The 144,179-nt window shown below is 42.7% G+C and overlaps 1 protein-coding gene and 1 long non-coding RNA gene across 5 annotated transcripts; one reads left to right on the forward strand and one right to left on the reverse strand.

Annotated features, from left to right (window-relative positions):
* Positions 1-7,474: 7,474 nt before the first annotated feature.
* Positions 7,475-83,090, reverse strand: ST3GAL1 (ST3 beta-galactoside alpha-2,3-sialyltransferase 1). Of its 4 annotated transcripts, none has more exons than XM_064154325.1 (8): positions 82,968-83,090; positions 66,923-66,986; positions 31,164-31,993; positions 22,377-22,573; positions 19,196-19,375; positions 14,101-14,146; positions 12,120-12,239; positions 7,475-11,030 (listed from the first exon to the last, which is right to left on the reverse strand). In XM_064154325.1, the coding sequence occupies exons 3-8, from the start codon at positions 31,473-31,475 to the stop codon at positions 10,857-10,859; spliced, it is 1,029 nt and encodes a 342-aa protein (XP_064010395.1). In that variant the 5' UTR covers positions 31,476-31,993; positions 66,923-66,986; positions 82,968-83,090; the 3' UTR covers positions 7,475-10,856. The 4 variants fall into 4 exon arrangements, with proteins under 4 accessions (XP_064010395.1, XP_064010396.1, XP_064010394.1 ...); XM_064154326.1 differs by having other exon boundaries at positions 66,923-66,989; XM_064154324.1 differs by lacking the exon at positions 66,923-66,986.
* Positions 83,091-83,099: 9 nt separating this feature from the next.
* On the forward strand, positions 83,100-86,008 carry LOC135181286 (uncharacterized). Its single transcript, XR_010304801.1, has 2 exons — positions 83,100-84,117; positions 84,415-86,008. It is a non-coding gene; the product is annotated as an uncharacterized LOC135181286 (long non-coding RNA).
* The last annotated feature ends 58,171 nt before the right edge of the window (positions 86,009-144,179 follow it).

Here is a 144,179-nt window from a genome sequence, read left to right on the forward strand (position 1 = left end):
ATCTGTTGGCTGTTCCCTGCCACCATTTTAGCTCATGGCTCCTCATTCATTCCCAGAGAATGTCCAGGCTCATGCTGGGGCACAGCATAAGCCAAGCACTTCTCCCAAATGGCAATACAGACAAAGACACAGTACTTTTAAGACACAAAGGTTCAGCTGTTCAGGCATGTTCCATCTGAGCCCTCAGTCGCAAGAATGGCACATGACCTGTTCTGTTGTATCTTTTCATGTGTTTACACAGGTAAGCATCTCCCAAAATGTGTCTACTGTTAACTGCTAATGTCAGCCCACCCTTTTGTGCTCTCCAGCTCTTCCTTTGTGCAGTCTCACAGTATCAGTATCACAGTATCACAGTATCACCAAGGTTGGAAGAGACCTCACAGATCATCAAGTCCAACCCTTTACCACAGTGCCCAAGGCTAGACCATGGCACCAAGTGCCACATCCAACCTTGCCTTGAACTGCCCCAGGGACGATGACTCCACCACCTCCCCAGGCAGCCCATTCCAGTGCCCAATGACTCTCTCAGTGAAGAACTTTCTCCTCACCTCGAGCCGAAATTTCCCCTGGCGCAGCCTGAGGCTGTGTCCTCTTGTTCTGGAGCTGGCCACCTGAGAGAAGAGAGCAACCTCCTCCTGGCCACAACCACCCTTCAGGTAGTTGTAGACAGCAATAAGGTCACCCCTGAGCCTCCTCTTCTCCAGGCTAAACAACCCCAGCTCCCTAAGCCTCTCCTCGTAGGGCTTGTGCTCGAGGCCTCTCACCAGCCTCGTCGCCCTTCTCTGGACACACTCAAGCATCTCAATGTCCTTCCTAAACTGGGGGGCCCAGAACTGAACGCAGTACTCAAGGTGTGGTCTGACCAGTGCAGAGTACAGGGGCAGAATGACCTCCCTGCTCCTGCTGACCACACCACTCCTGATGCAGGCCAGGATGCCACTGGCTCTCTTGGCCACCTGGGCACACTGCTGGCTCATGTTCAGGCGGGTATCAATCAGTACCCCCAGATCCCTCTCTGTCTGGCTGCTCTCCAGCCACTCCGACCCCAGCCTGTATCTCTGCATGGGGTTGTTGTGGCCAAAGTGCAGCACCCTGCACTTTGAGCTATTGAACCCCATCCCATTGGCCTCTGCCCATCTGTACAGGCGGTCAAGGTCCCGCTGCAGAGCCCTTCTGCCCCTTGGTCTCTGGGAACACAACAGAAGCATTCATCTTTGTGTCAATGAATCTCACTCTGATGGTGCTGCTCTCACATTATTTCACGTAGTTTTACTTAAAATATGTATATTTTCACTGATAATTCTCCTATAGGTCATGGGGACAGCAGTAGGGGCTGACAGAAGGTGCGGGGTTAAGTGCTAAGTGGCACAGACACAGTCAGTCAGCTGGAGAAAACTCGTGCTCAGCACTGTGGGTGAGGCCACCTCCAGAAGATGAAGTATCAGCAGGAGCCAGAGGAATGAATAGTTTATTCATGAATAGACATCTAGAACTGGGGAGTTGAACCTTACTGTGCTTTCTGCTGTCATGAAGGAAGCATTGGACAACAGAATTGTTGCTTCAAATGCAGGTCAGCATGGCTACTGGAACGTACCCTAGCTGCAACTAAATGCAGGTGACCCAGGCCAGGATAATTCTCAATGAGAAACATACAGTAAAGGAATAAGTCCCATTACAAGCCTCAGTTCATCTCTTCCTTACCTGCTCTGGGATTTTGCTACTCACGAGTAACCCATGAGGATGGGTTAGTATGCTGCTGAAAATAACTGGAAGCTGAGCAAAGCAACAGTGACTAGAGCAACTGCAAGCTGGGCTGGCCAGTTTTGTCCTGGGCTTTAATCCTGCAGTACCCATGATCAGTCATGGGGATCTGGACAATGAGACCAGAGACACTTGGCTTGGGGGCAGATCAAGCAGATCTCAGAGATGGTGGAAGAATAACAAATAAGAACTCTTCAGCTCAAAATGATGAGTGGGTTATGGAAGTAATCATGAGAAATGATGAAGTGAGACAATTGTTCACTGCACTGCTGTCACGATATTGCACTGATAACATAATATTGAAAACCCAGGGGCCAAATGAGAGAGGAAATTAAAAGGCAATAACTGTTCAAATAGAAGAATTTTAAACTGGAGGTTGTATTGCCATGTGGGCTGAGTGTGCAGGTTAGTTTCCTTTGTTGGACTCTTGGGCCTGGTACGAGCATCTGCTCCTGCAAGGTGGGTGGGAGGCAGCTCTGTATCTATGTAGGGTGATAACGGTTGATGCCCATATGCCCCAGGCAGAGCCATTTCCAGGAGTGCCTGGGACGTGCGAACTTTCCCTTGTAGTGGAGAAGCAATGAGGCTTGGAGTGGTCACCCTGCAGAGGCATCCTGAAGGACCAAAGCAGGAGCTAGGACTCCAGAATCCCTGTTCAGCACTCTGCCAAGTGGTCCCCACTTCTCTTCATGAGGCACTTCCCTCTGACTGGCTCTGGGGCACAGCTGAGGCATGAGCACTTGTGGCAGTCAGCAGCTAGAAAGGACTTCTATTTCCACTGAACCCAGTTAATTAATTTGCAGCATCGATTGCTTTTCACAATATATATGGCCCCCATTTAACATCCAAGTACTACAGCTGAGAATAAATAAATACAAAACTGTGCAAACGTATTTGATTGCGTTTGGTAGCAAGTCCTGTTAGAAACAACTGAGTTACCTTTACAGACCACAAAGGACATTTTGCCCTGCTAAAACTAAAGCCTTTACATCTCCCAACTAGATATATTGGTGTGCTACCCCGCAGCCAGGAGCCCTGGATATCGGTCCCTGGTCAGGGAACTGAGTTTCAGAGAAAGAATAAAACGTTTAATACTTGTCTTTTTACCTATTTGTAATTACGACCGTGTCTAAAGGGTCAGAACAGAGGAGGACGCACAGGTCGTTGGGAGCCTCATCCCATCTCAAAGCAGCAAGGAAAGCTGCACGGAACAACAGCGCTGGAGCAGACCCCTCAGCATGTGAAGCCTTGCAGAACTTCTATCTCATGCTCCCCCGCCCCTTTTATGGCCAGTGGGGCGCTGAATTTAGTTTTCATCCTGAGGTCAAAAGAGAGGGATTTAGCGAACAAATCCCTGCCGCTACAGCTGTGAGGAGAGTCGTGTCGGGGGGGAACCAGCCCGGAGCCTGCGCCGTGACACTGGCGGCTGCGAGGGAGCTGTGCGCCAGCACCAGCGCGGACAGGGAGACAGCTCCCTCTAGTGGGCAAATCGTTACGAGGCTGGAAAACGAGTCCCTGAGCTGAGCGCTCCGCCTGAAAGCAGCTGTTGCTTCCCATCTGTATTCAGAGTTCATTCTTCTTCAGCCGTACACCTCCAGTCCCTTGCTGCCTCATATTCATCAGCCTAGAGAGGCGAACTGTATTTCCAAGGCTGTGCCACCTACGGCCGTGCAGCCTGGCCTGATTTCTTTCTCATGAACCAGAAGTGAGCCCTCTCCCTGTGGCTTGAGCGGGCTTGGCGTTTGCATGTTTGCCTGTGCCAGTGTGGCAGGGTCAATTACAAGAGTGCAAAGAGGACAGCTGGGTCAGTGATGATGGTGGCAAGGTGCCCCATTAGCACACTAATTAGAGGGCTCCTTCCCTCTCTCCTCTTCATTGTCACCCAGTGGAAAACTCTGTCTCCATTAAGAAGGAGAACTGGTGAAGCAGAGACGCTAATCAGATATTAGTTGTACTCATTAATGAAAAAGCTAATGAGGTGCTGAGATCTCCAGCACTGACTGAAATGAGTTAATCACATCTCACTACTCAGAGACCCATTAATCTGCATGCATGCTGATGTTTCCCCATTCCTTAGTTTATCGTAAGAAATAAAAACATGGTTCCAGCTTCATTTGCTTGCATCCTCTCTGTCTCTCTGCTATGCTGTAAAGTCATGGAGTTGTGGACCATCCACTTGTAATTGGTGACAAACAGCAAAGTTCTCCTGATGCCCAGGAAGTCACCACATAGAGGACTGTTGCCGATGGAATGGCATACACCTTCAGGGAATGAAGTTCTGTGCCTACCCAGGGGAGGGAAGCAACAACACATACCGATTGCTCATTGCCTCTGGCTGATGGTTTAACATTACTATTCCAGCTGCTCTAGTAATGAGAATTGAACTGCCACCAGTGCCCCTGGCTGTATGCCTCCTGAAACAGCTCAGTCTTTCAGTTTGGGTCATATTGTTCCTGCTAGTAGCAAGTAGTAACTTCATCTGATTCCAGTGGATTATCTGTAGGATCAGTGAGTAATTGAGAACAACTAGTATCTGAGGTAGTTTGTCAGGTGTTATTAGCAGCTCATACACTATTGTGCTTTGAATTGGTGGCTAAAACACTGTAGACAACAGACCAGAGTTTTGGCTGTTGCTGAAGACTGTACAGCATCAAGGCCTCCTTCTCATCTCATTCTGCTTGCCTCTGCAACCTGTTTGGGTTAGCATTGGCTTGGGAGCGGACAGAGCTGGGATGGTCAACTGAATTACCCAGAGGTAACATCCCATATAATATCAGCCTTGATTGGCAATAAACTGGGATGGAGGGAGAAGGAAATAGGGGTTTTCTTCCATTAGCAGTTGGTCACACACTGGGTGGGCATTGGTCTGCTGTTGGGAGGTGGTGATTGATTGCCTTTATACGGTTTAGCTTTTCTTCTTTCACTGATTAATGTGTATCTTGACCTACAAGTTTTGTTCCTGTTCTTCCCCACCATTCCACTAAGGCAGAAGTGAAGTGATCAAGTGTCTGTGTGGGTGCTTGGCTGGGGTCAAACCACTCCAGCATGTGTAGTCCAGAAGAATCACCAACATAATTCACTCCTTCGTTCATAACAGTTTGTGTCAAAAGGTTTTCTAGGAGCACTATTGACTTTATTTCTGTTTCCTTATCTATCTACCCAAATCAAAACCTCAAACAACAGAACCTGTCATCTTGCAGCCAACAGGCAACTCTGACATCCTCATTGATGAACCACCAGTCACCAGCTGCACCCATGACTCTGTCTGTGACTCCACCACTGCAAGCTGAAGCTTGGTGCCTCATCAGCATTGTGGGGCATTTCTTCACATATCTCCATCCCGTGATATCTGAACATGAGGATGTGTTATGCAAAATAGTCCAACTCTCAAAGGAGAAACAGGAAAGGAAATCTTATTTTTCCATTGTTTCCCACTTTATGAAATGCACTTAGGCATGTGCAGAGGCCAAACATGTGAAGAGACTGTGAAGTGGACATGGTTCAAAGCTGTTCAAGGATGACTAGGTGGTTCATTAAGGTCTAGACTGTGAGTTTGGGTTGAAGTTGGGAGAGCAGTGTGCAGTTCCTTTGGATGGTGAAAGCTCTTTGGGGTCAGTCCCAAAAAGAGCAAGGAGAATACAAAAATCCACATGGGGAAAAATGGCTGCAAGGGGCTTCTTTATGTAACAGTTGATCTGGAGGCTTGGTTGGGGCATCCTTGGAGGAACATCATGGTGCTGCAGGGTGCTGCACTGGTGGCATGGGTCAGGGTGCTTTTCTTATGGATTTAGTGTCTGGGTGGACATGGAGGCTGGTTGTAGTTGCTGTGTGACTGGAGTCTCTGATTGTGTGGAAACAGTAACAATGGTGGGAAATACCCTGTCTTAGTGTAAATGTCACACATACTGACAAATTTTTATATGGCTGTATTTATATTCTGCCAAAAATTTACTTAGAAACTAAGGAGTAAAGCAACAGGCTACGTTTCCTATAGAAGAAAACAGAGACTTACCTTTGCACAGAAGTAGCTAACCCTGGAGAACTTTCCACTGTGTGAACCACATTTTATTTCACATCGCCTGAAGATAATAAAATGTAATGAGATCTGCTCCCTGCAAGTCTGTAGGAAAAAACAAGTGAAAACAGAGATTTTAAAGGTGGCAAAGGACTCCCTTGCCTTTTGATTTGTTGGGTTTAATTGCAATCCTGAATGCAAGCCATCCAAGGAACCCAGGCCATGAACAGAAGCCATATTGCTCCCCCGTGGGCACTTTCTTCCTTCATTTTATAGTATAAGCAAGGTCCTTTGTCCAATTCCTATAGCTGGTCCATCTGTCTGGCTGTTGCTGTTGTCACTGCTCCATGTCTTACTGGTCCCAGGGTGTCTTTAGATTGTGGTTTTATGCAAATTAATTTCCTGACAAAATAATTTCAGACCTGGAAGCTGCATTTCAGTGCTCTTGCAAGTGGCCATGAAGCAAAATGAAAAATTATTTTAAAGAGCAAGCTGTTTCTCAGTGCTATTTTACTTTCCTGAGGATGACAGAGGAGCCAGATGCTTTCTATCTCCTCCACAAAGCGTCAAGTATGAAGGTACAGGGCTACTGTGAAGCACAGTCTAGTTCCACAGCCATTCCAGGTTAGCACTCCTACTTTCTGTATTCAGAACACTCTGTGACCAGCCTGGTTATAGATGTTCTGGGCAGAAACCAGGATTTGGGACCCGAAGTGACTGGGGTAGCTCCTCAGGCCTCTCACCATTCCCACTCATTTCCAACACACATGGTGCTAGCTGGTAGTTAGTATCTCGCTGATGCAGCTTCTTTAGAGCCTGGTCTGAAAACAATAGTATGAAGTGACTCCTGAGTTTGGTCCACTGAAATCCTGTTGGAGCACAGCTCTTCTGTGACCATCAGACCATTGCCTGTAACTGAAGAGAAGCTTCCTGTGAGGCCTTCTTACAGTCCTACCACTAAGCAACCATGCTGGCTGCATTTCAATGGGCAACTCGCAACACTGCTAGTCTGTGCACCCCACCCACTCCCTTAAACAATGACTGGAGATGACACAAGAAACATGAGCAGTTTATGAGGTCCACAAGAAATAGTCGAGGCTGGCCATGTAAATCTATGGTCACACAGAGCAGCGTGGCATGCCAAAGTGACACCTGCTAACACCAGCACACAGTGAGGACTGGGCTTGTAACATCAAAGATGTCAGTCTCCCAGACTGGGTTCTAATGGACAGCCTAGGCCATCCATGACTAAAGTGCTTCTGTCATCATAACAGCTAAATAAGCTCCTTAAAAGGGGACCTGGGGTGGATCCTCAGCATCTCTCCTATGAAAGAACACAGGTCTGTCAGTCCCAGAGAACTGGTGAGCTGTATCTTTTCTCAAGTCAGACCTGAGTCTGCCTTAATTTCCTCTACATATCACCTACATTCAGTATTTATCCACCAGGATACCAGAGGCATACAAAGCTTAATTTTTTTTTCTCCAAGGAAGCCTAAAGCTGCCAGAAGCTAAGCAGTGTGATGCCCAGGACCACAAGCTTCCCAGCAGAATGAAGTATGCATTTCTCTGCTGATGTCACCTGAGGGACACGTGGGAGGAAGAGTGGAATAAAGGCTTCATTTAACTGCTCTATGGCAGAGGATGCTCTATGAGCTAATGGAAATACTGTGGGAAGAAGTGTGCACAGAGAGAAATACCTTTGACCTGATTACAATAAAAAATTTATTTTGATTCATATCATAATGAAAAATTAAAATAAATACAATGACAAAGAATGATTGAGTGAGACTCCCCACCATCAGAGAAAAAAATATTATTATAATTAATTGTCAAATCAATAGTCAAAGAAATATAGGAATTAAATCTGGTCATGGGAGAAAAAGTGCTCAAGAGATTTGGCTTTGGTAAAAGAAACAACACACACTCAAGGAGTGTTTCAGAGACTTTGCAGTGGTAGCAAATACAGTTCAAGAGTTTGAAGCCTTGACATGTTGCTAAATATTTTCATTTGTTGTTTTTTAAACAAAATAAGCCCAGAAAGTTACCAGCAGGAACAGAGTCTTCAATATTGGCAACGGGAATTAGTTTTTTCATCAGCATCATCTGTTGGTATCTCTTCATTCTGAAGGCATTTGAAAAAGCAGCAAAATTGTGAAGAAACTGAGCTAAAAGATCTAGCACAACAGTCACTTGCCAAAATGACTCCGGAAATAAAGTTTCTCTGGCATAGAAATGTGATGGCACAGGCTATACCTCATTTGGTAGCTAGAAAGATCTACTCTCTGCTCTCCTCATGCTCTGAAAAATGGACATCAGTGGTAAATAGCTACTGCTTGCTGTCAGCAAGAAAATTAAATGGGAATTGGAGCTTGTTCTATGATGAACACACTAAATCTATCCACAATAGTACGAGCCACAATGTTTCATATGTGCTATCAGAGGCAGAATATTGAGGGGAAGATTGGAAATGTAACCTGGAGAGCATAAGGAAATTTTTAGAACAACACAGGCTAGAAGATAGCTGATTTTCTTTTTACCACTTTCTTTGATCTCAAACTAACATCTGTGATGAAAAAAAACCTAAAAAAAACCCAAAAAACAATGGGCTTTGGATACCAAACCACCATGAGTTTTCTTCCAAGTCTTTCCAAAAATGTCTGAAACAGCAACAAAATGTTTCTGAATTACTGCCAACTGTCCATGAGGAAAAAAATAAAAGTATCTGAAGCTCATGATGAAAAAAGTATCTCTGGAATCCAGCCACAGACTGATGATACTCTTTTTCCTCTTCACAGTTGCTTGCTTGTATTACTGTGATATCTCATCAGAATCGTAGTGATTAATAATTTAAACAGTGGGAATGCTTCAAACTAGTACAGTTCAGGTAGAAATGTTTCATTCTTTTACAAAGGATGTACATATAGAAGACAGTGAGCCCACTGGATCTGCTGTGCTTGTGACATGCAGGTGAGTAGTTCTGCTGGCCAGCATGCTGGGAAAGAGCTTCTTGACATGAAGGTCATAAACAGGTCTCCTGAGGCATGAGGTTTTGAAAATTCTGCCCTTTTCATCTTGTTAAATTGAAGGGTCATGTGTGTGCAGTGAAGGGAAATCAGTTCCCCACTCAGACATTTGACATCCTCGTCTCTTTGTACATGGTTGAGTCCAGTAACAGCACATGTGGCTAGAGCAGTTCATGCTGGCAAGTGGTACTGTGGCCCAAACCAGGGGTCTTTCAGGTGACTAGATCATTGTGCTGTGGACTGCTGCCTTGGAGAGCAGCTCACTGTTAACTACTGGCATGGAAAGACAAGGAGATAAAGCTGTGACTGAAGCACATCATTGATCAAAGGACTTTCACTGAGTTCAAATACTTGTCTGCTTGGATGTGCTGTTGTAAATGCTGTATGAGAAACCAATCATCTAGACAGTGATTTCTGAAGGGCCATAAACCCCAAGCACTGTAATGCATCAAAACCAAAATAGGCCCTTTTCCCCAGGCATGATCTAAAATCCCTTGAAGTTTGAGACAGGAACTCCATTGCCTTCACAAGAGCTGAAAATGGGTAAATAATCCATGAATCCTGTTTTCATGATATTGGGAAGAAAAAAAAAACATTCTTCTCCATTTTTCACTACCTGATTTTTTTTCTTTATCTGTCCTTGAGGATGAAATGTGTCGATGTCAGCAAAGACCTGGAGATATAGAATTGCCATTGCTACTTCCCTCCTCACATTGCCTATCAATACTGACATTGGCACACTCATTCCTCCAGAGATGAACATAATTTTGAAGTCTGCCTTACAGTGGACGAAAAGCTTGCGTAGGCTGTACCCTTGTAGGTGCTGATACAGGGCAAAAGATTAGTGATTTAATACTGGCTGATATCCCAACCCATGATACTTCTTCCATTTCAAATAGAAACCTTGTAATGAGATACCACTTTCTAGATTTGTAAAAATATAAGAAGAAAAGTTTCCTCAGAACTTCTGGAGATTTTCCCATTAAAATAAAAGGTAAACTCTACTTTTAAAAAGTAATCTTCTTTGCTCAAATACAATATAGGAGCTGCTATTATTGGTTTTGACTACAAAAGTATACCACACAGAAGCTAAACTTTGGTTAATTTTTTTTCCCCCCTTTTATAAAAAAGTTTAATTTAGTATTTTTCATCTTTAAAAAAAAATCACCTCTGTTGAACAATTAGAAAAGGCACATATAAATGACTGAAAGAAAAAAATGTCCACTTTTCAATCTTCAACTAATTAAATAAAAATGAGCATTCCAGAGTACTTTAAATTAAAACCAAAACAAAAAAGATTGCATATAACCAAACAAGACAAACAATGAACTGGCTAGAAGGGCTTTTCTCCTTTTTTGCTGGAGTTTTTTCAGTGTTGTTTTCTCTCTCATTATGGCTGTATAGGAAACAATATTGAATAATCTATGACCAGAGATGATTTGATCCATGTTTTCTAAAGAGTGGCGATGTAGGGTGAGGCACTGGATGAAATGTTTACTGCTCCAGGCAACTTCATCAAGTTTTTTCTTAATACAGCATGAAACCAGAAGTAATAGAGGAAACAGAAGAGAGTTCAAAAAGAAGATCAACAGCAGAAGTGAATTCATTTCTTTGAGGTAATCCTTACTATGATGTTCACAGCTGCCCTAGTGGGTCTCATGTCCCAGAAGTAATTTTCACTCTTCTTCAAGGATCTCCTGCCTTACTCAAGGAGAATGGACACATAAACAGTGGTTCCTGTGCCCAGGTTTCCCCTAATTGCAACAGGCAGATTTTTCATGGGTAATTCAAGAATCAAGCTGTAGAGCCTAAGCAGAGATTCATTAATTCCAACAACTGAGTGTTAGTTCCCAGCTATCTGTAGACAGGAAATCACATGCAGCATGGAAGCTGGTCCTTGGCCGAGCTCTCTGTGGTGAGCATTGCAGCAGTGAAACGCTTCGATTCCACCACAGATTAATGCACTGAAACCTGGCTGGTGCCCAAATCGTCTTCACTGAACTTTGTTCTGTTGCATGATGGAAACTGTAGCCTTCTACTTCTCCCTGTGGCCAGGGTCATCTGCCCTTGAAAAAATTTATTTTTTCAATGGAGGCAAGAGTCAAAGTTATATTGAACTCAAAGTCCCCATCATGGACACCTGTCTTCCGGAAAGCTCCAGCTGAAGCATTGTTTTCCCAATAATGGTGCCAGTGTCCTTTGCTGTCTGCTCCAAAACCATACACGTTCACCTAAGAAGCAAGAGAGAACTCATGTTATGGCCTGGAAAGCAATTTGCCTTCATCTGAAATGTTGAAGAAACATTCTTGATTCTCGCTTTATCTGTAGGCAGCCTGGGCACCTCAGTGGTATGACAAGCTATTCTGCTGCATGAGTTGATGCAACCAGAGAAGCCCAAGGCTTAATCAGGAGACATTACATTCTAATATATGCTGAGACCACCTCTGAGACCATTTTTCTAGGACAGAAAAGGGATTTTTTTATCTAGAAATTCTGTTTAGCAATTATGAAAAACACACTCCTGTTTCCTAAGCATGATCTTTGACCTCAGTGGCTTGGAATGGAACATTTCTTCTTTAGCTGATTAAAACCATAAAGGGTGGAAAAAAATTGTGCTTGCTCCTGGTTTTCCAAATGGTGGCTGATGTCAGCTCTTACTTATATACTTAATTATAAGACATTTGTAGCTGCTCCAGAGGCAGATGGCCCTTGTGTGCACATATATCTATGACTTTACCAAAGGTTCACTCAGATGACTATGTTAGTTTCCTCCAGTGGTTAAAGTCCACATATCAGATTATTTAAACCAAGAGTGGCAATACAGCTGGGCTTGAATGGGTCATAGGTTACACAAAACAAAGTGCCCTAACCCACCCACACCTGGACCCACTCAGATATGAGCTGGGTTTAAGGGTTTTTTTGTAATCTTATAGCTTTGCTCATTGCCTGCTTACCAAAAAAACAAACTCCACCAAGCCGCCCATCCTATCTGCCTTAACTAAGGTACAGTTTCTGCCAGCATCATTACTATTTCCATCATCTCTCCAAACAACACAGGCCTGGGTGACAAAAGCAGATCTGTGTCCAGGCCAGGGATGCAGCAGTGAGATTTGTCCCCCATGATAACAACTCCATGCTTTCAGAATTTTGTAGAGCTGACCTGGCCTTACACTATCTAGCTAAGTCTCCAGTCACCTAGGAGCAGAGAAGATGAAGAGGGGGAAATAAAGGATGAGCGAGTTGTCAGGGCCTGTTCCTGGCATTTCAGTGTGAAACATCCTGATTTTTTATCTATATATCCAAACACAGTCAGGGTTTACCTCATCGCATACGTGCAGTGCAAACACCAAAGAGAGAAGGCCTGTGGAGGGGTATCTCCCATGATTCTGGAGCCAGTTTTCATAGACATATTTCATAAAAGCTGGATTATAAATCAGTATCTAGGCAAAATAGGAGAGAAAGACTCATTAGCAAAACATGCTTGGAAGAAAACAATGGTAGCATGTCAACCCTACCCAGCTGGGCGAGGGGAGCAGGGGAGAAAGGAATAAGAGGTGACAGGGAAAAATAAAATCCTAAAGTGCATTCAAGAATATTTCTTATGTGCAATTATAAATGAATATTCCTTCCTTGGTGTCAATACCCCACTTGCTTATACTAGTGTAAATCTTTGGTGATTCCTACTTATATCAATAGATATGAAATGGCACAAGTGAGAAGAGAATTAGGCATCCAGCTCTCCCTGCAGCATCTCACTGTAACGCAGGTGAGCTCTGGGGAGTGGAGGCTTGAGCAAGGCTGCAAGCATAAGATGCCATGCCAGATTTCATAGAATAAAAAAATCTTCTAGGTTGGAAAAGACCCTTAAGATCATTGAGTCCAACTGTAATTTGGGTGGGACTGTAGGAGCAACTGCATCTTCTGGACCATATGCCAACCCTACCATGGTATCTCTATAGGTACAGAGGTAATGAAGGCAGGAGTCAGGGTAAACAATCAGGAAGCCTATCAGGTTGCATCAGCCACATTTCTCCCATCTTCCAAACATGCAATTTATTTATTTATCTTTTTAAATACATTAATTGCTTTTGTTTATCTCCTAGGGAAATGGTGAGTCCATCTAATGGAGACAGAACACTTAGGATTAGACCTGAGTGTACAGTAAAGCCAACAACTGGTGTGAACCTCTCATTTCAACTCCTTCCTTGAAGCAAGCATAGAGAGTTTTTTCCTCCATGCTGTGTTTGTAATTAGAGTGACAGCATTTCAGTACTATCTGGTTAGCTGCAGGGGTTTTCCTTTTAGAAAGTCAGAGGTTAATTGCTGATATTGTATCTGGGTGTAATCACTTCTCATAGGCTGCTTTGCATGGCATGGTGTGGAAAGGAATACAAGCTTCTCATCTCTCTGCTCCTCAGCAAGCTGCTCAGGAAGCGTTATCACCAGCTGTATCCCGGGCTGCTCCTGCTCAACTGTGATGCCAGTTTAACACCCTGCCACAGTGCATCTCACAAGGGTTTTGCAGAAGTTGTTTTCTTCCTCACAACAGGTAGGAACAAGCTGATTATTTAATATAGCCTAAAGGTTTATGGTTTGACGTGCAGAGATATAAACTGATACTGGGTAAAGGTCTTATCTGAAGCCTTTGGCAAAACCTGGCCTCCTGAATGATGGATATGTTCTTTAATGTGTAATTTTAATGCTCTGGGGCTAACATCATACTTTACCAGCCCCTGATGCTAGGAGCCTGAGCCACTCTGAAAATCAGCCTCTCCAAAGGCTGAAAGAATTGGACTTTTATTTTACTGGAATATCTATGGAAGAGGAAATATTTTTCCTCTCCCTACATTGTCTGCCTTGGTTATGTTTTCAGACCATGCACCTACAACAACAGAAGCCTCTGCATGGTGACTTTAAGGTTCAACATGGGAATGACCGTCATGCTCCATTGGAAATCCTGCCTCCAGCAGCAGAGCAACTCCAGTTGGGGTTAAGCTCCATGAGCCAAGAGCAAACCTCTTGTCTCCCTCAGCAATGCCAGAGGAAGCAATGCAACCTTCAGAACGGCAGCAATGCAATGGCATGGTCACAAGATTAGTTTCTTTCCAGACTCAGTTGTTTAGTGGTTAATCTATGGCCTGAATGGCATGCAGGAGCTAAACCATTATCTTAGCTGAGCCTTGTGGTATGTGTGTTTTGGTTGCAGTTTTTATGAATATAAAGAGGTTCCTTGAATTCTTGCTGTCTCTCGAAAAGCAAAACACCTGCAAGAGGATTAGTAGAACTAATTTATGAACTTACCTTTTCTTTTTTGACTTTGATTTTTCGTGGAACTGGAACATATGTGCTGTTAAAACACAAAACCAAAACCAAAAGAAAAACCAAACACCAAGATTAATAAAAGCCCAACATAGTAATATTTTCATGTATTTACAAAGACAGCAAGCAAGGATATTCATAATGTACATAATAAATTGAAATTATTTGGAAGTAACAAATTCAAGAAGTTGGAAAATGAAGCTGTAATTAAGCAATACAGGATGAAAAGAACTGAACTCTGACAGAATCAAGTTTAGAGGAAGCCATCATATTTTTAAGTTTCCAAGTGACTTATCAACAGTTGGACACCACAGATGCATTTGACAATATACTGTAGAGTCAGTATGACATGAAGCCCATGACTTTCAAATTTTGGATCATGATTACTGCAGTCTCTGCTGATGGGAAGTGATTTCCGTTTAATTTCATGGCAGAAAAAGCTTTTTCCAGCAGGGGGAGACTTTTCCCCTCTAATAGTTGTAGGTACATCTCGATTTTCAGAGTAGTAGGTGATAGCAGAGTTCATCATTTCTGTGGTTACAGGCAACTCCGGCATTCCCAGTGTACAGCCTTTCACCAGCAAGCTATTCCCCTCCTCCCCAGGGGGATGATGAAGATTTCCAGCATAAAACTTCCAAGTCATACCTCATGACTGGGTCAAAATTACAAGTTATGTCTTGAAAACAAAAAAAACCTTCTCTTGCCTGTATTTCAGGCACAGTTCATGATGGCATTGCACAGCTCATCATGAGTGCTGTAAAAAAAAGCCTCCTTGAGTTTGTTTCAAGACAGAAAATGCTGGTGAATTGGCCTCATAATTAGAATATATCCCAGAATACACTTTCTAGATGAGTTGTAGTAAAAATCACCAAAGTCTTCCATTAGTTCAGTATAAATATTTTCACTTAACTTTTGGTTGAACTTTGAACCATGGATCATCAGCATTTTGAAACATTAGTCTAAGTCTTCTCAAACCAGTCTAAGTCTTCCTAAACCAATGGTTAGCTCACAATATCCTCATCTCATAGAAGCAACTACGTTGGAAGAGACCTCCAAGATCATCCAGTCCAACCTAGCACCCAGTCCTAGCCAAACAACTAGACCATGGCACTAAGTACCTCATCCAGTCTTTTCTTGAGCACCTCCAGGGATAGTGACTGCACCCTAGGCAGCCCATTCCAATGCCAATCACTCTCTCTGGGAAGAACTTCCTCCTAACATTCAGCTTATACTTTCCCCAGCACAACTTGAGACTGTGTCCCCTTGTTCTATTGCTGGTTGCCTTTGGAGACGAGACCAACCCCACCTGGCTACAACCTCCCTTCAGATAGTTGTAGACAGCAATGAGGTCACCCCTGAGCCTCCTCTTCTCCAGGCTAAACACCCCCAGCTCCCTCAGCCTCTCCTCACAGGGTTTGTGTTCCAGGCCCCTCACCAGCTTCCTTGCCCTACTCTGGACACATTCCAGCACCTCAACATCTCTCTTGAATTGAGGAGCCCAAAACTGAACACAGCACTCAAGGTGTGGCCTGACCAGTGCTGAGTACAGGGGAAGAATAACCTCCCTTGTCCTACTGGCCACACTGTTCCTGATCCAGGCCAGGATGCCATTGGCTCTCCTGACCACCTGGGCACACTGCTGGCTCATGTTCAGCCTGCTATCTACCCCTTTCTTCCTGGCTGCTCTCCAGCCACTCTGTCCCCAGCCTGTAGCGCCACTTGGGGTTTTGCGGCCAAAGTGTAGAACCCTGCACATGGCCTGGTTCAATCTCATCCTATTGGACTCTGCTCACCCATCCAGTCCATCAAGGTCCCTCTGCAGGGCTCTCCTACCATCCAACAGATCAACACCTGCTCTTAGCTTGGTGTCATATGCAACCTTGCTGATGCTAGACTCCCCTGGTCCAGATCATCAGTAAAGCACCTCTGCCTTTTCCTCTTCTTTTGTTACTATATTCCTCTCTGCATCTAATAAGGAGTGGAGGTTGTCCTTGCCCCTCCTTTTGCCATTAATATACTTAGAGAAACATTTTTTATTCTCCTTAACAGCAGTGGCCAGCCTAAGTTCTAAATGGGCTTTTGCCTCTCTAATTCTTTTCCTTAGGTACTTCTAAGCATCCCTGACCTGCAATCCGCTGCTCTGGGTTGAATGCAGTAGGAGATGTGATGGGTGGGTTCCAGACCTTCTGAGATGTGACACAAGAGTGTCTCTCTTAAGAGAGCCACTTTGAAACGAGACAGCCATCACTCTAACAAGACGTGGCTGAGAGATTCATTCAGCTATCAATTCAAGCCAATATTAAGGCCATCTGCAGTTTGGCTTTTGTTACGAATTGTAAGAATTGGTTGAGAGGAGAATATGATTAATTCACAGGTTCTGAGTCTTAGAAAACTATAGCTTCATATGAATGGGACACAGAAAATTAAACATTGTGTAAAAATCTAACCAATTCTGCATGCTTATGTTTTTTACTATGAGTGCACTTATGGTCTTGTTAACCTCATCTGACATGAGGCAGCTTATGCACAAGGAATGATGGCCATACAGGTCAGGATAAGGACATGAATGTTTCTTCTCTTCTAAAATACCAAGTGGATATTATTTATACTTCATGCCTTCTCCCCTTCACAAATGCAGAGTCAAGGCTCAGGGGTGACCTTATTGCTGTCTACAACTACCTGAAGGGTGGTTGTGGCCAGGAGGGGGTTGCTCTCTTCTCTCAGGTGGCCAGCACCAGAATGAGAGGACACAGCCTCAGGCTGTGCCAGGGGAGATTTAGGCTGGAGGTGAGGAGAAAGTTCTTCACTGAGAGAGTCATTGGACACTGGAATGGGCTGCCCGGGGAGGTGGTGGAGTTGCCGTCCCTAGGGCTTTTCAAGGCAAGACTGGACGTGGCACTTGGTGCCATGGTCTAGCCTTGAGCTCTGTGGTAAAGGGTTGGACTTGATGATCTGTGAGGTCTCTTCCAACCCTGATAACACTGTGATACTGTGATACTGTAACAATGTCCTTATATGTTGTATCTGACAATCTGCGTTTAATGTGTGCTTATAACTTTATTCTGCTGGCCTACAATTATGTTACATATATTGTCGTGCTCTGTGTGCTTATGGTTTTCTGGTTTTATTATTCCAGTTTAGTAATTATGCAATTTCCCTGCTCTAGCAGAAATCTTAAAATGCTGGTATTTATTCCATGCTGTGTAATACTCCCATACTAATTTATACCAGATGCTTACCAAGCCCATGTATGCAATCTAATTATAAATATGTAATACATCCTGTAATCTTTTAAGCAAAGATGCTTCACCTTTCATCTGCTGTGACTGCCTTGTAGTCAACCAGCTAGATCCTCCTGACAGGCTCACTGAGATTCACCACTGCAATCCTCTTGCTGCCACTTGCTCCATAAAAAAATAGTTAACAGCTTTGCAGTCTGGGCACAGAGCAGTGGCAATGATGGAAGCATGTATGGGTGATGGTGGCAGCAACTGGCCCTCTGTGGACTCCTCTTACTATCACGGGCATGGATATGACAAGGATACAGCTAGGGGCTTAATTCAAAGGCCACCAAAGGCAGCTGGGAGTTTTGCATTGCCTCTGACAGGATTTGGATTCAGGCTTAATGGCAGAAGTTCTCAACTCTTTTTTATCAATACAGCTTTTAAAGTAATAAAAAAAACCCCAACACAACAGTAAGTCCTACAAAAAAAGGTGATTTTTCCAAGTTAGGAATGTGTCCTGAAGATGGATTTTTGTTTCAAGAGAAGTTATAGCTACATATACTAAGTGCTGGTGACAAAAAAGGTAAAAAGAAACAGAGACACATTTCTTACAAGTTAAGAGAACCTTAGTATGAAGTTAAAAAAAAACATAATCTAAAATGCATTTGCAGAGAGGAAGAAATTAATCTCCATTTGTTGTCCCATCAAAAGGTTTTCTTAAAAAATATGAAGTAGGTCTTAGGCTCAGTCAACAGGGACTTTTTTAATCTTCTGAGACTCTGGAATTGGTCAAAAAGTTGCAATGTCTCGAAATATTTCTCTCTGGAGTAAAGTAATCTGATCTGCTCTCATTGTATGAATGTAGGAGGGTGCCAAGAACAATCCGACAAGGCCGTGGTTTTACATCGAGCAGATAACCTCACACACAGGACAAATGTCACATAGTTTCATTCTCTGGATTAGGAAAAGCCAGCTTACAGGAATGGAGGGAACCTCCTCGCAAGCATCCAGAAGAAGAGTGGTTTTTTTTCACATTTCTAATTCTGGTGCTGCCATAAATGTATTAAGCAGCACAACATTCACTTCTGAAAGCGCTCCCAGAGTACAACTAGAGAATAAGCATCAGCATAGCACATTATTGCCAGGTAAAAGAGGTGAACTTAAGGCTAACACACACAGGAGACACATGAAATCATAGTGCCTCCTCTGCATGGCTCTCAGTCGTGTTCTACCAGAAAAGACAGACTGAACTCATGACTAACCTGTTCAGGGAGGATGCTGTAGATGGGAGACTAAGTGCTGTGGTTTGCCTCTGCTCTCACAGGCTTATGTGAGGAATCTACCCATATCTCTCTCTGCCTCCTTGTCCTCATCTGAAAGTGGGATCATGTCTCAAGTGGGATATTATTGTTGTCTAGGACCACTACTAAATGAATACCCCATGAAATATCTGATTCTGTAGATGGCTTTCTGGTGGGTATGTCTGGGTACAGTTATGCTGGCTGTATTTGCTCTACTGCCAAGGGACTAGAGAGGAGGAAGGATAAGCAGAAGCACAAAATAAGGTACTGAACCCCTATGCTCAAACTGGCCATCTCTGGCAGCAAAAATCCCCCTTTTTATTTCTCTCAGACCACCATATGGGGCTTTGAAGAGCTGGACCTGGATCTTTGCCTCAAATCAAATGCTGAACGGCAATGTTAAGCTTTTCCTAGGAAGCAGGTGTCCAAGACTGGCCTCTGACCTGAGAGGGTCTGTAAGCTTCAGCAGCAGCAGGAATTTGCCCAGGCTTTTATCTCCAACAATAACAGGAGGTACAAATGCTCCCACCCCTTCAGCTTGCCCTTACTCACAAGTTGATGGTGCCTGTGGTGAGGGCAGTGACAACCCAGCGCAGGTCCAATGTTTTGAAGGGGATCAGAATCATGCTCACATTTTCTGCCAGCTCTTTGTAGCTCTCGGGGTAAACAAAGTGGTGAGTGGTCTTGCTCCCAACATCTGATTCATAGCCAGCAGTGGGGGCACGGTTCATTCTGCAGCCCAAAAGCAAAGAATGAGAATGAAGACACATGAAAGGAATTAGGTAAGTACAAACACATATGAATCTTCCTCAGATCCTCTGCGTGAGGTGGCAGGAAAATTCTCATATGGCTGAGTGCTGTACGCAGATTCTTCAGGCAGCCTTGACAGAATGTAGGGGTCCTCCAGCAGGCTGAAATGACCATTGTCCATGTGGATAAACTAACAGTAAATGAAAGCTCAGCTTTAGTGTGGGACTCCTTGAACTGAATGGGAGTGTGTAACTGAGCAGGTATAGGTGCTGGTCGAGGCAGTGATGAGTCCATGAGAAGACATCTCTCATTCTAAAGCTGCAGCCTCCAGTTAGTTGCTCAAGCTTGATTCTTGCAGTTTGATGCCCCTCCATCTGTACAAGTGTATTTCTGTGTCTAGGGTAGAGGTAACAAACCATGTTATGTGAGATGAGAAGACACAAGTATTTCTAATGGACCTCCCATAGGAAGACACCAAATCCATAATGACAATTTCAGGACCTGCTGCTGACACTACACTTACGTTCTAGTATGTCCTCCAACATCAGTACATTTATTTAGAGTCACTCTGCATGCACATGGTGTGCTTTAGGTAATCTAGTGATAGATTCATGTAGATCTGACCAGGGCCCTCCAGGGCCAAATCAAAACATGCTGGCCAAACAGGGCTACCTTATGTTGGGTGTATCAGGAAACAGAGTGAGAGTTTCTGAAGTCAGGACTGCAGAAATGCCTCTACACTTCTATTCACTTCTGAAGGCAGATTTAGGGACACATGGGCAATTCCCTCCCTGATGCATTAGCTCTCCACTGGAAAAGTTTTGCATGTTTCTGTTGTGAAGCACAGCACAGATTAGAGATCCCCAAAGTAGCTCTGACTGACCTTTCATGAATCCATGGTGCTGTACAACACCATGGAGAAAGCCCCAAGCTGGTTCTGAGCAGAATGGGGATTCTCTGCAACTCAGCAGAGTCTTCTGCAAACCCATTGGCTCAGCTCCTGTCAGAAGTATAGGGAGGACAAAGAAGGATGTAGCTGACAAGGTGATGAGGACCACTGTACATAGTAAGACAACATGCTGCCTTGCTCACTGATAACAGGAGAGGTAAAACTTGTTAATCGAGACTATGCCAGGCTGTGTTACTGAAGTGCTCCTCCAGGTGAATTAGTTAAGTACCTTCTAACTGCCTCAGAATGAGTTATTAGCATAGGTAGAACAGCCTGCCAACCTGCATAGTCTTGTTACTGAGCCTCTTCCCTGCCAGCGACTCACATCATACTGTGTCAAAATACTACTAAAGCATGAGGCTTACTAGGTTTTATCTTGAGATTAGTCACAGGTAAAAAAGGCAGTTTTCTTTCTGTCAGGACAAAGCCAAGGGTCACATCTTAGTCACCTTGCTCACAACCTGTCCTCTTTCTCCACTATCCACGCCTGTGTAACATAGGAGAAAGCAGTGTACATACCTGGTCTCAGCAGAAAGGACTGAGCAGGAATTTCATTTTGTCATGAAATTAGATAATAAAACAAATAAAAGTGACTCTTAGAAGGAAAGGGCTGTATTACACTTCCTGGCTCTTCCCTGTGCTTGTCTCTCTTGCCAGAGCATGTGCAAGTGAGTATCAAGTCACCAGAGACTTTGTTTGTTGGATTAACACTCAGAGGAGTCACCTTCTCTGCACAGATTGCCACGGTGAATCTTAAAAACTTCTGCCATCCTTTCAGATCTAGCTTGAGATGAATAAAGGTTCAATTCCAAGTCACACAGTTTCTCCCTTGCCAGGGGTCCATGGCTATGGGGAGAGCAAGGCCTCAGAGCAGAAACGTAATCTGAGTTCACTACTCTTCAGTTACCACTTCAAAAATAAGTTTTTAAGTCTAGCAAAACCATCTGGAAACACAGGCCAGGCAAGATAAGAAAATCCACACAGGAATGGAGCTGTCTGCATAGCAAGGGATGTGGATTTAAGCATAAATACACTTCAGCTGCCTCACATTTGCAACCTGTGGGACTAATGTGGAGGGCTCTTTGTTTCTCTTTGTGGATCTGAAGATTAGACTGGCTGCCTCTGCCTTTGGGAAGATACTTTTGACAGAGGGCAAGGCACACAGCTGAAGGAAGCAACTCCTGAAGTGATTTGTCATGAATATTTAGAGGACACCTAAAGATTCCACAGTATGTTCAAGCCACGTGGGAAGCCAAGTGGCTTAAGGTGTCTTAACAGTTCAAATAGTGTTGACGAGATGATTCACTCTTGACTTCAGTGCACAGCTTCCTACTGAAGTTATATTATTTCTAAGACTATAACCCCACATCTGCTATAGCAATCCTTTCCAAGCCCTCTGACATGCCCTTCATCGCTCCCCAAATTGTGGTGGCAGCTGTGGTGTGAAAGCTGGACAAAGCACTGGAGATGAACTTAGTTCAGGTTATCTTGGCTGCCCTCTGGCTGATCAGCTCTGCTTACCTAGTTCCTGCTTACGTTTCAGTGAGACAACCTTCACTGCCTTGAAAGGAAGAGGGGATGCAACCCTTTACAAAGTTGCTGCAGCCAACCAGTTGTCTCCTGTCCACTGCATAATGACTTTGGCTTTCCCACTTGACCATTGCTTAAGAATGAACCAGGACAAGAAAGTCAAACAAGATTCAGTCAGTTAAGTGCATAAAAGATCACTTGTGAGTACTAGCTGCAGAAATAACTTTCACTCAAAACTGCAGAGTTCTTTAGCTATATTTTTTAACAAAGCAGTTATGATAGTGCAGAACAAGCTACAGCATCAACACCTATTCATGTTTTCTTCTAAGCTAAAACGTGAAGCCGTATCCCCACACACAATTTACATCTTTGGTGCTCAGATTTGATATAAGACTTCACTAGATAGCTCTGAAGTTTTTGCTCGCTCACTTGTCCTCCAAAATACCAATGCATCTTTGCTGTTAAGCAACAGATATATCTGGATCTGAGGTAGTGCTTACTCACCTGAGCACAAAGTCATGGGAGTCGATATCTTTGCCGTACTGAGACTGCCGAAGATTCCCAGAGTTGCCCACGACAGCACATCGCCTGCATGTGTAAGTGCCTCTCTCCTGCAGTGGATCTCCATCTCCAGGAACAATCTCAAACAATTCCTTGAGAGTAGTATTAATATTCTTCGGAGTTTTCTCTCCTTGCAGTTTCTGGTAGGGAGAAAAATCACTCTAGGTTACTAATAAAGCTAGCTCTTCTGAAAGCAAGACGTAGCCTCAAATGTCTTTGCAAAGATCATTCTTGCATCTAGTTGCAGGCTCTGTCTCCAGCAGTAAGTTACATGGCTTTGGGTTGGAAGCAGGAATATGAAAAGTGTAAAATCCCTTCCTGTCAACTGTTTTTAACTCAGTTCCCTTTTCACCCTCCTTATCCTCAGATTCCCACACTTCCTCAGTCTCTTTCTAGCCACGGTGGAACAGATCATGTGTTCTCCCTACAGCAGAATAAATGCTCTGGAGTCTGTAAGCTGAATTCCAACTTGGGCCAGGTATCTTCTGTTAGGACATGTATAAGATTCTTTTTAATCCCCTTAGGAAGAGCAGGATAGTCTCAGGGAACCTAGTGGATCACAGAAGTGGCTAACACCTTTCCACAAATTCAGGTATATGACAGAAGTGGGAGCTCTTACTGCAGCTCTTCTCTATTATGGAGGAACCAGTGGCTGATACAATAGGAGACTACAGCAGAGTTAGCTCGGGGGATAACTCCGGATATGTAAAACCATCTAAAACTTCTTCAGGATGAAAACCACCTGGTCACTGTGACTGTTGCCATGGAGGGCAACTCTTTTGTAGCAGCTCTGTGGTGCATGGTGGAAACAATGGCCGGATCAGGAAGGTACAGGCAGGTGATGATCAGACACTCCCTTTCTGGAGCTCTGCTCTCTGAAGGGCAACTAAAGCAGCTGAGAGTGCTGGCAGACTCGCAAACACAATTGTCCACCTTCGTGGTGCTGCTTGCTCACAAAGGGAGAACAGCTGCTAACACAAAATCTGCCAAGAAGCTCTGTCTTTGCTCTGCCAGCCCAGGGCAAGGAGGGACAGGAGGAGAGAGATGAAAAACATCTTTTCCCACAGCTCCTAGGAATGGCCTAGGGTGATTTGGCTTCAGTTTTTGACGTGTTTCCCTTGACTGCAGCAGGAACTGGTAGTTTGTCCTTCCATCTGTCTCTTACGCACAGACGTGAACAGACATATCACTGTAATCTGTGTTTGAATTTCACACTGCCTCTGCAGAATTGCGTAAAGGAATCTTATTCGCACTGAACAACAGGTCTGCAGAGCTCAGACCTACAAGACATTCAGGCCAAAGCACTTCAAACAACGAAGACAAAGAAAGGCCACATACATAGTCTTAATCTTTCTGCTAATCCTTAGTAGCCTACGTACTCGTGTGGACCGCACAAGGTGATTAGGATGCAAGGTAATTAGCATGCCTAGACAAACACTCTCGTTATTACCATGTATGTCACTATGCAGTGGATAGCTCAACCACACAAATGAAAAGTCATCCTCTTGTAAATTTGTGTGTGGCACTGCAAACACGTGTTCACCTATCTACACACTTGTGCACTCTTTAGGAATCCAGTCTAAGCTGGTTTTACCCTGAATATATGTCAAACAGTATTAGAAAGCCTACAGTTGTCAGAGTAAATGGAGACTTCACAGATGTGTCAGTGTAGTGTCAGGTGTATGATGTAGACAAAGTCCAACCTTTTCTTTTAAAAAGGAACTTCTTTGGAGTTATCTGAGTACCTATGTGCATACACCCATGTGGACTCAATCTCTCTCTAAAAGTGAATGATTTTTAACTAAGAAATTTAAAGGAAAATCACCAAACCATAGTTATTATGGAAGAAAAATCCCACCAGAACCTGGAATCAATTTTGCCTGAGAAAATTCAGGTGAGGAAGATAATCTTCAGAAAATTCTAAGTACCTGAGTCTCCTTTTTTAAGCTAAATTTCCTTTTCAGCCAGAATGCTATCACTCTGTGGCAGTGAACTCACGCAGCCCAGAAGACAAATCGTGCCCTTGGCTGCATGAGGAAAGGAAAGGACCTGGAGTACTGACTTATGTCTGATGGATTCCATTTACACAGACAGGCATCTGCTTTTTCTTTCTTTTACCTGGTGTTGGTCTTGAGTAACTGTATTGCAACCAAGTTAAAATGTGAGGGCCAACACCAGCCTGAAAGCAGGACACCATCATCCTGTGATGCCTTGGTTGTATGCAGCTTCCACAGCAGAGAATCACTTATGTTTCAGACGCCCTCAGTGGCCTCAAATAGGATGATGACCTTCCTGCTCTGTGTGCTGAACATCCATACAATAAGACATCTGTTCTTAACTCATTAAAAGTGATCTGTTTTAATTTGCTTAGTGATTATATGATTGGACTATCCTTTTCAGTCCTAATCTTTAGTCAGCACTAGCCAGTCTTTGACATTTCAGGAAACAGAGCAGACAATGAATCTAGTTAACTCCAAAGCGGAAACACCTTTTACAGGTTCAGACAATGTACAGGACGTTCCTTATTGCACAATGTTTACTTGACTTCTTGAAGAGGGCCATTTTAATAGCATTACAATTACAAGCCAGTTATAGTCAACTTTCCCACACCAAGTTTGTCTTTTTATTTTTTTTAATCAGCTCCCATTTATGCTCTTTCCCATGAATCACCAAAGCAGGGCGGCAAAAGCTGTCCATGCTGTGCAAGACAAAGCAGTATCAGCACCAGGTGGCTGTGTTGGGACAGCATCCTCCTCCAAGTGCCACAGGTATGTGCCAGGGATATTGCATATGGATATAGCTGTTAGAAGTAGGCTTACATACAACTGAAATACTTGACCCCTGTGTGCTCAGTGAAGTGGCTGCTTTTCTCAGAAGTCTGTGCAAGAACAGCCATGCCTTAACATGCCATTTAACCTTTTGCCCAAGTACAAAAAGGCATCTTAACTCACCTTGTGTCTGTACATCAAACATCGCTAGGTAACTTCAGACTCCAGCTCCCACCCATAAAATAAGCCTGGCACTTAAGACAACTCTTCATCTTAAGTTCTTAAAAAAGTATGTAACTGAGAGTCCAGATTGAGAAGTTGCTGAATCGTGTTCACAGAGCAGACAAACTATCCTGTCCTCCCAGCCTTAGAAACTCCCCACTGCACACAGAGAAGTTTACTACCTGTTTTTGCATCTTCTAATTTTAAAAAAAGGGGGAAAAAATGCAAAAAAAACCCAGAGAAACAAAAAATAAGAAAAAAGTATCCCCAAGGCACTTCCTGCCTTTATCCATGAATGGATTTCCAAGGAAGAGCCTTTCGCTCTTCCTCTTATCCCTGTATGCACATCTCCATTAAGGATGACATGAGACATTGCTGCTTTTATAAACTTCTCATCAGGCTCCCCTGGGCTCTCGAGTACCACCACATTGCTTGAGTCTGCCAAGATGCAAAACTCAGCTAAGTGGATGCAAAGGGAGAGTGTGAATTGAGTCAAGGCCACCCAGAGCTAATACCTTAGAGTGGTAAAGACTCAGCTACAGTCAGAAGAGCCTTAAAAGAAAGATCTCCTGGTGCCAGCAAGTCCTGCATTCATGGACAAACTTGGAGGCTCATTAAATACTCCTTCATGCTAACTTATTAGCAGGTTATTAGAATATATTCTGCTTATCCTGCAGTTACCGGCGCACATGCAGATGCAGATGGAGGATGGATTGAGGCACAGCCTTCTTGATGGACAGGCAAGGTATAGCTGTGAGTCTGACAGCAGGCAGCACTGCTGGGGCAGCCCTGCAAGCACACAGCAAGTTGGTGCAGCAATACTGGGGTTTATGTCTTTTCTCATTTTTTAACTGAAGAGGGACTAAAGCCCCATGAGACTTCCTCTTGCACAGCTACTAATTGCCTCATTGCAGCAGTTTGGAGACATTAATACTCAAGCAGTGCTTCCCAGTTGTAAGACAGCGTACAAAGATTAATCCTAGCAATAGCCTGGTGGGGCAAATCCAGGTAATCTCCATTTTGCAGACTGGAGGAGGGGTTAAAAGAAAACTATCAATTTTTAAAATGCCTCCTTGGCCTGGAAAATATGGCATTATTATTGTAATATTTAATGTCCTGCAATTACTCTGCATCAAAAAGACTGAAGGGAAGAATGCAGGAGCTTTCAGGAGTTCAAGCTTTGTTTAATGATTTGTGTCTGGCAAAACCCCATATGTTCTCAAATATGAATGTAATGTGCATATATTATGTAAACAATACACAATAATATCTTAATGCCAAATTGCCCGATTTTTTACTTCCATGGCTGGTACAAGTCACCTCCACATTACTCTAAGGAGCGAAGGCCCTGCCTCTACCAGCTTTGTGCACCCTCATTTCTGGCTGCAGGATGCTTGCAGCTCAGCAGAGCACACTGCTGTGCTAAGAGGAACCCAAGAGCTGGACCACCTCCAGATTCATCTGTCTTTGTGGTAGGACACCCTGGAACTGCAGTCCAGCTGGATATATATGGGGGTTACTAGTGGGGGTAAGAGACAACCCAGAGTCAGGTTCTCCCCACTATGTCCAAGGCTGGTCTAAATGTTGTGCTTACACCCAAACATCACAATGCCAGGTAGGACTGGCCATACAGCAGGCACTGCGATTAGAGCTTGGGACCAGGACTGGATTCGGTACCACCTTCTGCAGCTATCTGTTAGCTATCATGGTTCAACATGCTGAGCTCTTTGTACTGCTTTCAAAATACCACAGACTGTGTGCCACTTTTAAAGAAAACTTTCAGTGATCAAAGGATTTGGGCCAATTTCCTACAGAGCATTCAGAATGCATGACTCAGGTGCCAAGTAGCTCTGCTGCCTTCTAAAAAATGAGTGCAGCCTCCACGACTTCCCCAGCACATGTGTTGGGGATGCCCTTTTGTGTGCCCTCTGGTTAGCAAATCTTGAAGCCAGGTATTACATTTTTTCCTACAAACATAATGACTAAAAGCTAACATTTTCTTTTAGTTATGCTACCTCATGGACCCAAGACCTGAGCTTCTTTCCAAAAAGAAGAAAGCAAACCCCTCAAGTATCATAAGACTCAAGATAAAAATCCTTATGGCATGGTAGTTTATGAACAAAATGCTACAGATAAGATTGCCAGGGAACTCTGAGTCTGATTTTGCTCATCACAGCATTAATCCATCAACCTCAATGGGGTTATTTTGTATTTAGAACAGCAGGTTCTGATCTTGTATTTTTAATACTTTTTGACCACCAAAAAAGACTTTCTGACCACCAAAAATACACTGAGAAAACTATTGATAAATGCTGTGCTGTGTTACAGCACATTATTCTTGTCCTGTTCCTTATACACAGCTTATTAAATACAGAGGAAATGTCCACAACATTTGTGTCATGGAAAAAAGATTGAAACACTTGCAGGTGAACCAGCCTGCAAGTAAACAGAAAGCAATGCATCACCTAACATAAGGTGCCAAATTCCTGAGACGGACAGACAAAAGGATGGAAGGACATGGAAAGCAAGTAACAGCCCTGACAAGAGCTCCATTTATTTGTGAGCACAGAAATAGGGAGGTACATTTTCAGGTGTCTTCTCCAGAAGCAGTACTGTCCCATGTAGCATGATGAAGCCACTGCAAGGAGAGTCAGTGGCACTGACCTTCTTTTCCCTGTTCCTTCCTCTCCATGCAGGTCATACCACTAATTCCAGTATAGACAATGCAGTTTCATTCACAGCAGCCAGGGCTATTCCCTTCCAAAAGGCCACATCCTACCAAGCTGGTAAAGCTTAAACCATACATTCTCCAAATAAACCACGAAGCAGCCTGGTAGCCAAGTGAAGAGATGTAAGCAAGTAAAAACACCTAATTCTCTGTCCTCAGATGCCACTGCATCTCAAATACAGGCCACTAGGCTCTGAAATCAGTCCTCATTCTTCTAGCAGAGGAGGGATGTTAATGCTGTGGGACTATTTGGATGAATATTCCTTATTCACAAATAAAGCAAGAGGGTTAATAGGTTAAGGGATGGCAGACTGAGCCTGGTAGATAGACAGACAGCTCTCTGGCAAGGGCTCTGCTTTGTTTAGTCCAAGCGAATCACATGGGTTTCCCCGTGATGGGAAAGTCACAGTCTTATAATAAATAGCTCCAGTGCAGTCACCACGGTCTCAGTTACAGCATAACGAAACCACCATGCTGTCTGAAGTCAGCTGCTGAGAGCAAATGCAGTCATTTCTCCCCTGAAATAAGTTTAAGCAGTCTTATGTTTCCTCACGTCTCATATTTTAAGTACAAATCGAGTAAACTGTCACAAATTATTGAGTCAGCATGCAAGAGTAAAGCATGGCCATGAGCAATGTTTTCTTCAACACTGGCTGAAATCTCAGAATCACTTTGAAGACAAGTCTGAAAACAAGTAGTGCAAAGGAAGCAGTCAGGATGCAACTGGGAATTACTTACTGTAGAAATGCCACCGACTGTCTCAGAAAGGCTTCCCCAAAGCAACAGGTGTATAGAAAACAGGCTGCAATGAGGAGCTGAGAACAAGTCATGCCTGCATATCCAAAAACATCTTTCAAGGAGGCAAGATACCTTCTCTATCTACCATAGAGCAGGGCAGGTATTTTCATTAAGTAACTGATTTCCAACACACAATGCAGTTTTGGGGAACACCAAAATATTTCACACATTCTAGCTGAGGATAATTTTTGGCTGCTAAAAGGTACGATGGAAAAAAAGTAGGCAAATCTTAGAAGATTTATTTTTACCAACTAAGAAAAAACAGCTTTGATTTTGTGTTCTGAAGTGGTGTATTCCCTTTGAACTTGACCTGAATTCAAAAAAGGAATGAAAGCACTAAAAATAGGGTTAGACAGCTCTGTGGATTACTGGACAGCTTTTATTTGGGATAGGTGTGGGTGGGAGGAGAAGAAGACTCGGCTGTCCTGATGTTTTTAATTTTGATGAAAAAGAGACAAGTCTCTCCCTGCAAAAAAAAAATCTGCTTCAGGTTGACCAAAGTGAGAACTGTGCTATTTTTTCCTTCTTCAGTTTCACTGCAAGAAGGAGAATTAGAAACTCAGTCTTCTGTATTGGAACATGCAGAATGCAGTGTAGTTCTGCAGGTGCACACCTCTGGGGGCAGAGCCCCTCCTTAGCAGAGGTCCTCTGCTCACCCAGCCATGTCTCAAAGGACCCTTCCTCAGCCTGAGAGTCGCATGAGCACAGCTAGGGTTTAGGATTCATCATGCAGTGTTCCCCTTGGCACCTCTTTGAGATGGTGAGTGGTCCTGGTTTCTCTGCTGAAAGGCGATCAGGGGCCACTTCACAACCAGCATCAACGCTCATGCTGTCCATAAACAACCTCATCCTCTCATCTGCTAAGCTTGTTTAGGGGTATCCTCTCTCCTCCTCAGCTCCATGATGAAACCTTACCCTAGACCTAAGCCTGCCATCTTCCCTTCTCATGGCTCTAGCAAAGCACAGACAGGAAATGTGGGGACTAGAAGGAAAAGTATCTGGGGGCTGCAAGATAAAACACAAGCAATGAAACTCTGTGTCATGGCCAAGGAGCAAGTGAAAGGCAGCAACAAATGGAATATGAGGCATGTAACAAAAGGAGAATTTAATCATAAAATGAAGATATTATTTATGCAACAAAGACATCCAAGTTCTCTGGCTACTCCTTTTCAGCAGCAAATGCAACAGACAGTAGAGTGAGAGGTGATAATTTAGGTAGAGTTTCATTCCCATAGCACCTGACAGCTTTCTCTAAAACCTAAACGCTCCCACTCTGAAAGTGGGTGTCTGCTGGAAGGGCCTTCCAGGGCACCAGAGACAGGAGGAAGGCCCCAGATTTAGCATCAAGGGCTGTGCTTGCCACGGAACACCAAGTTGCAGGCTGCTGTGTATTCAAAGAAAGGCACAGAGAAAATGTGTTTCATGAAGAAGGGGAGAACAAGTCATAATGAAACTGCAACTCAACCGGGGTTGCCACAGCCAGAACCTGTGCTTTAGCAGCTCAGCAGTGCAGGCTGTAATTAATTTAATCAATGTTTCAACGAACATAAAAGAGGCTTTCATCAAGCAAAATGTTAGGATATACCTTCTTCCCTTCTTGGCTTTCTTAACAAGGCATCCACTAGCTTTCATAATGCTTGGATCCAGCTTGTTGGACAACTGTGCTCAAGGATAGACAGGAGCCACTCCTTCCCAGTGACCCATGGATGCCTGTGCACTTTACAGATCCGTTTTACATCACTGGCTTCAATAGAGACTGTTCTCATACACATGGAATTAATTATTTTTCATTTAAACCTCCTAATTATTTACATGTTTTATAGTAGGAAGAGCCTCTGGGGAATTACACACTTCACAATTTTGCTTTGCTACCTCGATGGACAGTAAAGGCCCTTTTTACCAACTTAGCTTACTGAGTCTAGTCTTTAAAAGAGAGGAAAGTAAAAAGGAATATGGACATTTGCAAATTCTGGATTCCCTGCCTAACTCTGCAAGGGACTTTTCTAGCTTGGAGTAAGTAAATGCGTGCTCTGAGAGCCTGCAAGCTAAACAGCATCAAGAACATCCACTTCCTTCCATCTCCGCCTACCTTGTCAGCTGAAATGACAAATGCTTTTGGCAAAAACCATCTCTCACTATCTGCTCAACATTGTCCAAAGCCAGATACCACAACTATCATGCAAATAACAGGTTATGTCCACACCTCCTACTTACCAGCCACCAGCTGTAGCTGTCTTCTGGGATGAAGGCATTTTGTGAGGTCAAGAAAGGTTGCATAGTTGAATTAAACCTCTGATCGAACCAGAGGGAATGTCCCAACTCAGAAATACAAGTGCGACAGCTACACGGTCTTCTGGGGTACTTGAGGAGTTTTTGGACTTGCTCTGGTAACTGCCTGATGAAACTGCTCAGATCCCAGGTGGACATGGTCACCTGGTGCGTGTAGTTCAGCAGAAAGGACGTTACTGTAATGAGCAAGAAGGCGAAGGTGAACACTTTCACATTTCTCCTCCTTACGATGACCATCTTTCCTGCTCGGGCTCTGCTGTCGCACCTGGCCAGTACAACACAGGGTCCAATGTAAGGCAAAAAGGAAAGGGTGCTGCAGGCAACTGGCAGTTACCACCTTGGGCTTAGGCTGAACATCCCATTTCCACCACCTCCATCTGTAAGGGGAGAAACCTTGTTTCCAAAAAATGGGAAAAAGGCAAAGCTGAGAATTTCTTTCACCTTTTCAGTGCTTCCAAATCTCTTCCACTTCTCTGTGACTTTCTGCTAACATCTTCTGATGAGAGTTCAACAAAGATGGACCCTTGTCCTTCCATGTACCAGAAGATTTAGAGGGGAGCAATACCAGCATTAAATTTTAGGTTTTCTCTGTGGGAACAAGCCATAAATTAAAGCAAACAAATTGTAGAGAGAAGACAGTGTTGAGTTTTTTTCTTGGAAGTTAGTTCATGAAGGGTCAGATCATTTGGGAATATACAGTCCAGCTGAGAGATGTGCTTTGATGTCCATTTAAGCCATGAAGAACAGTTTGCAGCCTAGAAACACAGACACACAAAAAGAACGAAAAATTAGTGTCAGAAAAGTTTTTTGCATTCCTCTCTAACTAATTTCTCTGCTTTCCCCTGCTCATTCCAAAACTCTGATCAACTCAGAGCTCTCAACATAGCAGCACCAGCTGCAATTTCTGCTGTGATATCTGCATGCTGAGAAGTTTCAGGGTGAAATTTCTGAGAAGGCAGAGCACTGACCTGTAGATGGGCAGAGTCCCTTTGCAGTGAATGAGCTGCGGTGCTCTGGCCCTATTTGAATTACAGTCTGTAGCCATTTGAATGCAATGACTCACCTTCTGCCTTTAGGCTGCCCTTGATAGCCACAAGATAGCCAGCAAAGTATTCATAACTCAAAAGCAGCTGAGCAAGAAGCACTCGGCAAAGCAGGGAGAAGTAGGATAGGGAGAAAGAGGAATCTGTTCTTTTTGCTTCCTCCTCACAACTGCATTAGGGTCTTAAAGACCAGGGCTGGACTCGTGATTCAGAGAGAGCCAAGCAAGCACAGCTCATATATCTTGGGACAGACGGAGGAAATAAAAGAATAAATGGCTTTTGTTTTGTGTGGATTATTGCTGTTTTTCCTGCCAAGGAAGGTGAGGGCAGTCTGGGATCTAAGAGAGTTCTCAGAAGACCCCAAGTCAGGTAAAAAAGTAGAAAATTGCTTCACCTCAGTGAGTCAGGAGACACAGACACAGCTGGGGCTGCTCTCCAGCCCCCTCCTGGTATCCCTCGCCTGGCAGCAGCGATCTGAGCAAGTTTTTAAAAGTGAAAAAATTGACCCCTTCCTCCCACGATGCAATTGTTTTGTAAGAGGAAAACCACGTTGTGCTTTTAAAACTTCGGATGCTTGCAAAAAGTCCCCAAAGGGCCACTGCTTAAATAACACTCTTATGTTACAAGTTTTTTGGGGTTTGGTTGTTGCTGTTGGTTTTGGTGTGGGTTTTTTTTATTTGGTTGTGTTGTTTGGGGTTTTTTTTTTTTTTTTTTTTTTTTTTGTTGGTTGATTTGTTTTGGTTTCTTTAAAAAAAGGGAAAAAAAAGAAAGAAACAACTAGAGAAGCAACTGTGTCAGAATGTGTGCAAATTCATGAACACGTGAAAGCTCAGCAGAAGTCTCAGTCACTGCACAGCTGCATGCTTCAGGCCAACTAAGAGGAAAACAGCAACCGTTCCTATTAAATACAAATGAATTGTAAACCTATTCTGTGCACCACACCAATAAAGGATCCCCCTCATTTCATCACTCAAATCCTGACTTGAGGGAAGTGCATCTGATGACCACAGCTCTGGGCTAGGTGCAGCACCCTTAGCTTTGCTGCTGGCTTTTCTCCCGGATACCTGCGAGGAGCTGCCCGAGGCCAAATTCCTTTTCAAAGGGGTTTGACACGGTGTTTTGGAGACGGCACAGGCTTGGTTTTAAGAGGCAGTGTGTAAATATTTATCAAGTCCCCTAAAGCCAAATTGGAAGGCAGGAGCCTCAGAGCCAGGTCCTAGGCAGTGGCTCTGCCTCAGGTTTCCCATCTGCAGCACGTGATGGGCAGTGTGTGCCCTTCCATTAGCTGCTGTTTGCCAAATGCCTCGAGGTTTATTTTAAGTCTGTCCCCTACAAACGCATTTACAGGAGCTCAAGGGCTGACAAGTGGGTCAGACTGGATAACAAAAGGCTTTATCAACCGCAGCTGCTGGGGCTCCCTGCAGCGCTAGATCAAACAGCACCAGGGTACAATGCTGTGTACACTTGGAACTTTTTAGAGGCAAGTTTTGGGAGTGATCAGAAATCTTCCCAACTATTCCCCGGCACAATTTGGGAGATGCAACTCAAACGGCAGCGGTGATGCTGCCCGCTGTGCCTTGGAGAGGTAGAAATGCAGCACAAGAGCACAGTCCCCAGGCACGGCACCCATCCAGGGCAGCTGGCCTGTGCCAGACAGCAGCCCCAAACACATCAGAGCTTTAATGCCTGGGTGTAGTTGTTAGTCTAAAGAAAAATACAGCCCCAACCCCCTCCAAATATGCCAAATCCCAGAAGCAGACTGATTCTCCATTTACACATTAGCTAATTCAAGAGTTGTGGTGCTGGTGGGTCAAATCCCTACCACTGTTAACACTGGGGCAATGCAGCATTTGCAAACACAGCTCCTGCTCCTCTCTTATTTTAAGTGGAGAAGGGAGGCAGATTATTCAGCCTTTCTTGGAAAAGCCTATAAAATGAAGTATTGTTCATAAAAGAAACAGTTCTGGCCTCCAATACAAACACCCATTTCACCAGATCTATTTATTTATTTATTTATTGTAGCTAAGGTTATGCTTCTATTTAGAATTCAAAATACCCCCCCTCCCCCAACCACTGTTTATGCAATGGATTACAGTGTTTCCAAACTCCTAATTATCTCATTTTTTACAGCACATGATAGGAAGGTGAGAAACCAGAACTCCCAAGGCCTTTTTCCACTATGAAAATAAACACCGGATCCTCTATTTTAATGCCTACTACTGACAGTTTCCTATGAGTGCTCATGTTTCCTCTGGATACTCATGACAGTGTAAATATATATATATACAACCTGACAGAAAGGCTCTGGAGACTATAAATGTGATTTAGGGCCTGAGGGAATGAAAAGGTGAAATGAATGGAAAAGTTGTTCATTGAGTTCAGTGTGACTTGGACAGGGACCACTTTCTTCCGTTCTTAAATCACATTAGATCCAATCCAGGGATCAGTACTTTCAGTCTTCCCAGCATCTTGCACCACATCTCAAACTGTCCCTGTGTCTCCCTCTGCTCCCACATATTCATATCTTTGCAAATGTGTTTCCATAGGATTTGTTAAGGTGCCAGGAAGCAGTTGGTGTGGGAAAACATGCAGGGCTGCCAACCCCAGCTGTTGGGAATGTTTTACCTCCTGACACTGTTTGTGATAGTTAAACCATTACAAGTAGCATGATACCAGCCACAGTTCTTACTAACGTACCATGGTGTGACCTTGGCACTAGAACATCTGTGAACAGCCTATTTTGGCCCCAGGCTCAGAAACAATTTCTGGTTACTTCAGGTACAGAGATTGAAATTACTCACCCAGCTACAGCCCCCTGAGAGTTAAACAGACTTAAACCACAGCCTGCTGTGGCTGTGCCTGTGGGCAGCTATCCCAGCTTAGCTCATGCAACCAGCAGGTTAAATTACCTTAAGTGATTGGGTGCTTAGGGTCTTATCTGTGACCTGGATTTCTTCTGCTATTCTCTCACTTCACCCTCCTTCCTACTTCACCCTTGTCCTGTGAAGACACCTATGTATACCCCAGGGTAATTTATTTATGCTGCCAACGTCCTGCCAACGTCCACTGACATGCAGCGCATGGAAAATATGAAATGCTGTGTCCCAGGCAAGAGCAGAAAGGTTCAGAAGAAGGGGCAGATTCCTCCAACCTCCATCTTGAGTGTAGGAGTGGGTCCAGTGTGATTAAACAGCCATAAAGGAAGGCAGAGCTTAATCTTCTCTCTACATTTTACAAAATACACCAGAACTAATCCGTTATGATTGTTTCTCTTCATTGTCTTCTTGCGCTTTAGAAAGAAGGAACAGAAAGAGCTTTTCTCTTCCTCTTTTCTTTTTTTTTTCCCCAGGGTAGATTTTTAATTTTTTTTTTGTCTTGTATTGTAAACTCAACCTGAAGAATGTCCCTGGTTCCTTGACAATTTGGCAATTAACAGAGAAGGACTAACATAAAGCATTTCTTAACACCTTCAGGAAATTATTTTTTGACATATCCACCTACAAATGCAATGTATTCTCACTGCACTTGTTAGGTTATGTGATCACAGCATCTGCACACCCTCAAAGGAGCACACAGAGACAACAGCAGGAATGAGAGTCAAAATAATACCCTGCCCTAGCTCCTCCTAGGTCCATCCCTAGCAGCCATGAGCCCATCAAAGGCCTGTCTGTACCAGCCCAAAGGAGCACAGGGGTACATAGGCAAGTGGAAACTTGAAGGATTCAGAAGAAGGGATACTGCCTGGGTACCTTCCAGGGCTGGTCCACTACAGACCAGGGGCTCACCCAGATAAGTAAACAAGATCTGCATGGTCAACCACACAGTATTAACAGAATGCTTAATTTCTTGACTTCTTTTTAAAGATGGACACAGAAAATATTGAAAAAATATTAAGAAAAAAATACCACTGCATTCTCACCCCACATAAGCTGTAAACGTGTCACTTACTACAGTTGAGTTTTACCCTCTTTTGATGCCTAGTTGGCTAACAACTTAGTATCCCTTTGAGGAGATCTTTGTTAGCTTGTGCTGATGGTTCAGGATCCAGCTTTTGCCTTCTTGCCCATAATTCACATTAAAACCTCCACATGAAACATGATTCTCTAGTTTGAAGTTACCAGCAGTTTCCAGACACAGCACATTGGGCAAAAGAACATAAAGGCACAGCATCCCTGTACAGATTTCCAGCTTTCCATTCACCATCACAGGTCCCAAAGTTCTTTAGACTCAAACCCCACATACCCACCTGCCTCGATGGAAGCTGGGGAAGGACAATGTGATGCACTGCAGTTTTCTCATAACTGGTGGTGGCCATCATACAACTCTTCTACGACCCACAGTATTTTACAAATTCAAGGAGTAAAGGTCTACTGCAATTTGACTTCAAGAGACTGTGCTGTGCTAGAAAGATCTCAGTGCCAGAACTGCAAGTACCCATTTTCAGAAGCACAGTTCAGACCCCACACAGCAAAACCTTGAAAGATGACTTAGCCTTCCAGCTAAGCCACATTGTTCTAAAGCCTTTTGGCAAACCAAACAGTATTTCCTCAAGCATCTTTTCAGCTCTTTTGGGACTTTCCTCCCATCCACACTCCTCATGAGTAACTACTTGCATAACCCTTGGTCTCAAAGCCCTGGCCTGGGAGAGGATAGAAGACTCAGTCTTGCTTTACTGCACCCACAAAGGCCCAGAACAGTCTTGGAAGATGTCATCCTGGGGCATTAAAAAAAATGTCCCTGGAAAAATACACATAAATTTCCACCCTGGGTCTGTGCTTATGCTTGGAAATGAACAACAGAGGGGACTGTTTCACTCCAAACCACAGGCTCGTCTGCTTTGCCCTGGCTCATCGCTGGCTGCTTCCCACTGCCCAAAGCTGGCTGACATTTGGAAATAAACACTTCATTGGTCTGACACCTTGCCAGAGACCTCTGAGCATGAGGCTTTTGTTATGTGAGATAGATTGTGCAATTAAAAGACAGCCTGGCAGCCCATGAGAGTTAAACACAGGGCAGAAACATGAATCTCCCTTAACCAGCTGATGGTGAGAGGCTATGCAAGACCTCTGACCCATCTTTTCTACCTCCAGATGAGCCTTCCCAAGCATGGAAGACCACACCAGGGCTGAAGACACAAGGTGGGGGGTGGGGTGAAGCCTGTGTCCCTGTGTGATTTCAACCTGTTCACGGTGTGACTTCTCACATGCCTGTCCACTGTTACATCCTTGCAGGGATAACACAGGTGCTGCTTTCCCGTGTGACCACAGCCAGAGAAAAGCATCAACAATTCTAACCTGCCATTTAATCAGGAAGAAAATGATCCGCAGATTTTCTGACCCAACCCTTACTGTGCTGCAAGACATAAATTTGTTTGACTGCCACTGTCAAATGGGGTCACAGTACTGAAGTCACTCAAGCTGGTTGGTATATTGCTCTTGGATTTATTAAAATGTTCTCCCCAAGCAACTGTGTAGAACAAAAACACCAGGCAACAACTGCCTAGAAGACAAAGCCATTCAGGAATGCCTAAGCCATGAGAAAAAGAAGCTTTAGACAAATTTGAAGCAGCAACTCCTCCATGGAGCCAGCTCTTTGACAGTGTTTCATCTATCACAGTGAATAGAAGAAAAACTGGAGGTGGTTTATGGAGTGTAACTGCATGGCATTTTAGGTGCCAGTGATCTGAAAAAAATCATTACCTACTTGTGTCTTATAAGTGAGCAAATTTGCCGGCAGGCTTGGGCTGGCCAGATAGATAGAGGATCTCCCTGCCTGTGTGAAGTCAGGGTAAGCAAACAGCCTTTTGTGCAAGATGTGTGTAAGACTAGCAGGAACTTGGGTAAGGAATTTGCATTCTGTTGCCCCAAAATACATCATTATTTTGGCAGACTTTAGCAGGCATGTTGCTTAGTGGTCTGGAAATGAAAATTCCCTCATGATGCCTGAGAAAAGGGCTAGAAGCTCTGGCTCAGGAAAGGTCTTGAGCCTGCCCATATCCTTAGGTGATGGGAGTTGCCATGCATGCTACCTCCCACACAGCTAAAGACATTTTGTTCTCCACCACATCTTTCTCCCTCACATACCAAAAGCTGATTTCTGCAAGTGGTGTTTGGTGTAGAGAAGTTGCAGTATTAATATCCAGGATTAATTGTACTGTCTTCCAGGGCTAAAGCTCCTACTCAAATCTTCAGGCCAAGTGAGAATTTTCACTTTGGAATGGTTTGCATTTCAGATTATATTTTTATGCCCATGGTGATGTTAGGTCAATGGTTAGACTTCATCTTAGAGGTATTTTCCAACCAAAGCAATTCTATGATTCTCTAAATTTTGCTTTGGCTAGAAGTGCCATGAAAGATCTGCCCTGGTCTATTCATCATGGTTTTAGTATAGTCTGTTGAGACAGAACAAGAGATAGTGGCTTTAAAGTGAAAGAGGGTAAATTCAGCCTGCATGTAAGGATGACAATTTTCAGAACATGGGCAATGGAACACTGAAACAGGTTCCATAGAGAGGTAGTGAATGCCCCATCCCTGGAAACATTAAAAGTAAAATTGGACAGAGCTCTGAGCAACATTATATACTCTCTATTCACTGCAAAGAAGTTGGACTTGATGACCTTTAAAGGTTCCTTCCAAGCCAAGCTATTTCATGATTTTATGAATAACAATTGCTAATTCTGCAAAGTCAAACTGGATCCTTCTTGATAAGCACTGTGTCCTCCACTGCCATCTCTTCATATAGCACCAGTCATCTTCAGCCTTGAGAGAGAAGCAAAACTGGATTTGGGGCGAAGGGCAAGGCTGAAGGGAGGGCAGCTTTCTCTCCTAGTGGCACCAGCTATGCAAGGACAACATTCACTTGGATACTACTTATCACTAGGAAACATATGGACAACTGTGACTGGAGATAAATTCAGGATCAATTTATTTCCAGTGGGAGCTATAATGTAAGTCACTACTTATCTACTGGCCCTTTGTTACTGGGGCCAGCCATGGTTATCATGCCAGGCCCAGTGAAGCAGCCCACTGATTATGTACCAAAACTTGCCGGTGTAAGTATAGTCTTTTCAAGATTACACATCTGAAGACCATGAAGCAACCATGCTTTTCAAACTGACTCCTTGGGGTCTTCTTCATGAGATAAACTGCGAGGCCAGCAGAAAGGGTGATTAATACAAATGTCATGGGCAACTCCACTCCTGAACTGTTTACAGTCCATTCCTTTGGCTCAACCCTTGGAGCAAGTATTTTAAGGACAAAAAGGAGCACCAGAAAGAAAGCACTGTGCAGCCAAGCCTTGAACAGTACTGGTTATGCCTGGACACTGCCAGGTCTCACTGGGGATGTTCTGGAAACCAATAGAGGAAAAATAAGCTACTGGTAGTAAAGTCTTTCACAACCACTAGAAAGTGATTTTGGAGGAGCCCTGTGTCTTTGCACACAGTCTATTAATCAAGAAACGGCACTTTGCTTCTCTGGTGGTGCTTCATTTTCCTTCATCTATTCCAAATTCCCTTCCCCACAGACAAACTGATGTTTTAATAAGCAAGTGGATAGCTACAAGCTCTTTAAAAGAGCACTCTCAGGTCCCTCTCCACAGGGCTGCTCTCCAGCAGATCACCTCCCAACCTGTGCTGGTGGAGATTATTATTCCTTCCCATGTGCAGGACTCTGCACTTGTCCTTGTTGAGCCTCATTTGGTTCCTCTGTGCTCAGCTCTCAGTCTGTCAAAGTCTTGCTGGATGGCTGCACAGCTTTCAGCTGTATCAGCCAAGCCTTCCAGTCATCATCAAACTTGCTGAGCAGACTCTGTTTGCCTGTCCCCTCATCAATGTCATTGATGAAGATGCTGAACAGGACTGGACCCAGCACTGATCCCTGGAGGACTCCACTGGTTACAGTTTTTCAAGTACAGTTTATTTTTATGTCTTTTTTTTTATCAATTTGTCAAAATGTCATCCTTCTGTACTTACATTTCTGATAGGAGAAGTGTGGGAAAAAAATCTCCTTGCTTTTGAGTTTCTTCTTAATATTGTGGTCTGGCTATATGCTTTTTGAAAATAAATAGTTACAGGGACTTAGTTTAGTGGGCATGATGGTGTTGAGTTGATGACTGGGATTTAATAATTTTAGAGGTCTTTTCCAATCTTAATGATTCTACTCTTAATGAGTCCCCAGAGAATTTCAGTAATCCAAATTAAAAAAGACAAACTAACAATGCAACAGAAGCAGCAGAAATAGAGGCAAGCTAAAAGTATTACAGAAGCAAATTCCTGTAAATGCATTAGTTTCAGTTTTATAGGATTACAGACAGGGATATAGGATTATTTCAGATTATGGGACACTCTAAACTAAAGGTGGAAGTTGATCACACTGACAGTAGGTGTTTTGCTAGACTGTCCATGAGAATCCAGCTCAAAAATGGTCACCAACCTATTTCTTGGTTAAAACTGTAGGGAAATGTGACTATAAATACAGTTGTTCATGTGGAACAGACTTCCAAGAACTCCAATTTCTGGTATTAAGAGTGATTAGCACACCACAGGGACACTCATAGTACTCTAGTTACAAATGAAGAGAAAGATTAGATGATAATGATACCATTGATGGCATTATCAATAACCCCTAAAATCCAGGAAGTGTTTCTTTGCACATTTGAGCATATTTGACTCTCTTTGCTGGGATTCCTGCCCTGAAGCAGTACCAAGCAGTTGTTGGCACTGTGAGGTTGTTAACTTGTGTTCATGCTGATGGGCTCCTTGCTAAACCAAAAGCATTTCTCCTACAATCGATGACACCAACTGATACAATTCTGCATTAAACATTTATTCACAGAGACTGAATTTGCTCTGCAGAAGGTTTAATGACACCGTAGGGATTTTCTCCTTCATTAACCTGCGATTTACCCTTAGTCTTTCTTGTGCTATGAAGGTGTCAAACTGCCCACAATTAAATTCAGAGTTTTTCTAGCATTTGGGAATAGTCTGAATCTGGTAGTCAGTGCAAGTTATGGCAAATACAAAATAATACTTAAGAGTTTTCCATTTAGCACGCACATTTCTGAAAGTTTCCATTTAGTGTGCACACCTCTGAAAGTTTGGCAGGCACAGCAAGTTTATAAGGAGTCAACAAGTAATCCATTACAACTATATTACAGATATCAAGTTGCACTTTTGATAACTAATATACTGTCTTACAGGCCATAATTACACAGCTATTAGGCAGCTACTTCAATTGACCATTTATATGTCCCTAACAGAAGTACTTGACCTATTCGGATCCAAACACACTCTGTGCTCTTGTGCCCAGCCTAGGCATCATCCAATCTTTATGCATTCCAGCTTTTGCCCTACATCTACAACAGTGTTGACAGTCAAGAAAGAAATGAATGATTCAGAGTGCTAGATCTTAGGTTGTCTCTAATATCTGACGGATGGAAGTAGCTGTCCGGGTCAGACAGTATGAATATGACCCTCTGGTGCTCCACTTGTGGAAGTTTTTCTTTGTACTATGTGGTACTCTGGGTACAGGAAACCACAGGATCTCAGTAAAGAATAGTTTTTTTCTCATTGTCAAAAGTGTTTTCAGAGAAACAAATATTAACACACATTAGAGTGGCACAGGAAAAGCTTCCTGTAATCCTGAACGTGAATATATGTCAAGAGCTGCATGTGGATTTGCATACAGAATCACAATATTAACCAGGTTGGAAAAGACCTCTAAGGTCATTAACTCCAACCTACACATCAGAGCTGCACATACAGCTACTTGACTGAGCATCCTGAACTTCATTAAAAATGCTAATATTGAATTATATGGAGGCTGATAATTGAATGCTGGAGAAACACAGACAGACATGCACACTGCTGTAGCATCCTTTCCACTTTATACTTTCTGTATCTAAACGATGCCTTCATTTTCACTGGCTCAGCACAGCCTTTTCTTTCTGTTGCAAGCTTTTGTGTACATTATTATGGCACTGAACGTGGGATCCTGTTCTCACTGGGATGAGGAGTTACATAGTAACTTTTAAAATAAGGCTTGTAAAAATGCTTGCTCCAGCAATAAAGCTTCCAGCAAGTTTTAATGGGCACAGTGTTAAAAGCTAACAAGTGGTCCTCAATGACCATTGGCAGCAGAGTCCTGGGGCTTTGAGCTTGCTTTTAAATGAACCAATTTATGTCCAGAAGTTTGCTTTGTAAGTGGGAGCTGCAGGATTTTTGTTTGTGTTTGGTCTTTATTAAGCAAAGGAAAAAGAAAGGCAATTTCACCTTTAATTAAAACCTCTCAAGGATTTGCTGGAAACTGTACACCAGAAAACTTGAAAATGCACTGTTCTGCTTGGCTTGGTTTTAAACAGGGTAAGATTAAGTGTTAAATCTCTTTCAATATGTTTCTCTTGCTCAAAAAAAGTGAATGCTGACAAATACTGACTGCATCCAAAGGGAAGTCATTACGAAGAGCTTAAACATTCCCAAAGGAAAACTGACCTGTGACTGCTTATGGAGGAGACATAGCATCAGTTGAAGGGTGTAGTTGTTTTTAAGTTGCTCTAAAAAGGGACAAGAGCCCCAGTCACAGAAGAGACGTCACACTCAGCTGTAAGGTGTTAATCCAGGATGTGGTAACCGTTGCTGGGGTGTTTCCATCTTTAGCAAAAGATTACAGATACCAGGGCATCTTTTGCCACAACAGATAGGACAAGCAGGTTCTAGGTATTTGTCTAAAAGAGGAGGTTTTCAGTGACCAGAGTACTCCAGAGACATTTCCAAACTTGCAGCTGATGGAAATCATGCTCATTTTACAGCCTTCTGTATTTCTTACTTCTGAATTTCATTGACCCTGCTCTGATTTACATGCATGGTAGATTTGGTGCATCATTGATTTGTATGAGCAAGAGTGAAGAAAGTGTGGGAGACAGGCAGTGACACAGTTCAGTGAGAGCACATGGCACAGAGAGGCAAGACTATCTTGCCCAAGTTTTACAAATATATGCAGTCACTTCTATTCATGAACACATCAGCCAGAAAGGTAGCTGTGGAGAGGACTGATTAACCTTTGCAGCCACTACACTAGGTGCAGCACCTGGCTGACACCCAGAACTGAACAGTTTGGATTTAATTCTGGACACTGGTTCATAGATTCACAGGAGGCTCAGCTGGGTGAGGTACCCAGAGTCTTCCTTCTGTGCAGAGGTGGCACCAACTAATTACATGAAACTATTTTAATAGAAGTTTGCCTGTCCCTTTCTGGAAATAGAGGAAAATTTCTTGTCTCTCCAGGGAATTTGTCATCAGTACAAGGCCATCCCTGTCTCAGGCAACAGAGCAAAAGCAACCCTTCCCCAGACTCCCATTTGACTTAATAGTCTTAAAGAAAGAAACTGGAACATCCTAGCTTTGATATGAAATACTATTCAATGAACCTTTCAGCCCTGGAACACCTCAGAGCATCATTCCATAGCGTCTGTGAGCACCCACCTGCTGCTGAAGCTGCAGCCTGCGCAACAATGCAGCGAGAAGCAAAAATCATAGAACCATTTCAGTTGGAAAAGATCTTTTAAGATTATAGAGTCCAACTGTAAATCTAACAGGGCTGAGTCTGCCACTACACCATGTCCCTCAGTGCATCTCTGTGTCTTTTAAATACCTTCAGGTATGGTAACACAGCCACTTTCCTGAGCAGCTGCTTCAGCGTTTGACAACCGTTTCAGTGAAGAATATATTTCCTAATATCCCACTTAAATCTCCCCTGGTGCAACTTGAGGCTGTTTCCTCCTGTCCTACCATATGTTAATTGGGAGAAGCGACTGACCTCCACCTCACTACAACCTTCTGACAAGTAGCTGTAGAGAGAGGTAAGGTCTCCCCTCAACCTCCATTTCTGCAAACCAAACAAGTGCTGCAAGAATGTCCCCTCTCTTTCAGGCACAGGCATCCCCGGGAACAGCTGTGACACCACGGGCGTTTCGGCCGCCTCACCCTGCGCTGCCGGAGAGCGGTGTGCGCATGGCACTGTCAGCTCGGGGGGCGCTGCCCTGCCCCGCACATGCCGTGTGTGGGGGCGAGGGGAACACCGAAGCTGCCAGGGAGGCGAGAGGGTGCCGGCAGCCGAGGGAGCCGCTCGGCCCCGCCACCTCCGCACGGCCCCGTGCCGCTCCCTCCCCGCCAGCGCCCGCGTCCCGGGGAAAGCCAGCAGCACGACCCTGCTTGGCGCTGCCAGGGGTCCCGCTGCCCCGCCACTGCTCCCCGCAGGGCGTGCGGCTGCTGCCACCAAACTCCAGCGGCTCCCGTGATAGTTCCACGGTTTCAAGCGAGGGAAGCAGTGATGTCCCTTCCTTCTGGCGTGTATTTTGCCACTGCTTTTCCTTCTTATTTTCCCTCTGCTCCAGTCTAATAATTCCAGTTCATCAGCCGTTTGGTATCGTTTCACCTTTATTTAGTCCAAGGGAATTATCTGAACCTTAGCACGACCCTCTCCCCCCCAGACCCTGCTGAAAGAGCTGCTACAGGATAACCGGATCATGACAATAGCTTCAGTCTGCGATCCCATCCCTCACTTCCAGAACACGACGCTAGGTTGGGAACAACAGGAAAAAATCCTGATGCTGCAGGGCCAAGTAGCCAAGTGGAGAGGCTGAGCAGACTACACACAACAGTTAGCACAAAGCCCACAGGAATATACCTGAGGAGCCTGATTTTGCTCTCGTGCCCATACTGAAATGGTTAGTGTGCTTCCATAGCTTTTCTTCATCCTCACCTTTTTACCCCAAGGTAGTGGAAAAAGAAAGAAAGGTATAAGGAAAGAGGATTTGCCTGGATTAGGTGGGAGCAGGAAGGGTCTAGGAGCAGGTTTACTGCCCATCTGACAGGGCTTACAGCTGGAATTAACTCTTATATGGGTCACACCACTATGCACAAGGTGGGTGAGGGCACGTAAGGATCTATCACTGCTCAAATTTCTGTCAGGCTGAACCAAACCAACCTCCTACCATGGTAAGCCTCTTCTACAGTAAGTGCTGAAACAAACGAGAGTGATGTCATCTCTCTTCCTCCCTGTGGCTTGTAGTAGAATGTTTTGCCTTGGAAGGAACATTTAATGGTTACCTACTCCAACCTCTGCTACCAGGACCAGGGACATCTTTGACTAGATCAGGCTGGCTCAAAGCCCTGTCCAATCTGACCTCGAATGTTTCTAGGGATGGGATATCCATCACTTGTTTAGGCTGCCTCTGACAGTGTTTCACCACTAACAAAATTTCTTCTCTGTATCTAGACTAAATCTACCCTCTTTTAGTTTAAAAACACTACCTCTTGTCCTATCGGTATAGGCCACAGGGTTTCACTGGTACCCTCTCTAACTCATCTTTTGCAAAGCAGAGGTGTAGCTGCAAAGTATTCACAGTGTGAAACATGATTTTCATACAGGACAAAACCAGAATTTGCTTTCAAAAATGGCTTTACAAAAACCATGCAGGCAAGCTGCACATAGCATCATCAGAGCAGAGAGGGAATGAAGATGTTTTTGCAGCCCTACCAGTACTACTGGGGAGGAATAAAGTCCTTTAGCTGCCCAGATAGCCATCAGCAATGTTCCTCTGCGCACAGCTGTGGTTCCTGTGGGTGGTATCTGTCCCAAGACCAGACAACACAGCTGTGTCAGAGTACATGGCATGTACATGTTCTCCCAACTCCAGGCTATCCAGCCCTGATGTGCAAAGCCATTGGCTTGACAGGTGTTGCATATTACTTCAAGTTGGCCAGACATCTTAGACATCAAATGACTGTAGAAACACCATGCTAACTGAGAAATGAAAAGACACATGTCTTCCTGCTGAGCAAACAGAAGAAAACAAACCATAACAGCCCTAGACATGAAAAATACCCAGAAATTAAAATTCCCTATCAAGATCACATCTGAAGTGACAAAATCCAGGCAGCACAATGATAAACAAGTGACCGCCAAAGCACTCACTGGTTTCATTGGGGTACTCTATTTGAACTGTTTGGAGGCTGAGTTTCCAGAGACGCTGATCATCCATCCCTGAGTGGTTTCCATAATTTTAGCCACTCATCCCCAAGCAGCCACAGCAGAATCTCTCAAGACTGCTGGCCTTCACACTGAGCATTCTTCAATTTACTCTTGTTTTTAGCAAAATCCAGCTTTGGTCTGACAGCATCTCTTCCCACACTCATCCACAGACATGACACACACCCCAGCTGAGAGAGGGCTTTGCTACCAGTTTCAGAACACATTGGAAAGGTGTCACAAAGAAAGGACTTCTAGAATCCTAGAATTATTTTGGTTGGAAAAGACCTTTTTAGAATACTGAGTCACCAAAACTTAGCATCTGTTTTCATTTATTGACCCACTGAGGCTGGTTTGCTACATGGGAGGAATAGCCTGGGGCCAAACCCTTGGAAGAGGAGGTAGCATACAAGTCAGTCAACCCCCTGACAACTCTTCACCACAAGCTTTTTTCTCCATGATCACTCCAAAATACCACCATGCACATGGCATGCTGCTGCCAGCTCTGCTTCACAGATGGGAAAGGTGTGAGTGAGTCTGCAGGCATCTATTTTATTCTTACCCTTACAGAGCTTAAGGTAGAAATGCAACATCCATCCTCAGCTCCTGACTCCACTGCTGACTCCACTCCTTCCCTTATCCCAGTGCTGCTCAGCATTTCTAAAGGTAAATCATTAAAAGTGGAAAGCTGGAGCAGCAGCAGAAGTGTTACTTTGCCCTCTGCAGCTCCCTTTACACCTCTGACCTGCAGCTTTTTCAAGGCTGTGTTTCAGCCTGGGTCCTCCGAGCGCTTGTTAGGCAGCCGTCCCTGGCAGGTGTAAGAATTAGTTTAAGATGGAGTTGGCTGCTGTTCCCATCGTTCTTTGCCAAGTCTGATGTGGCCCTCTGCAAAATTTCTGGCATAACAGCCCACAGTTGGACTGAAAAAGAAGCATAAGCCATTCACTGGCTACTGATAAGGGCAATTTAGTTGCAAATACATGGATAGCTATCTTAGCACCGAGAAGGTAATAGAGGATTCAAAGTATAGAACTCTATTTTAAGGTATCTTCGGTCCAATTCACATCCCTGTGCATGTGTTTGTGATGACTCAAGCTGAGTTTCATTTACGTTCATCATACAGGGAGCACCACATCCCATTAGCACTGCCAGCAGTGCACAACCTGCAGTCACAGCGGTTACTCCTCCATCATTAATGATAGTGGTTTGAGGATCCACTGGAGAGCCTTTGCCCTGTCCCTAGCTTCCCTGGGACATTAAGCCCTACCATTTTCACTGCTCATTTTGCAGTGTCTACAACAGCTCCTTCTGCAGAGGTTTGACATTCCTGCCTGCCTTTGCTGACACCAACAGAGCAGCTAATTTGAGTTGTCCCACACAAGAGAATCCCCATCTATACAACTCCTAGAGTTAAGAGGTGACATGTTTCTTTTTCTAACTTTACCAGCAACTCGCGTTTTAACAGCCTTCATGTCTACTACTCTAGTGTGCTGGTTGGAGGCTAACCATTAATGAGAGAAATTAGATAATTGGCTGTGAAAAGAAAATAGTGATGTCTGTATCACTCATTTGTTTTGTTTAGGGGTATAAAAATCAGAAACATAAACACAGTCAGTCAGCCTCTGTCTGACTGCTACTTGCTTCATTAACTCCTTTGCCTGGACCTGTACAACTCCATCTAATCATTCTTCCTCTAACTTCTTATCTACATCTCACCCTGCACATAAGCCTTCTGAGATAAGGGAGGGGGTGGGATAAAGGAGGGGAGTTAGGTCTGAGCTCTCCTAGGCAGTTTTACAGTTTGGGATGGGTTTTGAATTTCTATATTACGTTTAACTTGCATATAATTATATACAGCTGCAAATATCTGTATATACTGTGCACATATGCTTGCAAATTTGTGCTATGCTGTAAAATATAGCTTCATTCCTTAACTTCAAGCCAGCTGAGTTAGTGTGGAAAAGACTAACCACTGCAACTTTGTGACAGTAAGAAGTAATTTCTTGTTGTTGAGGAATAAATAAATCAGTAATTGGCATTATTGTGTAAAGTCCCTGACATTATTTATAAATAAACATTGGGCCTACTAAAATAAGAGACTGAATTTACAGCAGCAGGCTATATGCTGCTGCTGAAACCTGTGAGTGCCATAATACAGACACAAAACGTAACAAATATCGGGGACTGCACTTCCTGTTTTATTGCCTAAGAAAATGAATGCGTAAATAGCAATAAAATGCACAATTATTTAGCACAAAGCCAGAATGCTCCACAGCATTTACAGGCTGATGGATGGCTTGCCTGCCTGCTCTAATTTACCATAAAAGAAGGAAGACAAAGAGGGAGAAAAATAAACAATAGCTCCTGTCAACGTGATAAGATGCAAGGTGCCAGGTGAGAGCAGCTGTGCTCCGAAGAGGACTACAAGACTCTGCTTCAACTGGCTTTGACTTTGGTCCTTCAATCCAGTGTGCCACGCTGCTTGGCAAAGGTAGCATCACAGAAGCCAAGTGGGGAGGCAGGGATTTCTGCTCCCAGACCCATATGCCTCGTCCCTGAAGCCTCTGGCTGCTCCAGCAGAGGCTGGAGCAGTCACTTGGGGTGGTGTGAAGGCTCTGTGCCTGTGACAGGAGGGAGTGTGTTAGCAGGCAGCCTTGTAACAGATCAGTTTCTGGACAGGAAAAATGCTTCCTGGCACAGAAGTCAGTGGTCAGCTGTCAGGGGCATCATCTGTGAACTGATGAGAGGCAGGAAGAGCTGGGGCAAAAAAAAAAGGTAAAAATCCTTCAATACCATCTGTTAAAAAGCAAGGAGAGAGAGGGGGAGGGGAAAAAAGCATTCAAAACACTTTATGGGATAAAGTGAACTGCAGACAAAGCGAGCAATACCAGCTGGCTCACTGGCTGCAATTCAGCAACCTGCAACAGTACCTGCAAAGGAGCCACAGGGTCCCAGGTTGGGCCTTGGCAGCATTAGCCAATTTGTGCAGCACCAGCATCTAGTAGATGCTGTGCTATTGTCACCTGCCCTATGCCAGAATATTTGTGACATGGTACTCAAGGTTTTTATTGGGTTGTTTCTGGGCATATAGTGCCTTTCACTGAGGCAGAGAAGCCACATGCACTCACATTTGCACAACACCTTTTAGGTCACTGAGGTTGCAGAGACAAATCTGGTGCTTAATGTGATATTGCCCGCAGGTTCCCTATGTAGATACTGGTGCTCCCAAAGAGGGTAACAAAAGTCATTTAGGGATTTTGGAGCAGATGAATGGAGTGGATAACCTCTCGGGTCACTCCTCAGAACTGGGATGACATCAAGGACTTGCAGGTCCAGCCCAGTGCTTGAACACACACCTCATTTTCACTTTCAACTCACACTTGTAACTTCAAAGTTAAATTCTTCTGTTGAGAACCATGGTGAAGGGGCTGGCTTGCTTCCTCCTTTAGCAATGAGGGGATGTTCTCTTCCACTGGCTTCCTAATTTGGACATTAAGTACCTAAGGAGAGGCAATGTGAATACCTCAGAGTGCAGGGGAAGGATGCATTAGCAGACAATAAGGATCTTTTTCACTGCTGGACTTGTCAAGAGTATGTTGAGCCGGCTTCAAGTTCACATAAAGCCACCTGAGTATTCCAAATAATTTCCACCAGAGCTTTTATCCAAAGTCCCTTTTTTCAAAATTCAGGATGAATTTTAGAACTGCTCCCATTTACAACTCAATCAGGATGAAAAAAAAAAAACAAAACAAGCCCTAACTAACAGAATGGGGTCAGGTGCTTTCTATCAAGATCTACTCCATTCACTTCAATAAGAACTCCAGAAGTAAGTCCTGCAACAAGGATCTTAACTCTAACTAGAGCAAGGGTCCTATGAAGGACTCCTGAAGTGGCTTGTCAGACCTTCTTCAAAGTACAACAGAAAAGCTTTCAGCAACGTGACAGAATCTTCCATCAATTATAAAACCACAGTGTAGAATCAAAAGTAGAATATTAAATACCCATTTGGGCCCCTTCCTACTCATTTCCCTTTCAGTGGAAAAAGGTAATAACAATCAGTAATTATTATCTCCTTTCAAATACAGTCAGACTAATAAACAGTACAGCCATCTTTTAGTTATAAACATAATTAAGCATATTGCATAATATCTGCTTATTTTTGGAAAGTGGGCCTTTGTGTTTGTTCTAACAGCACAACACTGAGTTGGCAAGACACTGGAGCTTTTGAATGAACAAGAGAGTTTCTTCAGATCAAACTCGACAAAAATTTAATCTCTAAAGTCTGAGTCACCAAGTTACACAACTTTTTGAAAGAGAAAGTACTCTTGACTTAAAAGTTCCTTTGCTATAGCCCTCTCGGCCAGATTTGGTGTAGCTTACAATACACTTGGCTGCATGACAGTTGCAGTTTATTGATGTCACAAATGATTACAAAGAAAAATTTGGTAGAGAGGACTCATCTGCCAGATCATACATTCAGGGTGCTGAGATGACACATCTCCTCCCACCTGTCTTTGCTCCAGACAAAAGCTATTGCTCCAAACCCAAGGTCAGACTCTCAAAATGGTCCACAATGTTTATCATCCTGCATCCCATGTCATTTCTGCTCCCTGAAGCTGGAGGCTTGAACCTGGACCCTGGAGAGGATGAATCTCCTAGAATACTGGCATTGGACTTGGGCCCAGGATCTCTCATTTCTATACCACAAACAGATCTGCAACAGCTGAAGAATTTCTGCAAGTTTTTGATGACTTCTCTCTGCTATTCTATGCTGCCTCTCAATAACTGGATAGACTGGTGGTGTAGTCTGAATAGCCAGTCCCACTGTGCCTGTCATCCAGGGTTTATATTCCTTAGTTCAGGTCTCAAAAAGCCCAATTGCTGGTCTTCGAGTGATAAATCAGCATTTCAGAATTTACTCTTGCCTCCATGCAGTGCTATCAATCACATCCAATATGTATTTTATAGTGCTTCCCTTTGACTTAGCTTTACTCATTGTACAAAGCACAGCGTTGCAGGGGAGAACACCTGCATGTATCTGAATACAAACAATTGCAAGATTTTAGTGTTCAGGGTGTTTTGCTGCATCTCTGAGTGGCGTTCTCAAGTTTTTATGAAGATAGCAAAGTCCCTGCTTTGTGCCTTGGGATGCCTTAGTTCTCCTCTGCTTCTAAGGCTGGTAGAAAGAAAAAAGACCAAACACATCAACCTTTCTGACTCCACTTAAGTCTAGTTTTGTCCTAGCAAGGGAGAGTCAACACTGTGGGAATACATTAACACAATAAATAAGGCACTAGTTGATGCTTTAAGTGGCTCCTAATGTACATTCACAACAGTTCAATGTGCTGTCATCATGACAAGTCAAGCAACAGATGTCTTTATTTTTTATTTCACTGAAGAGATACTGGTCTCATCATCAAAGGCTCCAGTCCAAAGGCAATACAGGTTATGGTCACACCCCAGGCAAATGCTGCTCCAAGATGTCCTCTTCCTGCATGTTGAAAAATGTCTCTAGCTCATAATTCACACTACGGGTTCAAATGTCTCTCAGAAGCTTTCACCCACATCCACAAATATGCTACACTGGCAGCAAAATCAGGGGTTTGCCACTGCTTAGCTATTCCAGTTTGGAAACACTTTTTTTTTTGGCTAAGATTTCTCCAGTCAACCTAACTGCCATCAGTTACAATAGTCTGCTCAGATCAAGGCAATAGTCTGAATGCTTTGCCTACAGAGAAGTAACCCCTTGATTTTGGTGCTCTGCTGAGTTTTTCCTCAAAGGTGAAATTCCCTTTGTGAATCATTTAGACAGAACCCTTCTCTCTTCTGGCTTGCTATTGAACTGTCTAGGAGACAGCATTTAAATGCAAAGAAGCAAAACAATAGTATTGACTGTCCTTTGTCCAGGTTTATTTAATTCTGTAAAGCAAACAGTTTGTGTGAAAAGCATTCCTAGTAATAAAATCGTATTGCACATTTGCTTATAGAGGGGTCACTGGGGAGAGCGAATGCGCCTGTACTCAGCAATAAATGTTTGATTCCATGTTGCACAGCAGTTATTCAAAATGAGAGAGACCATCGGATCCAAGACTGCTGCCCTTTAGGAATCAGCCTGTCAAGCTGTATTGCTCTGGATTTTGGTTTTTTATCCAAGTGGATTTGATCTCCACACTCTTATTGCTGGGTGATAGTCAAGTGTTTAAGTCCAAGCTGCATCAAGCCTGAAAACCATTTGACTACCAGATTGCCCTTTCTTTGTTAAAAGGAACACAGTGGGGTTTTACTGTTGGTATTAAATTATCAACATGCCGCAGCATATTAAAGGAGCAAAATTTAAAGTGTCTGGATGGTTTATTCTGAGATGCCAGGGAAAGACAAGAGATTTCAATTTAATCATCCCTAAAATTGCTTCTTCTCTAGATTTAAAAATGCCACAGCTTTAGTTATCAAGGGGAATTTGTGATGCTATCATATATTTATTTTCTCTGGGTTTTCTACATACTTTGAAAATTTATTAGCAATCTGGTATTTTTCTGTCTTCTGAAATTAAACAAGGAGTCATTATTATATACATACATCCCTCTGTAGGTACTTTCTTGACATTTATTATGTTATCTAGCCTTGCACTTGATAGACTTCTACATATTGCTCAGTGAAATGAAACAGAATTCCAGAGCATTTAAGTGCATGCAGAGATGTGTGCCATCTCCCCTCAAAGTAAAATTTAATCAACGCAGTGCCACCTCAGCCCTGACCAGATGATCAGTCAATGCAGCTCTGAGTAATATCTTGGAAAATCTGAGCCTACAGACAATTACAGACCACTTAATCACAAAATTTAATCAAGATAATAATTAGGCACTGCATCCTGTGTAATGCATAAGGATGTGAGGCTTCCAGCTCCCGCTGCCAGATCGGAACGGAACATAGGAATAAGAAGGGAAGAATCAGTAAATTCAACAGACTCTATCCTTGATGAGAGAAGAAAAGCTAAACTCAAACAACTTGCCAAATCCTTGAGAAGAACTCCAGTATTTTGTGCCAGCTGAAAAAAAACAACTCTACAAGATTCCTTCAAAAGATCTATTTCTTCAGAAGACCAATCTGGTATTTTTTATTTGACCAGGCTTGAGAGATAAAACTCAGGGTCCTGGCACAGTAGGTGCTCTATCGATGCTTGATAAGCACTTTTTGCTCAGATAAACCTTGCACTGCAGAATGGACAAGACTAGAAAGGAAAAGCTCTATTAAGAGATTCTTTCAAGGGCAAAAAAGACTATAAATCTGTCACTTATCTTAGCCACTCTACTGCACTGTGCCTCCGTTGGGTCAGCTTTGTAGGTCTAAGCAAAGAGCTACAAGACTCTGTAGTTAATACATTTTAAGTACCTCACATTTACTGCAAGCTAAGCAGTTTCTGGGATAGATGCTATTAAGAGGATTTTTCCATATTTCCTTCCAACTTCAAAGTACCACGTGAGTCTTCTTGTTAGAGCTAAGTGACATCCACACATCACAAAGCTGCAGAAATGGTAGCAGCAACGCATCTGTAAACACTGTTTGCTGTCCAGAAACACAAAGGCTTAGAGGAAAGGGTGGAGGGGTGTAGATAAATGGACTGGACAACTCAGTAGGTCATTTTCATTTCTAAATTCTACCAACTGTATAGGTTAAAAAGAGGGTGAAAATCAGATTTTTCTCCCTTTAAACTGGTGTTATGTTGTAGGTTGAGTAAGTCATAAGCAAACAGAATTACAAGTAAGTATATGCTCGGCCTGTAGAAGAGAATGCTTCTGACAGGGTGCTGAACACTGCCTTGTCCTTAAGGCAAGGATGGACATGTTTTCAAGATCTGTTGGACTGCTTTGTTTGTATTAAAGATCAGGTTAGTCACAGTGGTTGGAAAGCAGGTGCCAAGCCATTTGAAACCACATCCCAGTGTTACCTACATGCTGTCCTTTTTTCTGCCTACGTGTAGTCTGCTGCGCAAGTCAAAACGTCAAAAGAAACTCAGACTACCTCTCCCACTGTGTTGCTGGGACCAGTTTACACCATCTGAAGATACCAGCTAATATTTTAAATTCAAAATGTGAGCAGCTTCTCATTGAGGGCAGTAGAAAATCAACTCCACAGAGGAAGTGAAATCTTTTCTTTAAATACACAAGATTTTTTAAAAGGGGGAGAAAAAGTAGAGCTGAATTACAACATTTCAATCTTCAGAGCCACTGTTAGCAGCAATGAATCCCTTTTGTAAATTCAGTGTTTTAGGCTGAGAAACTTAAAAGAGTTTTATTATCAGCCATTATAAGCCTATGAACAAGAATTCCCACTGTATTTTAATGGCTGCTGGCCATATCCATCAAAAAGGGGGCTCTAACAGACATACAGTTATCATTGTTCAATTTTTAATGAATATATGGTGTTCCCATTCATTATTTTAGTGACATTCAGACACAGTTTCAGTCAAAGCTGCCTCTTCATAAACGTTATTACCTACAAATGAGCCTTTAATAAAATATTGCACTGTGCAAAAATAAGAGTTGTACTGATAATCAAAGGAAAGTCAATGGAAGGAACTGAAACCCACAGCAATACTGTTTGAATTCCTTATTCACTCAAAAATCTCTTTTGATTTCTCAGCCCAGCACAGGAATGCAGGGTCAGGCCCAGTGGGCACACACACGGACACAACAAGCACCTTCTTCAAACTTTTGGCTCACATGCAGACTGCTACCCAATTATTTGAGTCAGAACTGGTCTATGTGTGGTCAGTTCGACCACAACTCAATACTACTATCTGCAAATCCAATACACATGGCTCTCTGGACAGCTTTACATTTGTTATCCAATCCCTTGGGCAGCACGCTCAGAAAAACAGTGTTTGGGCTGCTGAACGTGGTTCAATGTAGTTAAGACCTGCTTTCCTTCTTTTTTTGATAAACTAGTGTGCTGAGGTGTCTTAGCTTAGGCACTCAGAACTGAAGCACCCTAAATCTAATCGAGTTGCAGATGCTGGCCCCAGACTGCTTGTTCTCCAAGCCAAGGAAGTAGCTATTTATTTTCTCTAAATTAATCCCACCTCAGCCAGTCACTTAAGCACACATCTAACTTTATAAAGACAAAGTGGGTTCCCCACTCAAATAATGCAGATGCAAATGCTCTGCTGAATCAGGTTTATAAAAATCCAATAGCAGTCAGTAATAAATACTGTGACACACATGAACAATCTCTGCTCTGCAGCCAGGAGGCTGGAGTGTGCTGCTAGAATTTGCGCTGCAGTGTCCTGCCTAGTGCCCTGGGAACGCTTCCTCTTCCCTGCATCCTGCTCCATTCCCTGGGCTTAGAGCCACACACCTCCTCCTCCACTCTGTCTGGGAATAAGAGGTGTCTCTATATAGAAGGTATCTATTATGTAAGATTTATCTTGGGTTTCCCTGCCCGCTCTAACTGTGCATTTGAGATGAAAAATACTGTCGGTGCCTAGGCCAGGTGTCTGAAGCAGAAGGGGCAGAAACAGAGGTGGTTTATTTGCCAGAGCAGAAAGGTTTTTTTCTGAAGTGACTTAAACCCCATCTACTACATTTTTTACCAGTATTAGAGAGCAAACTGACACTTCACTGGAATTGTGAACTTGTCCCCACTAACAGTATCTTTGGAACTAAACCTGGTCAGTTCTGATAGACTCTGCTCCAGGAAAGGGTCAACAAGACAAGAGACTGAAAAAGTTGCCTGAGGGAAAGCTTGCACATGTAACCCCTTCTGCTTAGCTAGTATCTTCCCACGCTGGCACTTAAACTCTGCAGGGACTTTATCTTACAGAAAAAAATTGTAGTAGTTCTACTAATAATGTTTCCAGGGTAGCTGGGGTGATGTTCCTGTACACTGCATCTTGGAAAAAGCATTTCCCATGATCTCATAGCTACATACAACAGGCACTCAAAAAGCAGACATTCCTCTGCCTGTGCTTCCTTGGGTGCTCCACATTGTATTTATTGTGCCCACACATGTGGAGAAGACAAGCTTTTGCCAGCGACAAGTAGCAGTTTTGTTGAAAAGACTGGGATGCATCTCCCCTTCCCACCACTCAGGATCTCACCTGAAGGATCAAAACTCTCTATCCCAAAAGAAGAGAGAGAGTAATGCTTGTGGGGGTTTTAAATGTAGGAAAGGGAAAGAGCTTGGGAAGTACTTTTGGGTGAAGGTTCAAGGTGAAGGATTTGGACTTCAAGAAAGGTGGCCACTTTGCAGCCAGCCTTGCCTTGAATAAGGTCTTCTATAAAGGTGAGACATCACACACAGACAGGTCCTGTGGGAGATCTGGCAGGGACTGATGTATGACGCAGAAATGATACTTAGCGGATGAAGTAAAAAACCAAAACCAACCCCCTAATATTAGCTGATTTAATAGCTTTAGAAGAATGGCCATCAGCATCAAGAAAGATGGAGAGATTAGCTCAGCCATTTTTGGCACATACTCATCCCAGAGAAACACGCTACTCTTTTTTTGCACTGGTAATGATTTTTTTTCCCCCACTTTGGATAAGCCCTTCACAGCCACTCTCCACTTGCTCCTGAAGGTTTGACTTGCAAAGAAGCATCAGTGGGAAGTGTTTAACTTCCACCCAGGCTGGAGGACATCACTGTTGCCATTTTAAAAGGCAATTCTGAGAAGACATCTCATCCAGGCTGCAAGAAAGAGCACCTTAACCTTGAAGCTTTCTGCTCTGAAGGATTATTTCCATGGAGCCAGAGGTAAGAAGCACTCTCTCCACTGTTCCTCATGGGGTGAAGTTAAAATACTCTCCAAATCATGCATTTCTTAGTGCCTTTACTAGATCTAAAAACGAAAGTTAAAGTATTGTTAGGGGGCTAAGGGTCAGGCACATACATGGCCAACCAGCTGGCACAGACTCCACCTGGAACAAAGAGATTCTAAAAGAAACTTTTTAATGAGAAAGATGGCAAAAAGCCAAGCAGAAGTTGCAGAGGATACATCATTAAAGAAATTGATAAGCCTAAGTTAGGTCAATCTGTTTAAGTAACTCAATGGCTTCAGTCAGATAGGAATAGATCTATTTAATTTGCCTTCAGAAAAGCAGCAGCATAGTGAGAGCGGAGGAGGACACCTCGTAGGGAGCCATAAGCTTTCCATAAAAATTGGTAATCACATGGGAAGTCGCATCTGTGGTTTACTCACTTGGAAGAGAGACACCTCCAAGTGAGCTGAGACAGTTGTAGGCAGTAAGATCAGCCTCACACGAGGAGTGGAGCTACATCCAGCAGCTTGTGCTACCACAGTGGAACCCTCCCTGTGCAGACAACCTGTACGGGGAGCACAGGGATGCCCAAGAGTCTGTCAGGCAAATGCAAAAAGTCAGATTTAAAGCCTAAGCCAGAATCTGATTTCTTTTTACACCTTGCAGCACTATGAGCAGAAAAAAGCGAGCTGATTTTCTGCTTGAACAAAAAGCTCAGAATATAATTCTTGTTCAGTAAGTGAAGCCCAGAGGCCCCGAATGCTAAAATAAACTCTCACAGTCCAAAAAGACTGTGCTGTAAGTCAAACAGCTCTGCCAGGACGTCTGCTCTGCTCCTGCTCACCCATGCTGACGGCAGGGTTATCACTTCAGGATTTCCGTGATGCTGAGAACAGCAGAGGCACCAGCGTGCTCTGCATCCAGGCTGGAAACTGCCAGCAGCCAAACAGCATCTTGCTAATGACTGCTGCTTACAGGGCACTGCATCAGCGGTAATTAGCAAACTGCTACTGAGCTCAGAGACCTGTCTGCAGGTATCTGGGTGATCTCACCGATATGACTTCAGAGCTTATTTCATCACTGAGCAGAAAAATAATGTCTTTAAGTAATTGCATGGTTAGGTAACGAGTAGATAAGAAATTTGCTTTGAAAAAAAAGAAATTACAATAATCCCAGTGCTGGTTTTATTGGCCAGGTCTCAGCAGCAACCCAATAGGAGGTTTTGTCATGCTTGGACTTAATCTACCTTTTAGAGATGATGTATAATAAATTATCATAATGATTAACAGTCAAACATGGCATAAATGGAGTCCCTATCACCCAGACTTCAAGCAAACGTTAAGCTTTATAATGCATGAGTGTACACAGTAACAAATAAGCATGCTTTTCAGGCTTCTGTTCCTTGCAGATATATTCTGAGTGTGCCTGTCAGCAGCCTCAACCACTATATACCCTTTAGTCAGGCCTCAGAAATCATAAAGTTTTAATTTCTTTGAATTGACCTGATCTCAGCACTGGGAATTCCACCTCAAAACTTGTCCTGCTGATAGCAAAGTCAGACAACTTAAAACATGAAGGGAGAGATTCCCATATTTCTGCCTAATCTGCAAAGGAGGTGTTTTGGTGCAATACCATTACAATAACCATGACAACATCATTAATCTCATCAACACAGCAATAATCCATGAGACTAAAACCTGCAGCTCTAATGCCAAAATGAAACCCATTTGTCTGGAACTGAGTAGATTATTCTTTAGCATGGAAAAAGATACTACATCTCAAGTGAAGGCATGATTTTTTTAAAAGGGTCAGGTCAGGGATGTACTTCACTAGAGATGTGGGGATCCCAGGGGTCCCAGACACTTCTTGCTGCACCGATATCAGCTGCTCTACTCATGGCATAGAATTGTTTGTGCTGGAAGGGACCTTAAAGATAACCTACTCCAATTTCCCTGCCACAGGCAGAGACATTTTCCACTAGATCAGGTAGCTGCTCAAAGCCTCACCCAATCTGGCCTTGACCACATAACAAGCAGACACAAAAATGTTCCCTTTGGATGAAAACAGGCAAACTCAGGAGCTACACAGGTTGAAGAGATGAGAATACTCAGGATTTTGGCTAGGTAATTACTATAGAACTGTTCTCTGTCTGAATTTATTGTTGACAACTAAAGAAAATGCAGAGGTCTGAGTACTTGCCATGCCTGTGCACAGCAGTCACGCCAAATGGAGGAAAACAAAAACACAACAAAAGCCACTGTAAAATCAGAAGGAAGCCATAGACACTTGTTTTCTCCTACACCTGCAAAACCAACACTAGCTCACCTTTTCTCTCAATGGAAAAAAATCGGCAAGTGCAGACCCTAGGCAGGAAACTATTCTCGTACTCCTCCCTGTTGTTTAAAAATCCCATCCTCGTCTCTAATGTTATTTCCTGAGGTTGTGCATACTCCTATTCATCATCTACTAGAAACTTGCAGTTCCTCTTTTAGGGAATATGAATCTTAAAGGAATGAGAAGAGCATAAAACCAAACCTGACAAATGCCCATGTCCCCAAGACAGCCATCTTGAGCAGGTGGACACAGCAGGAATTGCCTGCTTCACCCATCTCTCGCCGCTCTTGAGATCTGGATTTGCAGAGCTTGGGTTTGTCAAATGACTTTTTTGGGGCTTCATGCCAGAATGAAGCAGAATGAAACAGAGGTAATCTGTTGGAAGAATGCCCCAAATGTCAACAGAACAGCCAGATGCTTCCTGTGCATGAGGTTTCAGGTAGCATAAGATTCATATCAGGACAAAGGTTCAGTATGATCAGCAGCAGCTGGTCAGAGGGGAGAAGAAGGTTAAAAAATATAAATTGGAATATGACAACGAAAAAGTAGAACTACTGAGCAAGTGCTGTGTCCTGGAAAGTTGTCAGTCTCTAAGGTCTGGCACTGAGGAACAGCAGCAGCTACTACACTAAAGACCCATTCCAGTGCAAAACTGCACACAGGTGGATAAATTGGGAGACTGTGTGAAACCAGATATTCATGAACGGCTCAGTACAAATCTTCAACGCCAGGAAAATATCACTGTGAAGCAGTATTCCCTGCAGCCTGAAATGCACCCTTGGATTTAAAAGCTAAGCAAATAAAAAAAAAAAATCCAGCCTGCTAAAATGGTATAAAGTAGAGGTCTGTTTGTTTTGCTGGAAGCATTTGTAGTTTGAAAATGTAATGATCATTCATCACTCTCATTTTAGACCTCAAAAGAATTGCCCACAACATGACTGGGGCTTTTACATAGCTCCTTAAATATCCCAAATTAGGTAATTCAGTAAATAGTGCCTTTTGTTGATATTTGGGCTTTCTGTGGTCAGACTTGCCACTTACATGATGTGTTCTTTAGCAACACCTTTACTTGCAGCCGAGTAATGTAGCATCACAGGGGAATTTTGATCCTCTAAAGCTATAGCTGTCCAACTAGTCACAAGCACTCAAAGTGTTAACGCACAGGGACAAAGCAGGAGAGGTGTGATGCAGAATTACAATCCAAAATCTTCTGAAGAATCATGTATTCACATCCCACAGCTGCATTTTCAAGGCAGTGGTCCTTTTACTTCTCAACAAATGGCCAGTATTTTTAGCTTTGTTCTTTTACATATTTAGCTATCAGAAAGGATGTTTTTCTACCAAAGAAACTTCACATCTGCATCCCCTCATCCCTTCCTGAGAAAAAGCCAACAAAAGCACTTTTTTTGCAATGACAGGGAACATGTGTAAGAGCAATGGGCTATCAGATTAAAGGGTTAGAATATCAATGTTGACTTGCATACACAGCAGTTATCCCACTGAAAAAGAAAGCTCATGAATCCTCTGCTACAGAACATCAGACAGAAGCATCTGAACAGTGTGAACAAAGAGAAATCGCCACAAAAATTACATCTGATCAGACATTTGGCGCAGGAGAAATTCCATCCCCAGGTTTCTCACCAGCAACTGTTGCTTCAGAAGATCATGACAAAGCTGTGAAGGATAGGAAAAGCCATCTCCTCCTCAACCTTTTAGAGACAGCAATGCAGCCCACCACATGAGACAGTATCTGGCATATCAGAAACCCTCTTTTCTGGCTTGCTTAAAAATGTAGCACAGTGGCAAGCTTCAGGGTCAACCAGACTTTGACAAAGCAGCAATGCTTCACTGGAACTTAAATGTTGCTGTTCTTTCATTTCAGAAAATAATGTGCAAATGTTTGCCCCGCAGCATAGGGTTCACAGCATCCTTTCAAGCAGGGGACAGGGATAAATATTAAATACCTAAGGATGATGGGTTTTTTGTGTGGAAAACAAACATTTTGCAAAAGGCTTCACTCACTGATGGCCTTTGTCTCATCTGTAAGAGGGACTGAATGTGTACACAGGGGGAAGACACCAGCTGGGTTCATTCTCAGCAAAGCCACATATCAGCATGATGGATTAATTGGGTTTTGACTATTTATATGCAGTAAGCTTTCTCAGAAAAGATCTTGGCTTCTGGGGTCTGTAGGGCAGGTCTGAGCAGTCCAGTAATTTTTTTTTCCTTCTTACAGAAAGGGGAACAAGGTCTTGTTAATTTTGGACTATAAAGAAGTTTCTCCACCTCTTTCACACTCATCTACAAGGCACAACACCTATGTGCTGGGTACCCTTTCAAGAGATAACACTAAAAATACTTCTTTTTTTTCAGTGACATAAAAGCAGCAGACAGGCAGAGCTCTCACTCTTTCAGTAAAGTGCAGACAACTCAGTGATGTTTGGGCTCTGAACACCTCCCATCATCTTACTTGACAGACACAGCCTTAAGGTCCTCAATTTTCCAGAGAATAAAAAAAAAAACCCAAAACAAACAAAACAACAACAAAAAAAACAACCCTACCAAACGGCACACACACAAACCCAGTATTAGCTTCCTCAGTTCAGATGCCCCAGCCTCTACCCTCCAGCACTTGCATCCCCAGAACACAGGTTAACGAGATCTCACTCCCCGCCATCCTGAGGCGGCACCCATCGGATCTAAGGTTATCTCAGTGACTGAGCAAGTCATCAGGGCTTTTTTAACTGCCAATAGGGATCAAGTCCCACCTCCGGAGCTTATTTGTCTTTAAAATGAGACAAGTCACATGCTGAAGGACTTATTTCTCTTTGGAACTTATAAAAGGAGGGCAGGTAACCAGCTCTGACAGCAGTGCGTGCACTGCAGATGCTCACACTCAGTCAGATGAGCCCCACACCGATCTCCTGCAATCTAAGCAAATTCCCAGCACAGGACCTGCTTCCCTGTTCTATGTGCTCCATTTCACTTCAGAAGGCAAGCAGTTATCTCTCAAACAAAAGAAACCGGCGTATTCTTAAAAGAATATGAAGCTCCATTGGCGATGGCAGAGAATATACTCCCCTCTGCAAGGTTGTCGCTACATTACAGTGTAGTAGAAGAATATTATTCCCAGTATGGATTCTGCAAACAGCTTTGTCAGCCGGCAGCACTGAGAGGGGCCAGATGGAGTAGGAGTCCTGCCCATGAGTCACTCATGTGAGAGATCAGGAGAGATGTGGAAATTAAGCCCTACCCTGAGTGCCAAAAGGCAAGGCTTGTGCCAAGTACGAGCATGGCTTTCCTTTATCTCTTAGTCACCCCACGTCTTCACACTCTGCTGTACTTAAGGAAGTGAGTCCCAGAAGCCAGGCTTTTTCCTAGCTGCTTGTTTCCTTGGCTTCTCTGAGCTCCAACTCCATTTTATGGCTTTCCTTTGCCAATTTTTGTCCTCACTGCCAGCCCAGTGATAGAATCATGGGGTGCTTCGGGTTGGAAGGGACCTTAAAGATCATCTATTTCCAACCTTCTTGCCATGTGCAGGGACACCTTCTCCTAGATCAGGCTGCTCAAATCCCCATCCAATCTGGCCTTGAACACTTCCAATAAATGAGCCACACTCATTCTTCCCAACTAGTACCTTAAGGGTTACAAGGTGATAGCTTTCAAAACCTAAACTTAACCTAAGCTTTAGTTAAATATCTCACATAGAAACATCAGGTATCATAAACCACCTGTTCAGCAAAAGGAAGCACACTGTTTTACAAATTAGTATCTTCAGGATCAAGTAAGCACCAAATTTTCCTCCACCCATCCAAACAGTGGAGTCTCTAGGAATATTACTCTGGTACATTTTAACATCTCATCAGTCATGTTTGCACAGGGATGCAGAAAACCCATAAAGACAAAAGAACGCTAAAAGATGAGCCCATAGTGCATTTTTATACTACCAGAGTCACCTTACACTGCAAATTCAAACACTCCCCATTTGTCTCCATCATCTTAAGTTTGGGGATCTGTCACTTCCCCGTGGAAAAAGACATCTCCATTTAAGTTTTCCAAATAGTAGATTTCTAAGGATTGTTGCTACAGTACACTTCAGACCCATCCAGCTTTGTTCCAAAAGATTTTAAATGTGCTATCACAAGGAAAAAAAAGATAAAAAAAATACTGAAACCAGGCAGGCTCTGAGAGAGGTGCAAAATAGCAGCTATAGTCGGTAAAACTACACTAAACTGGAGTTCACAGCTCTTCTATAGTAGAGACAGAAATTAAAGCCTCTCTTTAATCCAGTGTCCTATCCAAGCCCTATCCTCTTCTGCTTACTTTGAAATTGAGTAGATGACCATTTCAACGAATGGAATTGCCCATTGTATCACAGACTTCTGCTGGAGCAAAGATAAAGTAAGTATTACTTTGTTTCCCTGAAAGTGTAAGTCACCAGTATTCAGTAGTCAAGAACTGAAACCTATCTTCTGAAAGCAGTGGTTATAGCAGCAGCACAGGTAGAAGGGCCAGGTGTTAACCAGATGTTTTTGGAATGTGTGGTTGAGAGGTCAGTGTTTCAGACTTGTATCAGCAGAATACCTTACAGATAGGTGCTAGACATTTCATAAATAGCAGTCAGAAGTGTTTATCCTTGATCAAGGATGAGTTGATAGATAATTGTGTGTGTATATATATAAATACATATTTTCCCTTGCTCTAAAAGGTACCTTATGTGAGGAAAATTTGTGCTCAGCTTGTCTAAATGCACCACTTAAATCTGTTTTTCTTTCCTATACATCAGAAGGCAAGAGAGGTGCTCCCTCTTTTCTTGCTGTAGTTCGGGACCTTACAACATAGACCTTGCTAGCTTTTATTATTCCCTTGTGTGGCAGTTCCCCTCCCCAGTGTTATCCACTGACAGTCACTCAGTCACTACAGAAAAAAAAAGAAGTAATGACACAAATTAAAAGGTATTAGTCTGAAATTTATTCCTTTGGCTATCTGAGGCTGCTTGAAGCATAAATTCAGTTCTGCTGTTTAAAAAAGGAATTACTTGAGTGAGCCACCTCTTGCTGAGTGAGAGCCCTCTAGCTTGTTCATCATGTGCCAGTGTTCAGAGCATGTCACTCTTCCGTGCTTACAGCAAGAAGCTGATGCCTGCAATTTACTCCTGGGTCTGTCACAGATTCCATAGCTTTGGGGAAATCACAATAAAAACTGGGAAAACTGAGAATTTTAAGCTGATGCTTGTCTTCCCAAGAGAGTTTAAGTTCAAATACTGAAACTGAAAATTTAAAGCTTCTACTCACATTTTCATTCTCGTTCAGCCATTAGCAGAATGTGCTATGAAATTTAGTCATCTTTTACCATGAAAAAGTCCTGGGATGGATGTTTGATCTTCTGATATACTCCAAACCAGGGAGACCAGAACATTTTATGTACTACTTATTATTTGCTTTGCAGTGACACAGAGAACAGTAAAGGTTTTAATCTGAAAATCAGCTTTCCTTTAGGGACCTGAGAAAAATCTACAGGACATAGCAGCTGTTTTTTCCCACCTCCCCTTCATGGAATATTTCATTAAAGTATTGCTCACTTAAGTTCGGGAAGGATAAAAAAAGTTGTGTGTTTTTATGCAAAACCATAGAAAATTTGCTTTGGTTTCCCAGAACAAAAAGGGAAAAAAATTTCTTACACAAGGGAAAAATTAAGAGGAAAAACGCAAGGTAAGAAAGTCAGATGAGCAGCTAAAGGCTCCGACACCTTGTTCACAGCACATCAAACAGAATACACCCACTTAATGCAAAGTGCTACTCTCCTAAAGGTACACACCTCCCTCAGTGCAGGGCTATTCAACTTCAGACCAAAGCATTCTCAAGGCTTTTTATTCTTGCAGTTACTTCCAGTCACCCTCACTCCTTCCTACACTGCTTGATGCACGGGACACAGGACAGCACTTTGGATTTGAGCTTTAACACCATACATCACCATGATTGATCAGACTTCAGCAAAAAGACCATGTAGTGATGATTTTGGAAAGAGAGAGGATTCATTTTGGTGTGATTGCTGCAAATCAATCTTCATTTTAGAGTAATTAATTCCAGCAGATACCAGATGGGAAACACAGACACTGCTGCTTCAGGTGCCCAGTAACAGTACTGCCCAGGCACCCTGCAGCAATGCAGTAACCCTCACAAGTGAGACAGTGCTACTGCCACAGGTTGCCTCATCCCTGGAAACATTCAACATTAGGCTGAATGGGGCTCTGAGCAACCTGATCTATCTGAAGATGAGCCTTCTCACTGCATAGGGTTTGGACCAGGTGAGTTTTGAAAGTCCCTTCCAACCCAAACCCTTCTATGATTTTTCTACCCTGCCAGCCTACCCTGAAGATCAGAGGCAGAGAACTGTGCTTGCAGGTTAGAAGTGCAGCAAATACAAGAAACATCTAAGGGAGCCACACTATTCATCTAGTCAAAGTGGGGTGAAAACCTGGCAAGAGCATATTTGGTAAAAGCTGCAGACAGAAAAACATTTCACAGTCTGATTTGCACTACCTGGTTATGTTAAAGATTCTGGAAAATGCATCAATAATCCTGGCTTAATAATGAAGAGCTCTAAACTGAGACTTTGGGCCAAATTATGTTCCTATTTTAGTTCTTTTAGATCTGTGGAAACAAACTGAAGTACTCAAGATCTTCATCAACATAATAGAGCTGGTGATTCTGGCATTGCAGTCCATGGGTACTCATTACAGAAGCTAAACCACAGGCTCACTCCAGATGGCTTGTCTCTGCAACACAGCACACATCCAAGGCACTTCATAAACTAATCACCTACTGATCACATCCCTTCAATTAAAAATTACTCAATATTTCCAAGTGCTGGTATCCATTTTAGAAATACCAGAGAACTGTAGAGTGCTTGGCCCATAACAAGTAGCTTTTCCTACATTACCGAAATGTCAGCTAAACAACATTAACCAGTTCAGTAAGGCAGCAGAATTTATATCTGGCATGTGTTGTATTTGGAAGTTTCTCCATCTCTGCATCTGCTGTGGCAATGGCCTTAGCAGGACCAGCTGAGATCTGAGACAAGTAGGGAGAAAAAGTCTCTCTCTACAGCAGAGATACAGATGGAGAGAATTTTTAGAGCAATTAGATTCAATCAAATGGCAAAAGCTTCAAAAAAAGCTCCAGCACTGCTCCTTTTCAGCAAGGCAGACCCAGGTTGATGCACACATCGCTGCAGGGGAGAGGACACAGGAGGGGAGAGCTTTGAGTGGTACAGGGCTAACCAGAAGGTCTGACTTGCTCACTAAATCACACATTCCCTTACATTTCCTTCTTCTGGTTTCTATCAGTTGAATATAGATAAGTGGTGAAGCAGGCCTGAGAAAAATAATAATTATTTTTTGAGGAAAGATGAAAAATACAGAAAACTCACTGTATGGCTTCCTGGGCTCCTTACACAGACTACAGACACAAAGCCAACCGGGTTCTTTACACTGAACGCAAACTGCTCAGAGCATCGCTCACCAGCTATTTCAGCTTGAAGCAATGAAGTCTCTTCTCCAGGAATAGTCATTAGCTCCTCCAGTCTCTGCTGATAGACAGACAAGGCTTACATTAGTCATGGCTAACAACTTGGAGCCACCAGCAATAAAGCTAAATTATGCCTTTGGTGAAGTAGCAGACTTCCTTACTCACTGTAAAGAAAATAAAGGGTATTCTCCAGTCAAACAGCTGTGAGTGTCACTTCTGCTTCAGTGTATTTAACTTTGTAGCCTCACTTTCAGCCAGGAAAAGATGGCTCAGCTCCACAGCAGGAGCAGATGTTTGTATAGTATAACCGAGCCAGTGTGAGCAAAACCTTCCTGGACTGTACCTTTTTGACTGCTGTCCCAGAACTCAGTGTTTTTTTTTCACTATGCTGGGTTTCTTTTGGGCCACAGATATCCTCTGGTCTGTAAACGCAGGACCTTCTGCTGTCACCTGAACAACCTTCTCTATGCCCTCTGTGCATACACCCTGCTAGCCTGCTGAGACACCCATTTACCATCTCTCCCCAGTGTGGCAATTAAGGCATCTGAGTCAGTTGCCCTGTAGTGGAGGGCCACATAGGCTTACATATGCCTTGCCTGGACATGTTCTCCTGCCCAAACCAGAGGTCAACACATTAAACAGACAAAAGGGGCACCCCAGGCCTGGTGCCACAAAGCCTGGCCTGCCCAAGGCTCAGGCTGTATAATGCCGTTGCCTAAGCCCATGCGCTTAGCTTATGCCCCACCGGAGGTAGGCCCCATGCTCTTCCCGTATTTGGGGGAACCAGACGTGTGGACCCTTCCTCATTTGGTGTGTTTTGGCTGACTGCCAGAAGCTTGTTGGACAATACTGTGGCCAAAGGACCATCCATCTCGGCCCACATCCGATAAACAGGGCAATCCAGGCAAACAAGGTGCTCTTGCCACCCTCTCCGCTCACCTCCCCCTGCCTGCCTGCTGCCTGGGGCCACCCCCTCTGCCCGCTTTACGTGACCCTTTGTTCCACGGCACTCTGCACCGGCCCAGGGGATGATCGGACGAGGCGTGCCCGGCCGGCCGCCGCTCCAGCCCCACCGTGCCCGTGGAACCTTCTCAGACAGCACGGCCCAACTGGAACTGAACCATCAGCTCCACGGGAATCAGCCACGTGGCTTTCGCTATATGTATTTTGGGACCACAGGTACTGAGACTTCCAGTTAGTGAGTACTTGAACTCTCTTGATTCAAGCTGCTAAGGGTTTTTACTAACTTCACCAGCGGCACTTTATGCCGCAAGACTCTGACCAGGACATTGCTAAAACCTCTACCAAGCTGCTTAATTTGGCTGTAAATAGACATTCTGTAAAATAGTTTCACCAACCGTATACAAAGAATTCGTGTGGGGTAGCTGTACAAAAGTTTGGGGGAAGTCTCTTTGTATCTATGAATAAATTATTTCATAGCCTTCCAATCGGCCTCATACCTCACCCCAGACACAGACTCAAACCCCTCCACGACACACTCGTGTCCCCCATGCTCCCCCATGTGCCTATTGCTGTGCAGCACTACTCTAGTTCAAAGCTTGAAGAAGCTCAAATACTCAGGAGATAGCAACGGTTATTGGGAAACGAAAGCAAACAAAAGTCAAGAATAAAACTTTCAAGGCAGGCCACCACACAAGGCCACTCATCTCACTCTCCAATATTGTAAGGTTGCGTTTAAGTAGTCTGGACACTGTGCAAGTGTCTCACCACACCAAATGCTGCGCCACAACAGGGACAAATGTAACCTGCTCTTTTGAGAACATGCACAGGTGTCCAGTATAGCACTTAAGGTGTATTCCACTTTCATCACAGCACAGACAAGTATGACTAACGTTGTCTACATGCTCATTTTTAAGGCTACTGAAGTAAACAACAAGTGTATCAGTTTGGGGCTGTAAGGGAGTTAGCCACGACAATCTAAAGGTAACCTGTGCTTCCCCAGTCAAAACTGCTGTTTGCCTTTGGTAGTTCATTGAACATTAAATGAAGTTATGCTAATGAAAAAAAAATATCAGTTTTCCTCAGAGCAGAGAGGTGTATCATAGCATTTATTCCAGACACTCCAATATTTTCAGCTAACAGCTTCCCCCCCAGTCTAGATCACAGCCTTTCTAACAGGTGCCGCTCCTGACCAAAGACCAGGTGTACTAGCTAGCAACTGGAGTTAGTGAAGGTCATTAAAGAGACTTGCCTGGCTGAATAGCTTCCAGAACTGCAATGAAGTAATTATTCAGTATCCTCAGATGAAAGGTACTATGCAAATACAGAGCACTGTGTTTTATCAAAGAGGGCCCTCCAATCATCCTGCCTTATTAGTCCAGTAGAGGTAAATGTATTCTAGCCAGAGTTCTTACAACACAGTTCTCTGGATTGAGTCTTTAGTTTAAAATAACCTCTGCTAAACAAGCTATAGTCTGTTGAACTTGGCAAATTTAAACAACTAACCTGCAGGAAGCCATGCTTTTTCATATTTGCAGGTCAGCTGCCTTGAGATGCCTAAAGTACAAACAGGCTTTCAGGGCCAGATTCAGATTTCATTCAGCATGGTGTAAATCAGGAATAATCCCTTTAGAGATTAGTAGAAGTGAGATCAGATTCAGGCTCTTGGAATTAAGCACAAACCATGTGCTTGCTGGGCTTATTCTAATTCTGCTAAGTACAAAGCAATTCTCCTTCAGCACGTCCCTCTCTCATTCTGTCTAAAGCATTCTGAGCTGTGGAGCAAAGGAAGTGCTGCTGATAATACACAGCTGAAGACATTTGTCATTGCAAAATACTTTTGCCTACAAAGTTATTAAATAAGCCTTACAGTTAAAAAAAAAAAAAAAAAAGAAACAAAAAACAAAACATAAAAAAACCCCTTCAAACTACACAGGCTGAGCAACACTGTTTAAAGATCCCTCCTGACCCCTGAACCGTGAAATGAACTACAGCAACCATCTTTTACAAGAAACCAACACAATTACTTTGATTTACAGCATCTGTCTCTGAATCTGGGCATATATCAAAAGGAAAACACAAGCAGAGCTTTTGCCAGATGCATGTGACATCCTTAGGAATCAATAGGAATTTCAGCATTGTTACAAATGAATGCAATGTCCTCTGAAAGTCACTTACGTCCTTCCCCTGCCACCATCTCCTTTGAAAGGTCAGGCAATAAAAAGTAAAAATGCCAGTAAGAAGTACCGTGCTTATTTTTACATAAGATCAAAACACCAGTCACCACCTTGATGAAGCTGTGCATTGCTGTGCACCTCTACCAAAAGGATTTGATTTTTGTCATTCAGTATGCTTGCAGGTATGTCCCTGATAATTACACTAGTTTGAGTGTGCATCTAGAGAATTCCAGTGGAAAAGGCTAAGATATAAGTCTCCATCATATTTAGGCCACAATATAAACCTCACAAGTGATGGAGATCTATAGAGTGACTTGCTGAGAAGGCCAGCATGTGCCTGAATAAATACTGTTCCCATTTGATGGGGGCTGATTTATACTCTGCCATGATGCTTATATTGTTCATGCCTCCCAAAACAGCCGAAAAATGGACTGAAGGATATCTTTAATTGTAGATGCCAGCTAAGTTCATTTTTTTCTTACAAGAGGTGCGAAACAAAAATTAACTCTCCCAACACCCAAGTCACTCTGCAGGTTCCTGCTGCATGCCTCGAAGATCCCTCAGGTCTGAAATCTTTTACCATGTACTGTTGAAAAGGATTCCATACCCTGGGACCTTTGACAAATTAAAGTATCTTTCAACAAGCTGAAATTCAGTAGAAGCAGTAAGTGGACTGTAACTGTCATACTTGATGGAAGAATTTAATTTGGGAAGGAGAAGGCAGCTTTTAAAGAAATTCTATATTTATTTACATTCAACTGGGGTCTTGGACAGTGAAGATTGCTAGCCCTAAGTACTCTGCTATACATATTGGAGAGTCCCATTTGCTTTGGGTAAGGAAGTCACTCTCAACAAGCCTGTTCATACAAGTGCCATGTGCGTTAAAGATTATAAGAAGTCACAAGCTTTCTAAGTCTCATTAAGCAGATGACAGCCTCAGCAATCAATTCAAATGCATGTGCTGAGCAACATCCCTGTGCCAGCTCAGAGGGTAGCACACTGCCCACTTTGTCTCCATGAGATATTTTGGTCTTGCCTCCAACAGTTTGCAGGTAATGAGCAGATCAAGCCCTAATAAGCTCATTAGATATGACAAGTCTATACTCAAGGTTACTCTGCACAACCCTGTTCTCTCTTGGAGAAAGGTGAAACTGTCATACAGCATTTGTTACTGATGCAAGAGAGGATTAAAGACAAAACACAGCTCTTGGTCAAGATGCAGAAACATCTTAATTTCCTTAGAAGTCCAATACTGTTGGTGACAGCCAAAGCGATGCTGCCACATACCTGCTCAGGAGTAGTAGAATGGCAGCTAGAAGAGGAGATCTGAAAGACTGATTCTAATAGTTATAAAAGCAAGAATATATTCAGAATACTGTTAGTGGTGCAATAACAGAACTTCCATCTCTAAGAGCTAAACTTGTCAAACGAAACCTGATGAGATACAACAGCAACAAAGGCATTTGGGCTTTGACAAATTCAGAATGGGTCTATTTGTAAAGGTAAGGAATTGTGAAGGACATTCTTTTCAAAACAAGTCAGTCTTGCTTGGTTTTACCTGGAACTTGACTCTCAGGCACTGATGGCAGAATGCCCCATTTGACAGTTTCAGTGAGGAGGATGCCAGCAACACAGGAGCAGGCAGGACCAGTTTCAAGGGCACCAAGTTTCACCTTGCAGTACAGCTGTTTTACAAAGCCAGCTGGTTTCATACCAGAATGGGAAGGGTTACACACCACCCTGGTAATACCACCTTCTGTGTGTGCACCTCTGCCAAGCAAGCCTAAAAGTCCCATATAAAGTGCTGCAGGTTGCCTCAGGATGTCTTGCTCCACCTCCAGTTTCTTTCATGACAAGCTCCTTACTGGGGGGAAGTGGTAAGACATACCACTACCTGCTGCACCCACGCATCACAGTCAGTAAATTTCCAAGCAAGACAGTAAGGATGTAAAATTTTTACTAGCATGCAACAACCAGGCTCATATAATTTTATAAATTCAGATACACACCAAAAGTGTGGTTAGTGGCTCTGAGAACTACCTCAAGGGAGAACTATATCTTGATAAAAGGTAATTTTCCAAAATGAAGCTGTGATGGAGTTTTTTCATAAAATACAGAGAACCTCCAAGTTTGCATGTGGAGGAAATCACATTCTGAGCAAAGCTTCTTTAAGAATTCACACAAGTGCAGAAAAGTTGGATGTGCAAGTCCCTGACAGCTCATCTGAGTAGGATTTAAGGGTTGCTTTGTGCTCCGCTAACATCTAACACCTTGGGCAAGCTTGTTCCCACAGGACAACTGTCCTTTTTCCAAAACAGTAACTTTAAATGAGGCAAACTTCGTAGGATTGTTTGTCAATTAGCGTGATGACAGTGCCCATAGAGAGAACTTGGGCATTTTAAGCCACAGGGACAAAGGGCTACTATGTAAACTGTGATGGCAGAGGCTCTTTTCCAAAGCAATAGAGGCAGTGACCACACTGAACGCTTTTGGCTTCATCTGGCTGAATTGTAGCTTTATATCGTGTTCTTCATCCAAAGTTCTTACAGGCAAAGTGTGTCTCTTCCTTTTAAGCCAGCAGAAACAAAGCCCAACAAATGAGCCCCTCTCCTGCACCAGCAGTAGGTCAGATGGCAGCAGAGAAAGGCAGGAGCAGCCTGTTCTGCCACTGCTCTGTGAAGAGAGACACTCTCCTCCAGGTGAGCCAGGATGGTGATTTTAATCTATCAATTCTTTTCCATCCAAGCCTCCAGTTTTTCCCCTACTAAAAAAAAAAAAACCAAACACCACAGAATGAATCTTGCACCCTCAGCAAGTTTGCTGAGGACACCAAGCCGTGTGGTGCAGCAGACACACTGGAGGGCAGGGATGCCATCCAGAAGGACCTGAACAGGCTGGAGAGAAGAGCACAAGCCAACCTCATGAGGTTCAACAAGACCAAGTGCAGTGCCCTGTATCTGGGTTGGGACAATCCCAAGTACAAATACAGGCTGGGCAGTGAGTGGCTGAAGAGCAGCCCTGAGGAGAGGGACTTGGGGGTGCTGCTGGACAGAAGATCAATATGAACTGTCAGTGTGCTCTTGCAGGCCAGAAAGCCAACCAGAGCCTGGGCTGCATCAGGAGAAGTGTGGCCAGCAGGTCGAGGGAAGTGAGCCTCCCCCTCTACTCTGCTCTGGTGACACCCCACGTGGAGCACTGCATCCAATTCTGGAGCCCCTATTACAGAAGGGATATGGAGGTCCTGCAACATGTCCAGAAGCGCCACAAGGATGATCAGAGGGTTGGAGAACCTCTCCTATGAGGAGAGACTGAGGGAGCTGGGGCTGTTCAGTGTGGAGAGGAGAAGGCTCTGAGGTGACCTTATTGTGGCCTTTCAGTATCTTAAAGGGGCCTACAAGAAAGCTGGGGAGGGGCTTTTTAGGTTGTCAGGTAGTGACAGAACTAGGGGCAATGGAACAAAGCTAGAAATGGGTGGATTCAGACTGGGTGTTCAGAAGAAGCTCTTCACCATGAGGGTGGTGAGACGCTGGAATGGGTTGCCCAGGGAGGCGGTGGAAGCCCTGGAGGTGTTTAAGGCCAGGCTGGATGAGGCTCTAGACAGCTTGATCTAGTGCAAGGTGTCCCTGCCTATGGCAGGGGGGGTTGGAACTAGATGGTCCTTGTGGTTCCTTCCAACTCTGACTGACTCTATGAATCACAATTGTGTAGCAACATACTCTGCCAGTACACTCAACACACTATTGATAGGACTCTCACCTTGCAGAGAAGCCACTTACTTTAACATCCTTGGTTTCATTAGATGTTTTAGCCACCTCTGCAATTCCCGTATCACCTTGTATATTTTTCAACAGTCAGCATCCCCCTCCTGCTCCTTCACTCTTTGGCCTCACAACCAGTTATGTAGCTGCTCAAGGCTGCTTTCCCTCTGAAGCACTGGCCAATTCACTCAGCAGAGCTACAGGCTTTTTGAGGCAGCCCAGGTAGGGCACAAATCAGTGTCTTAACTGGGCATTTTATGTCCAGCTTTTGTTGGTGTAATTTAACCACCAAAATTGTGAGGATTATGTCCACTCGCAGCAACACTTGGAGGATCTACATAAATGTTTGTCAATTTTGTATTTGTTTTCTGAAGACTTTTAAAGGACTATAAGAAATCAAAGTTTTTCAATTGCTGTCACATTTATTTGCTGTAACTTGAGTGAAAACCTCACTTGTAAGAGACCTAAATCACTCCATTTTTCCTCAGTCTGAAATATGCACTACAGTTCTCCAGTGTCCTCAAATATTTTGCAGTACATATATCCTACAGGTAAATGGAACACTTGCATTTCTCAAAGGGGCCCAAAAGCACCTGCATATTGTACAAAGCTGTATAAATCGTTAAGCAAATCCTATCAAATCTAACTTGATGGCCTGGAGCAAAGTTTGTCTGTAATCAGTATTCTTTTCAATGCATTTGCTTTACTGGACTGTCTCCCAGACTACACACACACACATCTTGCTGCCCTAGCAAGCTAATAAAGTGGCCATATGGGACAGCAGGACAGCCAGGCTCCAGTATCCCTTCAGTATTATCACAAAGTCAAGTAGCTGCTGCTATTTCACACATCTTGCTACCACAACACAGGCTTTCACTCTGTCAGGTTTTAATTTTGCATATCCATTTTTGTGTGGTTTTGCAACATCCACAGAAATTCTGGTGTGGCAGCCAGCCTAAGTCAATGACACTTCATGTTCCTCTGTAAGGCCTCAGGACTCAGGTGAGCTAAAGCAGCACAACAATCCTGTGGGAAAAGCACCAAACTGCACAACCTCTGCAGCATTAGGGTGATAACCTCCTCACAGGTGACAAAGCAGAAATACAGGTGACTTTTGTTGCACAGGCAGTGCTTTGCACATCTCTGTAGACAATGCTACTCAATGGAGTGGCAGACAGGGAATGAGTAAGCCACTGTCCCACCTCTAAAGCTCTTCTGTCCACATGGTTGAAAATGTCCTTTTATTTTTCCATGATTCAAAATCAAGCTGTTGGTCAAAAGAGCATTTTAAAGGCTCAACTCAACCTCCAGGAAACCAAAACGCTATCATTTACAACTAGCAAGACTGGAGAAGAGAGCTAGGATAGGACAGGGCTCAGCTCTCAAAGCCAACTCCATGTTCTCAGATAGAAGAGTTCTTCTCACCATCATGCACTAGTCCTTAGATGTAAAGTTTAAGTGCCCCTGGCTCCTGCTACATCTTGGTTCTCTCTGACTTTGGCATGCAGAGAACAAAGTATGGAAAAGGAAAAGGAGTGCTCAGGAGCTGCAAAAATAACCTGCAGAAACATTACTGATGAGGGGAAGAACACAGGCAGGGATACCAACCAAAGCACAGTACCAGAACAGGACTGAAGGACATCTCAAGGTCTACTGATAGAAATGGAGAGAAAAGTAGGAAAACTCTCCCTAAAGCACTGAAGTCTTCAGTATTTGGTATACACTTAGTATTTCTGTAGTCACCTCATATCCATACTGCAATCATCAAACTAACACCAGTGAAGGCAAGTTTTTACCATGAGGATAAGCCCTTTAAGCACAGCCATATTCTCTGGTCCCACAGACATGTCCCATGCCCAGACTCTCCCTGTGAACTCAGTGCAGAGTCCCCAGCTATGTAGGTAAGCCCCAACATTGGAACACTGGCATTTATGGAAACCCAAAAAGGAAAGGAACCTCTTCTCAATAATGTATAAATGGTTCCCTTTCCAAACTGTTCTCCTTCTCTTAGAACCATAGAAGACAACTTTGATTTCCATATTTAATAAGAATCTTATTTACATTTGAATATTGCCTTCCTAAGCAAGAAAAGTTTTTGCAGGAGTCTAACTACTAACCTTTTAGAAAGGCTAATGCCATTTTTTCTTGCATTTCTGTGTTGCCATTACAGCATAACCTCCAGAGCATGAGAGGTAACTTCCTCATAACATACATAACTTTTCTGCAAAGGCTCTGGCATTCTCAGCTGCTAAACTATGTGCCTCCACATCCTAAGAGCTTTATATACACATCCATCTTTTGTTTCCATGAGTGCTGGTGCTTGATCAGCTAGAGATATTAAGTAGTGCTCAACATTAATACTTCGAGTTTGAACTTGTGTGAACAGGATATAGGGCAAGAAAAGTTAATTTTTACTTTTCTGGGAGCATTTTTAGGCTAAAATTAAGCGCACAGTTTGGGAAGAGCAGCAGGTCTATTAGCAAGACACAGAGTGAAGCAACAGGAGAACTGATCACAGAATTGCCAATTCTCAAACTGAGTAAATTTTAACTGAAGGGGAAAAGCAGATGATATGAGAGGGGGAATAAAAAGATCAAGAAAGAAGATTTCCAAGTCTCCTAATATGCATTAGACTGAGGAGGACAGATTTTTTTTTAATTTGAAATGCATAGAATTGCTCCTGAAGAGAAAAGCTGGCTGAACCCTCTGAAGAGCAGCAACTTCAATAGAAAAATAGTTTCAAAGAAATAAGAACCAAACACCCAAATTCAGGTACCATATCAGTACTGCCACCAGCTAACAAACTCTATTGACAAAGGTCACATCAAATCCAGAGGGATCATTTTGACATTTCTGAAGGCAAACTCTTTTTGACTCTTTCAAAATGAGTAATTTTGACTATATGAGTTTGAAGTGACCCTGAAATTAAAAACCAGGGAACCAAAAAGCAAGAATGACCAACACTGGTGAACACCTTTGTCATCAACATGGGCAATGGAATCAAGTGCACCCTCAACAAGTTCGCTGACACCACTCAGCTCTGTGACAGTCAATACAAATAAATTAGATACAAGGAAGAAGTCCTTGACTGAAGATTTTGAAGCACTGGAACAGGTTGCCCAGAGAAGTGATAGATGCACCCTCCCTGGATCTGCTCAAGCTCAGGCTGGGTGGGGCTTTGAGCAATCTGGTCTAGTGAAAGGCATCCTGCCCGTGACATGGGGGCTGTCACTACAATAGTTCCCTTCCAACCCAAACCATTCTGTGACTCTGTGATTCTATGAATGCCTCACTTGATCAAAACTATAATTACCACAACCAGGTTTTAAGATTTGCTTTAATATAAATCAGTAGTTTTCTCAGTCTTGTCACCAAAACGTCTGTCAGATCATTATTTTAGTAGATAGTGTTTGCTCCCACTAGTGATCCCATCTGCCATTGAGTCCAGCCTGAAACTTCCCCAGTGTCTGTCCATAACATCAGTGGTGATGGTGACTGCCATCAGGGAAGCTGGAGTCGATACTGATGTTCTATATATTTCAATGTATTGTTGTTCTTTTCATTAAAGCTGTGTCTCTCCCTTATTCCCCTTCTCTTCCACTTTGGGAAGGGGGAAAGTTTAAAAGAGAGCATCTGTCACTAGTGAAGTAACACAGGTCTTTGCTTCAAGACTAATCTCAAAAGACTGTCAGTAGGACTCAAACTGGTATGTTTCAACCCAATCAGATGCCATCTTCCAATTTGATTTATTGTTTTGCATCCCAGGTTGCAACAGGTCACAACGTTAACAGATGAGGGGTGAGCAACTGATGTCATTTACTTGGACCTGAGCAAGGCCTTTGACACTGTCCCCTGCACCACATCCTGGTCTCCAAGATGATGACACACAAGTTTGATGGGTGGACCACGAGATGGATAAAGACCTGGCTAGATGGCTGCACCCAAAGAGTGGCTGTCAACAAGACCATATCCAAGTGGAGACCAGTGACAAGCAGAGTCCCAGAGGAACCTGGACAGGCTGGAGAGGTGGGCACAAGCCAACCTCATGAGGTTCAACAAGATCAAGTGCAGGGGGGTTGGAACTAGATGATCCTTGTGGTCCCTTCCAGTCCTGACTGATTCTATGATGTAAGCAGGTACCTTGAAAATAAATATATTCAAATCTGGCCACAAGTAGTGCCTACTGAATATGAGCTGGGGATAGGGAACCTGATTCCTACCTAAAAAAATGGAGGTGATGCCTTATGCTTCCCTGGCAGGGTCATATTAACTGAGCTGGCAGTTTTGATAGAATTAGATTTCTTTGTCGAGCTAGTACAGCACTGTGATGTGTCAGCACACGCAGCATTTCAGATAAGTAAGATTAAGTCACTGATTGAAGATCTAGCCTCCAGAAAATAATGTAGTGTCCTTTAAATATAACAGTCTTTGTTGTGTGTTGGTGTACCACAGCTGAAAAAAAAATCCACCAATCCTGGGAAATGTCAGTAGCAACTATCTAGTCCAGAGACATTTTAAAATTGCATCCAATTTAGTATCTCATCTTCATTGTGATGGCTTTTGCTTTGTAGGACGATTCTCCAAAGGGATGGATAAGGACTGATTCATCTCAAAGGAGCATTAAGGCTATCCAGAGAACCTATGGACACTACTGGCAGCAGTCCTCCTGTGTCAAGCACCAGCAAGGTGAGGATTGCAATGCTTGGAATATGTAACCAGTGACTCACTCCTTCACTCAAACCTTTGGGGCAGAATGCTACAGAAGGCCAAGTGTGCATCAAAGGACTGCTGGGTGAATAGGCTTTCAAAGAAATGGAAAAGCTACTAGAAAAAACAAAGGCTCTATTGAGATGGATGTCCTCAGAAGGAGAAAGCTGAACCTCAAATGGTTGTACCCTGTATCTGGTAGCAAACATTTTATACACGGCCCACTCATCTTCCACATTCCACAGCTATTTTGCAGCTGTGGGTGCTGTGCAGCCCTGGCTTACAGGAGCTTTTCAAAGCCTTACTGGGCATTTTCCACAAAGGAACTCGAGTTTGCTGCTTACAAATCAGAAGATGGGACACTTAGCACCAGTGAGAGAAGGATGGGACAAGAGTGGAAAAGCTGACTAGGAGGGCGATGACAGTTTATCTGTGGCTTCCATTAATGAGCGCCAGGGTGGCCTAAAGCTCTTATCAGAGTGAGGAGTCACATGAGGTAGGAGACAACTCCTTTCTAAAAAGCTTGCCTCTTAAGTAGAGACTACTTACATTGATGTTACCTACTTGAAAGTTAGTGTGCAGAAGGCACACACACCTTCCACAGGGTCAACAACGTTAATTCAGTTGCCAAACAGGTGTCAGATGCCACTAAAGATACCCCAGACAAATCCACCCTCCTGGGGTCTCAAATATGACACAAGGAGTCAAACTCTTACATCTTCTGGACCAGCTCCAAAAGGCCAGGACATACAGTCCTGGCAGTACAAACAGCACTAAGTGACTGGGTAACAGGCAAAGATCCCTGAAGTCCAGTGCATGATTCACAGCTCTCTGGAGACAGTTGAGAGATACAAAATAGGTACCTACTGGGCAATCAGTTGAACCAATCTTCAAACATCATGCTAGCCCAGAGAGGGATGTCAACCTGGTCTGGATGGGTTGCAAAGATATTTATCCACCACACCAGTGGGACCAGGCGTACCGTGCCCACCAAGGCTCAAGAACCAGACAGCAGCTACCACCTTCCTAGGTTAGCTGAAGCTTCTGTTGATCTGTTGTCTGCTGGTACTGTAAGAGCAATGCACATCTTACAACAGCAATTTGTCTGCAAGTTTGTTCAGCAGACACCTGTATGGGACAAAGAAGCTTCTCACTGTTTTAATTCCACTCTGAGGTGTGAGCTGACATATAATCCCAAAGTTATTTTTAACTTGCATATCTCTGACTTACTCCAATTTTCATTTACCAGTTATTAGGCATAACATGAACAGAACAGATGGGTTTTAAAACAGTTAGGCAGGACTGTTAACTTGGAAAGGGGCACTTTGCCTTATAGTTTAAACATGACCACAAATATCATTGAATATCAATAGCCTCGGATTAAGCACCTGCTTCTCCTTGTAAGATTGGTTGCACGCAGGCTGTTTAGCAAATAGTTTATAGCAATATTTATATCAAAACCAGGTTTGCACAGAAAGCTCTCAGAGTACCCTGGAAAAGGAGCTAGCTGTTAAAAATAATTCTTTCACTTATCAAGTGTTCCTAAGTGAAAACAAATAGCTTCTGGATAACCAGACTACAGTCATGTTCTATGGCAGCATTGCATTGCCTCAAAAAAAAGGTACTGCAAGGGAAAGATAAGTACAGGAAGGAAGAAATTTTATCTTCTACTTCATTAATTCATCTACCTACAGAGGAGCACTGTTTCAAATGAGACTCAAATAGTGCATCCTGACTTCTGTACTTCGTAGAAGATACAGAAAATTAAATAAACGTGGTATGAGAAAGAAAAAAGTTAAAATCAACTCTACTACAAGTAGTGGCTGACAGCGTTGAAACAAAATTAAAAAAATAAAAAATGCATCCCTCAGTCAGTGCCCTGAAAAGCTCCACCAAGTGGTGGGATTAACAGCACTTGAAATATGCTGGGGAGCTGGATTTGCTCTTACTCCTTTGCTTTTTAGAAGCACATTTCTGCTTCACCATGCTTTTGAGAATCCATCTAAAAGAAGCTCCTAATAAAAACATATTACTACTATCATTCAACGGCAGTGTTTGCAGTGCACTTGGCATAAAAGATGCTATAATAACCTAGAAGATGGAATTGCTATGTTCATGACCCTCATTTTCCCTCTAATTACTCTCAGTTTTGCATAAACAAAAGAGCAAATTGAGAAGCAGATATAAAATGCTATATTAAATGATGTTGAGCTTTAAATGCTAGATGGCATCATTATTACTATCGAGTCAAGAAGAAAAACCGTAAACAAGGATGCAAGTTCCTTCCTGGCTGGGACATGTGAAAAATTCACACCAGCAGAACCATGTGCTGGCTCTATCGCACAAACAGACTGTACACCAAAGGAGAGAGCCAAAAGAACAAGGAACTGGATTCTTGTCTTTTGCTTTTTGAGAAGCTAAGCTCTTACATGCTACTAGTAGCATGTACATTAGACAGAAGAGTACTTTTAAACTCTCTTGGTAACTATAAAGCCTGTTTGGCGGAGCCATAGACTGGGACTTTGTTGAGGCACAGGATTTAAAGCTGGTATTGCTGAAATGTTAACCTACGGCAGCACCAAAACAGTCAATGAAGTGAGAAATTGGCAGAGGAACAGAGAACCAAGCTCACCATAGATCTACGCTGAGGTTTTGTTGTTTCCAGGATAATCAAGAAAACAAGTGCCTTTAATAAAGAAATCCATCTATTTTATTTACACACAACCATCCCCTCCTCCATCTCCTGCCACTGCCCATAACACGTGCTTAAACAGATTAAAGCCTATCGGGTTTCCACAGGAGGCTAGGAAGGACCCACAAGCACGGCCCTGCAGATAACCACTGTGCCATGGACAAAAGCAGGAAAGAGGGCCTGGGGCCAAGCACAACTTTTGAACATGAGAGCAGCTCCAGTGAGGTATTACAAACAATGGGCTGACCTTCAGTCAAACTGTACAAACTGAGGAGAGGTGAACACACTGGCTGCAGAAGGCAGCGGCTGGTGGCTGGTGTGGGTGGCACGGGACACTACGGGCACAGCAAACAAAATATTTCAAAACAGGTGCTTCACACCCAGCCACCCCTCCAGCTAAAGTCATGGAAATAATACACAGGAGGAGTGTGCTGCTAATTGAGCATCTTCCCAACTGCCAAGAGGCAGGAAGACTCCGCGAAAGGTGGCTCTTCATTTTAACTGCTCACTGAAGAGCACCAACGTAAATGAACTCTTGAGGACGGGATCAAAGTAGAACAGGGACTCTCTTTTTTATATCCTTGAATTTCCTGTCTCTTTTCCACACTGAAATTTAATTTCCTTTTCAAAGAGCGCTTTCAGAGCTTATGAAAATTGACCCAAAAGATTACAAGGGCTTTGTAACCCTTCCAATCTCTGTGAAAGATCCATAATTAGGGAGGTTTTTTCTTTAGCATGTGTGCCCAGCAGACAAATATATGATTCAGAGTTACAATTATCATGACTTATTTCAGCGTACTGGATACATACAAAGCTCAACTCTCACAAAGAGTTGAAAAATCTTGTGTGTCTCAAACAAGTACATATGCATCAAAGGTATTTCCTATCGGTTTCCTTTAATTTATATTATGACTAAAAGCAATCACCTTAAGGATCTGGGATGCATGTTTGCTACAGAGACACACACATCACGTGCAAGAAAACCACACATAACAGCCAGACTGCTGACCTCCAAGATTAGTTATTTATACTCGAATTAATTCAGCAGAGATATGCAAGCAGGTACCCAAAATAACTAGCCTGTGTATTTTTCCCTTCAGTGGACTAATACTGGGTTTTCCCTCTCACCGCACAGTCTACTTAGGGGAAAAACCAAACAAACCACTAACACGACAAAAAACACCAGGGTGCAGGACCCGGACAGGGTGGTCCGTGACGCTGCTCCCTCCCGCCAGCGCCAGCCTTGCGGGGCACTGGGCAGCAGCGGTCCCTCGCAGACTAGGGGACGCCACGGAACGGATCTGTGAGGGCTGGCTCCTGCTACCAGCCCCTAGAGCCCGAGCGCAGTGCCGTAAGGGAGCATCGCCCCAAGGCGAGCCCACCTCGGTACGCGCAGCCTCTCCCTCTGCTCCCATCCGCCAGGGAAATCCCGGTTGATGCAGCGAAGCGTCTGCTCTCCGGAGTGCCGGGCACCCGCTGGAGGATGCTGCCAGGCTACCCTTTGCTTACAAATAATAACAAATATAAAATTTGTAATAATTTAACATACACTCCCCCACTCCCCCCCCCCAAAAAAAAGCCCAAAACAAAAATCAAAAATTAACAACCGAATGAGGAGCTAGAAGCGAAGGGGAGACTCCCGCCGCGCCTTTCGCAGCAGGAGCAAGCGGGAGGACTTGCAGGTAAGAGGGGAAGAGGAAGGCGAGGAAGGAGGAGGGCGGCAGGGGGTGTCCCGCGGTACTCACAGCGGAGCGCGGGGGACCGGCGGACAGCCAAGCCCCATGGCCAAAGAAGGGCAGGCGATCGCTGCTTGTTGCTGTCTCGCTGCCTGCCTCGGCCGCCCGCGGAGCTTCTCCGGGCACCCCGTCCCTCCCCTTCCCTCCCCGGCGGCGCTTCCTGCCTGCTCATATAGCGCGCCCCCAGCCACGTGGACGGCGCCGGGGGCCCCGCGGCCCCTCCTCGGATCCGGGCAGGGCGGTGCCAGGGCGGTGCCAGGGCGGCCCCCACCAGCCCATCGCGCAGCGTGGGAGAGCTGCGCACCCGCGTAGGGCAGCTTCACGCCTGTAGGGGCAGGCTGTGTGGCGCGCCCCCTGGGGCTGCGGGCGTCCGTGAGGGAGAGGGACAGGCGGTGGGTCGCAGCCACCAAGTGGAACTGCTCCCTGAGCGCTTCGAGGTGAAATCCCCGCTGCCACGGTGACCTCCCTAGCGGGTCACCACTCAGAAATACCTGTGTGCTTCCCTCGGCTCCGAAACTCTCGTATCAGGCTCAGCGTTGTGTATCCCACAGGTAATCGCGGCAGGGAATGTGGAATGGAATTTGGTGCTTCTCGGAGGAGAAAACATGCTTTATACCATTAATAATAATATAGCACATAGTTTCTTTCAGTCCAGCATCAATCTCTCCCCACAGAGATCCATGCCTCTGGTGGAGTGTCTGCTAAAACTCTTCCACAACGTCACGCTGGCTTTTTTAGCATCAATGTGTAAAGACTCCAGAGAGGTGGGATGGTTATAGCATCTCCCAAGAAGAAAATGATCTCTCTGATCTTCACTCCAGACCCCTCCCCACAGACAACACAGCCTGGCACACATCAGATGGGAGAACGTATTCCTGAGCTCTGGACAGGGTCCTTAACACCGGCCAGCTGGTACATAACTCCCTTTGTGAAGTGGATGAGTTTACAGGTTATTAATCTACTTACAGAAACTGCCCACGTTGTTGGTGTATTACATCCAGCTATTCGTACTTCCACTGGAAACTGCAACGTGCTACGTAGGAGCTGTAAAGTCATCAATCATCACTGAGCTGGTTTCCATAGAGTTCTATTAGTAAAAGTGTGAATCCAGACCCGTGTCACATCGTATGCCGCGCGGTTAGGATATCTGCATTCGGGTGTAAGTACCTGTGACAGGCTGAGCTTTCTGCCAGGAGCCTAAGCCCACACAAGCCCTTCAAGGGGCTCACCCAGTCACTAAATCCTGTCCCTGGATACTGCAGAGCAATGTAGTCTTATATAAATCCTTCATACACAGGGTTTGGAAGGGAATTACTCTAAAGTAACGAAGGTTAAAAAAAAATGTCATCTTTTGCAAGGAATGTATCAACACAAGAAAATGCAGTGGGAGGGGAAGAGGGGGAAAAGTGGTGTTGTGTGTCAATGTATTTTAAAGCTCTTCACTGCTTTTTCCTAGGAGCTGCTTGCCAGAGGTGGCACAGGGCCCTTGAGGAGCTCCGATTTGATCACCTGTGACAGTTTCTGCAACCCTCTTGACTTGATACTGTCATACCTTCAGGCAAATTAGTTGAATCTGCTGCTTCATTTCCTTCCTGATGATTGTGGGTGGGTGGGTCTGTCTGTTTATGGAAAAAAACAGCTTGCCAGCTGACTGAGCATCAAGTTTGGAGACCTCTTCCAAAGATTTTTGAGGTGATGGAGGGAGAGAGAGGGTGATGAGACCACTGAAGAATATCCTATGAAAGCAAGTATGCTTAGGGAAAGAGGAGCCAGATATTCTGAGACAACATGATTTGTCACCATATGGTATATAGAGTTTTACTACCACTATCACAGATTGTATCAAGGAAAGCACCCTGCCATCAACAGTGTCCTAATAGCTAAGATGACACTGGAACAGGTTTCCCAGAGAAGTTGTGGATTCCCCCTCCCAGGAAGTGTTCAAGACCAGATTGAATGGAGCTTTGGACATCCTGGTATAGTGGAAGATGCCCCTGCCCATGGCAGGGCAGTTTGAACTACACCTGATCTTTAAGGTCTCTTCCAATCCAAACCATTCTATGATTCTGTGACTGATGAAAGTACTCTGCAGTACACAGGGGGTAAAATACCTTAGATTATATCTATGATGATTTTACAGGTCTTTTCCAGCTGAAACAATTCTATAATTCTGTGACATGGTGAACTCTTTTCCAGCCACACCAGCTTTGGTTACGGGCTGCAGGGAAGAGATGTGTAAGCAAACTCTAGAATGTCTAATTTTGATCAGAAAAGCTCCTTTCTCTAAAGCAAAGCAAAACAGAAGGGTACTTGCTCAGGAGGTGGCCTCGTGGAATCATGACACAGCAGCATGGCTGGAGCATGGAAGAGTGCAGATCACAGAGTTCCTCAGGCCTCTGCTAGTGCCTGGTTGAACCAAGAGCAGAGAACAAGATCAAATCCTTCTCAACCAGCAAGTGTGGAGCCTATTTCTCTTTATTATATCAGTATTGGTTTTAATTAACTCTTTTGGATACTCTCAACTCCACTGATGCACCCCAATATGCATGTAGGTAGCAAGTGCTCTCTGCCATAGTAATTACAGCAGGGTCCAACCTGGAGGCTTGAATTCTCTCCCCTTTATACTGTATAATTTCCCTAGCAAGTGTCATGTAGATGTTTTTGGGAACGAATCCAAGAGTTGTTTCACAGACGTTTCCTCAACAGTTCAGTGAATATGAAATATTTTGAAGTAACCATGCAAATCTCACTTGTCTTCTTATGTAGCAAAACGATATCTGTTCTAAACTGTGGACCAGGGCTTTCAGCTGCTGATGTGGAATAGCTGTGCAAACATCAAAGGAGCTGTATCAGTTTTCACCAAGTGAGGATCCAGCCCTTTATTCACATTTTAAAATTCAGAATCTGTGTCTAAGTAAAGCATTTTTCTCTATGTTTTTAAGTAGCCAGTATTTTATTTTATGGCTGTTCCCTCAGTGGTAGGATTGTTTCTTGTAGTCAGTGTTTAAAGGCCCTTCAAGGCTGATGGAATTAAAAATGAATAATTTAAAGCTGGTCTATGATGCAGAATTTTTAACATATGCTTTACAGGTCATGTAGAACAATTTTTTTTTTTTTTTTTTTATCTTGTCAGTAGATATTTTACAAACATGCTGTGCTGGAACCAAAATCCTGTTTCTTTTAAGACTCAGATTTGAGCCCCATCTATGCATCAAGATAGTGGTGTGCTGGAGTCTACATGCCATATCAAGGAAATCATTATCACCATCACTGACCAGAAAAGATGAGAAATGAAGCAATTTCACTGCTTTTTTCTCTTACACACACTGGTAAATCAGACACAGGTAGAACTGGGATTTCCCATCTCAAAACCCCTCATTCCAAGACAGAGACAGAGGAGCTGTGATTTGCCCTAACGGCTTGATTAGGGTGGCACTGGTGAAGGAGGCATGAGACAGTGATACTCACATTGTGTTGGCTTTTGGCTCTTTTTTGAAGATTGGGTGGAGTGGTTTTTTTTGCCAACTTCTTGTTAGCTTCCTAAACAATGTAGTGCTAGGTATGCCAGCTTAGTCACTCTTGGCAGTTTTTATAGACAATGCTAATTGCTGGTAAATAACTGATGATTCACCTTGTATGCATTTTGTTTCTTGTCCCTTGCCACAGCAAAGAGAGGAGGCATCCACTATGCAGATGCTCTGATCAGCCCAGGTTTCAGTTGGGCCACACTCATCTTTGTTTTCCTATTGTCCATATTTTAATTTTTATTTTATAGGTACTCCAGAATCACACTTAAAAATAAATAATTGTGATTATTTTGAAAGCTCTTTGGGCGCAAAGCCAATTTCAAGTATTTCAGTGAGGTGTAAGGTTAGGCACTGCACTAGGACTGTGCAGATTCAGGCTTGTGTTTGTTCTTCCCTCATTTGCTCTCCCTTCAGTAGGTAATCCATCATCTTTCAAACAAGCCAATTCCCATTGTGTCCAGGCCAAGAAGAGGAAGAAATAGAAAATCAGCATTTGGTGTGTACACAGTTGCCAAGAAGCTATTGCTCCTTGCCTGCGTAGATAAATTGTCATTCAGAAATGGTTGGCTTGCTCGTAAAGATGTGCTGAGAGCTACTGCTGCACCACACTCTCAGTGAAAGGAAAGAGGAGAGGATCCAGTAGTGTGACCAGTTAGTGCCACATCCGCAGCTCCCCCCCCCACACACCTAGTTCTGTCAAAGAGGACCATACTTTGCACAGGCTAAAGCATTGCTGTCTCAATTAACATAGTAGGAATGATGACTGCCCTTGGCAGCTATGTTCCCAGCTCATGAAGATCCATGCAGGTGGATCCGTTTCCAAGGCAAAGTAATTTACTGATAAATCTCTGTATTTTTCTGTAGCTACTCATTGGTACTTATTGTACATAGACATACCTATTGATGGGTATGACTAGCTGTGAAAGAGGTTAAATACTTCCAATGAGACTTTACAAATGAGGAACTAAGAACACTGCCTACAAAGAGACTCTGCACAATTTGCTTTTTGCTATTGGTAAGAGAGAAGGATTAAATATATCTTAACTCCACTAAAGAGATAAAAGATAGTCTGTGTTTGAACTTGTAAGAGGTATTACTCTTATTTTACATAACTTGTGCAGCAGTGCATTATACATGCATGCTGTTAGACAACAAACTTTATAATGCTATCTGGTGGCATCTCACTTTGCAATAATTGGTGGACAGTTTTATCTTTCCTGGTTTGGTCTTCTTGGTGGTTTTTTTTTCTTTTTGCAAACAACACTCCGTATTTCCGACAGATGTCACAGAACTGTGACAGTCTCCCCTGATCCAAAGCCTACTAAAGAGAACTGGTAAGAGCTCAGAGGTTTAAAACAGGTCTTTAGATCAGATCCCCAGCCTCCATACTTTACAGAATCAGATGCTGGCATTGCAGTACATTAAAGCAAAAAGAAAAGAAACAAAAAAGCATCAAACATCCCTCCCTACTCGCTCTTGCAGTTCAAATGACAAGGAGCTGCAGGAGCTCAGTGATGCTGACATATGGCTGGTGCTCTCAGCATCTGCTTCTCAGCAGTTAGGTGCAGGACACATCTGAGATAGCTTTGACATCAGAGTTGGATTTCAAGGCCAAACTGTTACGCAGAAACATGTATTTACCTTCTAGGACTCATTAGTGCTGTCTAGGGGAACATCAGCTGTGGGTGAAGGTTGTGATGTGGCACAACCTGCTCTCAGTAAATGCCTGAGAAAGTAAGAAAAGCCTTTCAGTATTATGGCACATAAAAACACACAGTAAACACCAAAAACTCAATTTGCAGAGATACTCAGCAAATCTAGAGCTCAAGAAAACTCGCATGAAAAACAATCCAAGCTTCTTCACTTTTGTAGTATTAGATAAATGCCATTCTTGCTATAAGGACAATATAAACTCTGAGAGGAATAATGAAGACTAAATAAAATAAAACAATGTGAGGATATTAAAATAGATAGAACCATAATACCTCTGTCAAAATACAGGAGGTTAAGTTCATGTAGGAACGTTCATTGGCCATTGATAATTTACTGCAGAACAAACAGATAGCATAAGCCCATAAAATGAGGATGAAGATAAGTAATTATATGACAAGGGCAGGCAGATAGTGTTTTTAGATGTTTCGTGCATGTATAGTATGTTCAGTCTCATCAACATAAATGACCCTTCTTGATAGTTCAGACTTCACCTACAGTCACAAAAGTAAATTTCACCTGATTTATCGTCATGCATTTTGATCCCATAATGCCTTGAGGACTGTCTATTCCCAAGCACTTCACCTGAAAAATCTCAGCTTTTCCTGAGCAAAGACTTGAAAACATTTGCATTAACCAACTGTGAAGTTATTATTATAATTTCATTTTATTTCATTTCAGCTACCCCCCAGGACAGTAAGAAGTAAGACAGAAGGTGAAATTTGACTTAGGCTCAAAGAATAAACATTATTGATTAGGCTTAACTGTCTATTAGGCTTGTGTTTGAGTTTCCAGCCCACAAGAAGAATGGCAAGCTAAGCCTGTTAAAGAAACATTTTGACAAGAACGCATTTTTCCGTTGCTGAAACAAAAATAAATATAGTAGTGCAGAAGAACCTTTTCAAAGTCAGGCGTATGTGCTTGTCTGATCAGCACCAGCTAACCGTTTCATCTCTCTTGAATGTCACAGTGGCTCGCAAGCCATGCCACCATGCAGTTGTCAAGATAAGTGTTTTTGCCTGAAAGGACATCACACACATACCAAGCGCTGCACATGCAGCATTAAGTTAAACACACTAGCAAAACAAAACACTGATTGCATGTGGAAGCCAACCCCTGGGAAAATTATCAGTAAAATAATGAAGCACACCTGGCAGATGTTAGTCACATAGCTTTTAGAATCATGTTGAATGGAAGAATAGAAATATAATAAGCTAGATAGGGTATGAAAGGCTTTTTCTTGCCAGACATATAGGTTAAAACAACATTTTGCAGTCCTTTCCAGCTGGTGAGATAGGCTGGGCAGGAATAAATTGTGTGGGCAGAATCCTTCCAGGGAGGGATGGGTGAGCAGTTGTGCTGGGATGGTGCTGAAGACTTGTTGTTAGCTCAACTTAGTGTAGAACAGAATATCTGAGAAGTTACTAGAAAAGAATAAATAGGTTTAGAAACAGGTTCCCCAGGTGTAGATTAGAGAATATTGTTTCTATGTTCAAGAGCTAGCAGCATTCTTTACTAAAGTAGCACTAAGTCAGCTGTAATGCTGGTTTAGATCTGGTATTAAGAAATCAGTAATTATAGAAGAGCTTGTCATTAAAGATGGCTTTGGAGTAACTGATAATGACTATTCTCTACTTAACTTGCATGACAGAGTAAACAAAAGCAAGGCTACAAGTAGACTTCTGCAATTGCAGAAGAGCAAAAATGAGGAAGCTAAGAAATTGCATTAATGATCAGAGATGAGAGATGGACAGATTTCAAAGACCTGAAATTGGTCTTTCTGTAAACTAGACAGGTGCTACATACAGAACATAACCACACCTAACACACTGAAAAGAAAGGGAATTAAAAAAAACCAAACAAAGAACAATTAGCTGAAGCTTAATGCAGTGTGATTTCTTAGAGTCACTTTAGAAGGGAAAAAACCCCCACATTTAAGATCTGAAGATAAATAGAAAATTGAATAAAAGGCAAACCTATGTTTGTCAGAGAGAGATTAAACAAAATTAGTTTTTAAGTTTATTTGAGAGAAGGAGTGATTCTCAGAAGAAGATTAATGCAGTAGGTTGTGTTTTCTTGGCCCTTGATTAACCAGATGAAGTGATGCTACTCAGACGATTTGCCATTTTCTTACAAGCTGAGTGGAACAAGACTGGTGGTCCAGCATCCATGTGTGCTGTGTATCAGCTAATGGAAGCCACACACAAAGCCTGTTGTGCTTCAGAGAAGCAAATTTAACTAACTTCTTAAGAAGACATGGGAACCTATGCACCTTTCCCAGTCTCCTAGCATCTCACTAGACATAGCGGTTTGCTTGGTGTTGAGGTGCTCACCTTCACCACTGCAACAGCTCAGGTGATCTACAAGGCTCTGCATGCAGCCAGGGTCCGGAAATCACAGAGGCTGAAGGGTGTTTTATCATCCAAGTCACATTAGAAGCTAAGGCCACCACCACCCAGGAAGAGCCAGCTAAAACACAGCTCTTGCTTGGGTAGGAAGTTAGATGGGGTGGGAAGTTACCTGCTTTATGTCTGGAAAGAAGTTGTCAAATTTGAGGAATCCGTCAAGGTGCAATATAGATCAAGGTACCTGAAGTAAACCTCATTCTTAAGAATGAATAAAACTATCTGTGTTGAGATAAAAGCTCTTTACTTTCTTCTAATTAAGGAGGGGAAATATTGTGGTGTGCAAGTTGAATCTAAGCTTCCAGCAGGGTAGAGAGTGTGAGATGGGCAAATGAGATTTGCTCAGCCTTGCAAAATGAAAGCAGAGAGGGAATCTGATTGCTGTCGATTGATTGGAAAGTAAATGTCAGGGGAGGAGGGAATGTATAGCAGCTAGAAGAGGAATTAATATCAGCTGCAGGTTGTATTCAGGCTGTAAATTAAAATAATGTTGCTAACTATTATTAAAAAAGACAAAAATATGCAAGAAAGCCTCCAAAGTTTATATATAGGGCTTGATGTATTTTAGGTGAGTATTTTACATGGCTTAATATATGAGGAAAGAACCATCCTTAATGAATTAAATTTACACCTTCTGATGTAAGGAAATGTAGCTTGATGTTGCATATATTCGGAGATACACATTGCTAGCAAGTAGCACCAGATGTATTCTGCTAAAAGAAATAAGAAACAAAGGTGTTAAACAACTTTGCAGAGATTCTGCTAGCCCTAGCAAAGGAGGGTTCCTAACTTCTTTTTTGGGCAAAAGGCTGTCTGATTTGCTCCTGGGAGAGTGCTGAGCTATGACCAGCCCAAAGAATGCTGAAAATACAGAGTTGCTTGTCATGGGAATTGCTTGTCATAGGAAATGTTGATATCTAGAATTATTAAGAGGTTCACACAAACAGTTGTATACCATGCACAGTGACATACTATGCAATATTGAAGTTTCCCACAGATAAATTGTTCCAAAATACAGTCTCTAAATGTTTCCTTTGGTGTCAAGGAAGAATTTGTATTCAGAAAACAACAACAACAATAAAAAGAAGAAGCTACCTGGTACAGTACAGTACTATGAGCTTCTGTTCCGTTTCCTGCTACTTTGTGTCATCAGAGGTACTATTTGTCTTTTTTTCCTTACTTATATTTCAGCAGTTTGAGAAATCAAAATGGGTTTTGATCAAGGTACAGGGGATGGGGAAATCTGGTGTGATACAGGCTGGTATTCCAGTTTCATCACTGTTAATTAAATAGGATGCATTTCAAAGCAAGTTTCATGAATACCTACGAGGTTGCAACACCTCTGCAATTGTCCCAGTCTTCTACTATTCAGGAGGACACTTTTCCCTGGTGCAGACATGGCATGGCTGAACATTGAAACTTGATCTGTTGATGATTTCAGACATAAGGACTCCACCTACAGCTATTTTAAATAATTTTTTTTGGCACTTTCCATATATCTATGATGATTTGTATCATCCAGGCATCTGCCTCCACCTTTTATTCTGTAGTATACTCGTGCCTTTCCTTTATTCTCTTCTCTGATGCACATCATTAAGGTCCATCTGAGTATAAACCCTATGTAATTTAAACATCGTAGAGTTCATAGCTGAGAATCATAGTCATAGAATCATAGAATCAATGAGGTTAGAAGAGACCTCCAAGATCATCCAGTCCAACCTATCACCCAGCCCTAACCAAACAACTAGACCATGGCACTAAGTGCTTCATCCCTGGAGTCAACACTTCCAGGGGTGTGACTCCACCACCTCCCTGGGCAGCCCATTCCAATGCCAATCACTCTCTCCGGGGAGAACTTCCTCCTAACATCCAGCCTATACCTCCCCCAGCACAACTTGAGACTGTGTCCCCTTGTTCTGTTGCTTGTTGCGTGGGAGAAGAGACTGACCCCCACCTGGCTGCAGCCTCCCTTTGGGTAGTTGTAGACAGCAGAACGATTTCTTAATTTACACCAAAGAAAATGAGCAAAGCAGGAAACAATATGTATAAAGACACAAATAGAGTGCAGCGAATATATCACCTCCCAGCTGCCTCCATGAGCATTAAGTCCAGTCCACAAAGGAATCAGAAGAATGATTTGCAGCAGTTCACATGAGGCAGTAGAACATGTTCTACTGAATTCTGTAAAATCTGAACTGAGCCTGAAATGCAGAGCTCAGAGCAAATATTTATCTTTATCTCAGAAAATAGAAAGGTATGGACACTGGGTACTACCTGAAAAGGGCTGAGGAAATTCAGTTCCACGTGAACATAAGGAAAAACTTTTTCACTGTGAGTGTGACAGCACTGGAAGAGGCTGCCCAGGGAGATTGTGGATTCTCCTTCTCTAGAGACATTCAAAACTCACTTGGTTGTATTCCTGTGTTACCTGCTCTAGGTGATTCTGCTCTGGCAGGGCAGGTTGGACTAGATGATCTTTCAAGGTCCCTTATGGTCATTAACATTCTGTGATTCTGTGATCTATAAGACCAAAGAATTGTTGCTTTCAATGGCAGAAGTTCAGAAGACTTGTTCTAATTTGCTTGAAAAATTGTACCTATCTTTGCAGACCAAGTCCTTGTGGTCATTCTCATGACTATGTGGAATGTAGTTATGTTCAGAAAGGATTAACTCTCTTTTCTAACAAACAAAATAACTTACTGTGTTTCTAATTGGTTAATTAAATATTTCTTTCCCCTGCAGAACAGAGGAGATTGGGCTTTAAGTTATAAAAAAGTATTCAATCTTTAAAATAAATTTAAGATTAGGATCTTCCAGAAGGTCTGAACTAGCCAACTGATCTAACTTCCAGAGCTATACAATCCACTGTGCTTTATTCAGTTAACCCTTAAGTGGAACAATGAGCATTGGTCTGAACAGGTGCTTCAGAAAGACATCAGAGGCTCCCAGAGACCAAGAAATCACTTCTTCTCTTGCTACTGTTTGGTGATGGCTTGTCAAACACATTGTATGAAGCAGTTCACTGTATTTTTTTTGCATGTGTCTGACTTCATCCTACAACTGATAAATCTTATTTCTCTCTGCTGGATAACAATGCCCATTGCAAACAAACTTGTCTTTGTGTGAAGGTTCTTCGTGCTATAACCAACCTAGCACTGTGGTCTGCTTCTAATGAATAAGGTTCATTTTTTTCAATCTCTTGTGTGTGATGTATCTGACAAGCTGTGAACTTCTACCCAAGAGGTGGCTGCACTGAGGGTTGTGAGGCAGGCTGCCCAAAAATGTTATGGATGCCATCCTGTCTGAGTTTTGAGCCATAAGCTGCCGAGGGCGAAAGGATAGAAAGGTATTTTACCCCAGAGGAGTAAAATAAATACACTGGCACAGAACTGGAGGTCAAATATGAATGCTATTTGAGATAACAGCTGCTGCATGTGCTCGGAGAAGAGAGGAGGCAGAGAGAGAAAGAGTCAACCCCTTATATAGGGAGATGCAGGAAAAGAGAATAGAATGAATTACAATCAAATGAATAAATTGTGATGTCCTGTATCATCCCCCAAGACTTACTGGTCTCTCTGAAGGATTTTCTTTGTGGTTATACCAATTTTCTCTTAATTTCCTTTCACCTACAACTCATCCCTGGAAGTGTTCAAGGCCAGGTTGGATGAGGCATTAAGCAGCATGGTGGAGTGGAAGGTGTCCCTGCCACGGGGGTTGAGACTAGATGATCTTTAAGGTCCCTTCTAACCAAACCACTACGTGATTTTGTGATTCTATACAGTACTAGGCACCATCCCTTTGGAGTCATCACAGAGAAATGAGCCCTTCCAGTGTGAATTTCATTTCACCTTAAAATGGACATTTAAAACAGACCAGATAAATGTCCCTCAGAACGTTCCTATTTCTCTCTAGCAACAGTCAAGGAAGCCTGTGCTCACTACTTGTCTTGTCACTGCCTGCGTTATAGACCTCTGTACTTAAGCAAGATAAATCTGACTCCTTGACTAAGTCATTTTCACAGCTTTGAATCATTTCCTTGACTTTCTCCTCTGCACATCACACTGATGAGACTTTGCAACATCTCCAGCAGATGCCTGGCATTAATACCTGAGCATGGGGAGGCCTCGTTCTTAAGTGCTGGGAATTCACACTGGGGCACTTGAATGAAAGTCTGGTTAGGGAGACAGAGCTGGATTTCAGTATGTGTGTTGTCCGTAGGCTGCAGTTTCTGTTGATTGTACCTTCTTAATGATGCACATGTGGCAGTGGTAGGAAAATGCCTTAATAATTAGGATACTCTTAAAAAAAAATCCAAACCTGGATTATGCAACTATGAGTCTTGATATTTTTGTTCCATATCTCTTCTTTATTTTTTCTGATACTAACAACCCCTGCAGCATCTCAGAATTCAGCTCCTTCCATCTAGCTTGGTTTCCAGCATTAGCTGTTCAGTTCTATCTAATCATACTAGCCCCGGCCACAAGCCCAGCCAGAAGCTGCCAGGTGTTTTATTTTTAAATAAATACTTACATCTGTCAAGCTATAAAGCAGAGAGAAAGCCATTCTTGCTGGATTTTTTTTCCACTGTCACTTGAAGAATACAAGCTAAGAATTACACAAAAAGACAAAGGATTCTTGTATCTGGCAGATTCCCTTTAATTTATACAAAGTGTGTTTAAGTGTTTGTGCATTGACTCCATAGTGTTTACTAAGTCTGAAGGATAGGACTGTAAAGAAAATCCTCCTTCTTGCCCAACACTTCATCCCTGCTTTAAGTATGGCTGGTTGCAATGCTCTTGTGATAAAGATGATTTGTATCATGTATTTATGTATCGCTTACTCACCTGGGAGGCAGCCATGGCTGAGTAGGAGCTTGCATGTCATTCTGTCTGGGAGAAATTAGTTTTCCCATCAGAGTCCTGCTGTTACCTTTGGGTGTGTTCTACCACAAACTGTAGGACATGCCCTGTTCTGGATTGTATCTCTCTCCTCTTTGTCTTACCTACTCCTTCTTGCCATCCCAGTCTTCTTGACTACATCATGTTTTCTAGCTCTTACTGCAGATACATTCAGGAAGATGGACAGCATTATTGGACATGTGTTGTTATTTTTTTTCTAGTACATGCCTGTGCCCCTACAAATGTGGCTGTAGCCATGTTAGAGAGCCAAGTTTCAGCCTACATTTGCTGTATCATTTCATATCAACCTTTTCTTTACCTATGAAGTGATCCAATAAAGATAATGAAGGTACAGCATAATGGCTGTTTAGGGTGTTGCCTTCTCACATGCTCATACCATGGCAAGAATGTGTCATGGTAGACAAGGGTTTCCTCCAAATAACTGCTTTTTCTTGTTAAAGTTTACTGCACACTATTGTGGTCTGTGAGCTGAGCTGATTCAAGCAAGAACTCCTGCTCATAAAGTGATTCATGTCCATCTATTCTTTGATTGGAAATAATCAGTGTAAGTTAAATGAATATTCTGTGACCTTCCATTAAGCTAAGAAGGTAAAAAAAAAAAAAAAAGCTGATTTAAATAACAGATTTTAAAGTATTTTGTATCTTTAGTTAAAACAAAATAAAACAAGATACATGAACCACTTTGAGAGCTACAGATAAAGCAAGTATTTTTAGTGGTGGTTCATTGCAGGAGTAGTAAAGACTAGGCAAAAGTGAAAGTCTTGTGAGACAAATATGAAAGCATTAGTGGCATAAAATCATAGGATCAACCAGGTTGGAAGAGACCTCCAAGATCATCCAGTTCAAGCTATCACCCAGCCCTGTCCAATCAACTAGATGGTGGAATAATTCAGTAAGAATTCAAACCATGCCCGATATTTTGCAACTAATCTTTACTTGGCTAATATAATCCTGCATTAAAAAATAAAATGTAGGCTGTTAATTTCTTCCCTTATTTTTCTGCTATTTATATCAGGACATTTTTATAATCATCTGTTCACTACATCACACAAACAACCCTGGGACAATTGAAATAATGCTTCCGAGAGGATATAGGGAAATTGTATAAAGAATCATAGCTTCATGTGGGAACAATCTAACACTCATTGCAGGCATCTTTGTTCCTTAATTTCTTTGTGCTAGTACCTTGATTTGCTTCTCAAATTTAACAAAGAAGGGAATGGAGCCACTAAAAATCTAAAATTACAGTGTAACCATATGGAAATATTAAGTTTAGGAAGTCTAAGCACTTAAACCAACTGTTCACAGTTTTTTTCCCTTAATGTGCTTACATGAATCACATTAGTTTTTATGAGAGTTATTTTTCAAATTTACAGGGTTTTTTTTTCAGATGGGTCTTCACCTCCCAAGGTAGCACATGCAGAGGCCAGGAGTGTTCCTGCAAATTAAAGGCTATGGAGTTCAGATTGTAACTCTGACACCGGATTAGCAATATCATCGCATACACCAATTACACCTGGGCTTTTGGAAACAGCTTTTACTTTTTTGTTGCTGAGCTTTAGAAAGCTGAATTGTAATTTCTGAATAACCAGTGTTCAAATTACTGATGTAATGTGCAGTGTAGAATCATAGAATGGCTTTGGCTGGAAGGGACTTCCAAAGGTCGTTGAGTGCAACTCCCCTGCAGTGAGCAGGGACATCCTCCACTAGATCAGGTTGCCCAGAGCCCTGTTGAGCCTCACCTTGAATATCTCCAAGAATGAGGCCTCAACCACCTCACTGGGCAGCCTGTTCCAGTGTTCCATCACCCTCATGGTTAAGAACTTACTTCTAATATCTGACTTAAATCTACTCTTCTCTAATTTAAAACTCATCCTGTCACTACAAGACTTTGTACACAGTCCCTCTCCAGCCTTCCTGTAGGCCCCCTTTGGATACTGAAAAGTTGCTATTAGGTCTCCCTTGAATATTCTCCAGGCTGAACTACCCCAGCTCCTTCATCCTGTCCTTGTAGGAGAGGTGTTCCAGCCCTCTGATCATTTTTGTGGACCTGTTTCATCAGGTCTGTGTCCTTCTCATGTGTGGCTAGTTTAGAACTGGTCTATATTATGTCCTCATCTATAAAAAAATCTGAAGTGGAGACAAAATGACTACCACTATTTGAGCAAACAGTGCATAGAGCTGCCCTCTCTCTTGGGCTTCTCATTGATGTTTTGCTGAAACTCTCCATTTCTGGGAATGGCTAATTTGAGGGTGTTGTGGCATAACCCCATCAAGCAGTTCAGCCCCACACAGTAGGGCTCTCTTAACTAGGAGACATCGACTAAAAGCTTACCTTCTGAACTAGTTTACAACCTGCCATTTTCCCTCTGAGGCAGGAACCTGGCTGATTTTTGTGCCAAGAGGTGATTAGTCCTAATTAGAATATGAGAGCAGTGTGTTGAGAGGCTTTCCAGGACAAAGTCAAGCCTGTCCTCTCAGAACTCCTTCCTGAGGGTAGTGGGGTATTGTTCATCACTTTTACCCAAGTCTCTGTCGTTATAAAGAGACTTATGCTTAGCCAGGAGGGATGGGCATTGATGAAAAGTGGGCATACATTAAGCAGGAGTTCAGCAGGGATGACCATGATAATTCCTGCATCAGCTGTCACTCTTCTTTTTTTACCCTACATAGTGCTTGCTACCAGCTGAACTTTCACTGGCTTAGGGCTCCTCGAACCTTTTTGGTTTCTCAAGCATCACAGTCCAATCAGCCTTGAGAAAGCTTTAGGAGCATACCTGGATCTGGGCTTTAAATACTTTGCCTTCTAGCTGTAACCTAGATGCTGCACCTCAAAGTTGAGTATTTCTACTCAAGTTCAAGCATTCATGGTTCTGAAGTATGTCAAATAACAAACTCCCCATTTTGTTTCACCTCTGACATGGGCGGATTGAACTGTGAAGAATCATAGCTACCTAATTTAGTATATTAGTGGCATGAACCAGTGATTTTGATATTGATGCTGAGACAATGTGGACATGCAGAGATAAGGGAGGGGAGGTGCATGGTTACACAGGATTTTTCTTTTTTTCCTGGAGGCCCAGCCTTCTGTTTCATACTTGTTTTGGGGGACGTTTCTTTCCCCTTCTTTGCCTAGGCAGTTAAATACAGCAGTAACTACTGATTTGGAGTGGAAGCAGGCAAATGCATCCTGAATTGGGCAGTTAGCTGTGTTCGTTTCAGTGACACAGAAGTCACTGCTGTGTGCTAGAGAAAAAAGCAAATCCCTTCACCATTTTAATGGCAAGTGACACCTGTACTGCTAAATGAACTGTCCAATGAGCTTTTTATATTAATTGTTTCTTAGTGTAGCTCAGATCTCTTTCCCATCTCCTTCTTGGATTCTTTTATTGCCACAGGAGGGGAAAGGCTGTGCTGTGCCTGGAGGGCAGCACATTTACAGTGCAGTAACAGCTTCCTTCAGCTTACAGAGCATTATAATTAATTATTTCATTGAAACAAAAACAAACAAAAAAAAGAAGTATAAGTTGAAGATCTGTGTGAGGGAGCACAGCATATTAACCAGCTGTGTCTATTCTATCCTGGTCAAGGTGAGGTTTTGCAGAGAGAGTTCACTTTGAAATGCAGAGGTGTGACAAAGCCAAAACCTCAGGTACACCAATGAATGTCCCAGTGGGATAGGTGTTGCATGAGTGCTGCTCTTCTTTAGACTGGTTAAAACAATCTGTGAATTTATCCTGAAGTTGTTTTCTTGATGTTGCTAGAGAACTTGATGTGTTGAAGCCTCCTCTCCTCACAGGCTTGCTATTTTCTCACTCCCAGAGAACACCTTGGAAACAGCTTGAGCTACTCATTCCTATTCCTTTTCAAAAATGTGGATGAACATTTTGTCACCCTTACAGTTCTCTGAGGATAACTGTTTCTGCAACTCACAACCCTTCCAGTCACTGCACTGGGTGCCAAAGAGCACCTGAAAAACTTCAGACCCACTAAGAAGTGGAAAAAACATCTGAAGAGATAAACTTCCATAGCTGGAAGTTTATTTGAAGCTTCCGTAGCCTCGAATACATCCATGAATCTCAGTTGTGGTCTTCAAAGTTACTTAATATCTACAAATGCAGAGAGGAAGTGGCTCATTCCTGTCAGCAGAAATCTCTACAGATGTTCCTAATCTCCAGATGGAGTAAACACTTCTGTGCCAACCTAGGAGGAAGACCAACCACAGTATAGTATATCAGAGCAACTTTGTTCTTTTTCATAGTATGCTAGTGTGGAACTTGTGTGTCATGGTGAGCTGCACCAGGCAAGCAACTGACTGAGCCATACTAGACACAACAAAAAGGTTGAGATAAAATTGACATGGCAATGTTAAGGTGTCTCAGGCTTCAGAGATTAAGAACAAGCTCCAGGGTAAGCCAGACATCATCAACAGCTGAGTGGGTAACTCACACCAAGTCACAGGTTTGATTAAGTTCATCCTTTTCCTAGCCATAGACGAATCACCAAAGCTCTTGGAAACCCTGTACTTGCTCATGGTAATTACAGATTGATCTCTTTATGCATAAGACCAATGTAAGTGCTGGGTATCTGCCAAATTCCCTCAAGGCCGGGTGACAGGAGGCATTCCAGCAGTCATGTCTTTCAGAGGCTTTGAGGATCTTGCCTGTGAATTAATTCTGCTTTAAAATCTTCCCTTTTGCAGTCAAGAGAAAAACTCAGAAGTACCCTTAGCTCCTGTGTTTGAGGCAGAAGCCTGGCAAAATGACAACAGCATATACTGGTCTGCTAGTAATGAGACTGGGAGGCATGGCTCGTGTCACTGCTTTCTTCATGAAGATTGCAGGTCATCTACATGTACATGGAGCATATAGGTACATAAGAGACGCTCAAACAAGCCCATAGCTACTGAAGATCAAATGCCTCTATTTAAGCTGTATTCACATTTCTTAATCATCCATTCATTCTTACATGTTGGCTTGCGGTCTGGTTGTAGTTAGGAGCCAGCAAACTTCAGGCACAGCAAGAACCAGCTCACATGTGAGTATGAATGTAGCCTAAGATAGCTGGGTAGCCTACATCACCATAGTAACTACATACTGTTGCTTTAATTTCAGCAAAATAAATGAAACTTGTAAGTCAAAGGGTATCTATGCAGAGCAGTGCAATAACACATAAAGAAGAACCAAGAGTTCTGAATGAGACAACCAAGCTTTCCTGTCAGATTTATCCTGCATTTTGGAAGGGATAATTGCTTGACTGGGAGACTTCATTAGCCTGGCTAGCTTCCTTTCAAAATCTGAGCTGTTCAGGTATGGCTTGGATATACCTTCAGAACACAGCACTGAGCCATATAGGACCACGCAGAAGTGTAAAAAGCCTGCACAGTGCTGGACAGATTTTCAAACTGTGTTTGTTATAGAAGAGTTTAGGGAGGTTTTAGTTTTCCCTTTCTCATGGTGAGATTTGTTTATTGTCATTTACATATTGAGAAGGACAGAAGGAATTGTTTTTCAAAGAGAAAACAAGAAGTTAGCTAAGGTGGGAAGGGATTGTCATTGTGCTGCTGTTGCCAAAAGCCCACTCTGCTTTCCTTAGAAAATGAAACAAACATACTCACCAGGAGCACACACAGGTATGCAATTCTGGTTCATCCAAGCTGTCTCACAGGTAGCCTTCCTGGTAGGGGAGCAGGAAAGTACATACATGGTTTGTTGGCTTGTCTACTGACAAAATGTGTCCTTGTCTGGCACTGTGTTGATTTCTCCTTTAGTCAGAAGTCTACAGAAGTATGATGAAAAGAAGAATGTGACTAATAGAGAAGCTTTGGTGTCAGAAGAAAGACATGAAAAGCACTGAAGAGAAGGAAGAACTTGGTGAAAGGAAGAATTGACATATATGCTAAATACACAGCTGATTGTAAAGGTGCTTTCCAGGTCAGGTTTAGATGGCTTGTGGCCCTGGAACTGGCAGATCACCCAAGTCTATCCACTATCAGACCCAAGGGATTGTGTGGCTGAGCCTGTTAACTGTTCTTCTGACAATACACCCATCCAGACCTGAGGCAGGACATAATCTGTGATGTTCATACCTGCACTAGAAGATCCACCATCCTGGATACTTTGGCAGTGACTCAGGAGCATCATCTAGGGACACCAGACTGCCAGCAGCCTTAAACCTCTACAGAGCTCCATTGGGAGGATGATTACCAAAAAAAAAAGGAGATGGTCTGAGGACAGTCCTCAACCATGACACTTCTTTGACTGTGGACTTTTTTTGTCTTGTTATGTATCCAAGTAACAGCAGGTTGAGGAATGCATTTTATGGGGTTTTACTTGAAGATGACTGAAGGCAGTTTGCAGCATCCCTTGCCTGTGGTTCACATAGAGCAGCTGCACTCTGCAGCCTCATCCATCAGTAAGGATGTTCTGATCATGTTCTTTTTGCATGTGTGCAAAATACAGATGTCAGAGTTTCCCTTTTAATTCAATAAATGCTCTAACAACCAGTCTGATTTCTTTTACCTACAAAGTTGTCCATTTTCCAGTGATCCCTCCAGCAGCACAAGTGGAGACAATTCAGGTCACAGGTTTCAACAGAGAAACGTCATCATCAGTGAGTTCCTGCTAATCAATATGTTTTCTTGCTCTTCATGGATTTCTTTTCCTGTCCAGCACTCCACTGATTGGAATGGGAGTGAAACATTTGTTGCAGCAACAGCTTAGGAAGCCTCTAAATCCTTGCATGAGGCTGCCCCTTTGCTGACCTTTTAATTCCATGAAGGGTAGGTGAATCCAGGACATGAACAATGTGAGCAAAAAATTCACACCCTGTGCTGCGAGGCACCATGTTACAGAGAGAACATCTAAAGGCACCACCAGTATTTCTGCAGAGGCTGAGTGAGAGTGTGGGAAAATGGCAACAGCACAGCCATGACACAGGGCAAGTCTTGGGTTTTATGCAGAAATGCAGAGGTGTTTCAACTGACCCTCAGCAGAGAAGGCAGAGTGAAGTGGGACACTTTCTTCTTGCTGCAGGCTGCTTGCACAAGGCTGGGCAAATGCATGGGAATAATTTTACGGTGGATGTGGTTCTTTTCAATCACATTATGCTGTTCCACCCCAGAATCAGTGCATTCAGTGGCTGATGTGTTAGAAAATTAAAACAGAAAGAGCTCAAATAAGAGCCAGAAGATAACTGGAAAACAGGTCTTGTTGTGCATTGATTTCAGCACCCATATGAGTATCCCAGGAGCTCTGGACCGAGCTGAGGCCACATACAGACTCTTGCAGTGAGTCAGTTGCCGATGCCAGTGTCATCCCTCTAAATCAGCTATAGCTAAGTTGATTTCCATGACACTCTGCTGAATTTGTAACTGTAGCAGACACTGACCTTAAGAACATGTTCTGAATGGGCCCCGTTTTCACTCAGCCAAAGCCATTTGGAGATTTTTCAATACCATTTGATTGGCATTAAGACTAGATCCATAGTGAAAGAGCATATAATAGCCTGAGGATTGAATCAAATATACCTAACCTGGGTCAGATCTGCTGTCGGGAATGTTGAAGGATCTTAAGCCAGCTTCAATGCAGGTTTTAACCAAAAATAAGGACATGGCACTTTATAAGAAAGGCCCACGTTTGATTACATAATAATAATGTCTTAATTTAAGCTTGTTCTTCCACAGCATACATCTTTCTTGCTCATTAAAATTAATAAGCTACTTTCTCTGGGAAAGACAATGCTCACACTTATGTTTCAGGAAGAAGGTGACAAGAAAACAAGGATGACATGACAGTTCAGGAATGCCCAAAGCCCTTCCTCATGCTAATGTGATGCAGAGAGCAATTTTGCTCAGTGCCTTAGCTGGAGCAGCTCTCTCCTCTGGGCTTTCCAATCTCTAATTTCTATGACCCTGTGAATCTAGTGTACACACAATGCATGACTGATGCTTCTACATGGAGCAAACCACATTAATTTTTTATTCTTACCAACCACAGAACTAGAAAATTGCTTCCAAGATTGTGTGAAAGTTCATCCCTGGAAAGACATCTGACTTTGGTGGGTGGATTTGATCAGAGATTAGGTTTGAGAAGGCAGGAAGGAGGGAGGGAGTAAAGCGTTGGCTAGATCTGAGGAGTAATTACACAATTTTATTTTGAAAGCAAGCTTTCTAGAATGCAGATGGAGGAGAAAAGAAGGGAAGAGGAGCTGTGAAACCCACACATCAGGCAGGGTCAAGGCTAGCAGATGCAGCTGGTACCACAGCCTGAGTTCTGTAGTTGTCTCTCTCTCTTTCTTTCTTTCTTTCTTTCTTTCTTTCTTTCTTTCTTTCTTTCTTTCTTTCTTTCTTTCTTTCTTTCTTTCTTTCTTTCTTTCTTTCTTTCTTTCTTTCTTTCTTTCTTTCTTTCTTTCTTTCTTTCTTTCTTTCTTTCTTTCTTTCGTTTGCCTTTTCTGCTGGGACAGTGACATTGGGTCAGAGAGAGACTCAGACACTGTCAGCCTAGTAGCTGCCCCTGGATCCCAGTCTCCCTGTTTGCAGGCATTTGTAGACACAAGCTCCTGAGGTCCTACCCCCAGTTCATCTGCTATTACTGACCATCTCACTTGTAAAGTTGTCAGAGACTCCCCTGGTCTCTCTGAGTCTCCTTTAGTTGTGTCCTCAGAGATTTACTTACCCCCATGGTCCCAGGCCATGTCACTGACTTGCTGGCTGGTCCAGCTTGATCTTTACAAGTGATGACAGACTCACTCCCTCACCTACACTTAGTGCAGTTGTTGTGCCACAGACGTGAGAGCCTCATGACTTTTACTTCCACTCCAGACACTGCAGTCAGAGGCTCCCCTCCTCCTCTATGCACAAAGACAGTCTCTCATTCATAAAAAGAAGATTTAAATGAGGTTTAATATGAGATTTAAAAAGAGATTTAATGAGAAGACAGAACAGATAGCATTCATGAGGCATAGGGCATGGACAGATGGTGCACTGTCCAGCAACTTGTTTATGCTTGACCAGCCACTTTATCCCCTCATCCCTGTGCTTTCCCATGCCTGTTCTTCCCAGTCCTTGTTAATGCTTTCCTTCTCCTGCCTTTGGCTACTGCTCTAACCATGCCTGGATGAGGCACTTGGTGCCATGGTCTAGTTGACTGGATAGGGCTGGGGGATAGGTTGGACTGGATGATCTTGGAGGTCTCTTCCAACCTGGTTGATTCTATGATTCTGTGATTCATGTGGGATTCCTTTGTTGAGTTTTGAGACATGGCTAAGATAACAAGGAGTGGGAAAAGGGATCAGCAATCTGTTTGGTCACATCTGCTGCTTTTCTATCCACAACCAGACATTCACTGTCCTGCCAGCATCTTCCCTCATAAAGTGATACTAGAAAATATGTAAAGATATAGTTACTAAATATTAACGAAAACAAACCTTTACAGATATCTCCAATCTATGCACAGGATGGATTTATCAATCCAGTATAAGGATTCAGCAATGTTAGTCTACATAATAAATATCATTATCCAGGTTATGCTCAGGTTAATCAATTCCAGCATAATTGTAATTTGCTGTTGATCATTCCATAATCAGAGTGTCAGGAATGACTCTCTCAACGTAAGTGAAATGGATGTAAAAGAGACCAAAAATACTTCTGACTGAAACTGAATTTCCAATTGCTTTGATATTACCAGATTTTAATTTCACAATCTCTAGCAGGTGATGTTCTGGAAAGAGAGACTCTTCAGTGGCTAACCAGTCAGATCTGAGCAGTGTATAAGCTTCAGTCAAGTTAATTTGTGACCCTTGAGCAGCTTATCCTCCCAGGCTGACTGGAGGTATTTGGCATCTGTGCTTTTGGAGGTCCCAGCCTGGAATCAGGCACCATGGGAAGAATTAATGTCTCACTCAGGGACAGCTATTGGTTTGGGTTGTTTGGATTTTTTTTTCCCCAGAGCTTCTAGCAATGAAATCTTGTCTCTTAGTCTCCAGATTCCTCCATCCATCTCAGTCAACATAGGATGCTTGCAAATTCCATGTCAACTCGAGGCTCTCAAGTTTTCCAAACTTTCACAACAGACTTGGGCACTACACCAATATTTAAGACAGAGTTTTAAAGGATTTGGGATTGCTCAGGAACTGATGTTTTGGTTAAAGACCTTAGTATCTATCAGTACAATAGAGAGCCCTGGGATCTGCTGCACTTTCCAACTCAAAGGTACCATGCACATCTACAGTTTAATGGAAGACTCTCACAACAGATATGTTTCTGTGGATATCTCAGAAAATTAAATTTTATAGACTGCATCATCTGTTCTGATTGTAGTGAATTTATAACACTAAGCCTTATCCCTCTATATGTCCTTGGGGATTTTATCCATGATTACAAATACCTAAAGGGCAGGTGTCAAGAGGATGAGGCCAAACTCTTTTTGGTGATGCCCACCAACAGAACAAGGGGCAGTAGGCACAAACTGGGAGCCAGGAAGTTCTATCTGAACATAAGGAAGAACTTCTTTACTATGAGAGTGACAGAGCACTGGAACAGGCTGCACAGAAAGGTTGTAGAGTCTCCTTTTCTGGAGATATTCAAACCCCATCTGCATGCATGCATTCCTGGGGAACCTACTCTAGGTGAAACTGCTTTAGCATGAGGATTAAACTAGATGATCTCCAGAGGTCTTTTTCAGCCCCTACCATTCTGTGGTTCTGGTATTCTGTAAAGTCTACATTATGGTATGCAAAGACCAAAGCGATCAACAACTAGGAAAATTAGGAAGTATTCTAGGGATTTATGAATCTCCCGGGAACAGAAGCATCTGTGGTGTCTAATTTGAGATTCACTAATGCTGTTTCCAATTTAGAGCTATCAGACAGTCTTAGATTGCTATTCTGGGACTTTTTATTTCCAGAACCCTGCAAACACTTCAGCAGATTCTCAAAGCCTTCCTTCACAGTAGTGTTTTGCCATCATCTCACAACTGCAAAGCACAGAGATACCAAGATCCTCCCTCCCCATCTTATGTTTATTACTGGTTGTGCTTGATCTTTATTTTTCTCTTCTATTCCTTTAACTTGTCTGGCTTATACATATTTATGGATTATGGAAAACATGGAATATAGAGGGGGACAAGAGTGTCTGTTGAAAGTTAAAGATGAACTACTGAGGAGAAAAAGACACAATCACTTGTTAGAATCCAGCTCTTTTTGTCCCCCCATAGTTGGGAGGAAAAAATGAATCACAAGAAAACTGCTGGTCTGGTGTCTGACTGCTTGCAGGGCAAAGGATCCATGCTGAGCCATGAAAAAGAGACAACTACTGTGCCCTTTGGCAAGGACCTGACAGGCTTCCTTTTCTTACTAGCTGAACAACAGAGTAAATGAACACAGGAAAGTTATATAGATTTGCTGTCATATAAATATAGTTTGCACACAGTGATGAATTCAGCAAGTGTAGTAGTAGTGCTTTCTCTTGGCCTCAAGGGAGAAGATGAAAGAAGCATTAATATCTGGGTTTATTGTCCAAAATGAGGAAGACAGACAGACTACAGCTCTCCAGAGCAGCAAGGTTAGTGTTGAAAGTTGTGCAGTGTCACAGAAAGGGTATGTGGTAGTATATGTTAGCATGGGTTCAGGATTCTGGCCTTCTTCTGTCCCTTGTAACCCTGGGGACTTTTACCATGATGCAGAGACCACAGATTATTTCCATATGACCAAGATTTCCAAGTACACTTTAACTGAACCCAGATATTCCAAGTTCCCAAACAATATCCTTCTCCTGGGGCAGTCCTGTCTCTCTCTTTCTTCTTGGATTCTAATATACTCTGGAAAAACACAGCCCACTGTTTTAACTTCTTTAAGCCATTTCTAAATAAAGCCTTGGCAATACCTCATGACAATTAGAAGAGTGCACAATGCCATCATCCCTCTCCACTTATCAATGATATCTCATGGTATAGTCTTGCTCAAAGCTGTACAGCAGGGCTGAAACACACAGATACAGAGCCCAGCAAGCACTAAGACAGCTCCAGGAGTTTGTGCTTCAGGTACTTCCAGCTCACTGTTTTTCCTATCACAGCAAGTGAGGTGTTATTCCTATTGTAAGGCAGCACTAATGAGTGGTGAAGACATGAATACATAATTTCTATTCTAAGTTTCTTTTGTGTGTTTGTAGGGCACTGTCAACAGACCAACATGCTGAAACAGTCACCTTCTGACCTCTTTACACTCAATTACACTGCTGAGTGTGAGGGCCATGAAGATGCTCAGAGGGCTGGAGCACCTCTCTTATGACGACAGACTATGAGAGTTGGGGCTCATCAGTCTGGAGAAGAGAAAGCTTTGAACAGACCTTGTAGTAGCCTTCCAATATCTGAAGGAGTCCTAGAGGATGGCTGGGGAGGAACTATTTACAAGGTCTTGTAATGACAGGATGAGGGGTAATGCATTTAAACTGGCACAGGAGAGATTTAAACTAGATGTTAGGAGGAAGTTCTTTACAGTGAGGGTGGTGAAACACTGGAACAGGGTGCCCAGGGAGGTTGTAGGTGCTCTCTCCCTGGATGTGTTCAAGGCTAGGTTAGATGAGGCCTTGAGTGACCTGTTCTAGTGGGAGATGTCCCTGCCTGTGGCAGGGGGTAGAAACTGGATGATCTTTGAAGTCCCATCCAACCTAAACCATTCTGTGATTCTATGATTCTACAATTCTATATGTTAATAATTTTTGAGAGCAATGAAACAAAGGAAATCAGACAAGATATAAACTCTAAAACAATTCCATCATAAAATGATCTTCCAGCCATGAATAAACTTTAATTCAATTTGGAATATGCTGGTTTAGAAGTCATAGAACTCTCAAAAGAACCTAATCCTTATAAGGAAATGCAAGTTCCCATAAGCCAGCAAACCACATAAATCCTGTTAGTGCTAATTATTTGGCAGATGATAACTAGTGTTGTTACATTACACACAAAGGTCTGGGTTATGATGCTGAGAAGCTGATAAAGTTAGCCAACTGATGATCAGAATTTTCTGTTGGCAACAATTTGTTTGGCTGTATTACTGTGTTTGGTTCCACAGTGGAGTAAAACAGTGACTTCTGAACCTGGAAGTCTTCCAGTCTTTTCCACTCCACCAGACTGATGTTCTTGTCAGGTTCACAGCAAAGATCAACTGCAGCAAAAGGGAGCTTTGTGTATTCGAGGCACAGGGACGCAGAGAAGACCCACTGGGATCAGAGCCCTGGCTTGAAGTACTCAAATGCCAGATGTTTTCAGTAAAGCAGCCTGGGCTTTGGATGGAAGCTCTGCACACAATGCATAGTAAAGTTTTGCAGCGGTACAGCTGTATGCTACAGCAAAACTATGTGGACAGTTTGATGTACCCATGTATAACTCCTTCTTTGCAGAGTTTCTAAGTATCTGCAATTTCTCTGGGATGCCAGTTGTCCTGTTGCCAGAACCATCATCATTTCACATCAGAGCTGCTCCTGAAAGTTTGGTTTTTTACCACTCCACTTTCATGCACAATGAAGTGACTCCTTGAGCCATACAGTTAGATTTGAGGCCTGTAGGCATTTTCATACCACACAAATATCATCCTTCTGTCTATGGTAACGTACGCAAGCTCCACTGAAAGGCAGAACCTCCCAGTTTCTCTCACTGGCATTTACTTCCTGTGTTTCTTATCACAATGATTATGAGGACAGGCTACAAGAGTTTGGGCTCTTCAGCCTGAAGAAGAGAAGGCTTCGAGGAGACCTTATAGTGGCCTTCTGGTATCTGAAGGGAGCCTACAGAAGACTGGGGAGGGACTATTTGCAAGGTCTTGTAATGACAGGATGAGGGGTAATGCATTTAAACTGGCAGAGGAGAGATTTAAACTAGATGTTAGGAAAAAGTTCTTTACAGTGAGCGTGAGGTGATGAGACACTGGAATGGGTTGCCCAGGGAGGTTCTGGCTGCTCCCTCCCTGGAGGTTTTCAAGGCCAGGTTGGATGAAGCCTTGAAAGACCTGTTCTAGTGGGAGGGGTTTAGAACTAGATGATCTGTGAGGTTCCTTCCAACCTGAACCATTCAATGATTCTATGATAATAAATCCTGCTTATGTAGAAAAGGATCTTCTGTATCTGACAAACAATTAGGTTATTTGATGACCAAAACCTCCACAATGAGCATGTCTCCATCCTCACATTGGTGATTTGCCTTCTTATGCACACAGCTCCTCAAGGCAGTTGTCACAATCAGCTTTCACTGGAGTGAAAATGGCTTGGCATTTACATGGAGTATTGTAGGATGAGGCTTCATTTCATGCTTGTGTGTTAAAAGGCTTTAAAATATTTGGGTTTGCATTAAGATATTATTTCCTCAAACAGCTGGGAGCAATATCCCACCCTTAGGCTGGAAGTTTGTTCTGATGATATAATACATCTAACATTTTTTTTGTAGCAGGTGGTCTTCTCAAAGTACCACATTAAAATCATAGCCTTCAAGGAAGCATTGCACCTCACATGATGACTGCTTGATATTTTATCATGACAGTGAGTTTTGCTTTAACATCTCCTACTCTTCCATCCTCTTTAGGACCTTTAAGGATGTAGGTGGCTCTCATGTGACACTTGCACTGGTGGCTCAGGCAACTCTCCCACTAAATCTTGTGTGACAGGTACCTTTGGCAACTGTTCTGGGGCTGGGAAGGAGGAAAACAAGACAAGTAGGCATGAGAAGTGGAGATATCCATATGGCCACTCCATGCATGCAAGCTGCAGCATCGTTGTAAATATTTGTCTGAGGAAAAAAAAAAGGTGCTTTAATTGCAGAGATACCACTGCTCCTGAGTTTGTTCTTTAGAAGGACTCACCTTCCACGTTAAGGCTAATTGAAACTGATGTAGATATGAGGGTGTATGTTTTCCTTTGGGGGTGGAAGACTGAGTTCTTTTGTAATCCAAAATGTTATTTGCAAAGTAGTCCATTTAGGGAAAAGCTCACAAAGCATTTTTCTAAGGCCTCTGAAGTCAATGAATGAGACCCTATAATCCTTCTGATTTTCAGTGATTTGATCATATTCACACTCTGTTCTGAGGTTACTGGCATTGCTGTTGCTCTGGTGCTGAGAGGTCTTAAATCAGGAGCAATGAATTCATCATTGCAGTGTATAGATGGACTTGGAACAGCAATGTGGTTTCTATTGTGCAGATTTGCAGTCTTCTTGCCTGTGTTTTTAATCACTATGTAAATTCCCTGTTTCCCTGGTTATATACATGTGTCCCACATGGTTCATGCATAAGCGTTTCAGAGTAATCAAAATACCTCCAGTCCTAAGTCCAATTTTATTACATTCTTAACAGTTTATTTTTAGAGTTAGCAGGATGGACAAATTTCAGTTCTGCCTAAGCAGTGCATGACCTTTAGCTTTCCTTAAAAAGCAGGCCTCTCCATCTGCCTGATCTTTACGAACCAAAATGTCGTTCAATTAAATCTAATCTTCTGCTTACTGCTCTTGCTTCCACTACTGCTTTGGGCCTACCTGACTCACAAGAATGAGGTTCCCAGGTGAAAAAAATGCAGGAGGAACTTTCTCACTTGCTGTTTAGGTTAGTGTGCTAAACTGCTCAGCCTTATTGGTGCTGGAGCATGACAGACTTAAGCTACCTCAAAGACATAGATTAACTCTTTGAAAGTAGCATGGTGGACTTCTGTTCCCAGGGATGTAGTTGAGTCTTGGTGCAAGAAGCTGAACAACTGTGTGACAGACTTTCATTTTGAAGCTCCCCACACCAGTTTTAATCTGTATTATGTTCTCTTTGATTCAAAGCTCAGTGACCTGTTCTTTGCACATGTCATTATACACAAAAGGGAAGATATAGGAAAGGTTTTTAAACTATTATATAAGTCCAAGTCATTATAATCATTACCTGAACTAGCCTAGGTGTAGTTCTCCCTGAACACTGATAAATAAACAGCAGAAATGTGTCCATATTTGCTGTCGAAAAGAGAATTTTCTGCACCACAGTCCCTTGTCTCAATTGCTATAGCAATTGTAGCTAAGCCTCCTGGAGACAAGTCTTGGCGGTTGCAAATCATTGTCATTCTTTGAGAAGATCCTGGAGCACTCTCCACTTTCTAGTGACACATCCTGTAGTGCAGAGGAAGGGATATACATAGTGCATGCGTTGTGTTATAAGCAATTGATTGGTGTCCAGTACAAATTCAATACAACAGCAGCAGACAAACTCCAGGACATGCAGCAACCCGGTGTTATCACTGTCTGCACCAAGGGAACAGCAGGTGCACAACACAACCCAAGGAAATAAAAGAAGCTTCTAAGCTGTAAGAACTGACTCACTTTATCTTTAAACTCACATGTCTGGGGGTTTTCAGAGGCTCCTAATGTGTAAAACAAGCTCTGCTGATGGTCTTGAGCAAAACTAGATTAAATAACTTCCCAAATTCTGCTATGTGAGGAGCCAGAATCCATTTTAGGGATTTGTGAACAAGCTCTTTCCCTGACAACAAGATTTAAAAGGTGGCTGGGAAGTAGGTGACAGTGACATCACAGTGGAGGGGGAATACAGGCATGCATTAAAGGACAGCAGTGGTGACAAAGAGTCATTCTCTGCTTGCAGCCAACAGCTAGAGCAATACACAGTCGAGGGCTTATTTAGGGAGCAATAGGTTGCTTCATTCAATAAGGCGATAATGTGCTTCTCTCTCTCCCCCTTGATGGATAAAGTTCCTGTCTGAAGGCGGAGTGGATTATTCTCTATGTGGAAATTGGATTATGGCTGAAGAAAATGGAGCACTCTGCTGTTACGGCTCATTAGACAGGGGCTTAAACATCACCTTCCTGCAGATCTGCTTGCTTCAGGTGCTGGAGGCACATGCTACGAGCGATGCCTGCCGATGTGCTCCAGAGTGCAGATGATAGCACTTGGCAATTCTTTTGCTGCTGTGGATGTCACAAAAAGAACCAGAATCTGACAACTGTCCAGAGAAAGCTGCATTACTTTGAGCTTGACTAAATCCTCAGAGCTTGTTTTCTTGATGTTCAACTTCCTTACAAAAAGGAGATTCATTTTAGCCTTTTCCCCTCCCCTCTTTTCGCTAGCTATTGGAGGTCCTTAGGTTTTGTTTGAACAAGTCAATTAATATAGTTGAGCAACAGGACCACTAGATCTAACTCAGGCCCTTGTGAGCCTTTGCCAAGGCTGAATGGGCTGCAAAGGAGACTGAGGGATTACAGACAGGTGGACAATAAGGGAGAATATCCTTCATATTACCCAGATAAGATCTTTCAGCTCTTATTTGAAGAGATTACTTACCTAATGTACCTTCCCTGAAGATACTATGTCCCCTAGTCCCCCTCCCTTCCCTCTATCACAGGTGTGTCTAGCAGCGCAAGCGAATGTTGATTCTTTTCCTTTCCAATAGAACTTAAACAAAAGATTCACTCGTGGCAGAACACCACTGACAGACATAAATTAGATTTCTGGAAAGTAAGATTCTTGCTGTTTTACCACTGTGGATAGTTCTTATTGCACGTGGGGACTGTGCAGTGTTTAAAGAAAGAGGGCTTCAGGGAATGATGTGAAAGCAGTGAGACCCTGTCCCAAAGCTGGGCTGTGATGACTGATGTGCAGTTGTAGGCATATAGCATTCATCTTCCAGTGTTTTTTAAACCATCCAAGGTTGTAACTCAGTATAAGTTGCAGAATCCAATTTTTGCTTGCCCTGTCATAGCTTCTTATAAAATATAAGCCACTTTTTAGTCTAAATTTGGCAACTGTGTGCTGTAGGCATAGCAGGTTACAAATAGAACTGATTCGGTGGCATGGGATATTCAAAATTGTGGAATCTGGTTTTGGGGAAATACTCTTGAATGTAACCTTCATGTTTCATTGCCCTTTTTTTTTTGGTCTAAATTAAACCTTAATTAAAACACTGTTTGGGTAAAGGATTTCCTTGTTGACTAATTGTGCATTGCTTGTGTCTGATTCCCGAGGGGATTACCTACTGATTTAATGACTCTGAGAACTCTTCATCACAGAGGGCTAAGCCCATAGCAAAGCCATGCTTTCTTCACCTGAAGATGACCTGTGATTGCTATGATTTTGTTCTGTAATAGTGACTCCACCTAACCCTTTCAAAAAGAGCAGAAAGTGATTTGTATGCCCTTCTCTCTCCTTGGAGCTCAGTGGCATGTAAAAACTGTTTGTTCACCAGGGGTTCAGTATGTCCTTGGGAGGGATCCAGGTGTGCCTTGAGACCTTACAGCAAACCTTTTTGAGTGGAAGCAGACCTGGGTCTTGGACACAGAATCATAAAATCAGTCACAGAACTACAAATTTGTAGAATGGTTTGTGTTGGAAAGGACTTTAAAAGATCACCTAGTTCCAGAGCTCCTTCCATGGGCAGGGACACATTCCACTAGGCTGTGTTGGTCAAAGCCTCATCCCACCTGACCTTCAGCACATCCAGGGATGGACTGTCCACCACTTATCTGCAAAACTTGTTCTAGTGCCTTACCACAGTCACAGTGAGTAATTTCATTTTGTGAGTGGCATTTGTTGTCACATCTCTGTAACTTTTCATTTTACATCCAGATCCAGACAATGTAATCTAATACCCTCTGATGAGGTTGAAATAAATGCATTTTTTGATCAATGTGTGGCAGTTTCAGGGGTGTAGATGGAGAGACCAATTATGAGATAGAACAGAATAGAATAGAGTAGAATAGAATAGAATAGAATAGACCAGGTTGGACGAGACCTCCAAGATAATCCAGCCCAACCTATCCCCCAGCCCTATCCAGTCAACTAGCCCATGGCACTAAGTGCCTCATCCAGTCTTTTCTTGAACACCTCCAGAGATGATGACTCCACCACCTCCCCATTCCAATGGGAAAGATGTGCTGAATCCAGGTGCTTTCATTCAAGTCCTAAAAAAGGACAATGATTTTTCTATTGAGACAGACTATCCTCGCAGTGTCTTGACATAAGTGGTTCCTGTGCCTGGTTTCAAAATTCAAATGAAGAAGTATAAAGACATAAAGCCACAAGAAAATGGAGATGGGAAGATGGCACTGTGTGAAATTTTATAATGGAAAGAATGAGGCTTTGGGATGCCCTGTCTTTTATGTGAGCATTGTAGGATGGCAGAACTACCAGCAAAGGCTGAGAGAGGTCTCTGCTTGAACTTTCTGACCAGGACAGCAAAGAATTGTTGGGATAAAAAGATGGCCAATGTGCACACACAAGAAGGGACAGAAATAGCATCTGTCACAGGGAAGACAAGCCCTTCCTATCACTCAAAATAATGAAGCTATCAAGAAATCTCACTCAGAAGTAATTCAGGTCCAAGCTATGCATCCCTCACACAGGTAAGCAATGGGTATCAATCAGTTTTTTTTCATGATGCTGCCACTATGACCCAGATGGGTGTAACAGCTAGAAGGAAACCAAGCCCCCAAGAGGAAAAAAACTAAGTTCCTGCTGAGGGCAAAGGGATCTTTAATTTCTTTCTCTTCTTTCTTCTTTGGTATTAATTTCTGCTTAAAAGCGTGAGACAGAAGCACTTACTTTTAAACAGGGATTGCTTTGTTCCAGGATAGGCAGTGTCACTCCTGGAGCACGAGATAAGTGTATTTGATGATGTGATCCCATCTATCTACTTGCTGATGTACTGTTCCTGGGGAGGGCATAACTTTATACAAATTAAACTTGAACAGATGACAGAGTCAATACCCCTTCCTACTTACATCTTATTTCTATGGATATATTTTCTGAAAGACCTGCTTGTTTTTCTATCTGCTCCACTGTGTTCTGCTCTTTTCACCATCTCTTTTTTACACAGTGTTGTTTCGTGCTACTTCCTTCAAACTCTTTTTTCCATGGCATTTTCCTACTCCTCTATCCTGCCCTAGTTTCTGTTTTTCCTGTCTAACATTTTCTTTCATTCTGCCTTTTGTCTCTCATTCAGGTTCACTGTCCTCCTTGCTTAGTCTTTGATTTTCCATCACTCTTTATCAACTTTGTCTTCTGCACTATCCGCATCGCTGCTTCTTTTCTTGTTTAATGTTCTCAGCTTCCCCTGGTGCAGAGCACTTTCTGCTTATGTGGCCTCTCTCAAAGCTTGAAACATGGATGACCTCTCTATGCAGGAACCAGAGATTAGAGTTTGATGTAAAAGACAACTTAAGACTTAGATGTTTTCATTTGTGACAGCAGACACTTCAATTGCCTCTAAAGATGTGACTCTCTAGGTCATTTAAACTGTCACCAGAGGTATGCATTTAACCACTCCAGTTCTCTTTGTCTGATCTATAGCTTCAGAGTTTCTTAGCCTGTTGTCTCTTGGACCATTCCTCTGTGAGTTGTGGGTAGGAGCAGCCTACTTCCTTCCATCACTGCATCATCAGAAGCAAAAGGGGACATTTGAAGGGAATTTCAGTATGCTTGGCTTTCAAGGAAAACACTTAACCTGAAAGGGGCATACATCAGAAGAAGTCTTGGACCAAGGGCATAGCAAAGGTCCTCCCTAAGTAATAGGTGCCCACGGAACAAGGTATTTTCTTAGTGAGGTCTTTTCAGAGGGATGTGCAGAGGCAAGGAGTTCTGAGGGAGACCAAGAGGTGAAACATGCATGAAAAAACAGTGAGGAGATGCGCTGATTAGACTGGGAGGTAGCTGATGAAATTACAATTGCTTCATGTCTCTCAGACAGTCCCTGGGCCCTCTGACTTTCCAGCTGAGCAACATCTACTTACTCAGCAAGGGATTTTAATCATTTTAGCCCTTCAGACTGAGGTTGTTAGCCCAAAACACGGGTTGTCCTCCCAAAGCCTCATCAGTGTTCAGCTTGTAACTTCTTCATAGCATAATTTAATGGTGAAAACCCTATTCTCATGTCTCAGTATACCTCTACAGATGATGGACATGTGGTGGCAGGGTCTCTGGGGACACTGATAATGGAAAGCAAGAGCAATGCTCACTCTTTCCATAAGGTTATGCCAAGACAGCAGTCAATTAAGCAGAGTTATACATGAATTTCTTTTAGTCTTAATAAAAGCAGAGGAATTCCCTATGGAAAACTTTCTCAGAGTTCCTTTTACTGACAATATATGTCCCCAAGAGAAACCAAACCATCCTCAGAGGACATAAGTTATTGTGTAAAAGTTCACAGTTATAGGAAACTGAACATCCTATATTTATACCTGGTCCTGTGTTTTTTTTTCCCCTCTCCCTTGACCTCATTTATCATTCCCAGAGGATGGACTAACTGGAGATATTCTGGACTGGGCTAAAATGACAGCTCTTCTTCTAGATGATGCAGGACTTTAACCAAGATAAAGCACAGGGTTGGTAGCCCAGATTACTGCAACATAGTGAGATTGCTATAAAACATACGCAGCACAATAAAATAGAATACAAACTCATCCGGTCTGCCAACATAAAGTGAAAAAAACACTAGCAAGTTGAAACTTGTTTCAGTTTTTCTCTCATTCAAAATACTTTCAAAATCGATGATTTGTTAAACTGATGACTGCTTTTGAGATATTTCAGTTGGGAAAGCAATGCCTTTTCTGTCAGGCAAGTTGCATTGTCACAACTCCCCCAGGATCATCTCCAGTGGGGACTCTCCTGAGCCGAAAAAGCCATGACAGAAACCATGGCTGTCTCTGATGTTTTCCCACCTACTCGTGCCTCCCACATGCAGAGGCACACACACATGCTTTGCATTCCCTGGAGTTCAGTGTGCTGGCTGCATGCCTCATGGAAGCTCATTCTCTGCAAATCCCAGCATGCAGTGGAAGAGTGCTCAACAACTTTTGTTATGCCTGAGTCTTCTGGCACAGAACAAAATTTGTCTCATTTATTATGAGCGTGCAATCTAGTTGCAGCCTTATTGTAGAAGGCTGGCCAGGACCCAGGCAGGCAGAGACAGGGAAATAGCCTCTCTTCCTCTGTGTTCTTCACTATCCCATTAGCAACTCTCCAAAAGGGATGGCCTCGATTTATTCCTGTATTTTACCTTGCCTCTTGTTATTTGGAAATCACAAAGATAGAATTAGTTTTTCTGCAAAATGAAGTACAGATCCTTGCATCTGGGGGTGATCAGCTCCATGCATCAATGCAAGGTGGAAATCACCATGCAATTCACATGGAAATCACTTCTGCAGTATCTGAGTGTCCTCTTGGTGATCAGGTTGAACATGAGCCAGCAACGTGTCCCTGCAGCAAAGAGGGGTGATGGGTGTTCTGGGCTGCATTAGACAGAGCACTGCCAGCAGATGAAGAAAGCTGACTCTTTTGTTCTGTTCAGCACTGGCGGGACACATCTGGAGTATTGTGTCCATGTCTGGGCTAGCCAGTGCAAGAAAGACATGAACACACAGGAGAGAGTCCAGCAGAGGGCCATGAAGATGACTAAGACAATGGAATATTTCTTGTATGCAGAAAGGCTGAGTGCTGGCAGACACTATTCAGGGAGATATTGGAGTTTTCCTCCTTGGAGACCATCAAAAGCTGTCTGAACAAGGTCTTAGGCAACTGATTGCATGTGGCCTTGCTTGAGCTGGAGATTCACATTGGATGACCTATTGAAGTTCCTCAGAACATGAACCATTCTGTGGTTCTATGATTCAGTCTGTAGAGAAGCATATGCTTCTCTGTCATTTTTGCTAAGGGAAAACAGAAAAGGAGAAAGAATAGCTTTCATGAAAAGATAACAGTCCAAAATTCTCAGAGGTGGACACCTGCCTCCCCACACCCATGCCTTTGAGGGACAATTGCACGCTTCAAGGCTGATAGAGCAGTTCAGTTTTCATGAGCAGTCAGGCCTTGGCTTCTGTGCTGAGTCACTCAGTGATGGCTGGCACAGCAAGGCCAGCTCTGTCTGCTCAGCAGAGCTGTGCTGACAACGGGGAACAGCCTCGTGAGCACAGAAGAAGGAAAATGGATAGCACATGCAGTGAAGGTATTAAGTTTCTTCAACAGGAGTCACAAATATCTGTGAGACAAAGCATCCTCCAAACCCTTCCAGAGATGTTACTATAACATCAAATGAAGCCTCTCTGTATCCCACCTGTCCTTTTGGTGTTCTGGAAACTATAGATTGAGCAGCATTGGTAGAAACAGATGCAGGCCTGCTGTGGTGGCACAAATGTGACATCTTCTCATCTGCCTGGAGTGGAGAGCACATGTTGGTCTATCTCAAGGGACTCTTCCCACAGTGACGAGTCAGGGCAGCTGGTTTCAACAAAGGAGGCTTTTACAGCTCGATTTTCCAGGAAGGAGAAACACAAAGTAAAGATGTCATTAAGCCTCCAGAACCGTTCAAGGAAAACTTGTGGCTTGGCAGTGCTGTGAGTGAGCATTATGAACATCTGCTCTGAACAAGTCAGCATCCAGAGCAGCTTTTCACAGAGTCAGAGAATCAGTCAGGGTTGGAAGGAACCACGAGAACCATCTAGTTCCAACCCTCCTGCCATGGCCAGGGATACCTCACACTAGATTAGGCTGTCTAGAGCCTCATCCAGCCTGGCCTTAAACACCTCCAGGGATGGGGCTTCCACCACCTCTCTGGGCAACGCATTCCAGGGTCTCACCACCCTCATGGTGAAGAACTTCTTCCTAACATCCAGTCTGGATCCACCCATTTCTAGCTTCATTCTGTTCCTCTTAGTTCTATCACTATCTGGCATTCTAAAAAGTCCCTCTCCAGCTTTCTTGTAGGCCTCCTTAAGATACTGATGCTTTTGCACTTAGCCTATCTTCTTTCAGGGAAAGGCACCTCAGATCTCTGGTCTCTGCCTTTATCATGAATCTTCTATAAATCATTCATATTTCTATGCTAATGCTCAAGCTGAAGTGACAGAACATCTCAGGATTCCCAGGAGTTACAGCCCAGAGTCAATCACTTTCTTTTCTGGGGAAGTATATTTCCCCACTGCCTAAAGCTTCTAGGGCAAAGGAGAAGCCATTTGGGCTTCAGCATAGGCTCTCAGAGGAAACCTTCATGGAAGTTTTCTTTGCCATCACTACATCTCCACCTGTGTTTGGACTGATGTTCACTTTTCTCCCACATTCACAGCTCCTGGTCAGTGGGGTTGGACTCTGTCAGCATCCCTTATTGCACAACCCACCTCATCCCACATGGACATTTTTGCTTTTTTGTAGTGTGATTTCCTCCTAGAAATAACATTTGCTTATTAGCAAAGCAACAAGCATTTATTCATTATCTGAATCAGGTTACACTAAACAATCTATTTGGCTATTATCTGACTCCAGGATGTGACCTTTTGAGTTAATTCAATTTTGCCTGAGTGTCAGTTTGCTCTGAAATTTCCACAACTCTAATCTGCCATCACTTTGTAGGCAGCTGCAGCTTTTAAGAACTGCACTAAACGAGCATATCAATTTATTTTTTTCCAAGCAATTCATGAAAATATTGAAAAAGTCCCAGCAGCTGTCTCCAGGTGTCAGAGTTTAAAACAATTTCCTCTTCTAACTGCTATCTGAGATATTTGTGGAAAGTATTAGCAAGCCTAAGTGACCACAGACATTTGTGGTTTTGTGAAAATGGAGTTTTATTGCCATAAAAATATTAAATTTAAGAATAGTATAAGAAATATTTAAAAACCATTACATGTTTTCAAAGCCCACAGAGGTCTCTAGACAAAGGAAACGTTTTTTAAATGCCACATTTCAGCTAGGGGAGAGCAGTTAGAAACCTGAATATTTCTTGACCAGGAAGCTCTTACATCTCCCTTATGCCTTGATTCCCACTGCACAAACTTAACTGCACATTTTGCTCTCAATGCACACTACACACAGTTGCACTCTTCTCTTCTCTTCTCTTCTCTTCTCTTCTCTTCTCTTCTCTTCTCTTCTCTTCTCTTCTCTTCTCTTCTCTTCTCTTCTCTTCTCTTCTCTTCTCTTCTCTTCTCTTCTCTTCTCTTCTCTTCTCTTCTCTTCTCTTCTCTTCTCTTCTCTTCTCTTCTCTTCTCTTCTCTTCTCTTCTCTTCTCTTCTCTTCTCTTCTCTTCTCTTCTCTTCTCCCTGCTTCTCTCCCCAGCGTTTTCATCTTTGCAAGTACATGAATGAAGTTCTGTGCATGGGTGAAATTCTGTGGCCACACTGACATTGGTGTGCCACAGAATGTTCTTCAGGGAACAAGGAACATCTTCATCCATTAGCGCATTCCTCCAGGATGACTGTAAGCCACAGTCCCATGTCACAAGCTGGCATGTGTATCTCATCCCTAAACCTCATAACAATTTTGATTAAATGTCAAATGGGTTGTTTTCTATACAAGAGAATCTAAAATTGCTACAAAATTTGGACTTCCTTAGCAATAGCAATGACAAGAATTAAGTTATTTTTACTGTATGCCTTTAGTTGGATATAATTAACGTTTTAAACAGAAGAACATAGAGGAAAGGAAAAGGAAACAGCACATATGTAGAGAAGCATTCCCAAGAATTCTGGATTCTCCATTTGGATTGCCAGTTTATAAACAGAGTGTAAGACTGCTGGGTAAAACTGTGGGCAGCAAACCCAGGACATTTGGTTGCAGCACAGCCAGTCAGAAAGAAAATAAATAAATAAAAGAGCCCCCTTCTTGCTGCCCTGCTTTGCCCAGGAACATATAGATGCAACCCTGATAGATGCTTCAAGACAGTTTGACAAGCCAGGCCATTATTACATTGAGTGTGACACCAGTAAATCAAATCTTATCTAGGTTTTGAAAATATTGTCCTCCCCTGTTGTAAGGTCTATTGTGTGTATCCCCCCTCGTGCTGTGCAGCAGGGTTTCACGGAAGCAATCCCTCTGGACCTCAACAGTGCTGTTCATTCCTATAGGTGTTCATTACTTCCATGGATGCATAGACTAATCCAGGATCCAAAGCATGCCTTAAAAGATAGCTATATCCCCTCGATGCCATTGAGACAAAAGTGCTTACTTTACTTTTTCAAGCAACAAGAATGATGGTGAAAACTTGACATGATTTTCAGAATCAGCTCCTTCTTTAAAAGGAGTCAACAATGGCAGGCTTCAAAACAGAGCCCTTTCAGGCATAAATATGCACATTTCCATCCCAAGTTTTCAAATATATCATTATTTATTGTGGGTACACAACTTCTGATATCAGAAGCAATTGAGAGAGAGCTGAACATAGTGAATCTTTAAAACCCAGGTCCCTCCAAGGCCCCACCTATCAAAACATACAGTCAATTTGAATTGAAATTTGCTTTGCAGATTGTCTATTGCTTTTAAGTAGCTGCTGTCATTCTGTATTAAATAGATGTAGCAAGTCTGTATCTGCTAACCTCCAAAACTACAATGTTGTATGCCCTACAAATCCCATAGGGTATAATAACAGAGGCAGTGAATTATGTGTGCTCTTGATTTATATAAAATTATGTATTTCCTTTCAGTCTATCTAATTGCTTGTAATTGTTTGGTTTTGGTTTGGTTTTGTTTTTTGTGTTGCTTTATTTTTTCCTATGAAACATAGAGCAAGATGCTAGATGAGGATGGCCAGGGAGCACAGGGAGCAAAGCAGGAGTCCATGACTCTTGTCACTGGTTTGAAATAATCTGCAGGTATTGGACATTACAGATCATCCATAGCTCTGTTCTAGGTATGGGGAGGAGGATCCACTCCACTTGTTAAACCCAGCACAAGCTGCTATCAAACATTTGGATGAGGGTTCACACAGGTTCTCAGTTAAAAGGGAGTTAAAGTTAAGAGTATATATATCTCTTTGTGGTGTTACTTCAGCCCTTGGAAGATGTCAAAATCTTGTGGAGGAAGTGTTTGCTGATCTCTCACAGCAGTGTAATGAGATGGGTGAGTCAGTGTTTCTCTGATTAATGCATGGAAAGACCTTTTCTAAAATACATTTGGTGTGTTTTCCCCTGGAGACAGGAGATATCTGCATGAGAACTGTCTCCAATACCTCTGCTGGACACTAGAACTTATTAACAAATCCCCTACTGATGTTCTTTTACTGGAGCAGTTACTGCTGTAGCAACCATGATGGGAAAGGAAGGATAAGTAGGGCTCAGGAACTTTAGCTATGGTTTTTAATTTCACCCTGTGTCATCTGACCCTGATTCCTGATGGCATATGCTAAAGGTTTGTGATTGCATCTAGTCTGTAGACAAAACGCTTCTGTGTGAAGGGCAGTGGGTAGACCACTCAAAAATAACAATATAAGCCTCTGCCTCTCTAGCATCTCTAAAGAGTATTGAATATCTTTTTGGTATCCCTCCTCCAGGAAGTCACCGTTACAGGAGTTTTAAAATGCTTTCACAAGGTTACTGATACAAGCAACTACCCAACCACACTGCAAAAAGACAAGGAGATGAATGGAATAAGCACCCAGTAGTACCCTAGCAAAGAATTTGAAGCTTTTACATACTAGAGGTTAGTCTTGTGCCATTTTTTTCTCAGGAAAAAGAATGTCAGGGTTAATTTGTTTTCATGAAAATAGTAGAACTTCACACCTCTGGGTGCTGGTTTGAGACTAATTGGAACATTTTACAGAGAGAAATTAAATCCTTAGCTGTGAGAAGAAAGAACAACATGTACCCTATATCACCCATTCTTCTGCTGAGAAATGCAACTAGTCAAAATGTAGATAAGACACTCCTCACGCACTGCTCAGCTCTCTCTTCTGTCTGTGCCCTCTTTCTGCTGGTCTGGTCTCTGTGGCTGCCTCTGCCTTAACTCTCTAATCCACCTAACCCTTTTTCCTTTAACGTCCTTGTTGTCTTTTTGACATCTCACTTCAGATCTGCAGATTGATGATGTGAGATATACGTGGGTTGATTTGGTTATTTCTGAAGGGAGGAAAAAGGGAGGGGGGGGATTGGGTCGGGAGCCCTCCTGGGGACTCTTTCTCGGAGAGGTATTGTGATTCTGTATTACTTTTAACTTGTATATAGCTGTATATATTATAAATATCTGCTTGTGTATTGTGCTAAGCTGTAAATATAAAGCTTCATTTATTAATTTCTAGCCGTCTGAGTCTAGTCTGGGTGATTTCATAAGAGGGGGTGGGGAGGGCGGGTAACACCCAAACCGTCACACTCTGACATCAGTCCATACCTTTGGCCAGCACATTCAGAGCTGGCTAATATGGATCATGTGGGAAAACACAGAGCTCAATCAGATTAATCCAATTGCATTGACGAAAGTAAGATAAAGAAATAAATAAGATAAATAAAGAGAGAGAGAGAGAGAAAAAAAGATGTTTATTTGGATATTGGGACTGAAAAAGAGAGCTAACATTACTCAGGGAGTGTGGTAATTTCTGTTGTCTTCCCATCTAGCATTGGGGTGGGGCAGAGAAATCTGATCTGGAACTACCTCCTGTGAGACAGGGAGAGGGAGCCCAGTGAGACCACCCAGCTGGCAAAGAAGGGCTTTCATCCTGGTGAGAAGACAGCAATGTGATGTCTCTGTTAGCATGCCTGTTTGCAACACTCCAGTCAGCAAAGACACAGTAGAACATAAAACCTCCACTAATGGCTTTACTGGCAATGGCTTGGAAGGAATTCTTCCTTCACTAATCTTCCCTTCTTCCTGGATTCTTTGCTAGGTTTGCCATCTGGGCTTTGCAGCCCTTCTTCTCATGTGGAGTTGGCAATAGTCATTTGTCACATGTTATGGTGGGATGACCTTGACTGGCTGTCAGATACTCATCCATGTGCTCTCATTTACCTTCAGCAAGACAGAGAGAGAAAATTAAAACTCCCGAGTCAAAATAACAACAGTGCAATGAGAGAAAGCAAAGGCTCTGGATGGAAGCAAAGGGGAAAAAAACACTTTCTTCTTCCTATCAACAGGCAATGGAGCACCTCTCCTATGAAGACAGACTGAAAGAGTTGGGGCTGTTCAGTCTGGAGAAGAGGAGGCTCCGAGGTGACCTTATTGTGGCCTTTCAGTAGCTGAAGGGGGCCTGCAAAAGAGCTGGGGAGGGACATTATAGGCTCTCAGGGAGTGACAGGACTAGGGGGAATTGAGTGAAGCTGGAGGTGGGTAGGTTCAGGCTGGACCCGTCCCTGGAGGTGTTTAAGGCCAGGCTGGATGAGGCTTTGGCCAGCCTGATCTAGGGTAGGGTGTCCCTGCCCATGGCAGAAGGGTTGGAACTAGATGATCCTTGTGGTGCCTTCCAACCCTGATGGATTCTATGATTCAATGTCCAGCCACTTCCTGGGAAGCGGACCTTCATATACTTAGTGGTTGATTTAGAAAACAAATACCTTAATAATATGCCTCTCTTCCCTCTTATTGCCAGCTTTTATTGCTGATCATCACATCATATGATATGCAATATCCTTTTGGTCAGCTTGTCCCAGCTGTGTCTCTTACCAAGCTCTTGCCCTTGCCCTCTTGGTCTTTGAGGGGGAATCTGAAAGAAAGCTGTTATGCTGTGTGAACACTACTCAGCAACAGCCAAAATATTGGCATCTTACCAACACAGTGCTGGCTGCAAACACAAAGAGCAGCACTAGAAGGACTGCTGTGGGGAAGGTTAAGTCTATGTCAGCCAGACGCAGTACAGCAATACAGATAAGACAAGTTGAGTAAGGACTCAGCAGGTGAAGTAGCAACTGCAGGTGACACCACACTGAAATGGCCTGGGGAAAGTAATATTTTCTCAGACTTAAACCAGACACTGCCTCTCCCAAGGATGTGAGAAGCAGCAGCCTCTGCTTTGACATTCAGGACAGGGCTTGGTGTGAGCTCTGCCTTGGATTTTGCAAGAGTGTGTACTCAAAACAGCCTCAAACTTTCCCGACTGTATGGAAAACTTTGGTATCCTAGAGAGAGTCCTCAAGTCTACTTTCTGGTTTCAGTGTAAGAAGTGAGATACTTATAGCTTCATGATCTGAAAGATAAGAGCTACTACACCTGGAGTGAGAACCTGTTTCTCTTGTCTCTCTGATAGAAGATTCCTGTGTGTTTCCTCATACCTCTGTGAAAATATAAGCCATGCACACACCCAGGCCAGCATCTCTCTAGGGTGAGTGGGTGTCAGTTCTCAGATCTTGGTGGAGACACTAAAACTACTGGAGTGTGTTGTTTTCCACTACTCTTTATGGCTCATAAGAAGGAACTAGGCACTGGGGGATGCCTCTCTTGGTAGATTTTTAGGTACTGCATCATTGCTTCCTACATCTCCTTCTCTCTACTAACTACACTCCCACTGGATAAAGGGTACTGAAAGTGACTTCCTCGGGTGCAGATTCCTATATGGTAGATATCTGTAGGTTGTCTTAGGACATCCTAGCAACATAGGGAGGTAGCTTTATGGCTTCCTGGCCTTGTTGGACCAGAGGAAGTACAGCTATTTGTGGCTGATAACTTCTGCCAGACTGCCTGGATCTATCCATGCCATTCAGGAGTTTCTACACAAAGCCACAGGTGTTTCTCCTACTTCTTAGTTAGATACTTGTACTTCTCAAGTTATCTCAGACTTAGTATTCAAGAGGAAGAGTTGAGTAAATAACTGAGGATACCTCATTTAGCTCATCACACTACGAATCCAAGTTTTCTTGCTGAGATAGCAATAACTTCTGTTGTGTCAACAGAGAACCAGGCAGACCATTTCTGTGAGATATTCTTGGTCGTTGACAAACACTTTGATCCAGCAAATTTATTGTGGTCTGGTGAGAATCTTCAGCCAGTGTTTATCACACTGATTTACACTAACTGAATACTTGTCATGCTGAGCCTCTTAAATCGATACAGATATGTTGTCTTGCAGTTCCTTTCTTGCTTTAGGAACAAAACAACAAAAATCCCCACAGCCCACCCTATCAAATGAAAAATGAACACAGGACGTACACAATAAGCTCGCAAAAGGGAGACATTGTCTCTTGGAAGGAAATTGAAACTCTTCTAAGTGAGAACATTATTGCCTATGGCACTGTCATGTAGCTGCACTTTTATAATGGACACAATATAGTGAGTGCTGTTCATGAAAGCTGGTTATTATATCCTAGCTGGAGGTCATACTCTGGCATATATAGAGCTTGTAATTTGTACACAGTGGGAGTTCTGCTGCTCTTCTGATTTTCTTAGGTTATGCCTATATCATAATGTATCTGTGTATTCAAGCCCATACTGCTCCCCAAACTGTCCTGTCACCCATAATTGAGAGATAAATATTTGAAGCTCAGTTTCAGCCCAACCTCTACAGCTTTGCTAGTGCCAAAGCTCTTTCCCTGATCAGCTTGTAGGCTGGTTTTAATGTGGCTTTGAGTGGGTCATTACTAAGCTTCAATGCAGACAGTCCCTACTTTGGTCTCCCACTTGTCTCAGCCCTTTTACTCTTCTGCACTGGCTCTATGTAATGGCAAACATAGGTTTTCCTTTTCCATGGACTGGAATTTAAGAAACAGTTACCATCAAGCTATTCAATCCTTTCAGTGTGTGGCAGGGTTGTAGGGTGTCTGCAGGAAAAAAAAGTGTTTTCATCAGGTTACTGCCTTGGGTAGTCCCATTCAGGTAATCATCAGTTGCCTTTCAGGGACAAGGTACAAAACCACTCATTTCTTGTTCTTTGTCTCCTATGATGCTTCTTGGAGGAGACAGAGCAAGTGTCTGGGTACCAGTTTGTGCTAGTAAATGAAATCAGTAGCTTAGCAATGTTTCTCTGACATGTGCCTCAGTCCTGGGAGATGCTGATTTTGACTTTGTCAAGCAGCAAGAATTCTTGGTGGAGTAACCATTGAAAGAGAGCAACTTCTGATGGCAGGTCTGACTGTGTGCATTTCCTTTCTTATGTCTTTGGGAGCTCAGTGAAACCTCTAGAGTTTGTATTTGAAAATTTAACGTTGCTCTCTATTCAACTACGAGAGAGGAGAAAGCAGCAACTATGCCAGAAGTTTTATTGGAGTATAAAAATATCCAACAAGCAATCTAAAATAGCTAATAAAATAGTGCCCTGTGCTCCAAACTACAGGCAAGAAATGCTACATTGGAACTGATACATAATCTAGTGGATAAAGCAGTTCTTGTCCATACATAAAATTAATTAGGCACAAAATGCTCTGTGGAGGAGAGCAGTCTCCATTATTCCTGAAGTTTTATTCTTTTAAGTAAACAGAAACAGAACCAACAAATACAGTCTTTTTCAGTAAAACATATTCTACAGTGTTTTGTGCTCTGTCACATAACAGGTACCTCAGGTTACTTATTAACATAACTGATGTTTTATGGATGAGTGGGCATCTTGTACACTGTGCTGTCCCTAGTGTCTCCTGATTCTGAGCTTGGTAGAGAAACAGAGACATTTTATGGTTGTACCCTTTAGTGTGCTGAGTCTGCTCCAGAAGACACTGGTGACTGCTACTCTTCACCAGTTGTGTCAGAGAAGAAGAAGCTGCATGATTCCAAACAGTGGCAGGAATAGTAGCTGTATGATCTGTCTTGCTTCATATTATCGCTGCATGGCAAAAAGTAGTGTCTCAAGTGTAAATCAGTGAGTAGACCATTAAGGCTTCAGTTGCCTAAAATTGTGCTACAACTTCCTCTCTTTCTGTATGTCTGCTTCTTCTTCAGTCACAGTTCCTATCTCTTCTCCCTATCAGTTGCTTCTGCCTCTTCTCTCTTCTCCCTGTCAGTTCTACTTCCTTCCCTCCCTAAACTCCTAGGTTGGTCAAACACTACTTGCTGCATCACTCCATGGTTGGTGGGCTGGTCATGTCACTTTACATGCTGTGTGATCACACAGTCCTCAAAAGGAGGGCAAATACATTTGCAGCTGTCTAGCCTCTGACTGTGGTTTCATACCCTGGGTCGAGGTAGGGTATGCATGGTTTTCCCTGAAGCAGAGAGGGCAGCCAGAAATAATTTGCAGTCAGGTTCTTACACAGAAATAACATTACAAACTACATGAAAATGTAATGGCATCTCTGCTCAACAGAGTACTCATACAGTTGTGTTTACAGATACCTGCACAAACACTGCAACAGGCTTAGCTACTGAAGTCTTGTTCTCAACAGTTTTATTTGCTAATAAGAAGGCTCACCAAACCCATGGGAGAAGGATCCTTGGCAATGATTTCATTGTGCTATTTCGCACACAATTTTTGGGTCATCTGCTTCTGGAAGGAAAACTATAGGCAGGCAAGTGCCATTCAGTGCCTGAATGCAGTCTGAACATTTGTCATACTTTAACCTAGCAGGCAACTAAACCACACAGAGCCACTTGCTCACTTTCCCCCAGTGGGATGAAGGGTACAAACAAAAGAGTAATAGTGAAGAAGCTCACGGGCTGAGACAAGAACAGTCCAAGAAGTAGAACAAAAGCCATACACACAAAGCAAAAGACAGAATTATTTCACCACTTCCCATCAGCAGTCAGGTATTCAGCCACCTCCAGGAAAGCAGGGCTCCATCATGTGTAATGGTTATTTGGGAAGACAAATGCTAGCACTCTGAAGACTCTCCCCTCCCTTCTTCTTCCTCTAGCTTTATATGCCAAGCATGTCATATGGTATGTAATATGGTTAGCTGAAGTCACCTCTCCCATCTGTGTCCTACTCGCTGGTGGAGCAGTGTGAGAAGATTAAAAGTCCTTGACTAGCATAAACACCACTTAGCAAAAACTAACACATCACTGCATTATCAACATTATCTCATCCTAGATCCACAACACAGCTCTGTACCAGCTACTAGGGAGAAAATTAACTCTGTCCCAGCTGAAACCAAGACCACATCACATTGCTGATATAAAAAATGAACATCATGTTAAACCTAGTTGTTATTGCTCTCATGAAGTCCTGATACTGGCATATCTTGGGAAATCTTTCAAAGTACATAGCAAAAAACACAGTAAGTGGGAGCTGGACCATTCAGAGAAGCCAAGAAGTCATAGAGCAAAGATGGTTTCAATTTGTCTTCAGTCCACGGGGTCTCATGTCAGGGCAAATTCATGCTGTTACTTTTTGGCTCTCAAGACATCAGAAGAGCAAGGGACAAGGTAAAGATATCTGGAAGAGCAAAAATGTCTCCACTCTGGAGAGTGGGCATGGGGGACAGCATGATCAGCAAGTCAGTTTGCGCAAGTGTGAATCCTGAGAGCTGCTCCAGTGCCACAGCTGTTCTCACAGTGCCCTAGAAAAAGGCTGAACGACAGAGGACATAAGAGTCGATGAAAGCAGCTTTGAAGGAACTGAATCATGATATCTATGTGCACCCAACAAATCTCCAGTGCACGAAGAAATAACATTCTCAGGCTTTTTTTTTTCCCTCTCAGGAGGTTGTTGTTTAGAGATAGCACAAATGAGCAATAAGTTCTTCTCAGGATTTTTATGTGCCAACCCCCAAAATAACTCACACAATCCAGACAATTACAAATGAAAACACTGCATTGCCCAGTGCAAACAAACTCCACATCCCACTTCTCCTCAAGGCTAGGCACACTAACAGATGAAGCACAAAGGACTTTGTATTTCTGTATGATGTGGGTGTCACTTCCTCAGATAGCTTGAAGACCTTGCAAGATGGGCTGTTCCCAGCAGATTGTACAAGAGCAGCAGGTCCCAACTGTCTGCAGCATGCCTGGTGGCCTGGAGCAAAGGCAGATGGAAACATTCACAACCTCTTTTTTTTTTTTTTTTTTTTTTTTGTCTTCTTTTCTTATTGTGCAGACAAATATTTAGTGACTGTTTTCAAAGCACAGTGTAAATACCCCAAAGCAGTTGAGGGGTGAGCTTTCCAAAAGCAGAAGGGAGAAGGCAGTAATGTAGCCAATCTAGTTAGATGTCAGGGTCTATATTATAGCAAAGCAAGTGTATCACACTGGTCACTGACTGGAGGGCACACACTGGAGGGCACAACCACTAGGTTAACATCACTCTTGGCCTCCAAAGCATCAAGCAAGGTAATATTGGGGGTTAAAAAGTAGAATTTGGTTCATTTTGAAAACATCTAAAGGATTTGTTCTGATTTTGACAAAACTCTTCTCCACTTTATGTTTTTTCAAAGTAAAGGGAGGGCTGCATGTCTATCAGACACTTTTTGGTTTTTCTTCCTCACCTGCATTATCTCAACTAATAGATGACATTATTTCTCTTCTCCTATACAAATCATGCTTCACTATAAAATGAAAGAAGTTTCAAAACAAAACAAAAGCTCTTTCAACTCTGGCATCCTTTATTCTTCTAAATTCAATCTGCTAAACTGTGTATTTTTATTTTCTATCTTTTTATATAACAAAACATTATGAAATTATTCCATTTAATTTTTTACATCAACAGTGAGTCATTTTCCAGCACTGGAGTATATTCAACTCAGCTCTTCTTAAAACCCCATTATTATTATTATAATTGGCCCAGTGCATCTTAAGGACATTTAATCAGTGGTAAACTGAAGGAAGGCTAAGAAGTATTATTTAGCAGTTATTCAGATTTCTAGAGCCCAGTGCTAGATGTTCTAAAGGATCTGTTTCTTGAAGAATTAAAAATAAAAAACAACCACTAGAGCAAAGGATTAAGCAAGCCTGCAATCATTCATAAGACAAATGCAATGGATGTTTGCAAAACAGCTCAGAAATCAAAGCACTGTACAGGCAGTGGATCCAGGAATTCCATTTTAAAATGTTCCCAAGTATCTAAAGTAAGAGTGGAAGGATTTAAGAAGCTTCTCTCTATTTCACTAGTGCCTTGGGTCAGGATTTCAGTTACTGCTTCTGCCCCTTACCCAGGTCAGCAGTCTCCAGTGACTGAAGCAGCAGATGATAAACTGATGTCCAGTAAGTCTTGATTTCAGAAGAGCCTTGCCATGCATTTCATTATGTTCCTGTCTTGTGCTCCTCTCTCTGTCATTATTAGTGATGAAAAAGCAAACTTGTTATAAGAGAAAACTGATTCAGAGATAAACCAACACAGGAAAAAATAAATCCTGTCTACCAAGAGCTCATTATTGCAATAATAGTACATTAATTACTTGTTTCCACTGGAAAAAAAAAACAAACAACAAGGAAAAGAAATGTTAATAACATTTATTGGTGTGAATACTCATACTCTTAGAATTACTGCACATTTTAATTAATACTTTGGATTTAAAAATCTTTTTTGCAGTCTCTCTAAGAAAACCAAGTTTATTCAAGTGGCAACAGAGATTCTCTCCCATCAGAAACAACACAGAAGGCTTCAGACCTGCCCTCATAGGAAGACACGTCAAATATTTCAGAACTAAGAAGTCATTCTGAGGTGACGTTTTAACTGGGTCTTGGGACACAGGATTCTGCTTCCTGCCTGCCTATTGCAACTTAACATTCTTTGTTAGCAAGCCCTGCTCCCATGTAATAAACTGTAGCTTGAACATTTGCCATTTCTGCTCTCTGCAGCCTGGGGAGGACAGCCTTGCTCCCAGGAGCAGCCACAGCAGATACAAGGAGGCTTGGGCATGGACACTACTATCGTGGGCCAAAGGCTTTCTGAGTGCTGGATTAAGGCACAGTAACAAGAAAGTGGAGCTCAGCAGCCCATCATTTTAATTGGTATGAAAGAAAAGTCAGGCTGTAACACAGCACACAGCACAGCCATGCACGTACAGCCCAAGGTTAATAACAATACTGGCACAGTCTTCTCCATTGAGACACATTGAATGGCATCTGCAGTCACCCCTGCACCTCTTTCTTGGGGACTTCTTTCTCATTTATCTTCTCCACATTCTCTTGCTTTGACTTTGAACACATAGCCTTGGAAAACACACTGATTTTCCACTGAAAAAGAATACTGCTTATAATACCTGGTGGGTTTGTATGAGTTGATAGGACTGACTAGGGAAGCACCTGCAGTGCAACTTGCACTCCAGAAAGGCCCCAGAAAACACCATATCTAATTAAATATGCCTGTCTACTTGTATGTCTTTGGCTTAAACAATAGAGGGGAAGCTGTGAGAAAATTCAGGGGAACATTGCAGAGATGCACTTTTCTATGTTAATATGGGACTGTACTTGGTGAGGTAGCAATTTGCTAGCTTAAATGGTGTCAATGGGAATTCTGGCATCACACCTAAGTGTTTTATAGCATGACTGTAGACATAGACTGAGAGTGAACCTGTTGTTAGTGAAGGTAATTAGAATAATACAAGGTAGTCATTGCTTCTTTTGAGTCTTGTTCTTATTTTATGCCACACAAGCTACTTCATTTGCCAACCCATAGTCTTCAGAAGATTGACATCTAGTTCCTCATGATTTCTTCAGGGTTTTTAGCCATTAAGTCATTCATTTATTTCATTAAACAACATGACACAAACTGTGCACAGAAAACTGCTTTGTTTGCTTACCATTAATTCTTTCAGGCATTAAAATAGCACCTGATCAGCTTCTCTTGCAACACACAGCTTGCTTTACTAATGTTTAAGTGTAACATTTGGTTTATATGCTATGTAGAAATATGTATACAGTTCTTTCTTCTTTCTCTCACTGGTCCTATAACCATCCCAAAGAGGATAAAGGCTACACCTGTATGTCATGAAAAGTGCAGAAAATGAAGAGGAAACTCTTTGTTCAGGTGCTTGCTGTTGCTTTTCTAAGCAAGAACTGGATTACATCAAATAATATCATGGACAGGGAAAGTAAAAGCATACAAAAATGCAACTCTTACTTCACACAGCATATATCTACGCTGAGGAGCTCCATTCTGTAGCTGAATTTTGTAACCGATACAGCCCAGGCAACTCCATGCTTGTATTCAAAACAGAACTCTGTCCTGTTATTACTTGTACACTGAATGAAAGCTTGACATGCTTTTACCTTCTTCTGCTCAAATGAGCCAATGTACAATTCCTCCCCTTCCTGGGAATTTTCACATTGTCTTTTCACAGAATTAACCAGGTTGGAAAGACCATCAAGATCACCAAGTCCAACCTATTGCCTAACACCATCTAATCAACTAAGCCATGGCACTAAGTGCCATATCCAGTCTTTTATTAAACACTTCTGGGGATGGTGGCTCCACCATCTCCCTGGGCAGCCCATTCCAATGGACAATCACTCCTTCTGTGAAGAATTTCTTCCTAACATCCACCCTAAACTTCCCCTGGTGCATCCTGAGACTGTGTCCTCTCATTCTGTCACTGTTTGCCTGGGAGAAGAGACCAACCCCCACCTGGCTACAACCTCCCTTCAGGTAGTTGTAGAGAACAATGGGGTTTCCCCTGAGACTCCTCTTCTCCAGGCTGAACAACCCCAGCTCCCTCAGCCTCTCACAGGGCTCATGCTCCAGCCCCCTCATCAGCCTTGTTGCCCTTCTCCGGACACATTCAAGCATCTCAACATCTTTCTTAAATTGTGAGGCCCAGAATTGGACACAGTAGTCAAGAAGTAGCCTCTTGATCCAAATGTTGTCTGCTCTTTTTTTTATTACAAGCCTGGACTGTGTCCTTGTGATGGTTAGAGTGTTACCCACCTCCCATGCACTTCAGAAAAATCACCTGACTAGACTCAGCCAGCTGGAAGTTAAGGAATGAATTTGCAGCTTAGCACAATTTACAAGCATATATATACTCAAATATATACAGTTATATACAAGTTAAAAGTAATACAGAAACACAATACCCCTCTCAGAAATCAGAGCCCCAGGAAAGGCTCCCGACTCAAACATCCTCTCCCCTCCCTTCAGAAATAACCAGATCAACCCACATATATCTTACATGATAAATCTGGAGATCTGATGTGAGATGTCAAAAAGATGACAAGGAGGTTAGAGGAAAAAGGGTTGGGTTGGATTAGAGCTAAGGCAGAGGCAACCACAGAGACCAGACTGCCAGAAAGAAGGAGCAGAACAGAAGTGAGAGCTGAGAAGTGTGTGAGAAGTGTCTTATCTATATTTTGACAAGTTGCATTTCTCAGCAGAAGAATACGTGACATAGGGTACTGTTGTTTTTTTTCTTTCTCCTCTCTTCTCACAGCTAAGGATTTGATTTCTGCCAGTAAAATATTCCAATTAGCCTCAAACCAGCACACACAACCAGGGGCAGTCCCCGAGGACCTGGGACAGAAGTTTTTCACTATTCCCAGAAAGCAAGTAACACATCTGGTAAACCTGCTCAATTATCAGAAAGTAGAACCACAGGTCTTTTCACCTGCTGTCTCAGAAAACTCTCAGAGTAATTTCATCTAGTATCCACCCCTTCAAAGGACCCATCTCCACTCAAAACACTCCTAGAGCTCTCATGATTGCATTTAGACAGGAAAATTAGTCTGCCTATGGGGTTATGCAGCACATGAGGTGGCTCAGACTTCATCATTAGCTGAATGGTTTTTGTGTAGAATGGAGAGGCACTTCAATTTGATCTGTTTCCTGTCTGAATTACATAAAACCTGCAACTGACTGGAAATGGGGAGAAATTTCAAGCATATTGTGAGTTGAACATAAATGGCTTTCATAGTAGTAACACCAGGCAATCTCCAGGCCCCTGCTACATTATGGTTTACCTGGAGTAATTACAACTGCCTAGATCTTTCTTCACAACAGAATACCATGGGCAGTATAGTACTGTCCATACTATATGCCTCTTTCAAAACAAAACATATGAATCCTGGTGTGAAATAATATTATTGGATTGTCTACTTATTGTTGGTCATGTGCTGACACTGTTGGCACAGACTGAAAGCACCAAGAGAAAACAGACAGGCTCAGCTCATGAGGATCCATCAGACACACAGGAATATTCTATGCTTTAGTGAACAAAGCAGCTGAGTTTTCCAAACTGATTCTGAGAGATTTCTAGCAGCTAAAATAGATGATCAACAATCATGATCCTGATTCCACCTTAGTGTTGAATCTTAAAATATTTTGTAGATGGATGCCAATACATCACGTGTTAGTGAATTTGACCAAATACGTTGGTAACATTTGTCATTGTGATGTCATCTCATTTGTGTGTGTAGATGTGTGATGGGGCTCAGTCAAGAGAATCTTTGAAAGTCGATTTGCTTCTGTAACCCTTCTCTGCCTTGAGCTGATAGGATTTTCTGAGGACCCAGTACATGCAATACATGGCTGACACAATCCCTAACACCATAGCAGAAATGCACATGTGCCCACTGTCATGGTAGCCTCAGCTGAGTGACTGGGCAATGTGTGAGTAAATCTTCTCTGCAGGAGACTGTGGTCTGCCAGACCCCGTGAACCCTAAAACACATTTATGCAACCTGTGGGTGGTTGAAAATGCCTATTGATTCAGTGGATGGAGAACACGGTGCTGAGACACTTCTTGAAGCAGAAATGCTTGATGGAGGGTGGGTCACAGTTAATAGAAAGAGTCATATAAAACAACTGACTCTGCACCAGCTGGGTTAAAAATATCCGTGTGCCGATGTCAGCTTCCTTTTATTTTCCCCTTAGACTAGCAGTAATGACCTTGGCACAAAGTGCTGCCTAGAGACAAATGACCAGCTGGGATTAATGGTCCTTGACTTAATTTCTGCCCATCAGCACCTCCCAACTAGTCATTAATCCTGTCAAAATGCTCTGTGCATTGATTATTATTGATTCATTCATTGATTGTGTCTAGGGTCTGAACTTAGAAGCTGAAGTACCAAAGGCACCCTGGAGACTCTTCCAATTAGATGAGTTTGCTTAATTCATAGACTATTTGAGGTGTTTTAGAAAGAAGCATCATAAAAGGTAGAAAAGGCAAAGAGCACTTATAGGACAATGAGACCTACACTCCTCTGGCTAATAGAGTTGATGGCATGTGTCAAATTACTTTGAATAGACCTGATGTCTAAAACAGGAATGTAGAGGAACCTGACATGTATTTTGTGTGTTGCTTCCTGAGGGATAATAAGATTCCAAGAAAGAAATCCCATCAGATAACCTGTGCCTAGGACAGAGAAGGCATCTGGGTTGTTCATGTCCCACGTCTTTTACTGCAGATATCACTGTTTTCTTTGTCTCCAGAAACACAGCAATCATCTTCTTCTGCAGAAAACATTTTTAGTTCCTTTTCCCCTTGCACTTGTTGCTGTCTGACTTCTTTTGTTCTGCAAGGAGCTGCATCTGAATAATTAATGTGGGACCCTTAAGGAAATCAAGCTGATTGTTTTAATACCTGCTTTATGTCAGGGTTTGCAAATTGCAGAAGACAGGGAAAATGTTTTAAAATAGTATAAAGTTTAATAACATGCCACCTCTCTATTTTCTCTTCAAGTTTCCCTCCTGGGATTCAATGAAAAGGATAAATTAAAGCGAACAGCAGCATATCTGGGTGAGTTGTTTCATGCCCAGTATACATCAAATGTCAAGAGTGTACAAGAGGAAAATTTGAGTTGAAAACATTCCCAGATATACATTACTGAGGTGCTTCCAAAGTGCTGATGGCTAACATGTACTCCACGGTAATGCAAATGCTATTGGACAAACTGTCCTGGTTCTGAAGACTTGAGTAGATTTTTCCTAACAATATAAAGGCACAGGGTAATGTTGACTGATGAATTACTTCAGTATTCCTGAATTGCAAAACATTGAAATGAATCCAGTTCCTATAAATAAGCCACCACTTTATTCACTACTTGGCCAACAAAAGGAAGTCTTGAGCTTATAAAGAGCAGAGTTCTAGTTCCTGCCTATCTTTGTCACCTCATTTATTGCCAACATTGTGGCCCTGTTTAAATCTTACCATTGTTTTCTTTTTCACATACCTTGCCATTCAAATATGTTTGATATTTTCTTCTTTGACAGGGCACTTACATATTTCAAAGGCGTAGAATGCACTGAGGTCTTTGCATAGGAAAGATCATGTACCATGTTACTGTGAGTGAGCATTGAAGGAGCTTCGCCTTCTTCAGGCTATAAATCTGTAAACTAATTTTTTTCAGGAACAATCTTCCACCCAATTCTTGGGTAGAATAAAACAGAACGAAATAAAAAGGACTTGAGAAAGTTGTAATCTCTCTAAGTGTGAGGTCAATTCCCAAGAACATTTTTCTTTTGAAACTATATGTCCAACAAAAACTGTGATGCCTTAGAGATAGCACAGCACCCATACAAAATATATCCATCAGAACTCATTAGGATCATGCTCAGCCAATGAGGAGAAATAATGATTTTCAGGATGTGATTTAGAGAATGTGTTTTATGCATTCTCCTTAAGATAAGGTGGCATCTAAGATTCATTGCTTTGTTGTCTTGAAAGGCTAATGGAACATTGGAGCATGTAGATCACTAGTGTTATTTTAAATACCAACACTTAAGCAGATGAATCTCGTATCTAATGGATGCCAAATGTCACCAAGACATTCTTAGTCTAATGAATCAACATAGCAGATTATCCTAGAGCAGAAAGCTATCAATTTGGTTTCTTATCCCTACACATTTTTGTAGACCAATGAGTGTCCAACTAGCCTGCTGGTCTTGAACCTGGATTTTCATGTCACAGATGAGTTAGCTGTTGGCTAAAGGAAGATGGATTGCCTTTTCTCCTGTATTGTAGGAACAACATGCACGGTGGCTGGGAAGGTTTCTTGGCAATGCTGGCCCTGACAGTCTCTCTCAGAATCCTCAAGTTAAACACATTCATTTAGAAACCTGAGGCATATTATCATGTACATTCTGCTGAATAGTTTAAGTAACCTTCTAGGAATATTTTGTTGATCCCACTGTAGTTGACTTTTCCTGACCTGCAATGACAATCTAGGTGTCTAATGCAGTCATGTAAATTCCATGAGGTGGCAGACACCTAAAAATTAAGTGCCATCATACTGAGCTGTGCAAAATCCACAGTTCCTGTGGTTCAAACCTTGCCTTTTTATCTCTGAGTATAGCAATGAAGCCTTGCCATTGCCTTGCAGTGAATACTTTGTCTCTGTGTATTTAGCTAGCCTCATTCCTCAAGTGACATGAGATGAACCCATATGGGGAAATATGGAAAATGCAGGAGTTGGCAGTAATGCTGTAGTCCTTTTAACATATGGAGACATTTAGGTGCAAATATTAATGAATGTAATCCATGCTTTGTGACCACCTGCTTTCTTCCCTGCAACTGAATCTACTGAACATTTCGTGTCTGTTTTCCTTGCTTCTGGAATGCTGCATCTTATTAACAGCAATATAACTTGGTCATGGTCTGGAACATCCACAGGGGTCTTTTCTTCCAGAGAGGTTGCTTTCTCCATTTTAGTTTTTTAGAACTGCTTGTAGGATTTTATATCCTGCATAGTCTTGTATAAAGACATCAGTGACAAGACAAGACACTGGTACTACTAGTGCCATCCTGAACAGTAAGCTGCCACATGTTACACATATTTCCCATGCCTGTAAATCTGTAAAGCTGTGAGATTCCCAAAGTAAACAAATGTAAACTTTTTTTGAAGATGGAATACATTGGCAGGTAAATCTTAATGATAATTGCCTCTAATTAGCACTCCCACCAGATGACAAATCTTTTAGTCACAGCAGAGTATCACTTGAAAATGTGCATATTCTTCTTTTGCCTTTGAAAACATTAAAGAAAAATAATTTGGTTTAACCAATTGCCATAATTTTTTCATTAAAACTAGGGAAAAGAAGTAAGAGGTAAAAGGCAGAAAATGAGAAGTGGCTCTGGGGAAATGAGATCTGCTTTGAGTGGAGGTTTGTACTTCATTCTGCAGCCAGTTTCCTATTTCTAACAGATACTATCTCAACATCTTCTACCCACATCCAAACTTTTTCATTAGCATAATGGAGAGGCTTAACTGTGAGTAGCTACTGAGAGACATAAGGTTCACTGAGCTAGGATTTCCCTGCCTGAGAATTAAACATGAGGAGTGGGGACTCTTCATGTCTAGCAACATTTTGAGTGAGTGAACAGTGTGATATAATGCAAGGTTTATGTCAAACAGGCATACCCTTGCTAAAATGCACAAAAGATGTGTTTTCCTTTATTTTATTTTCATTGCATGGAAACTAGAAAGGCCTTCAAGCTAATTTCTATGACCATCAGTGTCCATCTGAGGCAATTCTTCATGGGGGTCAATGGGGCTGAGCAGAGCTGCTGCTCTAGATGTCCAAATCACAGTTGACTCCATTTACAGTTTCGAGGTTTTCTTGAAAAAAAAAAAAAAAAAGAACAAATAAGAGAGCTTAAAAGAGGAGCTAGAAAATTCTCTGGAGTGGTGAAATTCAGAAGAATTGAAAGCATCATTTGAGAGAAGCCTCTGCTCTGAATGGGCTGCCCAGGGAGGTGGTGGAGTCACCGTCCCTGGAGGTCTTCAAGAAAAGACTGGATGAGGCACTTAGTGCCATGGTCTGGTTGACTGGACAGGGCTGGGGGATAGGTTGGACTGGATGATCTTGGAGGTCTCTTCCAACCTGGTTGATTCTATGATTCTATGATTGCTTTACTATTGCCTCTCACAGCACATACATACAGAGAAAGGTGGTAATGTGTCTGTTGCCATAACAGCTCCATTGTTAAATACTGCCATAGGTGCAAGGTGAGTATTGATAGGGGGTTTTTTGAAGACATCACCTTTGAATGCAAAGTAAGGACTGGTGGGATTCACAGTGGTTTTACAGTACCTATGGAAACAATATCCATTTAGACAAAGATCTGTTGTGCTCAAAAAGTACAGTTACTGATCTTAGATGTGAGTGTTCATGCAGGGCTGATACCTAACTTCCTTTTGTCTTGTGGAATGGATATATGTTTTGTGGTTTTGCTCTTTGTATTATTTTGTAGTACATTTTACTCATTTTTATGAGATCTTTTTGAATCCTTATCCTAGTCTCCAAAATGTTTATAAGGATTTTTTTAAAATTCTATACTTGGCAATTCAATAAGAGCACTCTGTAATTCTTCCAAGTCATTAAAGTAAGCATTTAACAGGACTGGATGGATTCTTTTAGAATCCCATTCACAGTATCACAGTATCACAGTATCACCAAGGTTGGAAGAGACCTCACAGATCATCAAGTCCAACCCTTTACCACAGTGCCCAAGGCTAGACCATGGCACCAAGTGCCACATCCAACCTTGCCTCAATACCCTCTTTCAGTTTGATGTTAAACCATTGATAATTAGTCTCTGAATCTACTTCCCAAACTTCACTTAGTCCATGCTGTACTCTCACTTCTTGAACTGTAAGGAAGGAATGACAGTGTTTCTTAACATACAGAATTGCTCTGAGGATATATCTGCGGTTGTTAGATCTAACATGCTATCGTTAGCTGAAAACCAGATTCTGTTCACCTTCCTGTGAACGTGAGTGTTGGAGTGGTCTTCCTCATCATGTCCAATGGCATTTATTCTGATCCCTTATCTGCATCTGGAATGTTAATTGGAATTCCAGCATTAATTGGAATTTCCTGGAGTATTTCCAGACAGAGATGGTTTTCTCTGTCCGGGGTAACAAGTTCCCTTTTGAGGGCCTAGGAAGGGGAGTCGATCCATCATATTCTCTTATGCAAAAAGCATGAGGAATGACAAAGAAAGCAAGAAACAGAAAAAAAATGATCAAGGGGCTACAGAGAATGGCACCTTTCCCTCCTGTCCTCTGCAATAAGCTTCCAAAACGCTGAGTACACATCTTCTGTTGACGTACATGGGCACAGAGTAATTCAGGTCTGAGACTATATCCAGATTTAAGTCTTTTGACCCTGACCACAATCTAGCCTTTGTTTTGGCACTGTGGAATGAAGTAATTGATTGCAGGGGATTATGCATTCTAGTTTATACCATGGCCAAATTATGACACAGTAAAACACTCAACAGTAAGAGCTATTGTTTAATTATAGAACATAAGAGTATGAGGGCCTCAGAGAGGAAAAACAGAGACCTTGTTTCAAGACAGGAAAGGAGTAGGTTCATCCCAATTAGAAGTTGCATTTAGGTCAATTTATAGTCTCCCAGAGCTCTCCACCCACAAATATGTCATTATTTATCTTAAGCACTCCTATTGTTATATGTCTAGTAAGAAGTTATACACACAAAGATTCATTGCCAACTCATTTTAGATATGTCGGGCTTCCCATTTGACATGAGCTTGCATTCAGGAACCACACAGTCTTTGCAGTAATAATAAAGAAGCTTGCCTCCTCTTGCTTAAAGCTCAGATTTATCCATCCTGTTGGTCCTCCTGCTGAAGCTACTTTTCCATAGGGCAACTGAGAACTTTAGACAGCTGAATGGTCTTTTGGAAATGCCACATTCTTTCCATTGTCTGGAAAAGAAAAGCAGGATATTTCCAAGTCTAATTGTTAAACACAGGTTTTCTGTCCAAGTGAATATGAGGAGATCTAATGATGCTATTATGTGATATTCAACAAACTTAAAAGCAGCCAGAAACCTCATGTGATCCATCCTGTGTATCCCGAAGTGGTACAAGGCTATTCCACCCATCAAAAAATGTTTCCTGTCAATTTCTATTTTTTTCTGTGTCTAAACTCAGCTGCTGGGAGGTGAAAGTCCATTAGATCGCTTTGGATTCTAAGTGTTTCAATTCTGTTTCTCACTGGACTGATACATTTTTTATTGCATTGAGGATGTCAGTAAAATAGTTATTTTCAAGTATTGTTGTAGGAAATTATCTTTATTGCCAATGTCTTCTGGCCACTATTTTAAGTGTTTATCAGGGGTTTGCCCAGGTTTCTCTTTAATTATTAGAAAATGATTAATTATTAGAAAAATAAAATCTTATATTGAAAATTTTCTCCTTTTTTTTTTAAATTATTTGTGTGTATTTCACCCACCATAGCTATACAAATTTGAAAAAAAAAATTATAACCTGCTTCCCAAACTATTTCACCAACTGCAGCTATTTAACCTAGGGACCTACACAGGTGGACCAGCAGCTGATTGTACCATAGGATGAGACTTCACTCAGTGAAGCTGGTATCCTCTGGGACCACACACAATAAAAACCACATTGCCTTGTTGTCCATATGTTACCATTGCTAATGGGAGTCAAATGGATTAAAAAACCCCCACAAAACCCCAAAAAGCAACTTATATTTAGTTCTAATCTCATACAGGGGTTACATTAAACTTCTAGGACGTGTGTACACTAAGAGCTACATGGATGCCCTTTTTAGGTGGTTTTATTTGGAATCAAGCATTATGAATATTTAATCCCCTTACATGAATTGCACAGAGAGAGAATCAATCATCCACTTACCCTCCTCCCCTGTTTTCAGGAAAAGTAGCTAGCAAGTCTCCTTGATGGTCATTTTAAAAAAGACCAAGTTTACATAGAGGTGTTTATAAGTGCAACAGGGCAAAAAGAATCTCTGTCTGCAGTGTTACTGCAGCATGCAGGTTCAACACATGAAATTGTGCTATCTGAGAGGGTTTTGTATTGCTAAGGGAAATAGACTGTTGCTGTCTTAGGAAGGAATGTAGATAAACATAGATCTGTGAACCCATGTATGGTGGAGAATGGAGAAAAGTGCTATGTGAAGGATGTGGAATTGATGGATGAGAGAAATGGCACAGCAGGAGCTAGAACTCTTGCAGTGACTCTTCCTCCAGCACCAGCATGTTGGTCCACCACTGGTGAAGTGTGGGTTGTATGCATAGGATGGTAGACTCATCATCCAGAGCAAGCAGCTGTTCCTTGCCTGGAGTCAGCTGGCATAAGGCTTGTCTGGCTAAGAGTGAGCATCTGCAAAAGCCAGCATTTAGGAAAGGCTGTGCTTATGCTGTGATTGGTTGTTTCTACTTCATAGCTGTCCCAACTTTGAGTAGGTTGTTGGACTAGATGATCTCCTGAGGTCGCTCCAAGTTGAATTATACTATCTGAAAGGTAAACTTAACCATATGGTTCTGCTTGCTTTTCCATCTCAGTTTCATTTTCTGCTTTTCCTGATTTTTGCTAGCACAAGTGCTTCTGTTTCTAATTTTCCATATGTGAACAGTTACTTTAGTGTAAAATCTCAAACAGAAACCTTTCCCTCCATGTTTTTATATCAGGTTTTTAATTTAAAAATCAACTGGCAGATCTATTTGTATAATTTCCTGATGTGTTTTCTTTTCTTGACAGCAGCAAAACAGTAGTGTAGAATATGTCTTTGGTTTGTTGTTTTGTTTTTTTTCCTTATGATAGATCATGCTTTTTTTTTTTTTGCTTATTGCTTAACTACATTTTGCTGCTTACTCTTGTTCTTTTCATCTAAAAAAAATCTTCTGCCTCCTCCCCATTCTTTGTCTCATTTTCTTTCTTTATCTATTGTATTCTTTCTGTATCTTTGCTCTTCATTTTCAGCTACTCTTTTTTCCATTATTTCTGTTTGTCATTGCTGGAGTTGAATCAGCCAAAGGTTTGAAATCTTTCATGTTCTCAAGGGGAATATATGAATTCAAGTCAATGGAACTTACTAAAAAAGAAAACACAGTGAAGTTTTGTGGCTATGGGGAGTTAAACTTGAGGTAGTCTTGCTATCTTCAGACAGCTTATTCCAAAGCTTAGTTTGATTTTATGTTTTTTTTTTTTCCTGGCATGCTTAATATTGTCTGAATGTAGGCAGGATATTTTTGTTTGTTTGTTGGGCAAATAAAATCACCAGAAGTTTCTGTATTTCAAAATACCTGAAAGAGTGATGGGATTAGGAGAGCATTAATCTTCTTGGTTTGCAGCGAACCTCTATTTCTGCTCGTGTACTTTTTGCCTTCCTCAGTTCCTTGCTCAGAATTGATAACTTCGGGCTCCAGATAA

This window comes from Pogoniulus pusillus, chromosome 14 (genome assembly GCF_015220805.1).
Source record: "Pogoniulus pusillus isolate bPogPus1 chromosome 14, bPogPus1.pri, whole genome shotgun sequence".
Lineage (NCBI taxonomy): Eukaryota > Metazoa > Chordata > Aves > Piciformes > Lybiidae > Pogoniulus > Pogoniulus pusillus.

What these genes read in the sequence shown, in the direction of transcription:
- ST3GAL1 (XM_064154324.1), bottom strand. Translation starts at nt 31,475, where the DNA reads ATGGTCATCGTAAGGAGGAGAAATGTGAAAGTGTTCACCTTCGCCTTC. An exon ending in ACCACAGGCACCATCAACTT is followed by an intron (nt 14,147 to 19,195) that starts GTGAGTAAGGGC and finishes GTGTTTTAACAG; the next exon opens with CACATATGTTCCAGTTCCAC. An exon ending in CACTGCACGTATGCGATGAG is followed by an intron (nt 11,031 to 12,119) that starts GTAAACCCTGAC and finishes CTTGCTTCTTAG; the next exon opens with GTGAACGTGTATGGTTTTGG.